The 142632-nt window shown below is 38.2% G+C and overlaps 1 protein-coding gene across 1 annotated transcript; it reads left to right on the top strand.

Annotated features, from left to right (window-relative positions):
- The first annotated feature begins 36486 nt into the window (after nucleotides 1–36486).
- On the top strand, nucleotides 36487–137100 carry LOC129770987 (T-box transcription factor TBX6-like). Its single transcript, XM_055774207.1, has 5 exons — nucleotides 36487–37304; nucleotides 73468–73630; nucleotides 118951–119218; nucleotides 119321–119458; nucleotides 136158–137100. Exons 1-5 carry the CDS (start codon nucleotides 37223–37225, stop codon nucleotides 136950–136952), a joined length of 1446 nt encoding a protein of 481 aa, XP_055630182.1. The 5' UTR covers nucleotides 36487–37222; the 3' UTR covers nucleotides 136953–137100.
- The last annotated feature ends 5532 nt before the right edge of the window (nucleotides 137101–142632 follow it).

The following is a 142632-nucleotide window of genomic DNA, read 5'->3' as shown; positions in this document are numbered from 1 at the left end:
CGAACTCCTCCGAAACGGCTTGACCGATTGTTTTTTAATTATGCACAAAAAATTTTTAGCCATGCGAATAGGTCGTAAACTATATTACATGCCGCTAGGATACCGATTACCGTATATTCGATACCAATTAGGGTGACCCTATGTGAAAACAAATTTATTTTTCTGAATATATATTTTCTTTTAACTTGGCTTGACTTGACATAAAAACACAATTTTCCATTCTCTTAACTCCATCCTCTGTTTATTCTTTTAATTCCGCGATTTTAGTATTTTTGTTAACACAATATCCAAATAAAAAAAGTTAACCGCCGCTCATTTTTAAACAGAACGAATGCATTTGAGTTGTTGAATGACAAATGGCACTACGAACTTTCATCCACACATGCGCAAGTAATTTCAATCCGCCTATAACCAGGCGCATCGCCGATGAGCACAATGAATTATTGAAATACATATTTATTGATTGATATTCTCGAATATGTGGTTACAATAGACGTATCGTACGCTGATTCGGCGCAGTTAGGGCAACGTCATTCTACGATGTAGTGAGCTGTGCCAACAATTCATAGCCGGCATGTACGCGAAGGTACTCACCCGTATTCCGAAATACGATCGATCAAAATAACCCGAACGGATTGCATATTTCATTTTGTACCTGTCGAACAGTCCAATCCAGTTGTGGTAATCTTGCCACACATTCTGTTTCGTGTTCCTATTCTGTGAAAATGGAAATGGATTTTCGGGTGGAATAAACACGCTTTTAAAACGAAAAATATTAATGGAAATTAGGTATACCGTTTCAAATATGTATTCTTTGTAACATAAATATACATTTTCTGCAATTGGGTAAAAATGTCGAACGAAAATTGTGTCTGATAATGTTTTCATGTAACGGGTAAAGTTTTAGCGGAAATTCAATTGAAAAATATAGAAAAAATAGTAAAGTTAGGGTCAGGACTATGTCTTCTATGGATTCAAATAACATGAAGTAATAATTTTCATTCGAATGTTAAGAATTTAAAATTGCTTTCGGTCTGCTGATCTTCTTCTTGGATGCGATTAACGTACCCTGTGGAGTTTTTACCTTCTCAACGTAGTACTTAGTTGAGCAAGTAGTAAGAAATTTCTTGAACGAAAATCTCCCGACCAGAACGGGAATCGAACCCGAACCCCTGGCATGATAATGTACCAATACGGATGAAATCGATTTCGATCGAATCATGAAATCCGATTGACCTTCAAACCAATCAATTTCTGGAATATGAATTACAGTGCGATATTGTTCCCACAAATTTGGTTCATAGTCTATGCGGTGATCTAAAGCTTTTACCGCCTTCAATGGCAGATGGAGAACACGATCACAAGCGTAGGTGGATCCCGATTTATTACATTAAATGAGCCTAAAAATAACAAAAAATGTCATGACTCTCAAATGTTGGTAATCATTTGTGTGATATATATGGTATAGCAATTTAAGATTAATACGAAAGAACGAAACAAGATACACATTGCAAATAAGCACGCATTACCTTACCACATATGTGCACGGCCCAGACCGAGTTGTATATAGATTTTCTTTATGCTTTCCTTTTCACTCTTAGAAAACACTTTCCAATTTCATTTCATAATGAGGTGTTATAATATCACCCATTTACGCAACAACATCTGTAGCTATGTGCTTTACATTACAGCTTTACATTCTAGCCGGCCTTGGCCCGTTCACATCGTATGGACTTTTTTTTTGGGTGCAATCCCAAAAGAAATGAGAAAACAAAACAGAAAGAGATGTCTGCTTCTATACATACAGACATTTAAAGCTGATACAGATGATTTTATTTGCTCATTTGACGCTTCAAGACACGAAAAGGAATAGTTTCTGCCAAAAATTAAATGCTTCCTGGCAACGCTAGCTTGGGTGTATATTGTAATTTATGCTAGAACAGCTATCGGAGCAACCATCTGAATTTTGGAGCAGTTGCTTGAAGCCCTGATTGAACGTTTCGTATATGCAGATTTGATTTGAGATCATTCTGTTCACGGTAGTGACACAAATCATGATGAGGCATTTGAAATCGTTCGTGATTTGATGACATTTGACGGTTATGGTACTGATACAACAGGAGTACCATTTCGTTACTGAGATCCGATCTAGATTAGAAGACGTCAAAACATTATTTGTGTCCCTAACTATTACTTTAACTAACAAACTAAGATGAATGTTTGAAAGCATTCATAACAAAAAACCCATTCTGGGCGGAACGAAGTTCAGCTCTTTTATATTTTATATTATAATGACAAATTTTGGTACAAGTACTAGGAAATTCATGGTAAAATTTGTAATTTGTAAAGTATAAAAGGGTAATCAATCAATGGAAAGGATTGCGATTGTGCACACGAACGTTAGCTCAGTAAAAAAAGGTGCATATTTGAAAGTATGTATTTATATAAAAAAATAATCGGGCGTAACGAAAGTTCTCCGGGTCAGCTAGTTAAAAAAATATAAATTCAACAGTTTGAACCATATTTTAATTTTCGAAACAAAATACAAACATTTGTTTGCTGCAAGGTCCCATTTTCGAGGATCATTCCGTTTTCTGTGCTTTCCATTCTTTTCACCTTTTTAATGTGAATTTAGCGACAAACCGCACTAACTCTTTACGGGTCATATCAGTTGATTCCTGCCAGGAGAGCGAAGGGAAACCACCACACAATTCCAGCAGCAAGGAAGAAGATCTGTTCCCGACCCTATCGGCAGCAGCTTTTAATGGATTCGGGAGACATAGAAGCATTATATTGAGAGGGAGAGAAACAAAAAAAAAAACACTGAATGAACCTCAAGAGGACAGAACACGAAGTGGAGAAAAAACCTGGCCATAAGAGGGCAATAAAGAACCGATAAGACATCCAAGCGGTTGTGTGGTAGCATCATCCCAGAGTCCGAAACGTGGTCTCTGCTGGCTGCCGAAGCTCTTCCACAGGAGAGGGTGAGGTGAACAAGAGCTGAGGAAAAAAATCATTGAGATTATTTTTTATATGTTTTAACGCGTCGCGACAATTCGGGTCGTTTTATGCATTGAGGCAGCCGCCGCCGCCGCCGCTGTCGTTGTTGATGTTGTTGTTGTTGTCGTCGGCTCATACAGAACACAGCGAAAGAAGTTTTGCCGCCTCGCAATCGGATGGCTCCTCCTGGGTAGCACTCTCACGGAGGCACCGAAGCGGAATAAATACGGGCCCGAAGAGCATAACTTGCTTTATCTTAACTAGCAGGATAGCATTTATATTCTTTCGCCAGTTGTACACTGTGAAATGTTATGAACTAAGCCGACAGAACAGGACATGCCGGCGGATGGGCGGCGAAACGGTACCCGAAGGATTAAGGAAGATTTCGCCAATCAAGCGTGGGGGTACGCAAACGAGTAATCAATGGCGCGGTTGCATGGTCCAATCGTACCGGTAACAGTTAACAGTGTATTTAAGTAGCTTCGAGTACAACGACAGCAAACGTTGCGGCATTAATGGTGGTTGGTGCCTTTCCGGAGGAGAAAATAATTTCAATTAATTGTTGCAATAAACGAGATCTGCATATTCGCGTTCCGTCGCACACAGCTTCGCGGCCTGTGGTCCACACTCATGGGAAGAACATCGCGCATAATGTGTGATGCCCGTCGCGGAAATCGAGCCCAATACCGGAACAGCGACTGAGAAAAATATAATTACCTGGAGCGGGTCATAATAATGATTGATCTACCCAACACACAGTCGTGTAGTCGAGAAACAAATTTTGGCGGAGTGTTAGTCGATGTTGTTCAAGAAGAATTTTTTTTATAAATAAGAAAAGCAAATAAAAATCAAATTAATTAAAAACCTGGTTTAAGAATAACGAAAAACTGTACCGTAAAATAAATTTAAAATGGATAAGCATACCATTTCGCCTTCCACTCAGTGAACTTAACCGAGAAATTACATTCTATATCATCTCTCTCACAACTCGAACACCCTCGTCGATTCAGTGGTTCCGAATCGACCCCACAGATGGGGTCCAAACCGTGGACGTATTGCTCATTTTCGAGGTTCGCGACTCGTGAAACGAATAAGGGCTCTCAACTCGACAACCCGAGATAATAATATGCTTCATTATTGGGACCTCACGCATCATCATCGTTATTATCTTTTCGCCGGCAGAGGGGAGACGACCATACTGAGATGATAGCTGTGTGTAAGTACTTTGAGCCCAACCTCACTATCTCGAGTGGCTTCGAGCGCGGATGAGCACGTGAGGAGCGGAGGAGGTAAGCCACCGCGCGGCTGCTGCTGGTCTTTGCCCGTGTGGTTACGATGCAATTCCTGTGCGACTCCGGAATGGCCATCCGAACACACACACACATCCAACGCGGTGGACTGCACAAGATGCTCCTCTCGGGAGGATGCGATGAGGATCGCTGGTAGGTACTTGAACGTTATCTCGGCCCAAATCGCCAATGGTGCTGCTGATCTGTGCGGTAGTTGCCCAATGGGTTCCACCTCCGGGATGTACAATGTGTTAAGAAATGATTGTTATTTAATGAGTTTCCATCGAGTGAGTGCCCGCACAGACGGCCTGAGTGGCGTCCAGGTTGTCGCGTGTGTGTGATTGGATTTACGACCTTTTTTTCTGTTCGAAAAACACGAAAGCAATTTCGTTGGAAGTAATTGAGTTGGAATTTAGTTCCGGATAAGGGCAGTGAGTGAGGAGTAAGAGGCATGAATACAACTTTTGTAGCTTGTTAGTCTTAGGAGAATTGGAGTATGTTAGTATCAGGCACATTTTGAATCTCGCATGTGAAGTTTTGCGAAATTGAGTCATTAAACAGATTTGTTTTCAACAACTGCCTGGATGAATTGCTAATCGATTTTTGCAACAAATATTAAGACGTTCCATTTGAATCACTCGTGATGATCATTTTATTTTATTGCAATTCATTGTAGCTTCTCAATCAACTCTTCCTCGGTGAGCAATCTTTAATTTTCTAATGTTTTTCGATCACAAGGATTACATTTGGGAATTCGTTCAAGAATGCATTTGTTTTGCGTCGAGAGCGCATTAGTTATATAACCTTGAAGATTATGAATTATTGTTCAGTCCTTTTTTCTATTTTCGAAATACATCTCAAACCGATTCTTTTTCTAAAGGGTGTGTAGAAATTTAATTTTTAGGAATTATATCTTCAGCTTTCGCTTATAATCAGATAAGAGTGTATTGATCACGTTGGCCATGCTTCACTGTCAATTTTTCGTAAATTTGGAAAAATGTCGTCGTACGAAAAAGAGCGTCGTGAATTAATCCTGCGCACTCATTTCGAGAATCCGGAGTTGTCACATCGGGACATCGGTAAGATGCTGGGAATCGTCCAATCCACGGTCAGCAGAGTACTAAAACGATACTTCGAGAACCTAACCATCGACTGGAAGGTGAAGAACGGCAAAAATGGATGCTCCGTCAGTGAAAAAGATCACAAGCGCGTAGTTAAGCAGTTTAGACGTGATCCGAGAAGTTCGGTCCGGGATGTCGCCAATAAGCTGAATTTGTCAAGTTCATTCGTCCAGCGGACCAAGCAGCGGGAGGGCCTGCGTACATACAAGGTTCAGAAGGCTCCTAACCGCGACGAAAGGCAAACATGGTGGGGAAGACGCGAGCCCGGAAGCTGTACACCGAAATGCTGACGAAGCCGCATTGCCTGGTAATGGACGACGAAACCCAACGCGCCGGAGCTTCGCCTAATAGAGAAATATTGGGCGATTATGAAGCAGGCCCTCCGGAAGAACCCAAAAGTTGTCAAATCGGAGGCGGACTTCAAGAGAAAATGGATTTCTGTTCAAAAAAAAACTGCAACCTGACTTTGTACAGAACCTTATGGACGGGGTAAAGAGGAAGGTGCGAGCATACGGGCTTGGGCTCGAAGTATGAATAAAAAGAAAATGCCAAAAGTTGTTTAATAGTTTTTATTTTACTGTCTAAAATTTTCAAAAGGATCGGTCTACTGGGCGAATTTCTAGAGCGTTTTTTCCGTGATGCAATTTGATGTGACACACCCTTTACATTATTCTATCGGTCATAAGCAACATTGTCCGAAAAGCCGATTTAAAGGAAATAAAAAAAAAACTAATTATGTTTGTAGGCACACCCAAAATGAATATTTAGCACATGTTTTGACATAGATTACATTGAATGAGTTCAAAAGTTTCAATTAATTTGCTATTCACCCATACTGGTACAGTGTATAATGTCATTTCAATATAAGAGAGCTAAATAAGTGACGCTTTGCAAATAAGCGCACACAACAGGTAAAAAAAGTTGTTTATGCTCTCCGTTTTACTCTCAGCAAAAAACTCTTTTCCATGTATACTTATAAGATCCAATTTCATTTTATAATGTGATGTAATATTCTCGTGGATTAGAATAACAGTACCAGTGGTAATGTGGACAGCCTGGCTGTGTGGAACAGCCTTAAAACCCCCACCGACCTGCTTGGATCTATCTTCGATATCAGTTTCTTTGTACTGTTATACCGTTCCGAATCATATTTCGGACGCTTAAGGCATATGATGCAGAAAACAGATCTAAACTTTATGCACAGGTATTATTTGGTAGATATTTTTAATGAATCAGTTCAATATGCTTTCAAGCTTTCTACTTTGATACCTATTTGATTGAGAACATAAGAAAATCATCAAATGAAGCGAATAAGAATCAAACTCCGGACACTAAATGAAATTTCGAACAGATTGAATTCAAATTTCGGACACTTTATTTTGTAATTTTTTGGACGAAAATTACATTACACTTGATTATATTTTATAGTCAACTGCGAAACACTTACCAAGCAATCACAGTAAACTGTTAACGATGATGAGAACGGATGAAACACGGGAGTAATTCGAATATTGATGAACGGGTAAATTCTACGTGCTCACGCTAAACAAACGTCAAACACAAACGATAATCAGTAGTGCTGTTGAATTTTTTCCTACTATGTAATAATTCAAATGTAATTCTCAAATGAGGTGATAGGGAAACCAAGGAATTACTCTAAAGAAGGCATTGTGATATTAATTTTATAGTTATATCATCAGTTCATTAAGCATTTCAAGATATTAGATCAAAGTGTCCGAAATATGATGCTGTCCGAAATATGATTCAGAACGGTACTGTATGGAACACAAATCGTTCATTAGTAGAGAATGGTTGACACATGCTCCTGGTACAGTCCGAACTTCATCGTTGCTAGGAAACCGAACAAATACTGATGGGACCGCGAAACTTGGTGAGAGTGAAGGAAGGACATCAAACTACACGACTGCAGTTTATTTCTATTTTTTCGCCTCAAACTTCTCTGCAGTCGTGATTTCACTAACAGAAATTATGTCTAAAAAAATAAATTTACACTGTAATAATGTTACCCAAATTTAATAAAATTAAAAATGGAAAAAAAAATCTCAAAAACTATTTTTTTTAATTATCAAAAAAATATATATGAATGTCCCTTGAAACAACCAACAGGTTATACAGGTTTTTTTTGAAAAAAAGCTAATAATGTTTTAGTTTAAAGGTTAGTTAGCGATAAAGTATATTCAGCAAAGTTTTAGATAATACTAGCTGACCCGGAAAACGTTGTTCTGCCATATAGTGTATTTCTAGAGAATATTTTGGTTGGTAAAAATAATGAATATATTTCAAGAGAGTTTGTATGTTATCGTTCCTGTATAATTGATCTAAATGATGATTTTCACAGCGAAACATACATATGCGCACCTCTTATTTTCGAATTTTCGAATATGCATAGTCAATTTTTTCGATTTTTTTCAATCATCTCAAATATTTTCCAAAGTACTCTATCATTCTAATTTGGGTGAAGATAAACTCACAAAATATATGGACGACTTAGATCTGATCAGCCGTTCTCCCGTGATGATGAGTTATACGTACGTGGGAAAAACTCTTTTTTATATACGAAGATTAAAATATAAGCTTTCGACAAAGATGCCAACTTCATATTTCTTATATGTAGCTTTCATTGCATTTGTACACTTTCATTTTTGTGTGTAAGTTCACAGGATTGACATATTCCTGACATGTTCTAAATAGAAAAAAGTGTGCAGAACATGTCACTCGCGAGAATTGCCACACGCAAAAATGTTACGAGTAAAACATTAGTAGTGACTTTTCAAAGGAGACATGAGAAAGTTGTCAGAAAAACTCTAGATCTACTGCCATCCCGAAATCTACTGTCGGAATTCGACATTCTGGGACTAAGTCTTGTTTCGTAGTACAAGGCAGTACAAAACTCTCTAAAACTGTCCTCAACTTTTCCTTCTTCTTCTTCTTCTTCTCCTTCCTCAACGTTCCTAGAAAATCCTTGCCGTCTTAACGTAGTATTACTAGGGTCATTTTTATTAGTACAGGTCCGACTCGTTTATATCCGTCCGTGTTCAGTCAGAGCGAACTACGTAACAAAATAATAAAAATGAGTAGCAAACAAACCTAATCTATATTCTACTTCTATCAGATTACACTAATGATTCATTTTACTAAATATTACTATTTATACATTATACTAATATACTTTAAGTTTTTCATATTCAAAATGGTATGTAAATCCACTAATTTATATGTTTCACAACTATTTCATTCTCGCGTAAACGCACTACAGTCCACTTCAATTACAAGTTGCAGGGCTGTATATTACAACGAGTCAATTGTGTCAAGGACCTAGGAGTTATGCTCGACTCTAGGCTTACATTTCGTGAGCACATTGCATATATAACGACGAAATCATCCAAAATGCTCGGATTTATGTTTCGTGCAACAAAACACTTCAGGGACATACACTGCATAAAGGCCGTATATTGTTCCCTCGTTCGTTCGATACTCGAGTATGCAACAATTGTTTGGTCACCATACTATCAAAACAGCATTCTGCGGCTAGAAGCTATCCAGCGCAAATTCGTTAAATTTGCTCTACGGAATCTACCTTGGAGTGATCCCAGCAACCTTCCCAGTTACGAACATCGCTGCAGACTCATCGGGCTTGATTCTTTGTGTAATCGCCGCAACCTTGCCAGAATATGTTTCATTTCCGACTTGATACTGTCGCACATAGACTGTTCAGAGCTTTTACAACTTGTGAACTTTAATATCCAGCAAAGGAATCTGAGATCTCATAACTTCCTCCAGATACCGTTTTCACGCACGAATTACGGATACTACGAGCCAATGTCGAGTATGTGTCGAGAGTTCAATAGACACAGTATTTATTTTGACCTCGGGATATCACGCACATCACTTAGAAAGAGATACATCTCTTCGATCACAAATACTCCGTCTAGTTATTAAGTTTCTAATTATAATTTAGTACGTAAGCGTCATTTGGGTTCTGTATACCCGTTGATTTGTCGAATAAATAAAAAACTATATAATGTATTTTCTGTATTTGTATTCTGTAAATTCTCATCTTCCAAATGAAGGCAACAGAATCGTCCCACGTAGCGTCCTTTTTGAAGTAGAGCCAGTTTAAACCAAACAGAGCCCGGAACAAGACAGAAGTTCAATAACTCTGTCATTATTTAACTTCGAACACATTCTTTTCATCAGATATGATCCTCTATTACCTTCGGATTCCGGATAAGGCACACCGAGGCAAGTTGAAACGATTTTTTCAAAGTTCAAAGTTATCTCGAAAAATTACTTTATTACCAAATTTAAATCTATCCACAGCATATACAAGGTATGGCAGATGACTTTCGATAAACAATAGAGATTCTCACTTGATGTTCCGAAAAATATCAATTTTAAAAATTTTTAGTTTTCACTAGCTAACTCCGCGAGCTTCATTCCGCCCACAACTGATATTTTAATTTAAATAATTTCGTACGTACTTACGTACCTTCCCCCAGACATTGTTTTTCTGTACACGATTTATATTTGTGATATGTTATTAGTCTGACGCATACTAAGACGCATCAAACCTGATATGGACTGCTCAAATCCGTTGCTCGGACATCGAATCATTTTTATTGATATAGCTATGCATTGTTTCAACTTGTCCCCGCTCTACGTAAGTAAAATACTAGAAGTTGAAATGCTGAACTATCATGAGTTTAAGGTGCGGTTTTGCTCTTCGAACTGTCTACAACTGATATATAAAACACTAAATTAAAGGAATTAAATATTAACTATGTATTGGAAAAAAGTGGTTTTGGCATACGTGATAAGAAGAGGAGGTGTGTGATACACGCAAAATGGAAACTACATACTTGGATAGAAAACATAAACAGGCGAATCGAAAAGAAATCTCATAGTCCTACGTTAGCAATGCGGTCGTGTACTGGGTACAGTGATGCTTCTGAATCCGGACGCTTTTTTATCCGGACACTTTTTCATTACATTCAATGTTATACCAAAACCATGACATTTTTTGCATGTTGAACTAATGTGACTGATAATTACTATTGTGTCAATTTAGTTTAGTGTCAAACATAGTACCTAGCTGTTGACAAAAAAAATGTTAAAAATCAAAAATCAATGTGAATTTCTCAAACCCATGTCCGGAATAAAAATCACATTCAGAAAATGATTTTAAATCCGGACGGTCAAAAGTTGACGATTAAATTTCTCATTGAAGGAGTTCCACGTACCCGTCTTATGTACGTGGGTAACTTTGTAACTTTGTCTGTAGCGATGTCCCACATTAATAGAAATTTAACCCCCTTTCTGTTGACCGATTGATCTGAAATTTGGAACACACCTTTATCTCTGAAGTCATTATAAAACTGTGTATTTAATATTCTTGAAAATCCAAAATGGCGGCCGCTATGAAATGGCGGATTTTATATTTTCTCTAAACCCCATCAATATGGGTATCAAACGAATGGGCTTGACTAATAGAATACAGTTATTTATGAAAAATTCAAATCCAAAATGGCCGCCAGGACGAAATGGCGCCATGTATATTTTTTTTTCTCCAAATGTAATATATCAAATGAAAGGTCTTAGCAAGTAGAATACAATAATTGTTGAAAAATATAAATACAAAATGGTGGCCGCTACAAAATGGTGGACAACATATTTTCTCAGAACCCCATCAATATGGGTATCAAACGAAAGGGATTGACAAGTAGAACACGGTTGTTTATGATAAATCCAAATCCAAAATGGCCGCTATGAAAAATAGCGCTATATATATATATATATATATATATATATATATATATATATATATATATATATATATATATATATATATATATATATATATATATATATATATTCACAATGTGAGAAACAGGCTGCTTGGTAGTAGCTCATAATACAGAATCCAATAATCCAACCTACAGCATCACTACAGTCAATTGCAGATAAATGAATATTCAAATTTTCACTGAATTCATAATTCATGCTTTGGAATGAATCTTCACTCAACAAATGAGGAAAGCATATCAGCAGTGGAAGACTTGTTGAATTTTTCCTAATTTTTTAAAATTAAATCAAGCTGCCAATAAAATTTGTGCAGTTTATGGACCCGATACAGTTTCCAATTCCACCGCACAACGATGGTTTCAACGTTTTCGTTCTGGTGTAGAAGTCGTCGAAGATGCGCCACGCTCCGGAAGGCCTGTCGTCGAAAATTGCGACAAAATCGCTGAATTAGCCGAGAAAAAACCGGCATAGTAGCAGCCGTAGCATCGGCCAAGAGCTGGGGATAAGTCATCAAACCGTTATTAACCATTTGAAGAAGCTTGGATTCACAAAGAAGCTCGATGTATGGGTGCCACACACGTTGACGCAAAAAAACATCTTTGACCGTATCGACGCATGTGAATCGCTGCTGAATCGCAACAAAATCGACCCGTTTCTGAAGCGGATGGTGACTGGCGATGAAAAGTGGGTCACTTACGACAACGTGAAGCGCAAACGGTCGTGGTCGAAGCCCGCTGAAGCGGCTCAGACGGTGGCCAAGCCCTCATTAACGGCCAGGAAGGTTCTGCTGTGTGTTTGGTGGGATTGTCAAGGAATAATCTATTATGAGCTGCTTCCCTATGGCCAAACGCTCAATTCGGACCTGTACTGCCAACAACTGGACCGCTTGAAGGCAGCACTCATGAAGAAGAGGCCATCTTTGATAAACAGAGGCCGCATTGTCTTCCATCAGGACAACGCCAGGCCACACACATCTTTGGTGACGCGCCAGAAGCTCCGGGAGTTCGGATGGGAGGTTCTTTTGCATCCGCCGTATAGTCCGGACCTTGCACCAAGTGACTACCACCTGTTTTTGTCCATGGCGAACGAGCTAGGTAGTCAGAAGTTAGCCACAAAAGAGGCCTGTGAAAATTGGCTATCCGAGTTTTTTGCCAATAAGGAAGCGAGCTTCTATAACAGGGGTATTATGAAGTTGGCATCTCGTTGGGAACAAGTCATCGAACAAAACGGCGCATATTTGACTTAAAACAGATGATTGTAACTAATTTTATGAACAAATGAAAATTAAAAAAAAAAATACCGCAGGACTTTTTTGACAGCCTAATATATAAAATCTTTATATACTGACTGTGGATTCGAAAATTTTCTCTTGAGTAATTTTACACTCTGAAACGTATTCCTACATTAATAACTCTGGGGATACACATACATACACATTATCCTCAATAAAGCAATGTTGTTGCTCAAACTTGATCTCGTTGTAATATCATAAATTCGTCAGACTATCTGGTTTCATTAAATTTTCTAGCGCTGTTTGGAAAGCCACGAAACAATTGAGGGTAGAGATAAAAAAAAGTTAAATACAGCTTTGCGTCGTCATCTTGTAGTGGCGGCCATTTCGAATTTCAATTTTTCATGAATAACTGTCTACTAGTCAATCCCTTTCATTTAGTACCCATATTGATGGGATTCAGAGAAAATATGTAATCCACCATTTTGTAGCGGCCGCCATCTTGGATTTACATTTTTCCTCGATAACTGTTTTCTGCTAGTCAAGCCCATTCGATTGATACCCATATTGATAAGGTTCTAAGAGAATATGTAATCCGCCATTTTGTAGCGGCCGCCATCTTGGATTTACATTTTCAATAAATTACTGTATTCTACTAATCAAGCCCTTTCATTTGATACCCACAGTGATATGATTTTGAAAATACATATATATGGCGCCATCTTGTAGTGGTCATATTGTCATAATACAGGGTTTTCCAACTTCAAATTCCGAAAATTGAAATTGAAATAAAACACACTTAGAATTCGAATTTCGATGAAACTTTTATTTCAAATTAAAGTTTGGTTTATGCCATTATGTGTGAAATACAACATCATTCAAATGTCCACCTAGGGCTTCCTCGCACACCTTGATCCGGAACAGGTAATTTTCGATGACGATGACGTATCCATATCTTCAATTTGTGGCAAAAAAATCGGTTAACATGCGGCCATAGCGCTCACCATTCACAGTTACCGTCCCGCCCTCCTCATTTTCAAAGAAATACGGCCCGATGACTCCACCAGACCATAATGCGCACCAAACAGTGACTTTTGGCGGATGCAATGGCCTCTCAACAATCACGTGTGGGTTTTCTGAGCCCCATATACGGAAATTTTGGGTGTTCACATAGCCACCGAGATCGAAATGTGCCTCATCGCTGAAGAAAATTTGATGCGAAAATTCAGCATTTTTCTGCTGTTGTTCGTTCACCCAATCGACGTATGCCCGACGCATTCCATGGTCACCACGCTCTAATTTTTGTACCAGTTGGACTTTATATGGATGTAGGTGCAAGTCCAAATGCAAAATTCGCCACAATGATGTGTTTGACAAGCCCAATTGCTGAGCACGCCGTGGAATCGAAAAATTCGGGTCATCCTCCACACTGGCAGCAACAGCAGCAATATTTTCGGCCGAACGCACATTACGATGATGCACAGGTTTCACAATATCCGCTACGGATCCAGTTTGTTCGAATTTACGCACTACATTAGCGATTGTGTGCTCTGTAGGCCGTCCATGACGACCAAAATCCGTCCGTAATGCTCGAAAAACATTTGCCGGTTTTTCATCATTTTTATAGTATAATTTAGCAAAATTAACACGTTGTGCGATGCTAAAACGATCCATATTGTAAAATGGCAGACATTCAACTAACGATATGACGCTTTGATTGACAGCTATGTCAAACGGTTGTCAGCGCAGGGCTGTATACTTTTGGAAGCCCGAAATGGAAAACCCTGTACTTTACTGATGGGTCCTCTACGAATAAGTCCACAGGATTTGGAGTGTTCAACGAAATTTTCAGCACCTCCCACAGTCTTCAGAATCCTTGCTCAGTGTATATTGCTGAATTGGAAGCAATTCACTGGGCGCTGGACAGCGTCGCCTCACGACCTGTTGAACACTATTACATTGTAACGGATAGTCTTAGCTCTGTCGAAGCTATCCGTTCAGTGAGGCCGGAAAAGCACTCGCCGTACTTCCTTGAGAGAATACGAGGAATTTTGAGTGCTTTATCCAGACGCTGTTATGTCATTACCTTTGTCTGGGTCCCTTCACATTGCTCAATTCCGGGTAATGAGAGGGCTGACTCATTAGCAAAGGTAGGTGCGATTGAAGGCGATATTTGTCAGCGTCAAATCGCCTTCAATGAATTTTATTCTTTAGTCCGTAAAAATACCATCGCTAACTGGCAACGCAAGTGGAACGAAGATGAATTGGGCCGGTGGTTTCACTCGATTATCCCTAAGGTTAGCCTTAAACCATGGTTCAAAAGTCTGGACTTGAGTCGGGACTTTATTCGCACCTTCTCTCGGCTCATGTCCAATCACTTTTCTTTAGATGCGCTACTTTTTCGTTTCAAGCTTGCCGACAGCAATCTCTGCGTTTGTGGCCATGGTTACTACGACATCGAACACGTTGTTTGGTCGTGCGAGGTGTATCTGGTCGCCAGATCGAATTTAAAAAACTCCCTTCGGGCCCGAGGAAGGCAGCCCAATGTGCCGGTGATGTGTTGGTTAGGTTAGACCTTGACTACATGTCCCAAATATATGTTTTCCTTGAAGATATCGATCTTCGAGTGTGATTGTTCTTACATCCTTTTCCCCCCATTTTCCACTCCTTTTCGTCCTTCGCGAGCTATCGGTTCCCTAACATTAGAATAAGTTAAATTGTTAAAACATATTAGATGTGAGGATAGTTTTAAGAATTCAGTGTGATGTGTTAGTATGAATGTGAAAGCGAATGTGAACAATGTTAGAATCTCCTTACATCCCACCCTTTTCCTAAGAAAAAAGGTGTCACTTTTCTAAACTCGAGTCGACCGCGAGTAATCGGTTTCCTATTTTATTAACCGTAGAATTGAGAAAACATGTTAATAGTAAAAATATAGTTAAGAGTTTGGCTTCTTTAAACCTGTAAAAGTAAACGAATTAAAAAAAATAATAGTGCTATTTTTTCAAGAAGTTGCAATTTTATTTTCTTCTGAATTGATTATCATTACATGGCTCCTAATTGTTTACACAGTTGACATTTGAGTAATCAAAAAACGTACGCAATTAAAATATTTCTTTTCCTCCCATTTTTCGAGCATTTTAATTACAGTTTCTATTGCTGGCACTCGAGCTCCCCTACTCGTGAAGATTTCGCTACTTCATTGCCCGAGACTAACCATTACCACCGATGCATAAATTTTCACATCGCGACGTCGCCCGGCGTTTAGCGGAGATAACGAAGCGCGACGCCGCCAAGCAGCCAACCGCCGGTGTGAGAGACGGACGCGCCTTAAAAAACGAAGCGTAACTAACGACTCGAATGTGTTGATAAGTAAAATTAGCTATTAAATCAATCGAATCGCGCGGCGAATTTGTGCCTGCCAAAACGTGTTCATCTCCTCTCAACCAGCAAACCAACCAACTAACCACTATGCCCATGCGGTGGTGGCCAATGTGCGCATAACTTTGGTGCGATGTCGGAGAAATGCGCTTGAAGAGGACCTCACCCCGGGCAACACTTCATTCAACCAAAAAAAAAAAAGGTTAAATAACGAAAATAAAACGAATTTAATGGAGGCTTTTAAAGATCATCGCACAGCAGATGTTTTCTTGATTGGAAATTAGCTTTGGCATCGGGTCTGGTTGGTTGTTTATTGGCACACGGACCGCGCGGATTGTTCTCTCCGAGTGGTGTTTGTTTACTTTTTTGTTTGTTTGTTTGAAATTGTGCCTTTTAATTCGGGCTTTGGACCATTATTCAATTGAGAAATCTGTTAGGCCCAGAGGCAAACTGATCGCTTCGGCGCTAATTATGATAGCGCTGCCGTGAAATCGATGTTATCGAGCTCTCGGGCCGCACTCGGTGGTCAAGAAGAAGGAAGCTTAATTTACAATTATTGATCTGTTTGCTTGTTTTTTTTTTTGGGGGGAAAGTGTAATGAAGCTCAGTACTAATTGACTTCAGCGGAGAATCATTATATCGCAGTACAAAACCGCCGGTATAATTATGACGGGAACATTGTTCTGCTCAAAAATTGCAGCTTCCTACAAAAGATCAATGTCTTCGGGCAACATAAATGTCATTGGGACGATTATGGCCCTAATAGGGAGACTGTCGCCATAGAAGTATCACCGCAGACACGGTGGGCTCTTGAACGAGCAAATTGCTCATCAATTTTCCACCGGCTAGAGATTACAGCAGCCGCAAAACAAGCGGATCCTGACAGACTGCAAACTAATGGCTTTTAGCCGCCGCGATACTCGAGAATTGGTGGAAAGTACCGCCTCTAAGTGCGTGTGCATCGGTGAAAGGTGCCCTCGCCATGGCGGCGCGCGACCCCTTCTAATATTGTAATCATTACACATGTAAAACTTCTTGGGTACTTACGAGAGCGATTTGTTCTCGAGATTAGCCACTTAAGCGCGGTCGCGGCCTGTTAAATCCTTTTGCGTGGTTTCGAGTGCGACGGCGGCGGCGGCGGCTGCTATCAAACCGCAGATAACCAAGTGGCGCAGGTGCCCTGTGTGTGCAGATGTGAAAATTCGGTGGCTTCATTAGCCGCACTAAATAATGCTCGTGAAGAAAACTTATGTTCTGCTTCTAAGCGAGGGTCCCCGACATCGGAGGGAAAATTTATTAGCTAATTTCTATTATCTGGTAGTTTGATTTTATGGGTGCGCTTTTAAGAGCCAAACGGGTGCAGAGTTTTTTTTTCTCTGTGTTTCGGTTTCGGTTTTCGGTTCGGTTTCGGGCTCACCATCAATTGCCCACCCCAATCAAAAGGGAACGAGACAATTTAGGTCTCATTGTGAAAAGAGGCGCTTCGAGGACAGTTAACAGTGATCAAGATAAAAAACAAACACAGGCTACCTATGGGCTGCTCTAGCCGCAGGAGGGAGCAGGTGAGATCCTGTGTGATGTGTGCTGCGCCTTCCGTAGGTTCACCGAATTCAAGATGTCGAAAATAGTGCTACGTAAACTGACATGTTGATAGCTCTAGCCTATTGCTGCCGACACGAAAAATGTGTTACAATTCTTTGTTTCGGAAAAAAAATTAGCTGCGAAACTATAAGATTCTTAGTGCTTTTCACGTTCGTGAAAAAAATATAATATGGCCGAAAAACAAAGTAAAACATAATTAATCATATTAAAAAGACTTTATTTTTTCTAAATCCGTGATTTTTTTTTTTAATTTGAGCCTTTTAAAAGATGAACTGCAGATCGAAGTTACACCCATCTGACAAGAATAAAAAACACGCGCACCCAATACTTGTCCGAACCATGATGACTTTACTGCTTTCCAGCAGAAGTCTCTTCGAAGAGCGCCAAATACACACCTGAAGTCAAACAATCAAACAAGATCGATCCCCTGTGGTTAACACTTGTCTAGGCAAGCGACCCACAGAGTGTCCCAATTAGCTGTCACGTACACCGTAGACCGCATGCCACCTTCGAACTCGAGACAGGTTTTTACAACGTTTTTCTCGGATGTAACATTTTTAATTAAGACGCGTCCGGCAGCTGAGCGAAGGATTTTGGGCTGGCTGGCTGGCCCCATCGTAAAACGCAGAACTCAAGGAGCTTGTGCTCCGGATAGATTAGGGACGGAACCAAGAGCGAAGACTATAGATTGCTGTCAACGCGTTCGGCTAGAAGAAGGCGCCTGAACCGGTACGTACAACAAGGCTTTTGTACATCCAATTCTGTTCTGTATCAGTTTGAACCAATCTAAACGCCCGCTGCCGGGCAATAAATGGTTATATTGCACCAACGGATGTGTGCGTTCTTTGGCAGAAGTCATTGGAAGATGGACCTCTTGTAGATTTTCGAGAGAAAAAGGGTTGCAGTAAATATTGAAACTACATCAAATATCTCGGATCAAGGCAGAAGATGTTAACAGTAAGTAACAGAAGACTTATGACAACTAGTATCTCGAGAAAGTCACGCGAAAACGATGAATCCATCTCGTTATGTGAAAACTACCTATGGACTAGATTTGTGATTTTTTGGAAGTATTCTAGATTGGATATAATAGATAGATCAAAATTAATAACAGTGAGAAAAATTTCATTATTCATTTTGAATAGTTTATGAAAAAAAAAATCTAACGTATTTTGCGAGTGCTAATGAGGTTTGTAATTATTTTTTCATGAAAAAACCTACAAATAAATTTGAAAAATTTGAAAAACTGAATGTGAATTTGAAATTTTTGATCCTAAGTCATACCGAAATTTCATAATTAAATATCAGGTTTAACTTGCCATCAAATAGGTTAATCGAAAAAAAAACATCTGTGCAAAGAATATAAACATCATTAAATAAGGAAATTTATTGATAATGAATGTCTCATTCACCAATCGCAATTATCCATTGCATGATTTGTTGAGAGGATCATACATATTGTACAATCTTGTTGATAAGAATGAAGTAAGATAGTGTGCAAAGGTTGTGGAAAAATAAAGAAGAATTGGAATATATTATTGTACCTGGAATTGAAATTTGTAAACACTTCAAACACTGAACACATTGGTTTTTGAAAATTATGTGCCAATCATGATATGTTAATTTAACCCTTCACGGTTTTATTAAATTTGGACATGGGTGTCGTTCTGGTCGGAGTTATTTTTACACGAAAGATTATGAAAGATGAACAAGATTTTTTCAAATTTTGTTTGTGATCTTTAGATAAGTATTTACTGGACAATGTGTCTTTATGTGTTGTTTTCATATAAATATTAGTTGATCCGGCAAACGTTGTTCTCCCGTATAAATTATTTCTAGTTAATATTTTGGTTGTTCAATAGAAAATAACTAATTTATTGTAAATGTGCCTTGCTTGATGCAGAACAAACGTCAAAATAATTAACCCGTATTAGTGGAGAAATCTGCTCTTTATCAGATTAGCAAACCCGAAAGCAATTTGGAATTGTTGAAATTGAATGAAAATCATTACTCGATGTTATTTGAATACTTGGAAGACCCAAATCAACTATTTTTTTTATAAATATCCAAAAAATTATCCTAAATATAAAACCATTATCAGACACAATCTTCGTTCAAGATTTTTTTCACTTTTAGAGAATGTGTTACTCTGTTACACATATGTTACACAGATTTGATACGGTAGTGTTAATTTTCATTTCTAGTTTTTGTATTTAAAGCGTGTTCGTTCCCCCAGAAATTCCATGACCATTTTCGCTTCACAGAAATGGAACACGAAGCTCATTGTCGTCTTTGTCGAATTGCGTGGCCAGGTTGCCACATTGGCACAACGGACAACTCGAACACACATGCTGTAATGTGATGAAAATGCATTGCGTTTGGCCTGCCAATAGCAAAGGCTGTGTCGGCGTTGCTCATGGCGAATGGCGTTGTTTTGACCGTGTCAAATCATCAACGAGACCCATAAAACCACATGTTCATAAATATCCACATGTTCATAAATATCAGTTCAATAAGAGAGATGACCTGTGGCGAAATCTAGTTGTTTAATGTTTATACAATAGCCGTGTTGTCCCATCAAAACGGACGGAGGATTTTCGTCAAAGAAATTTCTTCTGACTTGCACTGTGATTACACATTGTGAAGAGCTTGTCACTGTGCTCTCCAGCCGGTGTTTTATCAGGATTGATGACAGCTGCGTGATTGTAACCTTGCAATCCGAGCACGTGTGATTTGAAGAAGTTCGATAACTTATTGTGCTCAATCAAAATGGCTTTAGGCTTAATCAGAAATGGCTTTGGAAGAATTGAGGTTACTTGCGTGGATGAAAGTTCTATGAAGCGAACATAGCGTCATATGTCATTTAACAATGTAAATAAATTCGTTCTGTTTGAAAAATGAACGATACTTAAATCATTTGAATATTTTTCATGCAAAAATAGTAAAATCGTAAAAATTCGGGGTAATATGTATTTTTGAAGCCAAATTTAAGAAAAAAAACTAAAAAATCAGTAAAAAATAATTTTATTCTGCAAGGGGCTATCTTAGCGGTATCATATGGTCGGTGTTCAGTCAGACCGAACTAAGTAACCTCATTATGATATCGAGTAAATCGAACTCAAAGTTTGAAGCTGTGTATCGATTCAAAATCTTGCACTCCAGCATCACTCTCTCTCGTTTTCGAATTTAGGGCTGTCTTCATTCTATCATATTTTCTGTATCAAACTTTTATTCCATGTAACGGAGAAACATGTTATTTGCAAGTGGTTGGAAAATCTTGAACGAGAATTGTGTCTGAAAGTAATCTAATATTATAATGACGAGTTTTGGTAGAAGTACTAGGAATTTTATAGTAAAAAGTAATTTTAAAGGTAATTATTTTTCCAATCAATAAACAATTCTGCGATTGGACCCATGAACAGCGCTTAGTAAGAAAACATGGATGTGATAACGAAAAATAAATTTTGGGCGGAACGAAGTTTGCCGGGTCAGCTAGTACTTTCTATTTATCAGAAAAAAATATTGTTCTGTGGGAAAACCAATCGGGAAAACGTTTTTTTCGTTGCTTTCAATGAATTGTTTGGCCTATTTTGGGTACATGTGCCGCGCCTCTGGGTGAAAACTCTCCTACTTTTTACTATTAATGCTGGATACATTAACACGTTAAGCCCCGCGTTGGTCCCTTGGGGCCGACGTTGAGCTTTTCGATAGGAGAGCGCTGACTGACTGGGACTGACAGTTAAAAAACAAAAAAATAAAAAAAAATAAAAAATCTCCACATCAGCCAACATTGTTGTGGATTGAACAGTCGTGCCTTTCGTGACCCTCTCACCCAGGAAAAGATAATGTATATCTGCACTGAGTGTCGAATTGAATTGAATGGTCGGAGTTTTAAGCAGTACATGGAAGACACTTCGAAATCCCAGGGCGATTCTTCTGTTACCTCGAAAGGATTTAACGAGCCAAGTTCAACTGCTTGCCGATGTAGTCGACAAATTGGACAAGAAGGTTGACGGTATCTCGTTGGCTCAATCGTATGCGGGTGGTAGTAAGTCTAATGCATTGCTTACACCTATCGGTCGGACATGGCCTAAGCCAGGACTAAAACGCCCTCGTGAGGAAAAATACGACTCGACTTCTTTGGCTACGGATCGCGGAACAAGATCTATAGACCTCAGCGATCTGTCCATCGGCCCCATCGTACCTGCTCCGATTCCACCGAAATTTTGGTTGTATTTATCGGGATTTCAGCCCACTCCCGATGATGTGCAAAAAATTGTGACACTATGTCTCTCTTCACCGTGTGACGTAATCCGGTTGGTCCCGAAAGGGGAAGATGTCGCAAAAATGTTGTTCGTTTCGTTCAAAATTGGACTCGAGCCGGTGTTGCAAGAAAAGGCGCTACTTGCGTCAACCTGGCTGGACGGATTAGTGTTCAGGGAGTTTCTGGACCAATCAAAAAACTCTTTTCGGCCGACAAACAATTCTGGAGGCAATAACCAAACTCCGATTTAACGTATTGTACATCAGTTGTTGACGCTTCATCGATCAGCGATCATCAGCTTCCGATTTCGATTTCTACCTGTCATCTTACCATTCCGGGACGCATCGAAATTAACACTGTGGAAGCCCCTCCTTTCCCTGCCACAGTCGAGCCGTTCCGGTCATCGAGCAGCAGTCGTCCCGGACCTGTGTGTAGGATCGGAGGAGGGGTCTTCCAAACCCCAATTCAAGGCAAGTACGATGACGCTAATAACTGTTTCGTTCCTGATTTATCCGTCGATTCCAGCGCCGCACCACTCCCACCTCAGGAACATCAACAACAGGCGGACTCGATTGAAAATTGTATCTGGGTGTACTACCAGAATGTACGTGGGACTCGAACGAAAATAGACGAGTTATTCTTGGCTGTCTCTGATTGCGAGCTTGATGTTGTCATATTGACTGAAACTGGACTCGACGACTGTAAAAAAATTCGACTTTGGCTGGAATCACATGTCCCTCCCAAGCGACGTCCTATTTCTCCAGCTTGGAGTACCCCTCGGCTCAGATAGTTAAAACGTGTCTGTAACTCAGCACAGCGAAAATTGCGTCGTCATAGAACGCCTGACACTAAGCGTGATTACAAGCGCGCTAGTGCTACTTATTGTAGGCTAAATAGTGCTCTGTATAAATCTCACGTACTCAGAGTTCAGCGGAATTTGCGGAGCCATCCTCGAAGCTTCTGGGGATTTATCAACAGCAAAAGGAAAAACTCGAGCATTCCGTCCAACGTGATTCTTGATGGGAAAGAGTCAGTATCCCTTGACGATGCGTGTGAAATATTTGCGACACATTTTGCGTCAGTCTTCGAACAAAGAACAACTTGTGATGTTGATGCGACATCTGCTGCATCTGATACTCCGGCTGACTTCTTGGATCTGTCCACATTCACAGTAACTCCAGCTATGGTGCATTCAGCAACGAGAAAACTGAAGAACTCACTTACTCCTGGTCCGGATGGAATCCCGGCGGTGGTGTTCTGTCGGTGTTCAGCTGCTTTAGCTGAGCCTGTTGCAGCCATTTTCAATGCATCTTTTGAGCAAGGTAAATTCTCAACATTATGGAAGGAGTCATTGATGTTTCCTGTCTTCAAGGTGGGGGACAAGCGGGATGTAAGAAACTATCGTGGTATCACCAGTCATTCGGCGGCGTCCAAGTTGTTCGAGATTATTTTGAGTGAAGTAGTCTTGAATCGTTAAACTCCGCCTCCGAATGACGGATCTCAATAATAGCATATCCGAATAAGATCCTGAAATTATTGAGAAACCAGAGCAGTGGGTCCAAAGGTTACTATGGAAAGGAAGTAATGGATAAATCCCTAAACCAAGGTGTGAAGCGACCCGTGCCGAGGGATGAATGGTAGGGGGGGTTTTAAACCTTGCCGTTAACGGAGCCTGTGGAGCACCAGGGCACCCTCCACATTATCGTCTGCCCTTGCTGCATTAAGCCGGTCACTGATGCAGTGGACCTTCTTTACCGCGAGACTCGTGGGACTGCTATGAATAATCCACATCCAAATGAACAAAACGAGCGGTCGAAAATAACGCAGAACACTAAGGTTCTGCAAATAAATCTCCATCACGCTAAAGCAGCGTCTAGCGTGCTGTCTAGGAGGTTTATTGAAGACGCTATGGATTTAGCTTTAATTCAAGAGCCTTGGGTCCACAAAGGAAGAATACTTGGTATTCATACTGGTTCATGCAAGTTATTCTACGACGACAAGCATGACTCCCCAAGAACTGCTGTTCTAGTAAAAGCAAATATTAAATGCTTTCCTATAACAGAGTTCATTCAAAGGGACATCGTCGCGATCAGAGTTGAGATACCAACCGCCAAGGGAAGATCCGACATAATAATTGCGTCGGCTTATTTCCCTGGTGACGTACCTGAGGCACCTCCCCAAGAGGTTGCGGCGTTCGTAAATTATTGCAGAGAAATCAAAAAAGACTTCATCATCGGCTGTGATGCCAACGCTCATCACACTTTGTGGGATGACATAACTTTGACATAAACAGTCGAGGTGACTGTCTTTTAGAATTTCTCTCTTCAAACAACATTGACATTGCCAATATAGGCAATGAACCAACGTTTATAAACGCTATCAGACAAGAAGTCCTGGACCTAACACTGTGCAGTCCGGTAATTTCTTCGAAAATACACAACTGGCACGTTTCGGAAGAGGCGTCTTTGTCTGATCACAGACACATTATCTTCGAATGGGATGGTGGCTTGACAGTACAGAGAGAATATCGTGATCCAAGAAAAACCAACTGGGAACGATATTCACTTGAACTCGAGTCAGAAACTCTTAACACAAGAATAAGGTCGATTCAATAGCTCGAATCAACTTCAAAAGAATTAAATGATACGATAGTTTCTGTCTACAACAATAATTGTTCACTTAAGAGAGTTTCTTCGACAAGAAACGTTCCATGATGGAACAAAAGTCTCGAGCGGCTACGTAAAACAGCGCGGAAGCTGTTCAACAGAGCTAAAATTAATTCGGATTGGTCTCAATATAGGAACGCTCTAACCGAATATAACAGAGAACTAAGACGATCTAAACGAAAATCTTGGGTAAATAACTGCGAAAGCATTGAAAGTACCCCAATCGTTGCAAGACTAAGCAAGACTCTTGCAAAATACCACTCGAACGGGCTAGGTTCCCTCAAAAAGGACAACGGTTCGTTCACAAAATCTCCCTCAGGAGTATTAGACTTACTGATGAAAACTCACTTCCCGGGATCTACATCGGTTCATTCTGATACCAGTCCTAGCTACAACCGCGACATGAAATGCTCTCGAAGGTATTCTCAAAGTGCAAAGGATGTCGCAAAGATAGTTGCTGGAATGGTTTTCACGAGGGCCAGAGTAGAAAGCGCGGTGAGATCCTTTCAACCATACAAATCCGCAGGTGCAGATGGAATTTTTCCAGCCCTGATTCAAAAAGGAGAATCTAAGCTGATTCCATCTCTAATCGAGATTTTTAAGGCAAGTCTGATACTAGAGCACATTCCTTCCACATGGAGACTCGTTAAAGTGGTCTTCATTCCAAAAGCTGGGAAACGTGATAAATCACTCCCAAAATCATTCAGACCCTTTATCTAAATACCAGTTTGCCTATCAATCAGGCAAATCCACAGTCACAGCGTTACACACGCTTGTGACTAAAATTGAAAAATCTCTTTCGTCAAAAGAAACTGCATTATGTGCGTTTCTTGATATCGAAGGGGCTTTCGACAATGCTTCTTATGTATCAATGGCACAGGCTATGAGAAGAAGACATTTCGATGACTGCATAGTCGAATGGATCAAAGGCATGCTCACAAATAGACAAATCACCTCGGAGCTGGGTGGGTCATCGACATCTGTGATTGCAACGAAAGGTTGCCCACAAGGAGGGGTTCTATCACCTCTACTTTGGTCACTGGTGGTTGACGACCCTCTGATTAGTTTGGTTTCGAAACCGTGGGTTTTGCTGATGATTTATTAATAATGGTACGTGGCAAATTCGACGATGTGATATCGAGCAGTATGCAGATGGCCTTAAACCTTACACAATCATGGTGTATCAAAGAAGATCTGAGCATAAATCCCTCAAAAACAACAAATGTTCCTTTCACCAAAAAGAAGAAACTGCATCTTCAGACTCTAAATCTTGGAGGAGAGGAAATAAAATTCAGCGTTTCAGTGAAATATCTAGGCGTAATCCTAGACGCTAAACTAAACTGGAACGCATACTTAGATGCAATTATTAGTAAGGCCATAGGGCAATGGGCATGTTCTAAAATGACATGGGGCCTTAAACCAAAAATGGTTATGTGGGTCTATACAGCAATTGTGCGGCCTAGGATAACCTATGCCTCATTAGTATGGTGGTCAAAGACTAAGAAGACTATAGCTACAAAAATGCTAAACAAACTCCAACGACTGGCATGCGTTCCTGTAACAGGAGCAATGCGAAGCACACCCTCAAAGGCATTCGAGGCTATCCTTCACTTGTTACCTTTGGGTCAACATGTTCAGCTGGAGGCTAATAGAAGCTAAAAGCTAAAGCTAAAAAGATATTAAAAAAATATTAGACGGGGACAAACCTGGTCACTTGAGCAGCTGAATCTCTTACCCGTTGGACCAACCTCAGAGATGAACAGCGATTGGTTGGAACCAAGGACCAATTATGACATTCTATACAGGGTGATCGAACTTTTTTCGTTCAGTATGGGATGAGGGTGGTCCCGATGTTCGTAATGGTTCAATCCTGTTCTATACCGATGGGTCGAAAATGGGTAACAGAACAGGTGCTGGAGTGTATGGTCCCAGAATAAAAATTTCTGTAGCTATGGGGAACTGACCAACAGTTTTCCAGGCAGAAGTAGTTGCAATAATAGAATGTATAAATGTCTGCCTTAAAAGAAATTATAGACATGCAAACATTTGCATCTTCTCAGACAGTCAAGCAGCACTTAAAGCCCTCAATGCTTTCAAGTGCTATTCAAAAATTGTTTGGGAATGCATTTGCCTTTTACGACAACTGTGTCAGAGAAGTTCGGTACAACTGTACTGGATTCCTGGCCATTGCGGTATAGAGGGAAATGAACAAGCAGATGAACTCGCAAGACGCGGCTCAAGCTCACCCTTCACTGGTCCAGAACCATTCTGTGGAATTTCTGAATGTGTGTTGAAGAGTGAGCTGAAGAAATGGGAAGACCGGGAAAATGGGAAGTTTGGTCTGTGTCGCCGATCAGGACTATAAATTTTATCAAACAGATTATTCCTGATTGGCACCTATCTCGCTATAGCTTTCAGTCTACTTCTTCATCTATAAGCAGTAGATAAGCTCGAAGCGTAGTACAAAAAATGGGGCATACCACAATAGTTCAAAATAATGGACGCAGTGGTTCACACCCAACAAGGGTAAAAAAAGTCTTGAATCGCTCGAAACGGTACATATCAACTGATCAGCATGGATTTATTCCTGGGCGATCGGTAACTACCAACCTTTTATACTTCACTAGTACTTGCATCAACGCACTGGAGGAAAGAGTGCAAGTGGACGTAATATATACGGATCTGAAAGCTGCATTCGATAAGATCGACCACAAAATCCTGCTCTGCAAACTTTCACGACTTGGAGCATCCGAGCATCTAATAACGTGGTTGAAATCGTACTTGACTGGAAGAACTCTTCGGGTGCGACTTGGCTCGTGTAACTCTTCCGCGTTCAGTAGCACTTCCGGCGTACCACAGGGAAGCAACCTGGGACCACTTCTATTCACATTGTTCTTCAACGATGTGGCAGCTCTGCTGGGAGTCAGATGCAACTGATTTATGCTGATGACCTTAAACTATATGCTGTTGTTTACTCGATTGAGGATTGCCATCGTCTTTAGACTTTGCTGAATACTTTCGTTGACTGGTGCCATCGCAGTAAAATCAATATAAGCGTTCCAAAATGTGCGGTGATGACGTTTCACCGCTCTATGAACCCAATCCTCTACGATTACTCTGTAGAAAATGTTACGCTGTGCAGAGTAGATCGTGTAACAGACCTTGGTGTTCTATTGGACCCGAAGTTGGATTTCAATCTTCACTACTCTTCTATCATCTGTAGAGCAAATCGACAACTGGGATTTATGTCCAAAATAGTTCGTGACTTTAAAGACCCGCAATGTCTGAAAGCGCTGTATTGCTCGTTAGTGCGACCTATCCTCGAGAATGTATCTATCGTCTGGTCTCCATATGATTTAATTTGGAAACATCGGATCGAGTGTGTCCAAAAAAGGTTCATGAGAATCGTATTGCGTAACCTACCGTGGCGTGAACCGTTGAATTTGCCACCCTACTCACATCGATGCATGTTACTAGCCTTGGACACGCTGGAAGACAGAAGGAAACTGCACCGGCAGGTATTCGTAGCGAAACTCCTGAACGGTGAAGTGGACTGCCCTCAGTTACTTGCACAACTTGACCTCCATGTTCCCCGAAGGACTTTGCGGCAATCATCCCTGCTACAGCCAAGTTTCCATCGAACTCTATACGGATATCATGAACCGATAACAGCGATGATTCGCGAATTTTCTTTGGTGGAATCTGCGTTTGAGTTTGGAGAACCGTCAAACCGATTTAGGAATAGATTGAGGAGAGCATGACTGTTTTTATCTGTGTATTTATGTGAAGTTTCATGTATGTAAACTAGTCTAAGTTTTTATTCATTAACACAAACACATTGTCGGATGAATTATACAATATACAATACAATACAATACAATATACAATACAGTATGTTTTACAGAATGTAACTATTTTCTAGACGAATTACTGGCTATTTTCTATTGATACAGTAAGTATCTTTGCCAGCTGGTTCCGACACTGATATTGATGCAGGCTGATTGGAAATTCGGGGCTCAACGTGTTAATCGACACAAATTATGCAGTAATTCGTTCGATTCGACCAGAAGTAAAATTATTCACAATTAATATACAAAGCTTTCCTGGATAGAAACGCGAACTGGAAGTCTACAGAGGCTGCGGACCTTTGTATGACGTTTAATCTCTCTTCCGTTTATTATCTATATTATTGAAGATAAACTGTCGACACCCATTAAAACTTGAAGCTAGGCTTTTGAATGCACAAAACACACAATCCTAGCTCTTACTCAACCATCTGTCTATATATTTCCTCATTTTTTCCACAAAAACATATCACTATAATATGAAATTATTATCCGTTACAATTTTTCTCTAAATCTGTAACATTCACCATTTGCGGAGAAACGTGTTTATCTATTACACAGAATACATATTCGAAAAAACAAACTTTTTTTTGAATTTTTATTTTAAAAATGCGTTTCTTCCACCCGGAAATCCATTCTGATTTTCATTTCTCAATGACAGAACACGAAGCTCAATGCCGTAAATACGCCCATGCCGTTTCGAAGCAAATCATAACGAGTGGTGACAATTGTCATGTACGATAATGTTGAGCGGAAAAGAACTTGGGGTAAGCGGAATGAACGCATGAAAAGCAACCAACGTTAACTAATCCCAGAGCCGGTCTTAACGCGAAGAATGTCGTACCTACCGCAAACCGGGGTCAAATTAATCACGATTTTCAGAAAAATGTGAATATCTCCGATTTTTTTTTGTTACATTTATACCCACTAATTTTTAAAGCTAGTACTGGTGCTAAGGCCAAAAATCGTTATGTTTCGTTGAAAAAAACCTTAAGCGTTAATTTGGAAAATGTTTAACGAAAAATTTCAAAAACGGGATCTTCGGGATCAAGTTGATCAATCTTACTTGAATGGCGTTCACGTTCCCTGTGGAACTTTTGCCGTATGCATTAATTTGCGTCAATTATTAATACTTAGTTGAGATTTCTTAAGCCAAATAACACGCCTTGAATGTATTCCGAGGGGTAAGCTCTAGAATACGCGTGACCACAGTGCAAGTCGAAGGAAATTTCTTTGACGAAAAATCTCCCGGCCAGAACGGGAATCGAACCCGAACACCCGGCATGATAATGTGAGACACTAACCACTCGGCCACGGGTGCACGAATTGATCAATCTATGTTTTTCATTATTTGCTATCACAATATGCACAAAAATGTTTATAAAATCATTGATTTGACGAAAACCCGGACCAAGTAATTCCGAATTGCACCGAAAAGTTGTGAAATATATTCAGCAGAACAGGTCTGCATCTATTCATGATCTGGCCAAGAAGTTCAAAACCAGTGTTGGGATGATTCAGCGGATTGAACAGAGACATGGTCTAAATGCCTAGAAAAAGCAAAAAGTGACCAAACGAACACCGGAGCAGCAAAATCGCGCTAAAACATAAGCTCGAAAACGTATTTTGAACAATCCCAACCAGTGCATTCTCATGGATGACGAAACATACGTCAAAGAAGATTCCAGAACGCTGCAGGGACCTCAATTTTATACCAAATCGATTGGAGAGAGTGTACCATCAGCGGATACGAGTGTTGCGATGGAAAAATTCGGCCAAAAAGTGCTCGTTTGGCAAGCCATTAGCACGTGTGGCATGCGATCGTCAACTTTTTTCACAAAAGGGACTACGAATGTTCAAATTTATGTGGACGAATGCTTGAAGAAGAGACTGCATCCGGATTTGGCATCGGTACATTATGCCAAATCCACTCTACAATGGTTTTCGGAAAACAACAAGAGACCTCAACTCACCTAACTGTCCCAGCTGCGGCCAATTGAACGTTACTGGGCAATTGTTAAGGCCAAGTTCAAGAAGGGAGGTACAGTGTCTAAATGTATGTCAGAGTTCAAGAAGAATTGGTTTACAGCGTCCAGAAAGTGCACAAAGACTACTCTGCAGAATTTGAGTTAAAACTAAGGTTCGTTCATTTTTAAGAAATCAACAATAAGCTTATTTTTCTCATTTCATTGCTATGTAAACTTAATATTCTTTAATATAATTCACTTTTGTAAACACTTTCTGAACGTTTTCAGTTTATTTTGGTGTTTGAAAGTTTAAAACTTCTTTCTGATACACTCCTTATTTTAGCTACTTCTTTGTACGGTTTTGACTGCTCGTGTGATTCACGATGAAAACCTTCAATGCACTCCAACATTTCCCTCCTACATTTTTATCCCGGGTCTGGAAAGTCTTTCATCTGATTGCTTATTTTATGACTCCTTCCAAATTTAATTCGTAATCGTTGGATTTCAACATAGCCTTTTGAATAGCCTTTCCGGCTAGAGCCAAAACTGCTGATAGCACTTGAACTAGTATTCAAGGTCTCGTAAGGATCACACGTAACATCATTAACTGTGATCAGCGCATCCTAGTTCACATCGTTCACACTGTGGATTTTCAACAAAGGCATGCTGTCCCCATAAGTTCAGAGAGGGATTTACTAACTCGATGAATATCTTTTTTTTTTGTTTTGATTTCTCAACAATACCTGAACTCCTTCATTTGATCCTGACATGGATCGAGAGTTGTCGAAAGAATGGCCCTTCATGGAATCCAAGCGGTCACTTTCCACTTTCGTTTGATGTTGTTACTCAAACCAGCAGCCTTCTTCCAATCTAAAATCTAATCTAAGAAACAAGAAAGATTAGTTTACATGGATTTTTTCATAGTGAAATAGTGAAAAATTCATCCAGAATCATGAATCTGTTTTTCGAAAAAAAATAATATGCTTCTCACTCTCATGGCGGACCGCCCCCTCGCCCCCGTGCACAACACCACTGACTCGAAATAATGGTAGATCTTGCCAATTCGTCACTGGACTAACATGAGACTCAATGAAGGATTACATTTGTTGTCGAAACACTCCGCTTCGTATAAATTCGAATTCATAGTCTTATTTGACACAAAAACAACGAGTTACTTACTGCAACTGTAGATTTCTAGTTATTTTTTTTTTTTGAAATTCCAAGCATTTAAAATTGTTGTCCCGAGATTTGTCCGAAGTTTTCTTTTACAACCTTTTAGCTACCACAGCTATCAAAATGTAGTTTTTTCACCTAATCGTAATGAATAATTCCAAATGAAATCGACAAATGACAAAACATGAGTATTTTTGATTCGAATAAGAGTGTGTATTCCGTTTGGGTTAGAGGAAATATGAGTTTTCCACAGCAATTGGGAATTTTTTGACTCAAGCGTAACTTTTGAAAAGGGCGTATCGATTTGAGTAAGAGAAATTTTTGATAATTTATATCTCAAAAACTATGAGTCATACCGAAATAGTGTCTTAGAAAGAGTTATAGATTATTGATGGTTGAATATGAAAAAAATGTACACTGAGAAAAAAATTAGTACTCTTTTTTTATTTACAAAATAAAAATTCAATTTGCAATATCCAAAATACATATTTTTAATTTTTTTAAAAAATTTTTCATGCAAAATAGAAGTCATGCAGAAAATTTAAAAAATGGGCCCAAGATGGTAAAACTATTTTTGACGAACTTTGTGGAACATCGAATTTTTAGGAATTTTCGAAACTTCGAATCTTTGTATGTTAACAATCATTTTTAGCCACAAATTATGAATCCTGATGTGATTTGAAACAAAAAGGGTTATTATCAATCTTCTTCTTAATGTAGCCATTCTCGAGATATTTAAAGAAATATTTGTAATTTGTCTTTTATTGAGATAAAAAAGATTTTTTAGTATCGCTACGTTTTGTATTTACCCACATATCTTCGAATGTTTCGTAACGTAACTCCTAAACATATGTCTTCACCATAATGATGTATTTGGAAAAGTTGTTGGAAATTATAAGCGAAATCATAAAATCTCATGAACATGATGGTATAACACGACAAACATATTTGAAGGGCCTATTTACTATTAAAAAGACAATAAATTACAAATATTTTTTTAAATATCTGGAGAATGGCTCCATTTAGAAGGAGATTGACAATAACCTTTTTTGTTTTAAATAACATCAGGATTCATTATTTGTGATTAAAAATAACTGCTAACATACAAAAACTCGAAGTTTCGAAAATTCCTAAAAATTCGATGTTCCACAAAGTTCGTCAAAAATAGTTTTATCATCTTGGGCATATTTTTTAAATTTTTTACATGTCTTCTATTTTATATGAAAAAATTGAACAAGAGATAAAAAACATATTTTTTGATATCGCAAATTAAAATTTTATTTTGTAAATAAAAAAAAAGAGTACTAATTTTTCTTCTCAGTGTATATTTTTTTCAAATCGAGCCAACAATACTCTATAACTCTTTCTAACACACTATTTCGGTACGACTCATATTTTTTTCAGATATAAATTATCAAAAATTTCTCTTACTCAATTCGATACGCCCTTTTCAAAAGTTACGCTTGAGTCAAAAAATGAACCATGATGATGTATTTGGAAAAGTTGTTAGAAATTATAAGCAAATTCATAAAATTTCATGAACATGACGGTATAACACGACAAACATATTAAAAGGGATTATTTACTATAAATTATAAATATTTTTTTAAATATTTCGAGAATGGCTACATTTAGAAGGAGATTGATAATAACCTTTTTTGTTTTAAATCACATCAGGATTCATAATTTGTGGCTAAAAATGATTGTTAACATACAAAGATTCGAAGTTTCGAAAATTCCTAAAAATTCGATGTTCCACAAAGTTCGTCAAAAATAGTTTTACCATCTTGGGCCCATTTTTTAAATTTTCTGCATGACTTCTATTTTGTATGAAAAAAATTAAAAAAAAAATTAAAAAATATGTATTTTGGATATTGCAAATTGAATTTTTATTTTGTAAATAAAAAAAGAGTACTATTTTTTTTTCTCAGTGTACATTTTTTTCATATTCAACCATCAATAATCTATAACTCTTTCTAAGACACTATTTCGGTACGACTCATAGTTTTTGAGATATAAATAATCAAAGATTTTTCTTACTAAAATCGATACGCCCTTTTCAAAAGTTACGCTTGAGTCAAAAAATTCCCAATTGCTGTGAAAAACTCATATTTCCTCCAACCCAAACGGAATACACACTTTCAGTGGAGTCAAAAATACAAGTTTTTAAAATCTGCATTTTTAGGACGATTTCATTTGGAATTGCTCTAATACAAGATGTCGGATATAATCTTGATCTGTCAGATAACCTTCTGTAACAGTTCATGATTCCTCGGTTCTACAACGATGTTTGGTTATGATTTTGTGGACCACCATAAAGGTATCCGTGTAGTTTTAATCACTGATAATACACTGCGTTTCACAACTATAGAACCACTTATTTTTTTCTGAGATTCCAGAGATATGTAAGAAGTCGGTTGAATTAAAGTATATAGTGTAAGATATAATAACTATCTTCGTTTAAAAGGCTGGCCATTTGAACTTTATTGTTATGATCAGGCGCGAAACATTCAAAAAACTAAAATTCCAGTGTTTCATAACTATAGAACCAGATGGAAAAACTCTCACTCCTTTACAAAATTAACGTCAATTTCCCATGAATTACGATAAGTTTCTGATTCGTAGGTCATCTTTAGTTCTCAATCAGCTCGAATAACCCATTCGGGGTAGTTTTGACCAAGTTGCGTCATGTTGTAGTGTGTATCCTCGTTCTACGCAGAGGATACTGCTCGTTTAAGTTCTTCAAATCACTCATACTGCTTGTAAGCTGCATCTACTTTTAATATGATCACTCCTCATAAGTTCTTGATAGGGTTTTGATCTGTTAAACAAGCTGACCAGTCCAAAATCTGAAGCCCTTATTCTTCAAACCATTCCATGACTTTCCGGATTTTATGAATTGATGCCAAATTACCCAATTATTACATTGTTTTTTTTTTATCTAAAAATAGGAGTAAGTGATTCTGAAATACTTCGTTGTACTTCTGATTGTTCATTCGTGTTGATGGTAAGCTACGTAAACCAGGCCTTTTTAAAGAAAATTCTCTCCAAACCATAAAAACCCCATCTCCAAAGAAGCGGATCCAAAAACTGTTATGGAAGCTAATGCCATGGGTTTCACTATTTTAGGAGCTAAAAAAAATAAATAAATAATAAAAAGAAATCCAACTTGAATAGAATTTCTTCATACTGGAAGGTCTTATGGAACATGTCATGTAATTTTTCAACTCGTAATTTTGCAGGCGGCAGTTTGATGGTTCGAGAGAAATATTTTCAAAACGGCCTGGTTCAGATAGCTTTTTATCAACACCAAAGTACAGTCAGAAGTGCAATGAAGTACTGCAGCATAATTTATTTCTGTTTTTGCATCAAAAACACCGTGATAATTGGGAAATTTGGCATCAATTCGTAACATCCGAAAAGTCATGGCATGGTTTACTGAATGAGGGCTTCCGATTCGGGACGGGTCAGCATGTTTACCAGATCAAAACCATATCAAGAACTGAGAACTGAGGAGTGATCGTATTAAAAGTAGATGCAGCTTACAAGCAGTATGAGTGATTTGAAGAGCTTGAACAAGCAGTATCCTCTGTGTAGAACGAGATACACACTGCAACATGGTGCAACTTTGTAAAAATAACCCCGAATGAGTTATTCGAACTGATTGAGAACTAAAGATGACCTACAAATTGGAAACTTATTATAATTCATGCGAAATTGACGTTTATTTTGTAAAGGAGTGAGAGTTTTTCCATCTGGTTCTGCAGTTATGAAACATTGAAATTTTAGTTTTTCGATTGTTTCGTGCCTGAACACAACAATAAGGTTCAAATGGTCAGCCTTTTAAAAGATGACTTCTTAGATATCTCTGGAAACTCAGAAAAAATGAGTGGTTCTATAGTTGTGAAACGCAGTGTATGACGCTTTTGAGCAAATTCAACTATTCGAAATTTTCTAAAAATTTCCATAATTGTACTTATGAGGCGTCGCGCACAAATAACGTAACGCTAAAAATGCATTTTATGGAAACAACAACGCAACATCGACCACCTCCCCCCCCCTACACGCGTTACGTTATTTGTGCACAACGCCTTATCTCGTGTCTAATCAAGCCCTCTATTTTTTCGGTACAAGCTTTTAACATTTTATATACCCACAAGCAAATACCGAATCTCAATTCTGATGTGTTGTAAGACATCTGAAGATTGACATAAGTAGAATGACCATATCATCGTACGACCTTATCAATTATCCAATTCGTTCTGTCTAAGTGTCAGTTCCTATGTTTTGGATCATTACCCGATGAGTTCGAAATGTCAGATTTGGCTTCATAAAACCGAAACGAGCATCACCGTGAGTACCTTTTCACGTATTACCACATTTAATTCACTCATCGTGGTCCGACCTGAAGGTTCGTTAATACTGACGATTTAACGATTTAATTCTCAAACCGATCGAAATCCAATTAAATCCGTGATTGAACTGACGGTCCGACTCTAGGGGATCGTGTGTGTGTGTGCTGGGCGCCATATTGTGTGCGCAAGGGACGGACGCGCGAGGCGTGTGACGATCCGACGCGCATCAACCAAGCGCATTGGAGGAACCCGGTGCTTTTCAAATTTCACGCCATTTCGTTTCTGTGGATGCCCGACATCGTCGATCCGGGCTGTCGGGCTGTGGATGCCCGAGGCAATGAGTGAAGCAAAAAAAAGGCACCACAATACAAAGGGTGTCATGCCACTTCGGGCATTCGGTTCCCAACGGCATTGCGTGTGTTTGTCACGGTCCGGTCTGATCTTTCGCCCGTGTGAACAGTGTGTGAAGTGAAACACCGAGAAGGGGGCGTCACAAAACCCACCAATAGGCGCCGCACAGCGTAGCGCAAGTAGGAGAAACCGACGACTCTGGGGAACGAGACACACACGGTCGGTCTTTGTTCGTGGATGCTGCGAGTGTGTGGGTGAACCCTATTCGGTTTTCCATCTTTTTCCTCATCGCACACGCTTCATTGCGCGTTTCGTTTTGACGAGTTGCTTCGCCAGGCGGTCTTCGTAGGGTTTCGCTCTGTCAAACCTGTACTGCCGCAGGCTGTAATCTGACCAGGTTGTTGTTTTATTCCGTTGCACCGTTCCTTTTGCTTCCACCTATCAGGTTTTTGTTGTTGTTGTTGTTGTATTTGTCTCCTTTCAGCGCCTTTTCGCGATCCGTTCGTCGTGCGGTCGTACTTTGAACGGCGAGCATTGTGTATTTTGGACAGCAAGTAGGGCTATTTTATTGGCGCAGCAGTTGAGAGGCGATTTTTTCACTGGTTGGACGCACATTAGCGAAACGGCGAATCGGTGAAATAAAAAAAAAAACCCAACAATAACAATAAAATCAAACAAACGGCGCGCGGTTCGAAACACGCGACCCGGGCGGTCTTGCGACGGCCATCCGCACAGCGTGGGCGTATGAAAGCGTCGCGCTCTCGACAGCCAATAATAGGAATTACGGTGGCGGGCAATTGTTGCAATGCACTCTGTCAAACGCGTCGTCGTTTTCGTCGTCTCCAAGTGGTGTGAAGAATAGTGATTGCGGAACGTGTCGACGTGACAAATGATTGTTTATGAATTTTTATAAATTGAGTCCCCGCAGCTCTGCCGCCGGCATGTTTGCGTGGTGAGGGGGTGTTTGTTGTGTCGCCGTCACTCTCGGATGGAAATTATAGGCCCCGATTAGGGTTGGATTGGTGTGCTAATTGATACTGTCGCGTTTGATTGCGCTGGTGATAACGCTAAACAGCGGGAGCTCCCAGAGTTGGATTGTGTAAAGTGAGTTGTTGTTTGTTCAGGTGCAATCGAGAGTGAACAAAGGATTCAAAATGACCGATATGATTGATCTGAGGATGCATCAGCATATTGCTCACGAGATTTACCGACAGCAGATGATGCAGAGGATTCCAGGTAATGTGCCATTTGAGCCGCATTTTTATTCTAATGTATAATTAGTAGAAGACCAAGTTAACTCTTTGAACTCAACACTTTTTCGCTTGGGAACCCGTGGATTTGCAGCCAATTTCTTACCCCTATATAACACCTTTTTCAAATATTAGTCTTTGTAATATTTCTGTATATGATGACCCGCAATGTTTTGATTGGATACAAATCAGTCGAACATTCCACCATATTAATACTTCTCGATAAGCAAGAAGATTTCGTTTTTTTATGAAGAGACTGGGACTGCAGGGACTGCATATCCTGCCAAAATTCAAGTTTCCATCTCACTGACTTTCACGAAAATCAATCATTCTCTTGAAGCTCCATATGTGTCTCTGTTATGCATTTAATGGTTTTTAACACGTTGAGCCCCGATTTTTTTCCTGCTGCGTTTTTCATATATTCATTTATTTATTTATTGTCGTCAATCAAAACTGTAGACCGATACATTCTTAATACTACTTAAAATTACTTACTTAAAACTAAAAAAAACTAAAGAGAACTTGCTGGATAATTTATCCGTTCAATTTAGAAGAGTATTTTAACAAGTTACATAATCAAAAAAAAATTTTTTTATATATTTATTTATTTCGTCAAACCAGCGTAGACTAAATATGCTGCCCAAATATTACAGTGAAATTTAAATATATCTTATCCTATTCAGATAGTCTTTAAGCATTGACCTTGACATGGTTACATCAATTATTTCACTGTGTTCGTTACAGAGGCTCATCTTACGATTAATAGGACTATATTTGGCATAATTCGTTCTTCAGTAATCTATGTAGAAAATGTTAGGGTTTCTCAGGTGTCTAATCGGTGCTCGTTGTCCACTCGTTGTGATATGATGTCAATAATAAATAGAATCATGGCGGAGTTCCGACGTTCTTTTAGGCTTTTGATATTGATTAGCATTGATTAGCATATTAGCATTCATATGGAGGGAGATGATATGAAGACCAGCCTAGTTTACGTAGTGCAAATAAAAAAAAATATTTTTGTACAGATTCATTTCTGTCTTCGTGTGAAGTTATATAAAGGGACCATACAATACTACAGTATTCGAGAATTGATCTGACATATGTAATATACAATGTCTTTATTGTGTACGGTTCGTGGAAATGGTAACTAAAGCGTTTGATGAAGCTCAACAAATTATTTGCGTTATGGATGATTGTATTATATTGATCAACGAAGGTTAGTTTCGAATCTAAGACCACGCCTAAGTCTCTTACTCGTTGACATCTATTGATGGGTTGACTTCCCAGCTTAACACCATTGTCCAAGTGAGTTCATCTTCTAGTAAAAGTCATCAAAGTGCATTTCCTAACATTGAGCTGTAATAAACTCTTAGTGGACCATTTATAAAATATGTCAACTTCATTTTTGAATGTTTGAGAGTCTTCTTCATTCTTTATTTCCTTATACAGCTTCATATCATCTGCGTAGATAAGTGCCTTCACACTGTTAAGAAAAACGCAAACGTCATTAACAAATGAAATGAATAAAAATGAGAGCCTGGAGGAACTCCGGATGTAACAAATATTGGGTTTGAAATTTTCCCATTCAAACTTACCATTTGCGTGCGGTCAGTCAAATTTGATTTCAGCCATTTCAATAGCTTGACTTCTACCTCTATTTTTTGAAGTTTTAGAAGGAGTAAGGGTATATCAACACGATCAAAAGTCTCACTAAAGTCAGTGTATAGAGCTTCAAACTGATTACCATTATCCTTTGCATTCAAAGTGAATGTGACAAATTCCAGTAAATTATCTATTACCGGATTTGAATATTAGTACAAGAAAAGAGCTTTCGCTATTTTTGGAAACCTTTCTGATTCCAAATACTTATAATAAAAGTGGATAAGTTGATTCAGATGCCAATTTTTTTTTATTAAAAACCGGTGGAATTCCGTCAGGACCTGGCCCTTTCGAGACATCAATCTTATTTAATGCGTCAAAAATTTCAATGTAAGTTAGTTTTCTGACTCCAACATCACATGGAATTTCTGGAACAGATGCAAAGAAGTCACGATCTCGGTCCTCCTCAGCTGTTACAATATAAACTTCTTGAAAAAAATGTTGCAAAAAGGTTGCAAACTTTTTCTGGGTCATTCCCCGCGGTATCATCAAGGTGCTTTTTAATTTTGTTTTTATGTAATTAAAGAAACTTCCGGGTTAGACCTTATGTCCGACTCTGTTATTAAGTTGTAATCTTCGAAAGCGCTTTTAACAGTTGAGTTGAGCTGCTCGCAAATGTTCAGATATTTTTCGAGATTAGCGTCAGATTTCTATTTGTTATAAATTTTATGTTCCTTCTGTTTTTTATTTTTTAGATTCTTTATGTTTTGATTAAACCAAATTGGATATTTTGTGTTTATATTTCTCCTTTTTCGTTTCGTTGGTATCTCCTGCTTTATAATTTAATTCAGTCCGCATCAAGATCTTTTGCACGTTATAAGTGTCGCCCAAAGATACTTTTTGTATAAATAGGAAATTGTCAGAAATTCGACTAGAAAGTATTCCCATTTTGTAAAACACCCGAAAACAAACCGTATATATTTCTATTTTATTATTTTGCTTTCCTACCAAAAAGCTCAACGTCGTCTCCTAGGGACCGTCGTGGGGCTCAACGTGTTAATATAGCCCACATCAAAACGAACGATTCTCAATGAATTTTCGTAGGGTACATTACAGGTTCTCGATGAATATATCTTCAAAAATTTGATAATCACCACAACCGTTGGGATAAATGCAGAATTTCATTATTCCCAGAACATGGAAAAGCCAAATCAAATCGAGTTGTGCGATATGCAAAGCATATATGTTTTGAATTGTCACATAAACATTTTATTGCTATTTTGAACACTTTGGCTGACATTCAATTGTGCAACAATATCTCAATTAATATCGTGCCTTGTGTTGCGAGAAAGGCAAAGCAAAATCTAGAGGGTGGACCACGTTGCCAAAGTAGAACGATGGACTCATTGTATTCAATTCGCGTGTGAAACGTAATTTGAGAATTAGCTTACTTTTTTGTATTCTGGTTGCCCTGAACATAGCCGATGATTTGCTTGGTTTTGTCGCACGAGACGCATCGAACAAAATCAATCGCATATAAAGGGTGTGTCACATCAAATTGCATCACGGAAAAAACGCTGTAGAAATTTAATTTTTAGGAATTATATCTTCAGCTTTCGCTTATAATCAATAAGAGTGTATAGATCACGTTGGCCATGCTTCACTGTCAATTTTTCGTAAATTTGGAAAAATGTCGTCGAACGAAAAAGAGCGTTGTGAAATTAATCCTGTGCACTCATTTCGAGAATCCGGAGTTGTCACATCGGGACATCGGTAAGATTCTGGGAATCGTCCAATCCACGGTCAGCAGAGTACTAAAACGATACTTCGAGAACCTAACCATCGACCGGAAGGTGAAGAACGGCAAAAATGGATGCTCCGTCAGTGAAAAAGATCACAAGTGCGTAGTTAAGCAATTTAGACGTGATCCGAGAAGTTCGGTCCGGGATGTCGCCAATAAGCTGAATTTGTCAAGTTCATTCGTCCAGCGGACCAAGCAGCGGGAGGGCCTGCGTACATACAAGGTTCAGAAGGCTCCTAACCGCGACGAAAGGCAAAACATGGTGGGGAAGACGCGAGCCCGGAAGATGTACACCGAAGTGCTGACGAAGCCGCATTTCCTGGTAATGGACAACGAAACCTACGTCAAAGCGGACTTCCGTCAGCTGCCGGGCCTGTTGTTCTTCTCCGCAGAGGACAAATTCAGTTCCGGAGGAGATTCGCAAGCAGAAACTATCCAAGTTTGCCAAAAAGTACATGGTGTGGCAAGCGATCTGCTCTTGCGGAAAGCGAAGCGCCCCCTTCGTGATGACCGGCACGGTAAACGGGCAGGTTTACCTTAAGAAGTGCCTACAGAAGCGCTTACTACCACTATTGAAGCAGCACGAGGGCCCGACCATCTTCTGGCCGGATCTCGCTTCGTGCCACTATTCAAAGGACGTGTTGGAGTGGTACGAAGCCAACGGGGTCACCTTCGTGCCAAAGGAAATGAACCCGCCCAACGCGCCGGAGCTTCGCCCAATAGAGAAATATTGGGCGATTATGAAGCAGGCCCTCCGGAAGAACCCAAAAGTTGTCAAATCGGAGGCGGACTTCAAGAGAAAATGGATTTCTGTTCAAAAAAAACTACAACCTGACGTTGTACAGAACCTTATGGACGGGATAAAGAAGAAGGTGCGAGCATACGGGCTTGGGCTCGAAGTATGAATAAAAAGAAAATGCCAAAAGTTGTTTAATAGTTTTTATTTTACTGTCTAAAATTCACAACAGGATCGGTCTACTGGGCGAATTTATACAGCGTTTTTTCCGTGATGCAATTTGATGTGACACACCCTTCATTCCAACACAAATATGAGAAATTTGTCATTTTCTGGTTTTTATACATGAATATTAACAAAGGCACCGCTAACATCGTTAATGAAACCAAGAAACAATCGCCACGAAAAAAAACATGTAAGACCGAAGAAAGCTAGCATACCACGAGGGTCGCCCAAAGTACATTATAATTTATGTTGCTTCTGAAGATTTTTCATATTTTTTAAAACTCTGGAAATAAAAATCTCCAGGGGGGTTAACAGCAAACTTTAACCTGCAATTCATCAAAATCAGTGCTGTTACAGTTCCTTCGTTAATTGTTTTGATAATTAGACTAATGCCAATTCGTGTATATCACGTTAAAAATTACTGTATACACTTCCCACCTAATATGAATTTGAAGTTTGAAGTAATATTTTACTATTACTTCTATTACATTTTTAATATTTTTTTTATTTTCTCATAGAAATTTCTCGTATATTTCCTAAAACAGGATACGAGCTAAAAAAAGTGATTTGTTCGCATATTCTTTTCGCTAATTCGAGGGTAACGACTTTTACAAATGCGCAACCCAGTGTTCTACTACACTGTATACGCGTCACTTCCCCTTGCTTTAGACCTAGCACCGTGCCACAGAACTCGTGGATTTTTGGATATTCAGGTTTTTTCGGTAAATTCGCATAATCAATGCGAAAGGTGTTTTCGCGACGGATCATCGCGTAGCCTCACAATGGTTCACCGTTGCCACGTGGGCTGAAGACAGCAGACGATAACTTTTCAAATAGTATGAGATCGACTTTCGTGGCAATAGTAACAACACGCGTCTGCTTGACACGAAAGTTGAGCGCTAACTGTTTGTTTGTGACTTGTTTGTTCTCCCCATTCAATCTTACCACTCGAATTATTTACTGTCAGTCTGTGTGAATTGTCTTTTGCTGATGTTATTCGATCACATATTTCAGAGTTGTTATTTCCATCTTCAATTCTTTCTAATTGCCCATTCTCTATTCTGATAACATGTGACACTATGACACATTCTACTATTTGAGTCTCAGGAGCAGGAATCATGAACAAGTTTGACAGAGTTTTTATTAACTGTACCACACCTAATCGCTTACAAGATAAAACTGGTACCAAGACTCGAATAGTCGGGATAAAAACCTAAATAATGCATCTTCCAACGTTTTTCCAGTGCCTTTCTCAGTGTTTATGAATTTACCATTTCTAATTTTTCTAATAACGGTTCTTATTTTTCTCGGTAGATTAGTTTTATGTTTCATATTTTACCCTTGTCCATTGGTTGAGCAATAGATACTGAATTCGGCATTTGTGGAAAAAAGCTCGTATTAAGATGTTATCAGAGAACATTTAGTTCCCTCAAGGGTGTTCATGAAACGGTTTGAGGTTGTATTTTTTTTTGTTAAAAACTGACAAACTTCCGGAGCAAACTGATTTTGAAATCATTCACAAAATAGTTGCCGGTTCATCCAAGCAAAATCAGTACCTCGGTAGTACACTGGCAGTTGCAAAACTTAGAAACATCGAAGGTCATTCGATCTTCCAACTATTATCAATGACAGTTTAAGAGTATCAGTAAAATAGGAGCTCAAAATGAAAATTATTCGGTTTTGTCAGTAATGATTTCTGCAACACTTTTCTTCCTCCGAATGAGTTGATGTAAGGTTTTCATATTTTGAAAAGTAAACTGGATTCGTCGCAATTATATAGGGGAACCCGGGGCCAGATTGCCACCTTAAGCTAATACGCGTTTTTGAATGTTCTTTTGTTACATTTTTTGTTGCTGGTTTGTTCATTTATACTCCTATTTAGGTGTAGCTATGCATCAAATTGTTCAAAAGTTATGTTTACTATGAAAATGTTTCATTTACAAAAATGATGTTCTTGGCTTGTATTTTTCCAGTACGGGGCAAGAGTACCAATCTTATAAAAATATAATTTTTGATGAAAAACGCACTGTGAAATTCACGGTGGCTCCAAAGAACGCAAACCCAAGTTCTGGTGGCGTGCACGAAAACCGGCAAACCAATCTTCTCCGGCCAATTTGAATGTTTTGTCGAAAGAGTGATCTAAATTATTTCACTCTGCGATTTTATACACCAGATTCGGGATGTCGTGTGTTGTCAGCCCATAAAATAACTTCTGCATATTAAGGATGTGACTCACGAGTTACTCATCCTGTCGTTTAGAAAACACAGTTCTAAAACGGCCTAACTTCTGCACATATTTGGCCAATGTTCTTCTGGGCAAACTATATTCCTCCGCAGCTCGGCTCCATGATTTACAGAATGTACGGCAACAACCATAGTTTCCATCTGCCACTGGTTTCAGAACGAAATCCGTTCATTTTTACAAACCATGACCACAATAAACACAACCACGATTACACTATTTGCGTTTGACAGATCGAATTTGAGGTTACGACTATGGCATTTTTACCCCGGTAATAATGGCTCGTTTTGCCCCGGAAGTTGAGAGATAACAAATTTATTTTTTATTGAAATAAATGCGTACGATTTAAAATAGTTCATACAGTAAGTTGAAGAAAAATGATTATTCTATTTGTATTTATGGGTGGAGTCATGCAAACATATAGAAACTGAGGGTATTTCGTTAATTTGCGCCTGTGCGTTCTTATGTAGATTGCAGTTGTAAGAAGCTCAGTTAGTATTTATCTGTTTTCCAATAAAAAATATTTAAGGTTCTTGCTGAGAATATGTGAGATATATGAAGTATCTGTAAAAAACTAAGTTCTGTAGTTAAATCATTGTAAAAGATGGAAATAGGTAAAATAATCAGATGGGCACTCTTGCCCTGTGTGGCACTCTTACCCCGGGTTCCACTACCTGGTTGAAACTATTCATTACCCGACAATCGTTTTAAAACTTTGCGCCACAAACAATATTTGAAGATTCCGAATCTCTTTTTAAAATAAAGGCACTACTAAAATAGAGTGACGAAGGTGCTCCAAAATTACGTACAAATTGCTATTAATTTGCGAGTAAATCATTTTTGAATTTCTTTAAAATGTTATCTGCGATGTTCAACTTTCTGGTGCTCTGGTCACGTAAGTCTTGACATGGAAGTGTAACGTTCATGTTGGATATCGTCAAAAACCTTGTCATTAATTAAATTAATTAATGAAACATACCACCGATTCGATTCACGTCCCGGAGGATTTTTCATCTCACCTATTTGTCGTTCTAAAGGAAAAATTACAATTTTTCAATTCGCAAAAGCTGTCACAAAAATGTATCACCGGCTACCTTCAAATATAACTTCGACTATTGACGAGATAGAATACTGTATCACAGAGTCTTAGACGAATCAAACTTGAGAAACGTCACAGGCTGTACATTTTGTTCCAAACAATCAAAGAGAAAGTTGCTCGGAATCATCCATAGTTGTTGATTCTGAGCTTATGAAAATAGTACGAGAGAATTTCAAATGAGATGCGCAATATTCACTACAAATCCAACTGTAACAAAATTTTCGTAAGGTACGTGAATACAGCTGACCACTGGAAACGGTATAAATACTTGAAAATCATTTATTCCGATAATCCATCGTTTTTTGTTCTATAACTCAACGACGATTTTTTTTTATTTTGAAAAAAACGTGATATAAACGAGACGATAAAACGACCAGCGTTACTGTATCAAGAAAAATTGATTCGAATTAGAATCCAATTTGAAGCCTTAAGTCGTAATTATTAATGTCACTGATGAGTTAACTTTCGTGACTTAAGGAAGATAGTATTGTGAACAAAAACCTAATACACCTGACAAATATTTGAATATAGGTTGTAGGCGCATGATTAACAATTGTATTTTTAAATAACTGGATTTTTGAAAAAATACGCCGCTACGGTTATATGGGTAGATTTAGAATCCGAAATCAAAAAACCGGTTGTATTTCGGGATTGGTTAAAGGTACAAAAATGTTGTTTATACCAAAACACAGATATTTTATTGTTATTTTTAAAAAAGTATATATAAAAAAATATTCTGTTACAATTTTGATGAATTTTCATACTTTTCTTCGGATACCCTCCATCGAAATTTGGATTCTCTGTTTGGTCAACCCAGCGGCCATTTTATTCCACGATCCCCTCATGTGTGCACCATCAATTTGGTACTATTCTTCAATTTTCGCTCGACAATTGTCCAATATTTTTCAATTGGGCGGAATTAAGCGCCATAGCGAGGATTGAAGTCAGGAGGCGATCTGGCGTAGTGGTAACATCCATAACTCTCACGCTGAAGGTCACGAGTTCAATTCTCACTCCCGACATTCTTCCGAAATGGAAGGTAAAAGTGACGAACCAGCCAAAAGTGTTGAAAATCACTATATAATACAGACAACAAAAAGGATTGAAGTCTTTTTCAATCGAGACGATTCTGCAGGCACTCTTCTCTATACATTTCTGAGTCCATTGCCTTGTTTGTGACGAGAACCACATAGCGAATTCGTTTTTGAAACTGGGTTGGCTACAAACTGAATCTGTAATAAAAAAAAAAACGTTTTCGGGCTCACGAATGAGGCGGTATGTTGGTATGCGTTATATAGTCTGATTTGTTTGTATTTGCGATGACAAATGTACAGTGTCGACGTCTGGTGGCGATATTAGTGCTTGGGAGGTAAGTTATTCTCTATCAGATCAGAAGGATTAAGTGCAACGTAAAAATATATAAGTTTGAATAAAAATCTCTACTTCATGTTGTTTGATTACCTAACACATGTAGTCCTGACACTTACTTAACCATTTGTCGATGCATTACCTGTTTGTTCCACAAACAATTACCATGATAATATAAAATCATCATCAGACACAGTTTTCGTTTGATATGTTTTTGCAATTTAGAAAAAACCTCTAATTTCATCACATAAAATACGTAAAAGTAAATTTTCATTCATAATTTTTATTTTAAAAGCATGTTTATTCCACCTGAAAATCCATAATTATTTCCGGCGCCCAATGAAAGCATACAAAGCTTAATGCCGTCTACGCGAATATACTCTTCAAAATCAGAATCCGCATAATCCAATAACACAAAAGCAAAAGCAGCAGGTTTTCCTTTTTCAAAGTCTTTATTTTTAGATTTTTCAAAAACAATACTCGGAACTTGACAGTTCAGTATACAGCCATTCCACTATAGTGGTATTCAGATTTCCATGGAAAGTGATAGTTTTGTTCTTAATATTTATTTTTTTTAGGATTCCTTGTTCACAAATACGAAAAAAGTAGCACAAAACATTTACAACGAGAATGATCTGACAATACGCGAATTTTTAATCGATTATTTTTGATTTGCTTTAATTTGATGATGTTCCAAGTAAATAGGATCAAAACATTGCTTGCTTAAATTAGTGGGAGTGGAGTTGGATCTCCAAAATATCAATTCGTCCAATTCGGATCGTTGAATATAAATAATAATAATAATACTAATTCTCATTTTTCAAAAGTTTTGTTTATTGTGAACAACACCTAAACTACTTCAATGTGCCGGGATTCTAAATCAAGAACTTTTTATTCATGATTTGAATTCCAGAAACTTTTGCGCTTATACCCCGGGCAGAGTTATGCTACTCTTTTAATAATAAATTTCATCGTTAACTTTTGATCCGTCCGGATTTAAAATCATCTTATGAATGTGCTTTTTGTTCCGGGTTTGTGGAACACAAATATTTGTTTTGGGGTTTGCCATTTTTTTGTCAACTGCTAGGTATAATGCTTGATACCACACTAAATTGACACAATAGTAAATATCAGTCACATTAATTCAACATGCAAACCATTTAATAGTTTTGGTATGATATTGAATGTAATGGAAAAGTGTCCAGATAAAAAAGCGTCCGGATTCAAAGGAATTACTGTAGTTCACGGTCGAAATAAAATAGATTCATCCATACAACTGCTCTGCTCTGCAAGACACATCGGGCTGCTGTTCTATAAATAACTCAACAATGATTAATCAAATGTCTCCGCTGCCCGGTGGTCTAACTGGATAATGGGAGATCAGAAGGAATACTCTTACGCCTAAATGGCTACTGTGTAAATGTACCATGTGCAAAATGGTATAGAAGGGAATACTCTTACGCCGAAAACTGGCAACTGTGTAATGTGCTAATTATAAATATGATAAACATGTGACATGTACACGATTAAAATTCGGCTCTGTTACAGCTAAAATGCTAATGAGCCTAAAATAAACAAATGGGATAAAAAAAACTCTAAAAATAGCATATTTGATACCGAGACATGTTATGTAAAAATCCTCAGCTTACAAGAAAAAATATTAAAAAATATAGCGCCATCCAGTCCAAAACCATGAAAACAATAAAAAACGACTAAAATCAATAACTGCGAAAAAAATCCATTTGTTTGGCAAGTTCAAAAATTTCAATAAAAGGCTAGCTCATTGGCTTAAATTTGATATGTCGATCATCTAAATTGGCTCAGTGGTTCAATAGTTATTGTTGCCACCACCAGCAGATCGGCAACCCTGCCATGCAGGACGACAATAGTTTAGAGATGCCTTGTCATGCTTAGAATAACTTGTCATGCTGATGAAAACAACAGAATATACAACAGGATAATCGTAATTTATAATATTCATTAATATCATTTTGCTATTTTGTTTGGTCCTTTTTCGCTCTGAATTTGTAAGTAAATAAGAAATTAATGAACTGATGATGAAATAATGCCTTCGAATAAAATTATAGCTTGAAGCTGTTTAGTACTGCTGTCTGGAATTAGCGCGATTTGTTATTCGAAAGAATAGTTATGATTTTTTTGAAAAAGGGTACTTTTGGGAAAAAGTGGAAAAAATATTTTTCAGACCACCCTAAAATGGAAATGGTCACCCTAACGAAAAAAAAAATATCGGTCTAATATTTTCCTACAGGAATCCTACAAATTTTCCCAGAAACGTATGCTTGTTTTTCGGTTTGAATATACCTGTTTTGCGGTATATGAAAAATAACATATTTGACATTTAGTTTTTTTTCGACCCTATGATATGTATTTACGCGCACTACATAGATACTATATCAACCAACAATTTTATTTTGTTTGTTTTACATGTAAGTGGAAGTAATGATTTGAGTCATCCTTCCATCATATGCAATATATTGTACATGACAGGATTCCAGACAGCAAAACGTTCCGACTTTCAGCTGAAAGTACAGCCACGCAAAACCGAAAGCCAACAAGTACCAACATACAACAGGAATACAAAACGAAATCGAACCGTAAACGGCAAAGATTTGAGTTATTTTCTTGGGGGAACAAATTTTATGTGGTCCCTCTACGCCACATTTTTTTTAAGGGTAGCACAATCTATTTTTTAAAGCTTCTGATGAAGTTTTGTATATTTGTATTTAGGATCTTTATATGTATGATTGTAATTCAATATCTAATCGATTCTAATGGTATGTTCTCTCCATCGTTCTGCTCCACGTTGACCAACTATTTTATTTAACATATAATACGTTTCCCGAATAAAGCGTATTTTGTTTTAAATAGCTTCATATGCACCATGAAGTTTTATGGTAAACTAGTTAGATCACATTGTATGAAGATTACTAATGAGAATCGAATACAAACTAATTAAATAAAAAAAGCAGACAAGAAAAGAAGTTAAGATTACTTTACTTATTAATTGTTGTATATGATTGGGTAATATTCGTTTTCAGATGCTAACCGAGCATAGCTTGTTTTCGAATCACCGTTCTTAACTTAGTTAGAAAAATGATTTCCAATCTACTATTCTCTGGTATATTTTGAACAGGTATGATTAGATAGGGATTCGGAATTCAGTATTATTACCCTACCAGATATATCGCTATCATTATGCAATAATTTAAGGAAACGCCTATAACCATCCCTATTAGTTTCCTTTCTAAATATTTGACTGTAATGATTTTCACCTAAGATGATTATTTTTGACATTTTCCCCCGTTTGTATGTCACAACTATTCAGAATATTATTTAATTATTAATGGGAATGTACACTTATTATTTGAATATTACAGGTCAGTTCAAATTTATTCACATTACTCTGTGGGTTGATTTTTAGTAAATTGAGAAAAACGACATTCCTGTTCATCGGCTGAAGCGATGACCCTAACATACAATTTGGACTATGAGATATTCACCTCAATCACATGATGTTTAACACTAGAACTACCGACATTTGTTATACACCTATTTCTACCAAACCGGTCATTTTTTTTTCATTTTTTTTTTTAGCTGTCAAAATATAAAAATTCGAAATAAAATTACATGGAATAAAATATATTTCATTCTAATATTGCAAGTACATGATGAATACATCTATTTGCATAAAATATAGCATTTTAATTCGTATTTTTATTTAGACACTAGCTAACCCGGCAAACTTCGTCCCGCTCATTTACTTGATTAATTCTCGAGTAATGCAGAAATTTGTGTTTTTTTTTGTATGGCAGCCACCCCTAAGAGAGGGGGGAGGGGTATCTAACCACCATAGAAACATTCATTGAACCCTAAAGTTTCCATATGCCTAATTTGGTTTAATTTGCCTGATTAATTCTCGGGTAATGCAAAAATTTGTGTTTCATTTGTACGGCAGCCCCCTCTAAAAGAGGGGGAAGGAGTATCTTCACACCATAGAAATCCATCCTAAAACCTCCACATGCCAAATTTGGTTTCATTTGCTTGATTAATTCTCGAGTAATGCAGAAATTTGTGTTTCATTTGTATGGCAGCCCCCCCTTTGAGTGGGGGAAGGACTGTCTAACCATCATAGAAACATTTATTGCACCCTAAAACTTTCACATGCCAACTTTGGTTTCGTTTGATTGATTAATTTTCGAGTAATGCAAAAAATTGTGTTTCATTTGTACGGCAGCCCCCTCTAAGAGAGGGGGAAGGAGTATCTTATAACCATAGAAACATTTATTGCATCCTAAAACCTCCACATGCCAAATTTGGTTTCGTTTGCTTGGTTAATTTCCGAGTAATGCAGAAATTTGTGTTTCATTTGTATGGCAGCCCCCCCCCCTTAGAGAAGGGGGGAGGGGTCTCAAAATATCACGAAAACCTTCCCCGGCCCCAAAAACCCCTACATACCAATTTTCATGTCGATCGGTTCAGTAGTTTCCGAGTCTATAAGAATCAGACAGACAGACAGACATCACTCCATTTTTATATATATAGATAGATAGATAGATAGATAAAAGACAAAAAAGTTAGGGAAATAGAGTGCAAAGTGCAAAGTAATTTTCGAAATGCTGTAGCTTCTTGAAAAATCAACGTACGAAGAAGGGGTGCATATCATTTAGAAGCTCAAGCTTCCTTGTTTTGGAATATGTAATGAACATTTTTTCATCTGGGTGTATGTAGATGAAGTTTACAAAAATATCAGGAAGTAATAAAAAAATCGATTTCTTTCTGTCTTTTCAAACTTTTTGTAGGCTAACACAATTTTTTGCTAACCAACTCAGTAACAATTCCAATCAACCTTATTAAACAACTTTCATTTGATTCCTATAACATTCATGTAGGACTTTAACATGCAAAGATATTTTTGTTTGAATGAAAAGTTACACCTTAATCTTTGATGATACATAATTCAATAAATAATTATCACATCGAAAACGGAGAGGTGGTTCTGAAAACTCCAATAATAAAGTTAATTTGTTGCTTTGACGAAAAAAATTATTTGATTTTTTTTGCATCAATTAAAAAAGGGCCAAATAACGTTTTTATACTATTTTAGAAAATCTTCTGTAATTTTGCAAACATTGCAGTAAATTGGAATGTTAGCAGTTAAATTTAAGCATAGTGTATCCCCTAAACTCCTGTGAACATTTCATATTTATACGCTCAGCCGTTTTTTCTAGCCGATCGATCATAGTTTGGAGTAAATTAGAGCAACACTTCATCGCACACTGTACCAAAATTACAAAATGCTATGCGGTACTCCAAATGAACGATTCGTAACTTCCGTTCTCATGGGTTTGTGGGTATGACGATTGTAAGGAGTGATGATATTCACACATATACTTACGTTTTTTTCACATGTACACACACTCTACCCCTCCAATTATTGCTTTGAAAATGGTGTTTATTTATATCCTCCATGGAGTGCATTCAGCTTTTTTGCGCAGATAGTTCCATCAGGAGAAATTATAGCTATGTTGACGGTTGTTCTCATCCAAAGATGACGACAGTATCAACATTCTTCTTAGTCTGCGTAAATTGATTCTTTTTACTATTGCTCTCTGAGGAAACAAACATTTTTTTTTATGATTGATCATCTATATTTCAGATACTGGTTAAATTTCAGAATTTAATTTCATAAACATCTTGATCGATATCAGCAAAGTCTTCTTTTGAGTCTGTTACGTCCTCTAAAACTTTTTTGCCTTTTTGGGTTAGGTTTTATAACTAGATAAAAATATATATTTAGAATATTTTTATTTTTTCCCCTCAATATAGTACAAATATACACAACTTACCTATACTGCAAACTCCTATAACTGTATTTTTTAAATCAACTCAATTGTTCACAATACTGTGAATATTTCAATTGAACTAATTTCAACATTACCTATTTCTACCGTATACAACAACTGTCAATGAGAAAATAAAATTGCATCACAATATAGTGCAAAAAATTTCCCAAATTTTGCGGTTTAGAAGCTGTAATTGTTCCGGAAATTTTGATTGGCTGGCATTTATATGTTAATCTGCCGTAGTGGCAGATTAACGTTGTTTCTAAGCAATTTTGGAATTAGAAATTTTAAAAGTCACGACCGGTCATTTGGTCGGTCGGTATAAATAGGTATACCACATATGTATTTCAGAAAAATTGAAAGTGAGAGACCAAAATAATTTAAAATATTGATCAATACATGAATTTAGAAAAAGTCATAACGTCATAAAATCTTGCGAACACATCATATGACCGGTCATTTTGACCCATTCATGGATTCATTACGCAAAATCATTCGTTCGTCGTACTTTTTATTCAATAAATCAAGTGTAGCACGCGCGATGTGGTATGTCGCACTGTCTTGTTAAAACCAGAGCTTCTCTACATAAACGATACTCAATTGTGGTACAAAAAATCGATTATAATGGCAATATTAAAGTCATTCCAACGGTTTCAACCCGAACATTGGACGTGATTTCTCAAAATGAGCTAGAGCATGTATTGGAGTCACTTTTTTTTCTAAGAAGTGTTGAAAGTGAATTGTTCCCACCAAGTATCAAAACATTGGACAAAAGACATAACTCTTTTCTCATATTTTTTCTCAGAATACACAAACATGGATTCAGTGAAACAAAACAAATCATTCAACAAAAAAAAACTTCACAACAAATTTCCAAAAGCCTGTCTGTTCGTCGATATATATATATTCCTCAACCAGAGCAAATTATTTTAAAATCAAGCCAAACGTCGAAATATTGTGATCGAACCTAAAATGGTATAAATTTATTCAATGATTTGCGATTCAAAGTAGACATGTGAGACATGCGTCTGCATTCGTAATTTTATTATGCAAAAATTTCTGTGATACAACTTTGTTTATTTGTCATTCGTGTGAACTCCTAATTAATTAATCAAATTATAATCAATATTGATTGATTATGAAATGTAACACAACAGTGTTGCATTACCCAATCATAAAAACTATCTCTCATTCAAACAACTTCATTTTTTTTTCAAACAATCTTTCAATTAAGGCATCTGAATATTGCAGATCATATCTATCGTGCGATAAATATTGACTGTGACTGGATTGGGTATAGTTCCTTTTCGCATTAACACTTTCGACGCCCCGTCACCCAGATATGGGTGACACTTTCCTCGTTCAAATTGAATAGGATTTTTGGAAGGAATTTGATAGAATAGGCACCTAAATTTAACTATAGGATATAAAGAAAAATAATAAAATCATAACCATAATATTATACTGTTTATACTATACTTTTTATTAATTTAACGAACGGATGGTCTGTTCAGCAGTTTTTTGGAAAACCCCTATACTATGACTTTGCCATGTGTTGTTGTCATCAATCCGTCTCCAATTGAGAACAAATATTGCTGGATCCGGTAAAAGTTATCTACAAACTAAGTTTGATCTTCATTTAATAATTTATTCGCAAGTTGTGCCCTGCAAGAAACTCAAAAACGTTGCGTTGGGCGACGAACGTGTTAATCCCCTCCTATCGAATATTAACCAATATACTAATTGACAGTATTCCCCTAACCATCCTCCATCCCATGTGAGTAGAGATAAACCCAACCATGCGTCGACCCCGGCCCTTATCCCTGCCAGCAAACAACGACAGATGAGCATCGCATCGCACCGGAGGAAAGCCACCACCATTATCCGGGAACCAATTGATGAATCGACAACCGAGCCCCGAGCCGGAGTCCTGTTTGTTTTAGAAAATTAGTCTCATCTCAATCTTTCATCTGTTGGTTTTTGGAGATATTGGAACCTTTTTTTCTTCTTGTTCCCGGTTGGTTTCTGACGTGCGTGATGATCCTCACCGCAGGGGATGATGATAAATGGTATCTGTGCTGTGCGAGAGAGAGAGTGAAAAATATTAAAATTTGTTCCCTAAGCGCCCTACATATGTTCTACCTGGGAACTCGGTACTGCGCCATAAGGATTGATTGAGAGCAGGAATTTGAGGTCCTGATGGACAGGGATCAGCAGATAAAACAAACAAACTGCGAGCTGAACTGTGAACGGCTGTGGAATAATTAATTTTGGTTTTCCATTCAAAAATGCCGGGGCCAAAGGTGATTGTGTGTGTGTGATGTGGCGATGGTAAACGCGAGCGCTTCGAGGGTACAATTCCAACAGGTTGAGCTGGCTGGTTCAATCTTGATGTGTTGGAACAAATTTTTTCGACGGTGAGAATGGAAAGCTTGATAGAATCTTGACGCCATGGCACGTCTAGGAGTCTAGGATTATGCGGGTCTCGTGTTGTCATTTGTGATTAATTTTGTTTGCACTTTGAGCCATCGGGATCGATTTGAATTGATGACCAATTTATTGAAATTTCTAATTCAGCTTTCCGGGAATTCAAGAGACAGTGTTTCGGTGTTGACGGAGTAAAAACTTATTAGGTGGAGATTTTTCTTTCCCACTCGACAGAGGTATAGTAAGAAACAGTATTTTCGACATATTTTAGGGTTTCATGAACATTTAGAAGCAATATTGCTAGTGACAGGCTAAAAGTTTTGGAAAAAAGATGATTAATGAAATGTTTCTCCATTATGTTTCAATTATTGCTTGTTTCACATATTGGCTTTTAAATGTCAATTAAACATGATAATAGAAATGACGCGAGTTATTCTCCTTTAATAACGGATAGATCTGCTATGAATTTTGAGTGCTCTTGAGTGGAAAGAGAATGAACGAATTGTTGAAACTAAGAATGGACAAAACAGTAGACATTTTTTTTTCGAATTAAACCGATGAGGTTGGCCACCCTTGACAAATGCTTCTGGATCAAATGGTGCTTGAAATTTGCGAACCGGTTCATCGATTCTCAGTACACAGATGAACATGCGTTACTAAATTTAAACAGAGCCGTTTGATTCTTCAGAGCGGATAAAAAGCCATTCGTTTCGTGTTCTTTCGTGGAAGTCGTTCCATTTTCATTTTGAGCGTTCAAAGTCGCAGCTTATTTGAGAGCCGTGGCTCGTACGCTCCTCATTCAGACGTACCGAATCTAATAAGCAGCTCGTGAGCATTCGCCCATTGTTCGAACGAAATATGCCAAAATACAACGCAGTTGAAATTGATTCAACGGGTTTTCGAAAAAAATATTCTCCGACACGGAAATGAATGATATGAAACACATTGATCCATAATTTATTTTATAAGAGAGAAAGAAAGAGAGAGACTACGATTTTCCTGTCGAAAGACATAATTATTTGCCTACAATGAAATACATTAGTAAATAATTATTTTCATTACCGAATTAGATATGATTTTGTATATCCCAATAATTCAATGGATTTCCAAGATAAATTTATTAGGAGTATAAATACATGAAACATTATTCAACTATTGAGATCGTTGTACATTTCCAGAATTTCGCAGAGACTCGTCTCATGCCCAAATCATTGGTGAAAATCGATCGGGAGGTATGTTCAAAGGTTCGAAAACGAGAGTGTTATACACTAGAGGAACAGAGGAACAGAGTGCGGAGTTCAATTTTTTAAGTGATTTTTGAAATGATGTAACTTTGAGAAAAATCAACACATGAAGATGAAATATACCTCATTTTGAATATCCAACTTTCGAGTTTTGGACGATTTTACGAACACATTTTTATCTGGGTGCCTGTAGATGAAGGGGACGAAAATATCGGGAAGAAATAAATAATCGATTTTTTTTTCAAACCTTTTTTTGGACTGACACAATTTTTGTCTGATGATCTCAATAACAAATCCCATTTTACTTCACATAACTAGTGGTTAGCGTCACACCTAACATGCCGGGGGTTCGGGTTCGATTCCCGTTCTGGTTGGGGAAATTTTTCGTTAGAGAAATTTCCTCGGACTTGCACTGTGGTCACGCGTATTCTACAGCTTGCCACTCAGAATGCATTCAAGGCGTGTTATTTGACATACAAATTTCAACTAAGTACTATTAGAATGACGCAAGTATTACCACGTTGAGACGGCGAAGTTCCTCTAGGAACATTAGTGCCATTTGAGAAGAAGAAGATCAAACATGTCAGTTTTGTGAATGGTTCGATGGTTTGAATGGTTTTTGACGTAGAACTACGTCTTTCAGGAAGGGTGCCAAATCAGAAAACAGGTCTCGTTTTCATGAAATAAAATTAACGTTAATAACTATTTCTATTGTGAACGAATTCTCATGCTTTGCATACCAATTGAATCTCAAATTCTCAAAGATTTGTTTGATATGCTATAAATTACAATTCGCTAATCTTTAAACGGTTTGAATTCATGAAAACTGGAAAAACTTCCTTCTTTCCTATACATTTTTTCTGTCGATTTGTGTGATAACCCTACCCGTATTTCGAATGCTTATAACTCGAACATTTCTTAACAGATCGGAAAGATGTTAGCATCAATTGATAGGAAATATTTCTACGCGTCTATCACAATTAATAAAATATTATTTTTCATGAGATGAACAATTGAATAACTGTAAAATGTCAAGCGTTATCTAAACACCCTAACTGCCAAGTTTTGATTGGCCCGATTTACGGTTTCCCCAACACAGACTTCAAAATCGATGTACCTGTGGAAATCGGCTCTGCAAATATAAATGCAAGTCGGGGGTATTTTTTGGTGTTCAGTACTTTTGTACTCGCTTATCGTTGTGCAGACCGGAATATGTTTCCCTAAAACGTACTTTCAAACTGAGAATCATGGGAAAATCGTCATTTCAGATGCTAGAGGTGAAAGAACTTTCGCGGTTCGAGAACTTCGTAGACATTAGATGTGCAATAATTCCAGAGGGAAACGTAAAATGCAATGATCGCTTGATAATTCTTCCGTTCACATATTTTTGTAGTCCTAGGCATCATATCAAACGTAAAAAGACGTACATCAAATTTATTTGTAACGAAGCACATAATTTATTACAAAAAATTCTATGCATTCTAAAATAATATTCGAAATGGTAAACAAGTGGATTGCATAATATTAGGCTGTAAAAAAAGTCCTGCGGTATTTTTTTTGAATTTTCATTTGTTCATAAAATTAGTTACAATCATCTGTTTTAAGTCAAATGTGCGTCGTTTTGTTCGATGACTTGTTCCCAACGAGATGCCAACTTTATAATACCCCTGTTATAGAAGCTCGCTTCCTTATTGGCAAAAAACTCGGATAGCCAATTTCCACAGGCCTTTTTTGTGGCTAACTTCTGACTACCTAGCTCGTTCGCCATGGACAAAAACAGGTGGTAGTCACTTGGTGCAAGGTCCGGACTATACGGCGGATGCAAAAGAACCTCCCATCCGAGCTCCCGGAGCTTCTGGCGCGTCACCAGAGAAGTGTGTGGCCTGGCGTTGTCCTGATGGAAGACAATGCGGCTTCGACCACGACCGTTTGCGCTTCACGTTGTCGTAAGTGGCCCACTTTTCATCGCCAGTCACCATCCGCTTCAGAAACGGGTCGATTTTGTTGCGATTCAGCAGCAATTCATATGCGTCGATACGGTCAAAGATGTTTTTTTTTTGCGTCAACGTGTGTGGCACCCATACATCGAGCTTCTTTGTGAATCCGACCTCTACATCAGAACGAAAACGTTGAAACCATCGTTGTGCGGTGGAATTGGAAACTGTATCGGGTCCATAAACTGCACAAATTTTATTGGCAGCTTGAGATGCATTTTTGCCTTTGTCATAGTAGTACTGTAAAATATGTCGGATTTTCTCTTTATTTTGCTCCATATTTGCGACACTATAACTCAAGAACGACTTAACCAAACAAAACACTGTCAAGGGCGCGCAAAAATACCTTTCCAACAAGCTATAGTATGACTCGATACAATGAATACAACTAGAACTACGCGCTTACAACGACACCTCGCGGAAATACCGCAGGACTTTTTTGACAGCCTAATATAATTGCGAAGTTCTACGTCGAAAATATGCGGTCGTGTCCTAGTTACAACCCCTTACAATTTTTTTTTATTGAAATCTTATTGAAATGAAGAAGGGATCAAAAACGTAAAACGATTCAAAAACGCATACAATACGCAAGTTATTGTTTTATTTAGTAACCAAAATATGCACTAGAAATAATTTATTCGGCAGAACAACGTTTGCCGGGTCGCCTAGTAGTATGTATAAATTTTGCACATACAAGTTCACATATAAATTGTGTAATCACAATCGTATAAAATATCAATCAAAGTATGCGTCATGTGTATCTAAAACCGTATAAAATGCAAAAACACGATTTTATGTAACATTGCACAATGGTCCAGGAGATGCATTTAAGCGGAAATTAGCATTTAGAGCTCGGCAGTTATTCTCTAGACAAAAACTGTCTCCGACAAAGCTGTTACACATAATAGAGCGCTCATTTTTGCGTTATCAAAAATAGGGTGACCAAAATTTTCGATGAAAAATTAAAAAATCTAACTTTCTTATCTCTATAGATAGAGATAAACATAGTTCGACAATGTTGTAGTCCCAGTTATTTGAGACATCTTTGTAGAACAAAGTTTCTTTCTATCTCTTGAAAAAACCGATTTAGCGCCTTTTTTCTAAGTTGCGTTCGGGTCACCATGATAAAAACTGCTTTTTTTTTTGCTCTAAATTTTATATGGGGAAGTGGGGGCATAGTGGTCACTCTAAGGAATATGCCCATTTCCAGCGTCCACATAACGCTACAATTCCTGCTTTTCTCAGAATATTATAGTTCAACTAACTGTTATTCAAGATAGCATACGGCTTTTACTATAAAAATTCAAAAAAGTACATTTTTCATCATTAGAAAAAAAGGTGAAAATCGAAAGTGGTCACTCGCACATATCAAGCTAAATGTAATAGATGTTACATACATGTTACATGCATACAAAATGTTCACCACCTCGAATAAACACCCTATACAAAATATCAGCTCAATCGGACTTAAGGGAGAGTGGCGCAAAGCGGTCAAAGTTTGAGTTTTTTGAAAATCGAAGAATCACCCAAAGGGGGGAGTAAAGCAAATCGTTCTAGAATTTTTTTTATGCCAAATATCCTAAAATTGCATGAAACGTCGAGATCTAGTGTCATCTCGAAATTTTTTTTAGTGTCAAAAATCGACACTGGTACTTTTTTTTCCGAACTACGAGACGAAACATCTGGTTTTGTGTGTCAATAAAAATAGTTATCTTTCATTCGGAACTTGCTGCGAAATGTTGATTTGCAAGATAATATACCCTATGCAAAACATTAGCTCATTCGAACTTCATTTATTGGTGTCGCAGACGTATTTCCGGTGATTTATCGGTTTAAAAAAAAATTATGCGAAATGTCTTAAATTTGAATACCACGTCGAGATTCTCTGAATGTCGATTTTTGACAAAAAAATTTTTTCGAGATGACACCAGATCTTAGATCTGTCTTTTTTGAAAAAATACTTGGGAATGTTCAATTTACATGGTAAATATTAGATGTGCAACGTAAGAAGTTGGTCAGATTAGTGATATACGTAGAATTGAAAGGAATGGCAAAAAGTATTCTATTGACGGAAGAGGGGCGGAAAATAATAAAGATATTCAGTGAACAAAAGTTTTCTAATCGCTCGATCGTAACAAAAATTGGTCGATCTGAGAAAGTGGTACGGAATTTCTTTAAATAGTGCCTGAAATATGGGATATAACGACCAACAAATGGGAACACCAAAGTTACTTTGCGTCTTAAAGGTCGAATAAGACACGAAGCAACCAGGAAACGATGTCCTGCTCATACATTAAGGCAGAATCGGTTGTTCCAGTAACGATGAGGCATATTGCGCACATCTTGAATGAGTCACCAAACATCATGTGGAAGAAACCTCAAGGGAAGCCAAAACTGACCGCCACCCATAAGCAGAACCATCTCATTTTCACCCGGCAATACATGGAATGGAAACTAGAATGGAGAAATGATGTATTTTCCGGCGACAAAATTCAATTTGGATGGTCCGGACAGTTGCTATTGGTACAATTTAAATCAACGGCATGTCGTGAGATCGAAGCGAAACTTTGGGGGCGGAAGTTTGACAGTGTGGGGAGCCGTTTCCTATCACAGAAAACTTCCCATTTGTTTCATTTTCACCCGAATGAACTCCGAAAAGTATTTTCAATTACTGGAGAACGTTTTGATTGGCCATATTGAGAATAACGCTACCGCGGATATCGTTTTTTCAGCAGGATGATGCATAGATCCACGTTTCCAAGCAATCGAGGGCATGGTTTGCCGAGAAGAACATTCCGCTTCTTGAATGACCTGCTGGCAGTCGATTACAATCCCATAGAGAACCTATGGAGAATCTTGGCCGAGATGGTCTATGTAAACGGATGACAACAATTTGACAACATTTCCAGCCTCAAGGCAGTAATTCAGGAGTGTTGGTCTATAATCAATATGGCAGCTGTCTGACTCGATGCCAAAACGAGTTTTCAAAGTGATCCGAAATACCGATTAGACTCGAAATTTCCCGCACAAATTTTCTTTTATTGAAATTTTAGGATGCGGCTAAACGAATGTCCACCCTGATTCCACATATTTAAATTACTTAGAAAACAAAAAGTGAATTTATACTTTTTTTAAGAATGAATTCGATGAAAATAAACAATAATAGTCTTTTATGAACAAAACTGTACAAAAAATTGACTTATTATCAAAAATATAGAAAAAAAATAGGGTGCGGCTAACCGAATGTCCACCACTGTAGTACACCTAATAATCATCGTTTTATGTCAATGTTTTAATTTATTACACTTCAAGCTTTTTTTATTTATTTCTAATTTAGTTCGATACAGTCGTAAATCCTCTTTTAAGACTTGAATACACAAATTTTGTTGCTTTGATTTACGTGAATTGCTTTTAGTTTTACTATACATTTCGGGATTTGCCAAGTAACTGCGTTCAATTTGATGGGATTGACCAAATCGACGAGCGATTTCCCTAATGTGGTGCAATTTTTGTTTCCAATGTGTAAAATGAAAAGAAAAATGTCTTGAACCTTCGACTTCAGATTGAATGTCATCTTCGTATGCTTAAAGTCGGCTCATTTGACCATATGACCATATGACCATATGAAGCCCGCCCAGACGTCGGCTCGCATCTGCTTAGACTCTTTCATCTGACCGCTAATTGCGTCAATACCTCAATCAATTTGTCACATTATAGTTTTAGTCATCGAATTACCTCCCGACAGAGGCTGCTCGACATTTAGGTGAGGAACTCCCGACAATCCATCAGACTAGAGCGCAAACAGCGCAAAAAAAGCTCATTTTAGGATGTTTGGTCACACTTGGCGACGAAATCGCATCAACAAGATCCACATCCACACATAGAGCGTGTCATGCGTGGCTTTCAATTTCCCGTAGATAATTAAAAGAAACATCTCATTTCCTCTTGTCACTCATTATCTGCGATGTGCGATGTGCGACTTGCGAGAAAAGAGTTGACGAAATGTCACACCGGGGGGAACATACGATGTGATGCCGGTAAAGTGTTCAGCAAACAAAACAAAGCAATAACGTAACAACTCTGAGGAGGAGCGAGAAAAAAAAACATACATTCCGAACAACATTACAAATGCGAGTAATTACCTCGGCAGGACAAAATGTCTGTTCCGAAATTATGGTCCCATAAATTAGCAGGTTTCTTTTATTTCTGTGCGGATTGCGGCCGACCGTCTGACCGCTGCCGTGTCATAACTGCATTTGACCGCGTGCGTTCTGCCGCCAAAGCAAATTATGACAATTTTGATCACGCTCTCGAGCGATTCCACGAGGTGATGAGGGTGAAATGTTGGCCACCTTTCTCTCAATTAGACCACCTCAACCGGGTTAGTTCAAAGCTGTAAATTACGGGAAGGGAGGCCTTTTTCGGCAAGATGGTGTTGGAAACTTGATTATTCGTCGCCGTATTGGATGATATTCTACACACCGGGATATTACTCCGATTGGTGGTATTTTCGTAGAGAGGACCTTCGCACCATCACCTGCATGTTCTTGTTCATTGGTTCATTACCATTTAACATGCGAGATGATTGTCCTTGCGCAACGTTTCCCCTCCTGCCTCTCATTTTGTAAATTAACACAAATTATGCGTGATTCGCCTTCATGAGGCTATGGATTAGAATCCGTTACTTCTAGAGGTCGGAATGTGTGATAAATAGGACAAAGTGGACGGTTTGAAACTTCTGTTCGCCACATCAGTTCCTAACGAGCAGAATATCCTAATTCAATCAAACTGCTTCCTTTCATTAAGTTTTGCTGTGATAAATCCATGTTTACACACCCGTTTGAGTCTAACTCGTTTTTAATGGCCTACACAACTAGTTTACATTGGCGCCTAGCGGACGATTAAAATCAGATCAACAAGGTGCGACTGCCGACGCCTGCATTCATACAGTTCGGTTCTCTACTGTCATGTTCTGTTTCAATTGTTTCGATGATTAATGAGGTTAAGTCGTGCCTTGGTAAAATCTGTGCCTTCCTATTATTACAGTCCACTTGGTCCACCTTTCGGATAAACGTGATCTTTCCCTCTAAATGATTCCGAAGCATGTGTGTGGTTTTAGAAAAACAAAAAAAAAACAATTTACCGCCACCGCTACTAAAATTCGTCGTTGCGTTCCACTGGACCCACCTCAAGGAAGTGAATTGAAAAGAAGCTCACCGAGAATGTGAATATGAATGTCGAAATGGACGGCGCCAATGCCCCGCGACCTATAACGAGAACGAATTAATGATATAATTTTCGTTTTGTTCTTCCAACGCTCCCGAGGCGACCCCCGGCTAGGACCGTGGAGCCAGTGGTGCTGGTTTTTGTTTCCATTTTTTATTTTTATTTTGTTTCTACTTTGTTTTTATTATTCTCAATGTATGACCTAACGATTTTTTTTCAACGGATTATATTTTTTGGATAATTTTGAACAATTTTTCTGCTATGTTATATTTTTTGTTTTTCAATTTGTATTTGTCTCTATCATGATCTGGATGATGATGAACTATTTTTATTTTTATTTTGTCGTTTTTCTAGTTGTATTAGTTAAAAAAATGAAAGTCGTCTACAAAAGATTGAGCGTTGCGCGCGTTACGCAGATATAAAGGATATTAAATTGAAAGTTTTTAAGTGCCGGTCTAGAAATTTTTCGTAATGGAAATTTTCTTTCAATGCTGAGAAAAAGAACTTTTCTTGCTCAAACCGCTGTAGGAGAAGGAGACGGGACCATCGTCATCATCATCACTTATGAAAAATTTCATCCTAAATCAAATAACCGGACGGGCTGTTTTGAAACTTTGTACATATCGTGATATGAGTAATCTAAGTTTATGTTTTTTCATGCGGGCGTTTCCGAAGTTATTCAAGTTTTAACGTAGGACTTCAATGTTTAACGGGAGGGTATATATATATATATATATATATATATATATATATATATGTATATATATATATATATATATATATATATATATATATATATATATATATATATATATCCAAGCTGATCCGGCAAACGTTGTTCTGCCATGTAAATTACTTCTAGTGAATATTTTGGTTGTTGAATAAAACATAACTAATTGTATTGTAAGTGTGTTTAAATGTTTTAACGATCCTTAAAATTAATCGATTGTGATCGATGAAGGATAGATTCCACGTGAATATCGAGCTGATACGTGAAGGTTTGACCGTGTATATTGCATTGGACCGTGGGAAAATGGATTTCCCGAACCCGAGTGTGATGTGGAGATGGAGATGAGATCAATGATATCCAGAAAATGGAGCGGTTTAGACGATGACCACCAACAAAAATTGAACAAAAAACAAAAAAAAAACATTTTCATTTCATCACATCATTTTCGTTCATGCATTCTGAAACCAAAGATACGTCAGACAACTTCATTGGAGCTGATGTACAGGCCAATTCGGTACCTCATTATTTCGTCGAAGTGATTCAATCAAGGAGTATTCACATCGGCATTCTGAATTCGAAACACATCCATATTGTTTCCTTTTTCCTCAGACTTGCAAATGTATTTATTGCTCTTCACCGAACTGCAGAGCTTGACATTAATTTGAACATTGAATGTTTGCTCAGCTGAGGTGAATATGGTACTACCCAACGATTTGCGATGTCAATGATATTTGTTGATATTTTACCATTTGCGCTTCACAGAAATAGTTCAATGTCGAATTGCATGGCAAAGCTGATTGCGATTCGTTCGGGTAGTTCTGATTCGATCGGATTTTATAATACAGGAGGAAAGTTGATCAGTAGATAGATCTAGAATTTCCGAGGAAATTACTCTATCCTTTTGCTCAGAGCGTATTTTGTCGACTAATCAAACTAAAAAATTGCGTATAAGGCAATCCTCGCTTTTGTCATTCAACCGAATACATCCAGCAACATTTTTTTTTATCCCTTTTGTTTATTTTAGGCTCGTTAGCATTTTAGCTGTAACAGAGCCGAATTTTAATCGTGTACATGTCACATATTTATCATATCTATAGTTAGCACATTACACAGTTGCCATTTTTCGGCGTTAGAATATTCCCTTCTATACCATTGCAAATGGTACATATTTACACAGTAGCCATTTAGGCGAAAGAGTTTTCTATTTGTTCTTCCATTATCCACAGTTAAGACTGGACAGCGGAGACAGTCGTTGATCCATTGTTGAGTTATTTATAGAACAGCAGCCCGATATTTCTGCAGAGCAGAGCAGTTGTATGGATGAATCGATCTTATTTCGACCGTGATCTCCATCGCTGATGATTGTTGCTTGGACGTAGCTATTCTGTAACAACACAAAGATGGTCAATGAGGGCCCTGAGTTTTGAACTCACGATCGATCGCTTACTAAGCGAACGCGCAACCAATGTGGCTACGGAGACCCCCTATCCAGCAACATGTTGGAAGACATACGTGTAATGTTGTAATAGAGCTCATTAAACACTGCATTTCTTTTGTTTGAACACACGTGCACATGTTTGAACAAAGGCTGTGTAGGTGTTGCCCATGATAGCGTCTCGCAAGTGAATGTATTCTTCCTCGAACCGCTTCTGTTGAATGTGTTATAGGAAAAGCTAACGTTCGCTTTTTACCTTTGCGAATATGTTAACCATGGATTATTGGCACAGCTCAAGACATCGTAGAATGAAGTTGTTCTGACTGCGTCAATTCATCACTCGACACACATAAGACTCCATTGAGCGCTTTTTTTTCTTTTGTTTCGTCTCCTCCAACCAAATGTTCAAAAATATTAACTCAAAATGAGTAATGATGTTCTTAATGATTGATGTAGCTGTGGCGCATTGGATCTACACACGTGCTCTCCAGTCGGTTTTTTATCAGAATTGACGACAATAGTGTGATTGTTATTCTGCATTCCGAGCATGTGTGTGATTAGAATAATTTCAATAATTCATTTTGCTCATCTAAAAAAGCTTCCAGCTTGTTGGCGATGTGCTTAGCTTTAGTCGAATAAAGTTTACTTGCGTAAGTGTGGGGTGAAAATTCGATGAAGAGGACGAAGTGCCATCTGGCATTTAACAACGTAAGTAAATTCGTCCTGTTTAAAAAACGAACGACGGATCAACTATTTGGTATTGTTCATATTGTTTGTACAGAAATATATATATCGTGATTAAAAATAAGAGATAGGGGTAAAAATTGGTCATATATGGTTATATGTATTAAGCCAAATTTATGAAAAAAATACAAAAACAAAATTATTCAGATTTTTTTTTGCACAGGTAGGGTGGTCGGTATTAAATATAAAGAAATCGGTATTCTAGCGGGATCATACATAGTTTACGACCTATTCTCATGCCTACCAAGTTTTTTGAGTAAAATATAATTAAAATCGATTAGCACGAGTAATCATCAAACCGCGCCGTCAAAAACGAACACCTTAGGGGCTGTCCACTTCCACGTGGACAGAAGAAGCATGACTGTAGAACCCCCCCCTCCTCCCTTGACATGCGTGGATGTTTACTATACCCCTCTCCTCGTTGTCCGTGTGGACAATCTTCTTTTTTTCTTCTCGACCATTCGACATTGAGTATGAGGCTTATAAGGTTATTCTAGTTTCAATTTGATTATAGTTTGAACCAAATGATTCGTGAAAAAAATCAAAGATTAATCAATATCTCTTGTGAAAAAAATGAAATCCTCCCCATGAGTAAACTCTTTTTTTTCTATTCTTTGATTTTTACAATTCTTCAGTACTTTACAATTTTCTGAGAGTCTCACCTAAATTACACGTTTTCCGTTTGTAGAATATATTTAAAATTACACCTTTTTGTAAATCAGCTTTGTTCTCCCCTTAAAAATGTTTTTTTTTATTTCTTCTGGTACTAGTTCACTTAGAAGGAAAAATTATAATAAGGAAATCTCTGTTTGATTTTCCTTATTCCTGACAAAAATTGTGAGTTATATATTCTGCCCATGTTTATGTCAACCAAATGTTTTAAATTTTAACAGACATTTTATTCTATATATGTTTGTTTGTGTTTCATGAATTTTAAGTGCACAATTATTTTTCCTCCATAAAATTGAGCAGAAAAGTCCTTTTGGAACCCCCCAAAGCAAGCCCTTCCCTTAATGATTATTGTACAATTCATCGGTAAGTCGTTGCCAGTAAAACCCTGCCAGAACTATTGGCTAAAATATTTGGTGATCAATATTAATAAAATCACATCTGATACGAGGGTCACTATTTATATTTCGGGAATAGGAACAAAAACAAATAGTTAAGCTGCGAATATATTTTTATTGTTTTTCAAAGTACTCGCCACGATGATCGATACACTTTTGCATGCGCTTAAACCAATTTTCAAAGCATTTATTCCAATCGATACGAGCCTTTTTTTTTGAGCGATTGTCAAATTATGTGGGATCCAACGTGAACATAATTTTCGCACAACTAAGTGTTCATGTAAAATCGCATATATGCTGGTGGAACTAATGCTTAGGGATGCCTCAATCTCACAATAGGTTACATGACGATCTTGCTTAATCATTTCGTGCACAGCATCGATGTTTTCTGGCACTACAGTCGATTTTGGACGACCTTCACGAAACTCGTCGGACAGCGAACTACGACCACGATTGAATTCACTATACCAGCGATACACAGTGGTTTTTGATGGAGCTTCATCGCCAAAAGTCAAATTAAGTTGATTGACGCACTCTTGTTGTGATAATCCACGTCGAAAGTCGTAAAAAATCATCGCACGAAAATGTTCACGATTCAGTTCCATTTTATTGCCGAGACCAAACTTTCAACTAAATATAAAATAACAAATAGCGTCCGTATGACAAAATGTTCTGAGTACGTATATAGTCAAAAATGTCAAACTTTACGATGGAACCGTCAGATGGACTCACATGACATCAGTGTTACCAATTCCCGAAATATAAATAGTGACCCTCGTATATTCATGTTTATTCAAGGAACTGTACAAAGGAATGGGTTCAGATCCAAGGTACTTCAAGATCTAACAAGATCCAAATGTTTTGCAAATCTAAGGAAAAAAATATTTCTTTGTAAATCTAACGTAATCTAAATCTGCGTCTAACAGAAAACTGACCATCTGATTTCGCAAAAATTGATGCTTTAGGACTCGCGAACCAATCCAAAACAATCTTCTAGCATTTTTGAAAAATATAGATATGCAAATACAAAGATCAGAAATTGGTGCCGAAAGATCAGTTCTGAATATATTATCATGATCGAGATGCTCTGCTGTATGACTGATGCTCTATTCGGATAATGAATCGGAGATCATTGCTGATCGGACTACCTCGATAAGCTTATTGTGCATTATTTCCCGGACGGTTACTCGTATTCTTCTCCATTTAATGTTACTAGTCTGCTTGATCAGTTGCAGTATGAATATATGAACATGGTTTTTGGTCTGTTCGATAAAAAATAGTTGAAATAGTTTTGGTGAGCCTTGTATGTATGAGTTATTGCATAAAGTCACATTGCAAGCACTGAAGATGCTCATTCCGTTCGCTTCTACGATCCACTGCAAGAGCTGATTCTCAACTCTTATTCAGATAATGACCAAAGCAAGAAACCAGCTGGACGATAAACACGTTATCGAGTACGTTAATTTGCATTGCTGTAGATGCCAAATCGGATTGCAGAATGCAAAATTACGTTTCATTCATTCATTCAATTGCCATCGGATTCAAGAATAAGGGTGGATATTTAAGAATGTTGACCTACGCACATTTATTTACTAGTGCAACTGAATGGACACACCCAGCAGCTTTTCTCGCAAACATTTGAAAATTCATGAAAATGCAGAACAGAATTCATTTTTTTTCTGAAAATATATGGATGTATCAATTAAAATATTTATTTTACGTGTCCACGTGGACATCATACATGTACTCTCCCCCCTCACAATGGACGAGCGTGGACATTCTTCGTATTGTACAATTCTTCGTATTGCACGGTACGAATTTGATTGGATTCGAATTGTTTTGTTCATATGTTATTCTACAACTGTTTGTTTTATCCCAATGCAGCAGAATCCAAGATATTGATTCGGATAATGGTATCGTATTTTATATTGCATTATAATTCAAAATTTTGCATTTCATAAGCGCAGTCGAAGATTCCTTATGTTTGTTACAGACTTCCTATGCGGTGTCTACACTCAAAAATAATTTTCAGCACATGTTTTGTCATCCCGATTTATTACATTATATGAGCCTAAAAATATCAGAAATGTCATGACTCTCAAATACTGGTAAAGCATTTTTATAATGTCTGCAAGTACATATAGCCTGCTTGGCGAAGAATCCGGCCCTGAACGAGTAGATACATCTCATCATCGAAATTACGTAACGCAATAGGAGAGAGATAACCACTATCATCGCACAATCATCAGTTGCCGCTAATTCGCATTAGCAGCAGTGAGGTCGATCGGAGAGAGATAAAAATCCTCGGCTTATCTCAACGAGAAAACATCGCAAAGCCCAATCGATAGGTCCTGGTGAATTCGTATCGAACGATAGAGTTGGGTTGACTTAGCACCGCCAAACCAACCACACGGAACTCAGGACCCAGGCTCACCAAACAAGTTTATTCCTTTATTTTTTAATTGTTCTTCATTGTAAATTTGTGCTTAATGTTAGATGAAAAATAGAATGTTAATTATGAAAATAAATAGTTTGTGAATTATACGTAATATTTTGAATGTAATAAAAAGTGTGGAAAAGTCCTGTTATCAATCCCCATCTATGTGAGGGAGAAGCCATCGGAATATCGAAGGAAGGACCCACAACTCCCCCACATATAATATATATGCTATAGCAATATAAGATCAATATGAGCGAGCGAAACAACAGACACATTGCAATTAAGCACGCATTAAAACTGTTCGCATACTTTGCCACATATACGGCCCAGACGTATAAAGATGAATCTATATCTCCATGCTCTTCATTTCACACATAGAAAACATTTTCTAACTTCATTTTATAATGAGGTGTAATATTATCACGTATTTATGCAACAGCACACCCCAGCAAACATTACATCGTATGAATAGCCATAAATGGAGGCGATATACATACATCGAAGATACATTTGGATGATGCACATAACTGGCATTTGCACGCAAAAGTGGAGATGATATATTGGGTTGGGGAAAAATAAATGTCGTATACTGTTAATATATGGCAACACTTAAACATATCTTCTGTTGTACTTTTCGCATCGAGTCATACTATACGGCTATTTAAATTTAAATCTGTGCTACAAGTGTCGTTTTGACAGTGTTGTGATTGTCCTTTTCAGTCTCAAGTTTTAGCTCGTCAAAGATGGAGTCCACCAAGCAAGAAATTCGTCATATTTTACGTTTTTACTACCTGCGAGGTAAAACTGCAACGAAGGCGACCAAAAAAATTCGTGTAGTTTATGGACCCGATACTGTAACGATTCGCACAGCACAGCGTTGGTTTGATCGATTTCGTTCTGGTGTAGTGGCTGTCGAAGATACACCCCGTACTGGTAGGCCAATCGTCGTGGAAACCGATAAAATCGTTGGAATCATCCTAGTAGACCGACTGTGAGCACTCGCTCGATTGGCCAGGAACTGGGTGTAGACCATAAAACCATTTGGAACCATTTGCAGAAGATTGGATTCCAAAAAAAGCTGGATGTATGAGTGCCACACGAGTTCACGCAAAAAAATCTTCTAGATAGAATCAACGCTTATAAGGGGGGGATAATGAAGTTGCCTTCTAAATGGCAACAAGTTTGCGAACAAAACGGCTTAAATTGGATAATTTTAAGTATGTTAAATAAAGCGTCAAATTTCGATCAGAAATACGACATTTCTTTTTCCCCCACCCTATACTATATGCCATATTTTTTACGCATATAGCGCCGTATACAACGATGCCTCTTACACTGATATGCGATTTGACCCGACGTATGCTTATCGCGATACTAGGATGATCGTATCGATATACGACTTAATTTATCAATGATACAGAAAATCCTGCTCATGCATTTTAAACGATTTCGGATTCACATGATGCATCTTTTGATTGATATTTTATACCATTGTAATTTGATACGAATTTATGCGACCTAGCATGTGCAAAAGTTATACGATTTAATGTGTGCTGGGTAGCTATGTGGATGGCGTAGTCGTGTATAACAGCCTTGCAGTCTAGTCGGCCTCGGTTCGATCCCCGTTGACATCGTTTGGCCTTTTTTTTTGGGTACAATCCCAAAAGAGATGAAAAAGGAAAAAAAATCAAACAAACATTTCAAAGCAGATGCTTTTATTTGGTTCTTTCACCCTTCAGCTCACGAAAACGTTTTTTTTTCTGCCGAAGAAGAAATGTTTTCTGCCAACGCTAGCTTGGGTGTAGTGACATAATTTAGAGCTGAATATGACAGCAGGGTTGTCCAATGTAGAAACATCTTTTCGTGCTATATGAAGACAAATGATCTGGTACTTCTCGTAATTGACAAGGAGGAAGTCGAAGTAATCAGTTTGTTTTACATTATGATGTGCATTTTCTTTCGTATAGTTCAGAAATTTCGAATATTCCCATGAATGCATTGTTTATCGAGATAGAATGATGTAATTTTGCAGCAATCTATTCGTCCACCCAGTTCGCAGTTTTTTAAATGTGAACGTATGGAATGAATTCCGGTGAGAAATCAACATGGCTCGTTCTCGCTCGGACACGCTACGTAACATTCAGAACAAGATTTTAGAATAAATCTAGAGCCGTTGAAAATGAAGTGGTGGAGATAAGTCGTTTGATTAATTGAAATTGATGTTCTAAATGTTTTTGAGAGGTAAAGCGGTCCATAGACGTTCAATATTATTGATCAATAATATTAAATATTTTGGCAATATTGAAGCCCCTAGACGAACAATTATATTGCACAAACCAAAATATGGCGCCATAATATCCTAAACTGGAAAAAATAATGTTATGTAACTTTTTCTTAACATACTTCTTCGCCATTATCTTTGCTTCTTGGGAATCTCAAGGAATTAACTCGCCAGCACATAGGGTATAAAAGATTATCTCAAAAGTGTATTGGAACAGCATCCGTAATCGTCCGACATACGCCCGATATTTGAGCATTACAATTTCATTATTCTTAGATTGATGTGTAATTTATGTACAATATAACACTTAGACTTAGTGACTTAGAGATGTCATCGGAAACTATTTGGGCTGAGAAAAACCCAAAAGAGGAGTGTAACTCTTTCATAAAAAAACAAAAGCAGGATTAAGTCTTGGATTAAGCCCTGAGGAACACCTGATTCAATATAGTAGAGCGAAAACGATATTTTATTATAGAAGACCAGTTTATAATGTGACATTCTTTATTTTGTTTTTATTCACTTTCTTTATTTCTGTACTATAGTGACATTCAACTCTTTTGGTTGGCTCGTCACTTTTACTTCCATTTTTGGAAGAATGTTGGGAGTGAGAATTGAATTTGTGACCTGCAGCGTTAGAGGTATGCATGTTACTACTACGCCAGATCGACTACACACCTTATTTTTCTTTTTGTTAACGGAGACTTTAAGTCTTTCGATTCATTCGCCTCCGATATGACACTCAATCGAAGGATTAGACGAAATTAATCAAAAGCAAAAAAAAAAATGCTTTACCTGTCCTTCACACCAACTATGTCCATAGCACTACTGTGTGACTACTAATGTAAAAGATTGATATATAATCTTCGCATTCTTCCCAGTCCCTGGGTGGATTAAAGTAGAAATTATAGTATTGAATAAACGTTTGAATGAGCATAACTCTTTGTTGTTCGACTTTTTGGTCTATTTCAATTTCAATTTCAACATTTAACAGTATATTGAACGCAGTTCAATTTCGAGAAACATTTCCAACGATACAATCGATGTTCTTCTCAACCTGTCCATATTACCCCATCTTCGCTATTTGCTGTAGCATTGTTTCGATTCAGATTCTCACAATATATTCATTCTCTAAGAATTACTCGATGAAAGAAAAACTAAATTAAGGCTAAAGATAAAAGCCTTATATTATATTCAATCATAATTCGATAATTCGATGGCATCACTGTTTCTGCCCTCATCCCAAAAACCCGTGAGATCGTTTGCGTTTCGTCTTCTGACGCCAAGGCATGAGGTTCTTTTTCCTCTGTGTTTGCTTCCACCAGCTCATTTCGCTCTCTTACGGCGAAGACGGCTGCTGCCTGAGGATCTCGAATAAATGACTGTGAAATTCTCATTTCCACGGCTCATCAGCCAGACTGGTTCCAGGAGCCAAGCACTAAATCGACGCGACGTTGGGATCGTTTTTTTTTGGTCTGACTGATGCTATACGTACTTTTGGGAGCTTTCGAATGATTTGTGAGCTGTAGATGAATACGTTACGGTAACGGATAAGCGAGCCCCAATTAATTCGAACTAGGCGTGACTATTGTCGAAATTTAATCAATGTTTTTTCCTCATTTTATCATAGATCCTTTCCCATCGATGCTACCGGTTCCGGTGCCTCCGATGCACGCCATGGCTCTACCCCCGAGGTATTCCCTTCCCGGCGTGGAAATAAAACTTCAGAACAAGGAACTGTGGCGGGAGTTCCACAAGATCGGTACCGAAATGATAATCACAAAGTGTGGAAGGTAAGTGTTTTCACGACCTTTGTCTCTATTCTATAAACATTCCACAAGATCCGCCATATAAAGCATCATAAACCAGCCAAACCCAACCTATAAACCAATTCCGGATCCCATCAAAACTCTCCGCAACAACCCATTGTCGGCTTCCGTACCCGCAGTGGTCTCTTTAGACACGCCGAATGGGAGAAAACTCATGTCCCACACATTATAGCTTTGTCGCCTGATAAGAATGCCCATCATTCGTCATAGCCACACAAAAGCTGGCCGCCCTAAGGACGACATTCAAGCCTCTGAGCGAACGGGCAATGAGCCTCTGAATGTTTATGGGTCCGAAAAAGATCAAGAGAAGACAAACAGCCTCACCTTGGTTGGCATCGTCGTTTCGTGCGGTTGGCTCTCTCCCTCGTGAAATATTTGGGCGCCAGCCCAAGATGCCACATGCTGTTCCGGGGGTGCCTCGCGTCTCGCTGCTAGAGACAAATCCCGAGGAAATAAAATAACACGGGATGTTTATTTCGCTCGGGTTCTCTCCGGTTGTTTTGTCGCTGTGTGTTTCAATTCCACATTGTGTTTACTTCGTACGGTTTTTTTGTTGGGTCCATTTACTACCTTTGCTGTGGCTGCGGGAACAGAATCCAAGTTTCCGAGTTTATGATCGTGCCGAGCTAGTCCTGATCTTATCATCTTGGTTATCCCGAAGTCAAGTGGATTGGCTGTCGTTCGATCGGTTGTCATAAGTCAATCATCGATCGTTGTTGCTTCGGGTTGGTGGTTTTTTTGTACTTTTCCGAGATGAAATTTTTGGAGGATGGCGGCACCTAGAATTTGAATGTCAATTGGAAGGAGAGATTTTAGACGAATGATTTCCCTTGAAATGTTGAAATTTTGTGATCCTGGCCCACGAGGCTTGCTAAAATGCACTGAAATTTCATTACGGTGACACGAGAGAAATGAGAACAAAAATGAATCAAAACTTATTAATTTGCTATGGGTTATGGATGGACCCTTGAGTCTATAAAAAATCTAAATACAATTTCATGCCTAGCTAAAACATATTTACATCTAAGACTTAATTTTTTTTGTACAAGAAACAGTTTATCCGCTATTGTGAAAACCAGTGAAGCCATTATCAAATAAATCAAGGAGCGGTTATAAAATGAATTCCGGAGCAACGAAACATAAACCGGAAAACGTCGAAGCAGAAAATAAATCAATCAATATGCACTGTTCTTATACCGAGTGCACGATTGTGTGCAGAACAATACCAAACCAGCAAGCAAAGGAAGCCAACAGGTAAGCAGTGTGCGAACGATAAAAAACGAATCCCGGCGCAACAAAATAACAAGTGTATTAAGACTTTGTCGGAGAGAGAGAACAAAAAAGACTCCGTCTAATGCACCCAGCAGTGTAATGAAAATTTCCTGTCGTCGCCGATGGGGAAAATTGGATTTTCTTGGTTATGACACACAGGTAAAAGTCGCGGAATCAATTGTGTAGGTACACGCATTATGAAGGGCTTATTTCACACATTACCACAGGCGGGACAGGATTGGGTCGGCGAGACAGGTTCCTATGCCTATGCGAACCCAAGACGTAATTCAACGCACATAGATGTAGACAGGAAGAACTTCGAAACGAAACGGTCTACGGTAAGCTCACGCAACAAGCCAAAAACTACTGACTCGAAACATTTGCATCATAATCTCTCAACTACATTCTTGCAAATATCAGAATTGTTTCAGCTCTATTCAGGGTAGGGGGACGGACATGTTAAGAAGAACTTCAATTGTATCTTTGGAAAATCATGTTTTCCAAAACTTAAAAGCAGTTTCTTACAGTTCAATATACTGGTTTTCGAAATAATTGGCCAAATGTTTTATGAAAATGTGTTTTTCCATGTTTTTTAATTAAATTTAAAGAAGCCGAATAGTAGAACATTTTTATCGATGCGGGTACAATGGACATGTAGGGGAAAAGGGGGGGATTTGGACCATCTAAACAAATCGCCTAATATTTCCAAACCAATACGGTCTAAATAAAAATTGTCACATTGTATACTGAACTACACTTGTTTTCTCTCAATCAATTATGTTTAATCATTATATCAAGCTTTAAACTACTAAATATATCATAAAATAAAAGAGATGGTTTTTGAATATTAAAATTTGATGCGGGGTGATTTGGACCGTCTGTGGGGTGATTTGGTCCAGTGTATGTTTCATAGAAAAAAACATACTTATGTTTATGTAAAGTATTTTGGGATAATGTTACAATCAGTAACAGTAATTTGGGATCGATACCAGTTGTCTTGGCCAGACCAGAAAAATAGGATTGAGACCACCTCGAATTCTGCATAGATCTTTTCACTGTTTTTCGAGCGTTTTCAAACAATTTCGATGCTTGATAAAAGAAAATCCGTTCTTGATGGCCTGCGTTGCTTTTTCAAGCTCTCCCTTCCTCCAACGTTGTCTGCTCATCCTTTTTTTTGAAATTCAACGAGAAAAGCCTCAAATCTGTAGGACCAATTCACCCCACAGAAACGTGTCAATGTCACTCCACACAACATGCAATTAATTCCATTTAATGTTATCTAGCTGACAGTTTCACTGTATTCAATTTTGTATTTAAACCACTCAAAAACACATGTATCATGTTTGATTTTCGGGTTTTGTTTCACTATTCCACTTTTAATCAGTATTCATTGTCATAGGATGGCTTGAATATTATAAAACAGCATATAGAAGGGGTTCTCATCAACACAAATTTGAAATTCATAATGCAACTATACAAATCAACCACCTGTCCATTATACCCCCACTGTCCGTCTTACCCGCGATTCCCCTATGCAATCTCACTCAATGTCCTGGGAATAAAAGTAATTAAGATAGTTACGAGCGACATGGCATGCGTGGCCATAACTACTTTTCAAATGCTATTTTCAGTAAGTTTTTTTCATCAATCAAAAACATACATTTCATTGAAGATCTCGTTGATTACGAGTGTAATGTAGCAGCGTGCAGTGGATATTTGTGAAATCACGTCAAAAAAGACGAATAAAAGTGATACTTTTGTGCGTCATTTTCACTCCCTCCGTTCAGAGAAGCAAACGAACTTTTATTATTTTAACGATATCAAGTTGATATGTTTAACGCTCTGTGCCTGATGAGGGAATATAGTCTTCAATTAAGCAGCATTTCACCGAAAATGCTATTGCTTTCGAGGGCTATGAATACGTCTGCTCTCTGGACCTTTTAACCACCTAAATAATTAAAATACGTCACATTATAATTGTCACACGTTGAGAAACCAGCATTTACAAGATGTCATGAGAATATTGAATCAAATCATCATGGAAACGTGAGTATTTTGAACACTGTTTTGTTTTTCACTTATACTCTTCATATTGAAGCAAATAGTAACAACACCATATTTTACTTGCCTTCACCTATACTTTGCCTACTACTCCACCTCGGCATGTATCTCATTGCTCGGCACTAAAGACAGGATCCTGGAAAGAATCGACGGTTGCTATCAGGGCTCGGCAAAGTCATATTCAATTGAGGATAGTCAGGGAACTATGAAGAAAGTTCCCTTCGTATTCAATTGGATATGAGTTTTGGCCTCTTCCAGCGGATTCTCCGTCAACATGACTCAACAGTCATTCGGGCGTTTAGTCGCTCAACGAATCGACTGTCTCATTTAATTTTTCCCCGTCAAATGGACTTCATTGCATATTGAAGTGACTTCCCCCAAAATTAATTCGTTTCTCTCTCTCAAGTATCACGTATGCATGTATCCATGTTTGACTTCAAAGTGATTTGACATACGAGGGCAGTCCGATAAGTACTTAGCCTACAGAACAAAAACCAAAATTTTGGAAAAGTGGCGATTTATTTCACAACATAGTCTCCTTTTAGCTCGATACACTTGACCCAGCGATGCTCCAACTTCTTTAATCCAAAAATACGTTTTCTCAAGGTCTGCAAAGTAGGCCTCCGTGGCGGCGATGACCTCCTCATTCGACTCAAATTTCTGCCCGGTGAGTGACTTTTTCAAGTTTGGAAACAAAAAAAAAGTCGCCCGAGACCAAACCTGGAGAATATGGTGGATGGGGTAGCAATTCGACCAATTTGGCCGTTACGACGACGGAATTTCCATTTTTTACATTTTTCTAAAATCCGCGGACACACCCGCTTCCACACACGGTCAAAACAAAACTACGAGTCCGTTTCGGCTGAAATTTTGACAGTAGCCGCGATACTGACACCGTCAGCCGATGAGGCTAAGTACTTATCGGACCGCCCTCGTGTACTACAGGTGAGCTAGATTTGTTCGTATTGTACACGATAATTACTCACGCATATAAAATAACGTGCAGTATTGTGTTCAGGAACACTGACATATCTGTGAATTTTGTTGATATAAAATTGTTTTCCTGTATGTTCTTTTTTCACAAAATTGAACTCGGAGACAAAGTGAATTAAAATTTTGTTTAGAATTCCTCCCAAACTGCACGCTATGTTGCACGCTATGTACAAACACTAACGTAAGGACTTTTGTAGCATGCCTGGTAAAGTGCGTTGGTTGGTGGGTAGACAATAAACCGTCCATTAATGGTGTAACCACCTTTATGCATCAGAAATCAAGTTTTTGTTTCACTTTATATGGACTTAAAAATAAGATTGTGTACGCGGGTGAAGAGATTCGTGTCAGGGTGAAGTAGAAATTTCGGATTGAAAACAGTTGAATGAAGAGACATATTTGTATTCATTAGTCACGTCTATTAGAATAATCATTGGCTCTTACACGCTCGTCAATTCGTTTCTAGTCAATTCAATGCATGTTGACGGCGAATGCCGAAGTAGTGTTAGTCAAAGCGAAGCGACTGAGAGGAGAGTCGATATTCATTTTTCATCTTCGAAGATTTCGGGCCCTGGTGTTGTGTTTGCGTAGTTTTGCAGAAGCAGTTGAGAATGGATAATTCATGATTCATTCTTATTCTCGTGAGAACAATAAACGAGATATGTGTTCGTGTTGCCATACACGTAGCGCACTCAGTATACATCGGCAATATTCTTCTCGTGCTAGACACAAAGCAGCGACCGTTATCTATTTGATAAAATCAACAATTCGTGTGTGTGATACAATCATACACAACCAATCTTCACATAACGGTAAAAAAAGCCTACGCGGTACGTGCTATTTCATACTTCTCTTCTGCTTTGTTTCTGTCCGTCAGTGCAAGCGCTGCATTGAACATAGACGAAAAATTTTGCCTTGACTTTTGACTTTTTACCTTAAGGGGGTATTCTAGTGTAGAAACATTATTTTCGGACGTTTTTATCGAACTCCGTGAAAATAAAAAATGGGTGGGTTATATCTATGATATAACCGCTAAGTTGACGTGGGACTACCTTAGCTTAGCAATCATTTGTTTGTATTGATAAAATTTTTGATTGAATGAAACAATTCCCGAATTCAATTGTATTCAATATATTTGCTTTTTGAGTAAAAAGATAGAACAAATGCCATGTGAGGTCAAATCATGCATTATGATAGATTATGTTCTTCTTTACAAATAAATTTAATGACAGTCCTTTTACGTTTGGAATGATGCATAGGACAAAATAGGTGGACAGAAGAATTATCAAACGATTACTTTATTTTACATTTCCCCCAGAAGTTTATATCTCTCATATTTACGTACTTCTCGAACCGTGAACTTCAGGCACTCAGTTTCGATTTTGAAATTTACGTCGAACGCATATTGTTTAATCAATAGGCGTTACCGCAGCAAATGAATGCCTTTTGCCTGATTATCAAATGGTATGCGTAGAAATTCAGTGAGCAGAAGATATGAAGGCATATCCTTCAATGCAATCTTGAAAAACCGAGCCAAAACGTTGTGCTCGTACACGCTTTTGTAATCCATGTTAGGAAAACTCTTTTGAGAGTGCTAAAAAACATGCGGGTGCAGAAGTACCCCGGGCTTGCATGAATCAACGATTTCAACTTCTACTTTGCATACTATAGAGGCTTTAAACTTGAAAGTTCATTCGCCTCTAGTGGTTTGCATGATTTTCCCAGGTTCCTAAGTTTAGAAGACTGTGTTAGGGAAACATATTCTAGTCTGCAAAAAGTTAAGTGAGTACAAATGTACTCGCAGTTCGCATTTATTTGCAATGCCGATTCCCCCAGACAGCTTGGTTTAGAAGTCTGTGTTGGGGAAACACATTTCAGTCGGAACAAAAATACCCCCGACTTGCATGGATTTGCAATGTCAATTTCCCCATGCTCCATGGATTTGAAGTCTGTGATAGGGAACACATTTCGGGTGGAGCAAAAGCTCCGCCTACTTTCATGCAATTCCGATTTCTTCAATGCTGCTTACTTTTGAAGTCTGTGTTAGGGTACACATTTCGGTGAGAACAAAAGCTCCTCCTACTTTCATGTATTTGCAATTTTTTGCTGGGTAAACCGTAAATTCCGTTATATTCTGGTTAGACGTAGTCCCACGTCAAAACAAAAAGTATTTTTACGATCCATTCTATCATTATTTCTTCATCTATCCTCCAACCATAAAACAAAAATTGAAAGAAGAAAAAATATTCATAACTAGAATAGTTACAAGCTGATGAGTTGGGGGGGGAGGGTGTTGGTTAAAAAAAAAAGTTGTGCCATGACGTACAGCTCTTCTGGTTATCTAAAATAAAAAATCGAACAGATTCTGAATCAGTAAAGATGCCATTATCGAATGAATCTCGGACAAATCAAAAACATATTTTTTGGCAAAATGGCAAAATGGAAATTCAAAAAATATCATTTTTTAGAAGTTCATGCGAAAGAGAGATGCATTCAGATTGTATTCATATAAATTCGGCTTGAATCGGTTCAGTAGAACTTAAGATATCGTGTACGCCCGTTTGAAAAAAAAAACTAGTTTCGAGATATACGCGTTCATTGTTTGACCGTACCAGATTAGACACCGCATCACTAAAATGGCTCTAACTAGGTAAATATTGGGATTATCGATAAGTCCTTTGTAGGGTATATTCTTGGATTTTTTAATTTTTTTTTCAAATTTCTAGACTAGAACACTGCCTTAATAAAGAACAAAAGGTATTATTCGTGAGTTCCAAGCTTTTATTGAAGATGTTGACGCATAGCATTCAACATTCACTTAAAACCGGGCGAGAATTTCAAAAACGAGGTATAGCAGATTTAACTTTCTTCATGAACATCACAAGCCATCTGAACAATTTGAACTTGAGCCTGCAAGGTAAATCGGTTCACCACTCAACCAGATAAAAAAACGAAAGCAAACTCATGTTGTTCGAAAAACTAATGGAAAAAATAATTTTACCCATTTTCTGAAATTCTGATTTTCCAGAGTATCGTGAACTGTAAAATACGTTGACGCACTCCAGACGATTGAAACTGATTTCCCTCGCAGACCTCGGAACTTCAAAGCACATGAAAGAATTCTCCAAACTATTTCTAGTTTTTTCTAGTTTGGATTCACATACGTTTGTGAGAAATTGTTTTTCGTTATGAAACAAGTGAAATCGAAATCAATGATCATTTGGAAAAATCGATTCGCGTAGCATCCTCTTGCGTCAAATAAAATGTCTCGTAAAAGTTGTCTTGTTAAAATCGAAAGGGCGTTGGAGTAGTATCTCAGCATTTCTATATTTAAATAAAATAATAAATATTGTAATATGTTTTATAATGACTGAAACCTCATTCAACCGTGATCATGATATAAGCCTTCATATTACAAAACTAATTTAAATGCTGTAGTGAGCCTTAGAAAGAATCGGTTAGCTCCATATACTTTACATTTTATCATAAACAGCAGTGGAAAAAATCATTTCGACCAGCGTCTATGATAAAGAATCTGATTCGGCACGCATTATACCTATACCAGGTCACCACTGCCTTGTACGGTTAGATTTGATAATGCTATGTATGTGTTTAATGTTTTATTTCTAACAGTACACAGCAATTCCAAAAAATGTCTCTATTTCCCTCAAAATCCGCATATTTCTAACTTATCGAGGTGTTTCAAATCACTATAAACTAATCCTGAATAAAGGTGTTTTGAAAAAAAAACACTCTCTATAAAAAACAATGAACTACACAAATTCCGGAATCTTCGAACTCGCAGATGTAGGAGAATAGCCATTATAATTGTATCGGTCATGGCGCTTCTTGCAAAAATCTACTTGACTATCACAAAACACCATCTTTCATCAGATACGTGTCAAAATTTGACAGCAATCGGTCGATTGGTTCGTGAATTACAGCATTGAGACTTTTGTTATTGTGAAAAAATGGAAAAATCACAAATCACAAAATTGCATGAATTGGGCTTCGAATTGCTTCCGCATCCACCGTATTCTCCAGATCTGGACCCCAAGGACTATTTTCTGTTCGCAGACCTGAAGAGAATGCTCGCTGGCAAGAAATTTAAGACCGATGATGAAGTGATTACCGGAACTGAGGTCTATTTCGAGGAAGAATCAAAAGAGTATTATAAAAATGGTATAATGCGAGATCGCTATAATCGCTGTATCGCCCTCGAAGGCAATTATGTTGAAAAATCAAATTTAATTTTGCAAAAAAAAAAATTGTTTTACTGTGTTACCTTATAAACTTTTCAGCCGAACTGTTACGTAGTGTAACTGTCATCGCCACGAGAGCTCGGTTAATTGATTCATAACTGTGAGATACATCAAATCTTTGAGAAGCAGACTCCAATCATCTTGTTTGCAATTGACAAGTGGCTCATACGACACATCGGAAGTGTCACTGAAATCGCTACTGTTACGCAGTCGTGGTTTCAGTCGCTTCTCTCGCAGATCCAATCATTATGTGCGGTATTCGAGATAAACTAGTTCTCTGTAACCGGTGTTTCGACACTGCGGTCAATTATCGCGGAAACAAGTTAGCGCCGCTAATCCAAATCCAAACTCTTCCAGGTGTATCGGAATGAATCTATTTTTGGCAATTCCAGCTGTCAATCAAGCGATCCTGTTTTCCTGCAGCAATTGCAAAACTGTTTTCCCCTTTCGTCCTACAATAATGGTAACACAACGCATTGGGCAGGCTGCAATGCAAGCGGATAGCAGGTAATATGTGGAGAAATTTTCTACCGCTTCGATGGTACCCTCGTTGAGTGGAGTAAACTGATATGAATTATACACGGTGTGTGTGTGCGGGTGTGGATATGGGGGGTCGTGTAGTTTCAACTAGGCGAGACTGTTTTGTGGCTGTGCAAACCACTGCAAGCTACGGGGTCTTCCGTTCGCTCCCGGCCAGAGATGCCAGATTTTTTTCTCGTGTTTTTAAGATTTAATTTTTTCCAAATATTAGGTTAGGGGAAAACAAATTATTTTTGCGTGAAATTCGACACCCCAAAAATATTAATTTTATAAGATGCATACACATTAGGGTGACAATGGATGTATGGAAAAAATTTCATCATCGAATTTCAAAAACCGACCATGTACAATTTGTTTATTGGCCCATAAAAAAGACATGATTTAGGGGTACCTCAAAGCGCTCAAAGTAGTTTTAATTTTTTGATCCTCGAAAATCTTCCAAAGGGGGGGATTAAAGGAAAGCTGGGAAATCGATTGTTTTTCGATGCCAAATGAGTTAAAATGCATGAAACGTCGAGATCTGGTGTCATATCGAAAGAAAAGTTTAAAAAAAAAGCAAATTTAAAGAATAGACCATGTACATTTTGTTTATTGGTCCAAAAAAAATTCCTTTGCAAAGGTTTAGCTCAATTGGACATCATGATTTAGGGGTGCCTCAAAGCAAATTCAAAGCGATTTTCGGCCATTTTTTTTTCTCGAGATAACACCAGATTTCGACGTTTTATGCATTTTGAAGACATTTGGCTTCGAAAACAAAATTTCGATTTTTCAAATTTCCTGCAACGTGCTGATATGAAGATTCCAGGCACGGTTGGTTAGCAACGGCTCAATCTCCATCCTGAGCCATTGAAACTATTCGAGGTACCAGGTTTTTCGATGAAAGGTAGCAATATTCTTGGCCAATATCTTAATTTATAATCAAAAGACTATAACAATCGAGCGACAGTTAGGCTCAGCGTTATGATCATATTTTTCAGTATCACTAACAAAATCAGTTTCCTTATTGTTAAGACAATTCGTTCAACTTTTGAGCTTTCAAAGGTTCTGGTGAAAAGATTTAGGAGTTCGTTTAGTATATTTTTTATATTAGTATTATATACGGATCCAGACTATGTACCTGACCATGTAAACATGTAAGGTACTCTTATTCGATTCTGTATTATGTGTCAACGAAATAAATAAACTCTCATCCTCATCCTCTCATCCATTAATTTTTGGTTTGTATGGAGAGTTTGCGGTGCTACCAGAGTTGCCAACTATAATTTTCAAAAATCAGGAAGAATGTAAATTAACATCAGGAATAAATCAGTATAGCCCAAAACAAAAAAACAAAAAAGTATCATTTTTATAGGCATACCTATTTAATTTCAGTCTACATTCTCCATTCTCAAAATTTCATTCTACAATCTTTCGCCATCTTTCACGCAGCTTAAAAATTCTATCCTCCCAGAACATGTTTGTTTTCTCGTATTTTTTATGCTAGTCATAGAATTAATGTTTTTGCCATTGAGAGAATTTTGCTGGGATCTTTTGATGGTTTATAGGTTTTTTTTGTTTTCAAAAACATACAGCACCACTACAGTGAATTGCTGAGTAATCGATATTCAGAATTTCTTTGAATTCATCGTCCATACTTTGGAATGAAATAAACTCTCCGTTCATACTTTACTCGCCGAATGAGGAAAGCATATCAACAGTGTATAAATTGTTGATTATTTTAAAAAACTTGATATAATTTGATTTGATTATACGAGGGCAGTCCGATTAGTGCTTAGCCTACAATAAAAAAACCAAACAAAAATTGCAAAATCCGTGTCCGGCATTTTTGAAAAAAAAAAAAGATTGAGTTGGGAAAGACGGACATCTGAGTGGGAAAAATAATCACTAACTGAAAAATCAAGTTTATGTACTCAATAAGTTTTGGAGGTCTTCAAATAGGCCTTAGAAATGATCGAACAAAAAGGCTAGACTAAAATTACCTAGGAGGGCTTGTAATTTTTCTCATTTTTTCATGTCTAAAATAGCTTCCGGAATTCGGAATGACAAATTCCGACTACGCTCTAAAAACCGCTCTGCTGATTTGTCCATGATATCTGGTTGGATTTGCAAACGTAGTTAGTGGGCATCTGTTAAAAAAAGAAGGCCGAGATAACCAAACTGTTTTCAAAACAAAATTGCTTTCCCTTCTGTGGAGTATCCATCTTACCCGACTTGATTAGTATTTTTTTCATCAATATTTGTGGGATAAAAACGAGAAACTTCACCACTGATTCGATAAACTGGAAGAGAGAGTCTCTACGTGATGGTAAAACACTTACGTAATGAAAAATACCCCAAAAAATTACTCGATAACAATGAGACTATAGTTTTCTGCAGACGAACATTTATATCAAGCTATTCTTTGCAAATCACTTTTTTGTTGACGTAGGACTACGTCTCTGATTTCTATATAGGGGGGTCACTCTACGAAAAATGTAACGTTTATTAAGAGTTTTCAAATGCATATAACGCAGAATCGTTCTTACGATATATGTTAAAATATATACCATTAAACGGAAAATTTATCCAAATTTTTTTTCGCCTGAGACATCAACTGTGGAAATAATAAAACAAGTGAGCAATTTAACATATGAAAGTGGTGTGTTTTGCGAGCGGATACGAAGGTAAATCATGTATCATGCATTCTTTCTTCCAATTTCGTTCCCATGAATGTTGTATGTAACACAAAATTGCGTGTAATAATTCGTTCTATCTAACAAATTAGCAAGATGTTAAAATAATCAGATGTAAGATTTCATGCATCACTCAAACTTCATGCAAGATGTCATCAAATCAACGAGGAAAGTGTCACCCATACAGTGATCGTTCATTAATTAGGAGGAAGCAGCGATTATCATGCGAAGGCTTATTGAGCTCGGCATTACATCGCATCACAAAAATGAAACGAAATGAAATATTAACCCTTTGCGGTTGTTTGTCTGCTCTCAGCCACCACAGCGAGGAATCATATTAAATACTTTATTTAACGATGTAATAGTTTACATTTTTTCTAAGCGAATTTTAATTACCATGAATAAGAGGTAACGGTACTCGGTAAAAACAAAATATTATTAGCATGGAATGATCAAGGGAAATGAATTCCGACCGCAAAGGGTTAATATTCTTCTTGACTCATATTCACTATTCTCAATGACTCAATTCCTTCTATGATAGATTGAGCAGTAGAACCAATACGACTTGATTGTGATTGTCTGTAAACGAACATTATTTCACCTAAAAAGCTACTGCTACCGATGCCTAATAATAAATATAAGACAATGGAAAGAAATCACAATACAATAGCTATCCATTAAAAATAAAGCAACTTCATGATTTCATGTGTATTTTACCTCAAAATATCGCGAAATCGTGAGTATTTTCCACTTGTTTTTTTCGTTTCTTCCCCACAAATTTCACATTCAATGTAATCAACGACGATATAATTTTTTTTGTTTACCGATTCACATATACTTCATCTACCATTCCACCCTGTCATGTGTCCTACTGATATTCATCAATAATTTTCAGTTAGACAGTTGAAACATCAGATAAACCCAATAATCACGATTATATTCCAGATTCATTATTCTAACTAGGTTCATTACAGCCACCAGGCACTACGAAACTTAGCTTTGTGTTCTGTAAAAGCAGGAGTGTATAATTGATGCTTAGACGAGAATATACTTTGCAGTAGTATAATAATATTAATGAGATGATCAATTTGTTGATCACCTAAGTGAATGGCATCAGAAATTGGGCACTGACGAACGTCTATGAGTGCGAACGGCAATTCGAGTGCTGGAAGAGCCGAATTTCATAAAACAGCACAAAATATGTACAACTCGAACAGCCTGACGGTATTCATATCGATTTTTGTTTATTCTACTGCTGTATTATTTTGAAATTCAGTTTGTTTCTATATTTGCTATAAGTGCTCTTGATTTCATCGTGTCATATGTTTATTTTTTGAAACTCAAACTGCTCAGTCAGCTTACGTCGGTTCCTAACGAACACATGGCCCAATTCATATTTAGAATTTGGAAGAAACTAAATAGCGATACCAATATATTCCCTAACAAAAATGGAGAATAAAATCAAAGAATTTAGGCAATTTGCCACCTTTAATAAAGTAAACTTTTTCATCAATAGGAAGGGAAAAAAGGGAAGAAATTTGAAATGGAATGTAAGTACAATTATTTTCTGTGTTTGTTTTTAAAAAAATGGAGGAAAAGACACGTGACAACAGGGGAGGAGAATAGGAAATGTCCACGCCACATCCACGGAGGGGAAGGGTGGTGTCTAAAATTGTGATTTCTCTATCCAAGTGGACAGCCTCATACCACTTTATTTGCTCGAAACCTTACACCTCGAACCTGACGTTCTAGTTTTTGTATTTCCGAACATACACCCCGGTAAAAGTCGTAGTCCTACGTAAATATTACCATTTTTGTCATATTTTTTTAATTTTGTCATATATAATATTACCTTTCTCATTTTTTCATTGCTGAAAAGGTATACTTTTCGAAGAGTTATGACTATTCGAACAATGATAAATTTTTGCATGTCTCAGTATTTCGTTCATCCCCTATAGGTTACACTTTCTAGATTTTTTAAATGGTTCTGAAGTTCAAGTCATATGTTCTTTTCAATAAACAACGATTGATACAATGTCTTTAGCAGCAGAATATATCCAGATAGGTTTATAGACAAACTGGCAGGATCTAAGGATGTCTTCCTCCGTATTTTGTTCTCTTTCGCTCACTCAAAAATCATAATATGTATAATTGAAAACGAAAATCCAACTAGTAGACACATTATTTAACACTAGAAAGACCGAAACTTAGTATATACCTATATTGACCAAAAGCAGTAGAAATCAGTGTCTTATAATATCAACAAATATTCACGAGAAACGAATATGGTTTTGTTCCAGTGTAAATGACTTATTTTCAGCTTGAAACACACTGCCCTCATTATATTGATGACAATAACAAATGAGTTCATTTTGTTCATATCGCTGTTGCATGAGCAAATTTGCTATAATGAATGAATGCGACAATGAGTGGGGTTCATAACTTCGCTGTTATTTATACTTTGGATATCAAAAGCATCAAATTGATATTCATCACATCCGAAACGATATTCGTTCTGGCAGTGAATTTAAGTTCAAAATAAATTTTATTTGGCGAGACGGTAGCAACGGCATATGCAGAATGGATTCAAGTAGTGGTTTTAGCTACCGTCAAGTCATTTGCGACATCGGTAATTTCATAAGGTATTTCCGATTACGGAATCCGGCAACTGCAAAACCCAACCGCACACAGCAGCCTCAGGTTAGAAGTTAACAACAGCTGATATTCATTTGGCTGAAATGAAATTCAGTTCTGACGTTTCCGATAATCAAGATGAAAATGACACTGGGTGGAAAAAATAAACATCAAAACATATTGAAGGACGTTCAAAACTCAGGGCCCTCATTGACCATCTTTGTGTTGTTACAGAATAGCTACGTCCACGCAACAATCATCAGCGATGGAGATCGATCCACGGTCGAAATAAGATCGATTTATCCATACAACTGCTCTGCTCTGCAAGACACATCGGGCTGCTGTTCTATAAATAACTCAACAATGATCAATCAACTGTCTCCGCTGTCCGGTGGTCCAACTGGATAATGGAAGAACAGAAAGAATACTCTTACGCCTAAATGGCTACTGTGTGAATGTACCATACGTAATGGTAACGAAGGAATACTGGCGAATGTCAACTGTATAATGTGCTGATTATAGATATATGATAACCATGTGACATGTAAATTCGGCTCTGTTACAGCTAAAATGCTAATGAGCCTTAAATAAATAAATGGGATAAAAAAAAAAAATATTGAAGGACAAAAGTTCATTTGCTCATATTCAATGGTTGCCTGGATCTGTCGTTTTAATTTTTGTTTTGAATATATAGGTTTTCGATGCAACCTAGCCAGAAAATCTATGCATCTTAGCGAATATGATTTTTTCCAACATTGGTAAAAATGACTGCTTTGTGAAAGAATATCTGATGTGTATAGAAATTTATTTAAAATCAATTTTTAATATTTTTATATCATTTACAGTTACAGTTACATAACAAGTAACAATAAATAAATTATTGGACTATTTATGTTTTTTTTTAAATGAAGGTGGAAATCTTTTCATGTGTTTTTTATTACTTTAAAAATTTTCACATATTCATGCTAGAACAGCTATTCTTTTATTTAATCCGCTTTTATATACTATAAGAACACAATTCTCCGATTTACATAACAGAGTTGAAAAACGAGCATTTTATCTCCCGTTTGATAAGCTGATTTGGATATTTCCCTTCCTCTAATGGTTACAACTAGAATTGTTTTTCTTGTCAATAATATTGTCGCGAGTGACATGCTAGGGAAAATTGGTCGTGATATTTCTTGAACATCTTGTAAATGGCTTGACAAGATTCTGAAAAACGTTTTCACTGAGAAGCATTGATGATGTTTCCCCAAATAAGAAAAACCATTCAAAACATTCATTCCAATTGTATGCCAAGTTTATTGAGTTTATTAGGCATATACTGTGAAAATCTGCATCTGGTTTTTGTCGAAAATAATTGCTCGTTATCTGTAATATTTTGCCCTGGTTGATAGCAAGCTTGACTATTCTCAATATTCTCAAAGCTCCACACGCATCTAAAATCTCAATAAATGCACATCTTGCAGATAATTCTGTTATTCAATAATTCGTCAGTCTACATTTGTGCGTTTTTTTATATGCTTGATAATATCGTTATCTTTATCAACGAAATAAGACCATCTGCCATAATGCTCGTTTTTGCGTTACCTGTTGGCCCTTTCACACCCTTGAAAATACAAGTTAGATGGTAACACCAGTTTCGTTTCGTCAAATTTTCACCACACCATTGACCATCGCCAACTGTTCCGGTCCGTCTTTCGAGACATTGCACGCTACGTCAACTTGCAGATGATGGAGTGGTTTCCATTAGGGGATCCTCTTCCACCGATCTGCAAAGACCATTACAGGATACTTTGGACAATTGGTCTACATGGGCTATCAAGCTGGGTATCGAATTCTCTACGGAGAAAACAGAGATTGTAGTTTTTTTCTAAAAAGCACAAACCCGCAATATTTCCGCTACATCTATTCGGCAAAACGATAGCCCACTCTATTAATTTCAATATAAAGGGTGTGTCACATCAAATTGCATCACAGAAAAAACGCTGTAGAAATTTAATTTTTAGGAATTATATCTTCAGCTTTCGCTTATAATCAGATAAGAGTGTATAGATCACGTTGGCCATGCTTCACTGTCAATTTTTCGTAAATTTGGAAAAATGTCGTCGAACAAAAAAGAGCGTCTTGAATTAATCCTGCGCACTCATTTCGAGAATCCGGAGTTGTCACATCGGGACATCGGTAAGATGCTGGGAATCGTCCAATCCACGGTCAGCAGAGTACTAAAACGATACTTCGAGAACCTAACCATCGACCGGAAGGTGAAGAACGGCAAAAATGGATGCTCCGTCAGTGAAAAAGATCACAAGCGCGTAGTTAAGCAGTTTAGACGTGATCCGAGAAGTTCGGTCCGGGATGTCGCCAATAAGCTGAATTTGTCAAGTTCATTCGTCCAGCGGACCAAGCAGCGGGAGGGCCTGCGTACATACAATGTTCAGAAGGCTCCTAACCGCGACGAAAGGCAAAACATGGTGGGGAAGACGCGAGCCCGGAAGCTGTACACCGAAATGCTGACGAAGCCGCATTTCCTGGTAATGGACGACGAAACCTACGTCAAAGCGGACTTTCGTCAGCTGCCGGGCCTGTTGTTCTTCTCCGCAGAGGACAAATTCAGCGTTCCGGAGGAGATTCGCAAGCAGAAACTATCCAAGTTTGCCAAAAAGTACATGGTGTGGCAAGCGATCTTGCGGAAAGCGGAGCGCCCCCTTCGTGATGACCGGCACGGTAAACGGGCAGGATTACCTTAAGGAGTGCCTACAGAAGCGCTTACTACCACTATTGAAGCAGCACGAGGGCCCGACCATCTTCTGGCCGGATGTCGCTTCGTGCCACTATTCAAAGGACGTGTTGGAGTAGTACGAAGCCAACGGGGTCACCTTCGTGCCAAAGGAAATGAACCCGCCCAACGCGCCGGAGCTTCATCCAATAGAGAAATATTGGGCGATTATGAAGCAGGCCCTCCGGAAGAACCCAAAAGTTGTCAAATCGGAGGCGGACTTCTAGAGAAAATGGATTTCTGTTCAAAAAAAAAAAACTACAACCTGACGTTGTACAGAACCTTATGGACGGGGTAAAGAGGAAGGTGCGAGCATACGGGCTTGGACTCGAAGTATGAATAAAAATAAAATGCCAAAAGTTGTTTAATAGTTTTTATTTTACTGTCTAAAATTTTCAAAAGGATTGGTCTACTGGGCGAATTTCTAGAGCGTTTTTTCCGTGATGCAATTTGATGTGACACACCCTTTATTTGGTGTCTCTTTCGATTATAGATGTACCTGGGGGAGACATATTGCGTATCTGAAACAGAAATGTCTACAGGGAATTAACTTCCTCAAGACAATAACTGGAACATGGTGGGGTGCCCATCCAGGAGACCTCATAAGTTTATACAAAACAACGATATTATCGGTCCTCGCGTACGGTAGTTTTTGCTTCCGAACGGCAGTTAAGACTCATATTCTTAAGATAATACGCAAGCAACGATACAATATCGTTGCTTGCGTATTGCTTTAGGTTGCATGCAATCGACTCAAGCGATGAGTCTTGAGGTACTGGCTCTCTTCCTCTGCCTCTTCGATTTAAAGAATTATCATACAGATATCTCATTCGCTGTAAGATTATGAATCCATTGGTAATTGATACTTTCGAAGAACTTCTCCAATTGAATCCCGAGTCAAGGTTCACCACCTTATATGTTGAGTTCCGTACATAAGGATTGCAAACTTCGCCAAGCATCATAAACCACGACTATCTATCGTACTTCTGTGATTCCGCTGTAAATTTCAATTTAACCATGCATCAAGAAATACGCGATATTCCAGAACATACACGTTTTGTGATTATCCCACGGATGTTTTCTTCGAAGTTTGGCGAAGTAAGTTCTGATAGAAGGTTTTTTTTTACTGATGGATCATGCATTAATGGCTCCACTGGTTTTGACATATTTAACCAACACTTCAGTGCCTATTATAGGTTGAGAAATCCCTGCTCGGTGTACGTTGCGGAAATGGGTGCAATCTTCCACGCTTTGGAGAAAATTAAATCCTTGTCGATTGATCACTGTTTTATCTATTCAGATAGCCTCAGCTCAATAGAAGCTATCCGTTAGATAAAACCTATAAGAGCCTCATGTTATTTTCTTATGAGAATAAGACAGCTCTTAGGTAAACTAGTGGAAAAATCTTATAGGATTACATTAGCCTGGGTCCCAGTCCATTGCTCCATTACAGGTAACTACTCTAGATTTTTGAGAAACTGCAACTTATTAAGTATACGCCCAAAGTGACCATATATTTGTATGTTATCATATTTTACCATATACTTGTATGTTATCATGTGACGGCAATCGAAGAAAAAATGAAAACTGCCTTCCAATACAATGCCGAAACTGGTCATATACGAAATTTACTGAATTCAGTAATAAAAGTCATTTTATTATTTAAAATTCCCCAAGCAGTCAAAATGACCGATCCGTAGATCTGGCATCCCCGTCTCCCAGTCTGTCTGGAACTAGTTAACGGCTGAAAATGCTGAAAATCAATAAAAAGGTGTTGTTTTCTACCGACTCCCGCAGACAGACTTCAACGAGTTGAGCAGTTAATTTCAATTAAATCACAACGTGGATGATTCGCTAGCACCTGGTTTTTGTCTCCTAGACTGTTCGCTTAGCTGAAGTAAAAACTCGTGGAGTGGGGTTTCACTGCTGGCGGTAAATTGCAATACGGAAAATCCTATTAAACCACTCACCGAGGCAAAATAGCGCAGACCTCCCATCATTATATAACACTTGAAACGGAACACCGCTAGCTAGCTAGGGCCACCACTGCCACTCTTCAAATCCTCTCTAACGCCATAAGGCGCCAACTGTATTTGTCCACGGTCTTTCGGTATGTGTTGTACACCGGAATTAGCAAACCACCAGACAACGGTTTGGTCCCGCTGCAGCGCCAGCTATTACTTTCCTCTGTGTGTGCTTGTCAGTTTGTTTTTGTTTGCCATCGTCGTCTTCATCTTGTTCTATTCTTCCGTGGGTCCGAAAAATGTTGTCAACACACAAACAATCCGTCTTGTGAAGAATGAATCCACAAGTTTTTCACCAAAGCAGAATGTGTTTCTTTTGTGTTATTGCGTTTTGCTCTTTCTTCCCGAAAGATTTTTTTCCGCTTCGCCCTCAGGATGTGTATATTTGCGAATGAGTTCCAATTTCCACGTCTTCCATTCCCCCGAATTCCCCCGAGGATCGATGTTTGTTTATTTTGCCATGGGCTCTGGATTTCCTAAACTGTGTCAGCCCTCGGAAAGCGCACACACTGCCAGACATCTTGATTTATGGGTGACCTGCATTCGTTTGCAGCAGTGTCGACAAATGTTAACATTACTTCAAGTCCGCCACAAAACAGAGGGTTTAGTAAATGGCTCATGAACAAACCTAGACCCAGAAAGAGCGCGGACCCTTTCGATTTGCGGCAGAAAAAAAACAAGAAAGACAAACAATCACCGCGAGAATCCATTCGGTTTTTTTTTTCTGATTCTGTTTTTGCTAGTCATTGAACGCACTTACGGTTTAACCACGGGTATTAATTTGAAATAGATCAATTACGAGCGCAGCACCATTTGGCTCAACTTCAGCAGCTACTGTTGAAACTCGGCGCGCGCTAAGGTTTAATTGAAATTGGATTAATTGAGGGCTTCTGGCCGGGGGTGCTATGTTTGACTACTCGATGATGAGCTGCTGCTTCTTATAAAAGGCTGCGGAGCTCTGAAGCCGAAGCTGTAGCGATCCAGAGTGGGGGGGAAAGAAGTAACGCTAAATGCTGAAAGCTACATAATGAGCCACGATTAAGTGTATATTTCCAAAGGTTTCTGATCTATCGGAATTGGGCTATCGGAGTCAAGGCCCCGGACTAGCGAAAGAGAGGGAGGAGAGGCGATCGGAGAGTGCATATTCATACCACCGAGAGAACAAACGGAAAATCGCTTCGCTGGATTTGATGTTTTGGTTGTTGAAACGACCGAAAGAAAAATAGATGAAGTGTAATGTGATTATTTATAACTTGAAAACCTGTAATTATCGAAAGAAATATTTCCATTTATAATGCGCTACATTAAATATTTTGATAGCCTCGGCAAGATACACACGTGAACCCCCCGGTTTTAATGGGTACCTGAGCGGTCGATGCGGTGCGCGGTCGAGCCAGGAAGTCAATCGCCCAGGAGCCTGGAGAGAATGGCCGGGAATGATATCGACTGCTGGGCAGGAGGAAAAGTACCCTAGAAACGCTACGCGTAGAGTATTTTAAGTACGAGAAGGCACAAGAGAGAGAGGGAGAGAACATAATACAAAACCACCAAAGTGTAAAATTTATAGCGCGTTTAGCAATTACTTTCGATTTGGGCCCTTTTCACCCCTTCGATGTTTTCGATAGAAGAGCAAGTCACTTGAGTTGCTTATAAGTTCGGCTTTCACGTTATATAAACAATTAGAATGTATATCAATCAATACAATGTTTCAAATAAATAAAACAAATGACAAAACAATTCAGATGTATGGTAAATTATGCAGCTGTTGTGGAGAAAATGAGAACTCTTATGAATTTTCAAAGCCGTAACTTGAGCTCGAGCTTGGGAAGAGTGTACATTACATAGTCGATATTCATGCCCTTTTCTTAAGGAACCGGTGAGTTTGGGGCTCACAATCCACTCTGCTTACTTAGCACATGGTAGCGAATCTCAGTGTAGGCGCGGAGGTTGAGCTGGATGAAGAGAAACATTTGATGTAGCTTAGGGATCCAGGGAAGCCTCTCGCTATGCTCGTGACATGTGACAACGATATAAGCCACAAAGTCAAATGAAGAGAGTCTTAACTAGGGTCCGAAATCTTCGAAGATGAAAAATGAATATCGACTCTCCTTTCTGTCGCTTCGCTTCGACTAGCACTACGTCGACATTCGCCGTCAACATGCATTGAATCGACTAGAAATGAATTGACGAGCGTGTAAGAGCGTGGATGACTGATGAAGTATTCTAGTTAGGATTGGGCGATCTTTAGAAAAATATCGATCTTGACTTGTTCTATACATTCACCTTGTACAGTCGTGCAATTATTCAATGAATTAAATGGATTGAAAATAAATTCAACAGCTGATATTCATCTATAACTCCTCTGACAATAATCCCATAAAATCGAACAGTGCCATACGTGTCGGATTTAATCGAAATCTTGGTAGTACTCCCAGTTCAAGAAAAGAACGTTTCCGCTGCTCTGCCACTTGTTTCGTAATGACCGAATCTACAAAACTGCTTTACCTCAATTTACAACGTCTAATTTGACAACATTGAAAGGGATCCAATGTTTATGAAATGTGTCAGATGGTTTTTGGTGAGATTGAAATCAATGTTCACTGAAAAACAATTCAACAACTAAAAAATTCTAAGATCAAAAAATCGTCAAGAAAATCGAAAAGAAAGATCGATTTTCCCGATTTTTTGGAGTACAAAGAATCGATCCAAAATCGGAAATCGGAAATGAAAAGATCGAACTTCTAAATATCGATCCAAGATCGCTCAATACTAATTCTAGTCAAGTTACTGAACGCTGGCTGGAACAAGACTATGTACTAGTGATTGTAAATCTTTCCTTTTATACTAAATAAGTTATCAACGGGATGAGCTTAAGCTGCAATATTTCCTCTCTTCACTGTGTCCATAGAACGAACGAACATAGTATGTATGGGAAAATGGGGATATTCTTAGTTTTCGTAAATTTTAACCATTTACGGATTAAGGGATCGTAATGTATACCATATTTGACAAATCTTAGGGAATTTCCGATTCGAATGGTATCAGGGCTAGGCATAGTCATATTCAACTGAGGATAGTCAGCGGACTATGATGAATTTCCCCTTCGTATTCAATTGGAGATGACTTTTGGCTTCTTCACGCAGTTTCTCCATCAACATGACTCAATAGTTAGTCGAGCGTTTAGTCGCTATCTCCCTCTACGACTCGAATATCTCATTTCATTCTTCCCCGTCAAATAGAATTCATTGCATTTTGAAGTGACTCCCCTCAATATAAATTCGTTTCTCTCTCTCATGTATCCCATATGCATGTATAGATGTTTGAGTTCAACGTGATTTGACATGTATACTAGTGAAATTTGTGAATTTCGTTGATATAAACCCGTTTTCCTGTATGTTTATTTCACAAAATTAAAATCGGAGACCAGCCCAAATTGCACGCTATTTTGCACGCGAGGAACTTATAACTGTCTAAGTTCGTTAGTTTGAGTTCACGGTGGGTAGACAATAAACCGTCCATTAATGGTGTAACTACTTTTTTGCATCAGAAATCAAGATTTCGTTTCACTTTATATAGATGTAAAAATAATAGCGAATTCTTTTTTGAAACTGGGTTAGTTCCAAACTGACTCTGTAATAAAAAAAACATTATCGGGTTCACGAATGAGGCGGTTTGTTGGTGTGCGTTATAAAGTTTGTACAGTGTCGACGTCTGGTGACGATTTGAGTGCTTGGGAAGTAAATTATTCTCTATCAGATCAGAAGGACCAAGTACAGTGTAAAATTATGAAAGTTTGAATGAAAATCTCCTCTTTATGTTGTTTGATTACCTAACACCTGTAGTCCTGACACTCACTTCGACAACTTTCCTGTTCGTTGCACAAATAGTTACCATTATAATATAAAATCATCATCAGACACAGTCTCGTTCAATATGTTTTTGCAATTTCGAAAGAAAACCTCTTATTTCATGACATGGAATACATATTCGATACGTATAAGTAAATTTTCATTCATAATTTTTATTTAAAAACATGTTTATTCCACCTGAATACCCATCATTATTTTCGCCTCCCGATCGTCCCAAACTCACGAGGCTTAATACAGTCTACGCGAACATACTCTTCAAAATAAGAATCAGAATGGGATTACGATTCCAATAATACAAAAGCAAAAGCAGCAGGTTTTCCATTTTCATAGTCTTTATTTTTCGATTTTCCAAAACAATACTCGGAACTTGACAGTTCAGTATACTGCCCATGTTTGTATAGGAGACGTAAGCGACAAAATGGACAAAATCGACTTTTTGGCCGTAATGCATTCTACGCAATGTAATACGTTTGCCAACTTGCAAACAAACATTTTCTGTTCGAAAACATTTGAGTAGTTCTGAAAAAATGTTTTCAAAAAATCACTGTTTGCACGCATAACGGACGTAGTTCCATACATCTTTCATACATCGTTCGAAAATCAACAATCAACAATTATCAGTATTATGTGCTACAAGCTAAATCTACATTTGAAACACATTCTTTGTAGAATCAAATATGCCTTTCATGGTAGTGTTTTATTACTTAGTGTTTCCTAATAGATGAATTTAAGAAACCATTGAAACGCTGCTCATATAATTACTATTTTCTGTACACTGCACTGCGATGAACGAAGAGAAGCAATTGTGTTTTTTAATGTTATAATTAACTAAATTTCTGCATTTGAATCTTCAAGTAGATATTGAAACAATCAGATCATTAGTAAAATTAAAACAATATTGGTTCTTAGCATTGTAACTGCTCGAATTCGACATCGAATTATTCCACATACTCAGCATTTACTCATACCTTTGGTTTACACCAAAGGTTACACTACTCCACCATCTTTATGCGATTGATTGCAATATCGGTAAATCATGTTACTAAAATTACCAGCATTGCAGATTGCCTTCACAAATTCAATTAATTTAAAAACACGAATCTGCTGTTCTTATCTTATTCCAGAGTATTCGGGAAAAAAGTACTATTATAGACTCGCAACCAATCTAGAGCATCTTTTCCAGACATTTCACTAAATTTCTTCCAAACCAGTTTGATTTTATCCGACAACAACTGAAACTATCGACAGAAACGTTTTGACTATTATCGAAAATGTTAGTTGGTAACGCTACAGACAGAGCAACCTGGTGATTACGTCTAGCTATGCGAACAAATGTTCATTGAAACGATTGATTGTCCGCAAAAATAGACGCAAGCGTTTTCCAAATGGAAAAATATGTTTTGATCCGTAAAATCTCCTAGGCCCTCTTTCCGCCGATAATATCCGTCATCTGAACGGATTATTTCATTAGAAATTAGCATGGTTACACTTGTGGGCACAAAAACAACAAAAATGCCTTTTCCCAACACTTATCGTATTTGAACTTTTCTCACGGAGATTCGGCAGTAAGTCGGTTCTCTTACATGGGCCTCCCCCAGGGCTCATGTTTAAGCCCCCTTTTGTACAGCTTCTATGTAAGCGACATCGACAATTGCCTTACACAAAATTGCAGCCTAAGACAACTTGCAGATGATGGAGTGGTGTCTGTCGTAGGATCTAACGAATCCGACCTGCAAGGACCCTTACAAGATACTTTGAACAATTTTTCAACCTGGGCCATTGGGCTAGGGATCGAATTCTCCACGGAGAAAACAGAGATGGTGGTTTTTTCTAGGAAGCATAGACCAGCAAAACCAAAGCTTCAACTTCTGGGTAAACCGATCACTCATGCTATGTCATTCAAGTATCTTGGGGTCTGGTTCGACTCCAAATGTACTTGGGGGCCCATATTAGGTATCTGAGTAAAAAATGCCAACAAAGAATAAACTTTCTCCGTACAATTACCGGCACCTGGTGGGGAGCCCATCCCGAAGATCTTATAATGTTGTATCGAACAACTATTCTCTCAGTGATGGAGTATGGCAGTTTCTGTTTTCAATCAGCTGCCAAAACACACCTCATTAAACTCGAGCGAATTCAGTATCTTTGTCTCCGTATCGCGTTGGGATGTATGCCCTCAACGCATACCATGAGTCTCGAGGTTTTGGCAGGCCTACTCCCACTAAAAGATCGCTTCAATTTATTATCTCTTCGGTTCCTCATCCGGTGTAAGGTTATGAACCCATTGGTGATCGGAAATTTTGAGCAGCTGATCGAGCTAAATTTTCATTCTGGATTCATGAGCTCATATCATGAATTCATCTCCATGCAGGTTGATCCTTCTTCGTATATTCCCAACCGTGTTTGTTTCCCTGACTACATCAATTCCTCTGTGCATTTTGATCTGTCCATGAAGCAAGAGATCCATGGATATTCAGATTACCAACGATCGAGGATCGCTCCAACCATCTTCGATGAAAAGTATGGGGGTATCAATTGTGATAATATGTACTTTACTGATGGGTCCACTATAAACGAGTCCACAGGATTTGGAGTGTTCAACGAATTTTTTAGCACCTCACACAGAATCCTTGCTCAATGTATATTGCTGAATTGGCAGCAATTCATTGGGCGCTGGACAGCGTCGCCTCACGACCTGTTGAACACTATTACATTGTAACGGATAGTCTTAGCTCTGTCGAAGCTATCCGTTCAGTGAGGCCGGAAAAGCACTCGCCGTACTTCCTTGAGAGAATACGAGGAATTTTGAGTGCTTTATCCAGACGCTGTTATGTCATTACCTTTGTCTGGGTCCCTTCACATTGCTCAATTCCGGGTAATGAGAGGGCTGACTCATTAGCAAAGGTAGGTGCGATTGAGGGCGACATTTATCAGCGTCAAATCGCCTTCAATGAATTTTATTCTTTAGTCCGTAAAAATACCATCGCTAATTGGCAACGCAAATGGAATGAAGATGAATTGGGCCGGTGGTTTCACTCAATTTCCCCTAAGGTTAACCTCAAACCGTGGTTCAAAAGTCTGGACTTGAGTCGGGACTTTATTCGCACCTTCTCCCGACTCATGTCCAATCACTGTTCGTTAGATGCGCTACTCTTTCGTTTCAATCTTGCCAGTAGCAATCTCTGTGTTTGTGGCCGAGGTTACCACGACATCGAGCACGTTGTTTGGTCGTGCGAGGTGTATCTTGTTGCCAGATCGAATTTAGAAAACTCCCTTCGGACCCGAGGTAGACAGCCCAATGTACCGGTGAGAGATGTGTTGGCTCGGTTAGACCTCGATTACATGTCCCTAATATATGTTTTCCTTAAAACTATCGATCTTCGTGTGTGGTTGTCCGTACACCCTTATCCTCTCCTTTTTTTTTTCCTTCGCGAGCGACTGTTTCCCTTCTGACTAACTATAGAATAAGGTGAAATGTATATACATAATAGATATAATAATAGATTTAAGAATTGAGTATGATGAGCGTGAGTGTGAATGCGAGTGTGAACATTGTACAATATCCTTATATCCCCTCCTTTTCCAAAAGAAACTATGTCACCCTTCTAATCCCGAGTCGACCGCGAGTAATCGGTTTCCTACTTTATTAACCCTAGATTTAAGGAAACATGTTGATATATACTAATAAAACTATAGCTAAGAGTTCGGCTCCTTTAAACCTATGTAACTGAGCCTGTAAAAATAAATGACTTAAATAAAAAAAAAAAACACTTATCGTGTTGGTGATTACGTCTCCTATGCAAACATGGGCAGTATAGTTATATTGGTGAACCCGAGTGCGAACCCAACAGCTTTCGGGTTGAACCTAGTGCGAAAATAGGTTGAACCTGAGTGAATAAAAAAACATTTTGACAACAGTTAGGTTGGAACTGTGGTTGAAACTGAAATTTTCTGTAGGAAAGTTGATAAATAAGACATTTTTATTAAGATATATATGTAAAGACCCACGGTACGGTAGTACTTGGGTTATTCATAGAAAAATTAAAAATGTTAGATAACACTAACTTAGAATTTGTAGGTGGGCTCGTATGCGTGAGTATTAACAAATTGGCAAATTGGCGTCAATTGGATGCACTTTCCATGTTTTCCGTACTTTTATTCTGTGCGTTTTAGTGCTTTCCTACCCTCGCAGTCAATGACGAGCAATTATTGTAGTATTGTAGTCCATTATTAATGTGCACTTGTAGACTTGCGGTATGCAGGGTAGGATTGAGTGATCTTTTCGATTTCCGATTTTTTGGATCCATTCTTTGCACTCCGAAAAAATCGCAGAATCTTTCGGATCTTATTGATCATAGATTTTTTTTTGTAAATTTGTTTTTTAGTGAACAATGATTTTAATCTCATCAGAAACTACTTGACAAATTTCATAAACATTGGGTCCCTTTCAAGGTTGTGAAATCAGTGATCGTAAATTTAGGAGAAGCGGTTTTGTAAGTTGGACACGGTTGGATTCTATGGTATTAATTGCAGTGGAGTTCTGGATAAATATCAGTTGAATTTGTAATAGTAATTTTCAATTAATTTATTTAATTAAAAAATTGCACAAGATGCCCTGAACATTACTAGAACAAAGGAACCAAGTCGTATAATTGAAAATTTCGAGTTATTGATTGCATTAGCATTAGTATTTCGTAAACTACATACAACATTTATCAGATTTCGAATGCTCAATGAAAACCCCTTATAGCAATAAACTTCAATCTCGTTTTTTCTCGAAATCATACAAATGTCACATGGTTTGGGCTGCCTTAACACCGACCAAATGAGAAGCACTTATATAGAACAAGTAATAATCTGGAACAAATCATTCGATTTTTGAAAGATGAATTCAGCGAAATCGATTCTTCGGTACCGATTTAATTAGTGAATCGATCCCTACGCCATTTAGAAAATCGATCCGTAAAAATCGATCTTTTTTTAAAGATCGCCCAATTCTAATGCAGTCTGCTAACATCCGTCTTCTTCATAGCTGTGTAAATTCTATTGAAGAGTTTAGTCTCAAATTTCGTTTCATTCTAGAATAAAACCTGAAGGAATGAACGAGTGAATTGAATGTCTAATTTCGTATCCACACGCCAACATTTCGGTCGCGTCTTGAAAGCACCCTCCTTAATTTTGACATTTTAGTTATGATAATTTTTTTTTTTCAAAGTCACGCTTCAATTACAATTTGCAAAATTTTGTAATGAAAATTCAAACAATTTGCTTTCATAGGATACATTTTGGGATAAGTTGCTATTTTAAAGTATATCGATTTATAAAAAAAGCACAAATAGACTACGTTTTTCCAGCATATACACCCCTATTCTGTATTTCGATCGATTCGAAATATTTCGAACGACTTGATAAAATTCCATTCTATGTTCCGTTCGAGTTGTTTTCACATTTCGTTCGATCTGTTTCTCTTCTAACATTAAATGGGCAAAAACGTTCGAAATAGGGAATGCGAAATTATAACTCGAACGAAATAACAGTTTCGAACGGAATAGAAATCCGTCGGAATACAGAATAGGGCTGATAGTCTTGATTAACTCTGGGAAGAATGAGTATTAAAAAAATGCTTAATTAGCTCATATTTCTACATCCACGAAATTAGAATAATTCTCGAGAGGATGCTGTAAACTCCATAGATGAATTGGTGCCAAATTCGTCAATTATTTTTTATTCGTATACAATCTCTAATCATGTGTTATACTGCCTTGGGAATACAGGCTTTTTTTCGTTTATTTATTTTGTGGCTCAATAATTTTATGATATTCGTTTTAGAAAACTTATAACATATGCGTAACGTTTTTTTAATTTATGAAACCGAGAGTGATATAAATGGATTGTGATAGAATACAACCCGTGATAACACCGAAACTTCACTCCGTCTGTTGTTATCGACAAACCAATATTAGCGGGCATTAGCATATTTTACCACCTCGCGGTTACACCCTAGACACCAATAATAGGGGACACAACGCCGGTGGTCAATCGAACAATGGTCGCGCACAATAGTCTTAGAATCCACAAGCTAACGATCCGCCAAATTGGGGTCTCTTTCCGCGTATACAAATCCTTATCCCATAATTAGCACCCCGACACAATGGAACAATCGCCAGCATTGATGACCCCTGTCGGCGTGAGCCATATCCATAAATTTCGACGAATAAAGCAGCGGAATTAAATCACCATCGCGCACACATGCAGACACACGGACACATACACACGCGCGGGGCACTGCCCATAAAAAGTGGCGAGCCTTCATATATCAAAAAATTTAATTACCTGCGAGGTGTTAAAATCACATTTTCCCACTCGCTTTGCGTTGGTTCGAAAGTTGATTTTTTTCTTTTTTTTTTCTTCGTTTGCTTCCCCCTCTCGAGAGTGTGATGATGGTGATTACGATGATTTGACTTTTTTGTGTTGAATCAGACAGTCTCTTCGTTTGGGGCTTCCAGCGGACACGCACTCATATACCGACAAACCCCTCCAAAGTGAGCTGTAATAAATCCGTTCTGGTTCCTGAGTCATCAATTTGATCGTGATTATTGGCTTCGCAAAAGTTGGCCAAAATTTTGAGCGCCGCGAAACGGATCCGCCAGTGGCGAGTTTCTCATTAGCACCTAAGCCCCGCTAACGCCTCGGTTAAACACTCGTGGATTCCGCGTGTCCAGAAATCCATCCGGCAATGAGTTTTGACGCCGGTGAGAATGCGATACGGGCCGCGTTCGCGTGGATGCCTCTCGATTACAACCGAATCTAATCCGAGTGCCGAGTTGAGCTGGCTTAGAGAGAGAGAAAGACCCCTGGCAGTCGAGCGAGTCCACTGGAAAATGATCAATTTCATGGTTGTCACGTCTGAAAACACGTGTTTACCCGGGGAGAAATTGGAGTGCACGCAGCACAACGCGGCAAACGCCCAACAGCAGCAGCAGCTTCTGACATGGATCGAGTCGGGTCCAAGATATCTTTCAGATATCATTTGGGAACAAAAAATCTTCTCAAATTATACTTCACGATCCCCGTATCATCGCGTCTTTTTATAGCTCTGGCTAAAAAGCTACGCACATAGCACAGTTTTTATTTTTTATTTTTTTGTTATTTTGATTTATGCGGTTAGGAACGGTGGCGCCAACCGTGAAGGCATGCCGGAAAGTAGTCCGCAGGCAGGAAGGTTGGGTTGAATCCGCGAGGGAAAGATATATTATCCGCTCGCGGGGCTCGGACTGCTGGCGAATGCGTAGAGAACGAAAGCTATAATTTGGTGAGGTTCAATGATAGTGCTTATTAGGAAATTTGATTACTTGGTTTTAATGTGACGAATATGCCTCGGGTCCTTGCACTTGGGGCAGTTTACGATCAGCTTGTTAGGTGGCTAGACAGATTATTGGAATGGGTGTGAACATTAACGGAACATAAACTATTCACAGCCCTTGAAAGAAAGGGGAAAAAAAACATAAACCAGTTTATTGTCAAAGTAATAACCAAAACCCTATCGCATACAACCGACCGTGTCACATTACCGACTACTTGTCACGTTGCTCTGGTTCCTCCCGATGCCGTAACCTGTCCAGCATGTACCTTCAACCCATCCATCTTACGCGCCCTAGGGCCCTAACCCTTGTCACACTTCAATTGGTGTGATGCAGGCCCACTTGAATTCGAGAACAACAACAAAAAAACACGAAAAACACATGTCCAGTGGCGCCAGTTGTCAATTTCTCCTCCCGGGTAAGTTTGTATCTTCTCGGCCAAGACAGCTCGCTTGCGATGTGTTTGGGAAATTCGAAGCATTAACCTTGGCCGAGGTTCGCTAACGCTAACTACCTACTGATGCTATGCCATTCGAAGCGGGACATTGAAATTGATACCGAGCGTGGCACCGTGTGGCTGTGAACTAGAAACTGACAGTCTGCGTCTGTGGAATCTGGTGCACCTACTTGCTGCTAGACAAGTCCATCTCACGAGAGAAATCTTCGTGATCCAGAATTTTTCACATAAAACCACTCTCGCGCTGCGCGGAATAAATTGTCCCCGCCGTTTCCATTTATGTTACATCCCAGCTGGATATTCGGAGGGAGCAAAAACCGATCCGAACGGAACTCTCACACCCGCTAATGGAGTGCGGGAAATTAACTATAAATTTGTCAATAAATTTATGCACTCACGTTGACAGTTTGTCCCTGTGGTGTGCTGACAGCAAAGAATCGTCTTCTTGTAAAGTGATGGGTACAGGACAGAAAAACTGGACAGTCAGCATCTTAGACAGATTCTCACTGTTCGCTCACGCCGCTGGGAAAAACGACAAATGACAGCTGGAGACAGTTTTTGCTACAGTTGTATTTGATAATGCCTGTTTTAATGGCAGACAGTTAAATGGAATTAGCGCATTGTAAATATACTGCACATTCATTTGTCATTCTTTGATTTTTCATTTCTATGATAAAAAAAATATTCCAAAAATATATAAACAGCTTTTCGAAGTCAGCGATTCAATTGAGAGTACCAAGTCATCCTTTTGACATAGGACTATGTCTTTGATTTCTATATAGGGTGACAACTCTACGAAAAATGTAACGATTCATTAAGAGTTTTCAAACGCATATTACTCAAAATCGTTATTGCGACATATGTTGTGTTATATACCATTAGACTGGAAATTTATCCAGCATTTTTTTGCTTAAATCATGAACAGTGAATATAGTAAAAAAAAGTTAACAATTGACGATTGAAATGAGTATGTTTTCTTTCGATTGCACTAGCCACTCGCTTTCCTCCCCGACGCAACGAGCAATCTTTTTGCCTTTTTGTAAACAAAATATCAACATTTATTGGATGGGTAGTAGAACCCTTCACATAAAATTGGGATTGATGAAGCAGGTTGAAAAATATATTTCTAGAAATGGATAATGCACTACTGCCATAGCCAGGGTTGTCAATTATCAAGTTTAAAGTGAATTCTTCCTGTTTCTCTTTTCTCGATTTAGCTATCCAGTTGAATCCTAAAAACTTTCGGTTTTCTTGTATGTTATTCTTTTTCATCCAGTTTTTAATATGTGTGCTTTAGTTTCACTCATTCTATGTAAAAAAAATTGCAATGTGTTAATATTATTCCTCCATCCACCTACTCATCCCTTACCATATCCATGACTTCTGCCATAGGCGAGGCTGTAGTTTCGTCCAAATCGTCGGTGTTTTGTGGAAAATGCCATAATTTTTTAGTTATTGATTGCATTAGGTTAAGCATTTTGTAAACCACATACCAAGTTTATCAGATTTGAAAAATCAAGCGTATAGCAGAAATAACGGACCGAAATTGTTTTAAATGATCAACGAAAACCTCTTGTAGCACTAAATTTCAATATTGTTTTTCTCGAAATCATAAAAATGTCACAAAGTCCGGTCTGACTGAAAACCGACTTTTGAATGCTTCAATCGCAATCTGAAAATGAATTTTGAATGCTTCAATCGCAACAATTTTAATATAATTTAGTGGAGCTGGAATTACCGCGGCTGCTGGCAGTTTTGATTCCTACTGGATTTTTGGAGGATTTATGGGTAAATTAAGCACCTGCTGACTTCTTTGGATATGGTAGTCATTTCTCAGGCTCACTCTCTGGAATCGAACACTGATTCTCCGTTATGGTAGTCTTTTATACTATAATCCATAGTTGATAGGGTAGATATTTGAAAAATCTGTCGTCGGTATGAGACCGTATGATAAGTGGAATTATCCAGACGATTGGATGGTGACATAGGACTGTGATTGTGTGTAGTAATTGCATTTGAATTGTGTTTTTTCATTGTTCAAAATCTGTATTTCGATACATCTCTCGATACAGCTCTGAAAAAAACCATTTCCTGTATGAACTTGTATCCTTTAAACGGGTTAGATGAGAAAAAGCGGTAGAATCTGGAACCATATTCTGTTCAAAAATGTACACAAAAATACCATTAAATCCACCCTTTTCTTCTGTTAATTCAATTGTGCACAACAAGACAGGAAGTCATCAAGAGGTGAATGAGCCCGAATTCATAGAACTTTGCGGATCATAGAGTCAAACCATCTTTCGAGATCATCACTCCATTGATTCTGCCTACTGATTAACGCAATAAATTACGATTTTGAGTAATATGGGAATCTCTTAAAGAATCCTTACATTTTTCGTAGAGTGACCCACCCTACATAGAAATCAAAGACATTTTCCATAGACCATGCTTCCAGATGACAGCTGACTAACAACTCAATGTCATTTCCGTGGTATAATTCCACACTTCTTGAAGCTAGATTTTAAGATATAACTAGTATACGGCACTAGTGCGCTGACAAGTTTACTAGAAGAAATAAAAAATAGACGTTTTTCTGTTTTGACGTAGGAGTACGCCTTTCACTATGGGTGCCAAATAAGAAAAGTTTTTATGAAATAAAGCTAACGCTAATAACTGGTTTCACTACAAACGAATGTTGATGATTTGCACACCAATCGAATCGGAAATTATTTGAGATTTGTTTGATACAGCAATACATTGTGGTTTCCTAATTCAGGGGTTTTTCAATAGTTTTCAAATATTTCAGTGAGAAATTGTGGCTTTTTTAAAATTTAATTTTACTTATATGTTCAGTGAAATTAAAATAAAGCAAATTTCATCAAATTTATCTTTTGCCTTTTGGGTCAGATGTTGTGTAACTGCGCTGCGACTCGCAAACGAAATAGAACTGTTTCCAGTTGGGTAACGTCAATGCAAATGCAAATTTGTTTTATTGATTAAAAAATGCAAGTGCTCCATTCAATATTTTTGTTATAAAAAGTGCTCTGCCATAAAAAATATCTGAAACCCCTGCTTTAATTAATAAAGTGTTTGAATGAGCAAAAATTGGAAGCATTCCCATTTTATTATACAATTGTTCTATTAATCTGTGCCGGGTCTACCTACCCGTGCTGGTAAGAAGATTCTACTTATGCATCTTGAATTTGAACTTGTTTGTATCAGGCTTTTGCAGTTCATCTGCCTCTAACTTATGCATCGGTTAGTTACAATATTTATATATCACTGCGAATCCAGTGTTCGTTGTACCGGTAATGAGAGGAGAGAGAGAGAGAGAGAGAGAGAGAGAGAGAGAGAGAGAGAGAGGAAATATTGCAATTTGAGCTCGCAAGTTCTCGATAGATAGATATCAACGTCGAATCGCCTTCAATCAATTTTATTCTTTAGTTCGTAAAAATACAATCGCTAACAGGCAACGCAAATGGAACGAAGATGAATTGGGTCGGTGACTCCACTCGATTATCCCTAAGGATAGCCTCAAACCATGGTTCAAAAGTCTGGACTTGAGTCGGGACTTTATTCGCACCTTCTCAAGACTCATGTCCAATCACTGTTCGAATCCATATCGAATTTAGAAAACTCCCTCCGGGCCCGAGGAACGCAGCCCAATAAGCCGGTGAGAGATGTGTTGGCTCAGTAAGACCTTGATTACATGTCCCAAATATATGTTTTCTTTAAAGCTACCGATCTTCGTGTATGATTGTTCCTATATTACCCTCCTTTTCTTCCTCTGCGAGTAATAGGTCCCCTTGCTATAAACAGTAGATTAAGTTGAAATGTATACACACTATGGATATACGAATAGATTTAAGAATTTAGTGCGATCATCAACATTGTTACCATCCTTATATCCCATCCTTTTCCTGAAAAAAAATGTCATCCTTCTAAACTCGAGTAGACCGCGAGTAATCGGGTTTCTACCTTACTAACCTTAGATTTCAGAAAATTGTGTATGTATAGCTATAAAACTATAAATAATAATTCGGCTTCTTAAAACTCATGTAACTGAGCCTGTAAAAATGAACGAATAAATAAAAAAATTCTCGATAGATCGCGGAGATAATTGCATCAATCGATAGGAAATATTTCTACGCATCTACCACAATGAAAGAATTACACATTCTTTAAAACCAATAGTTGAACAACTGGAAAATATAGAGCTTTATTCAAATTAAATTACCTCAGAAAAAAAGTTAAATGAAAATAAATATGGTCGATTGGAACTCTCTCAGTTGTGTAGCAAAAGGAGCAAGTGATGTAGCGATAATCATGCAACGTGTCAAGTGGCACCGAACGGAGACAATAATTACTTGACCCTGCGACATTCCTATTTAGTGTCATCTCTAGACAACGAGCAGCCAACGTTATATGTTAGCTAAAATTTTTTTCGAAAATATACGCTCACGCAGCTCAATGCAAGCATTTTGTGCAATCAATTATGCGTTTGTTGAATGAAATAAGGGTTTGCTGTGAAATTGGTTATAAAGTATGCTTTTGGTTGGTTGAGTTTTGAGTTATAAGACGTCAAACATTTTCTGTTCATCCACCTGTAGCGTTGAAAAAGGTCAATTTGAAAAGCTAAAACCAAACTTGCAACTGTTGGCCTAGAGAAAAGCTATTTTCGAATCTCGCTGCCATCTGGCCGCAAGCGGGATAAGTGATGAATCATATCTGAATTTTACTAGAGAGGTAATCATCAAATTCCATTCCTTACTAAGATAATATCGGAAATGGAAAACAAGTAAATTTAAGACAACAATTCCGTAGTCATACGCTAACAATGCGGACGTTTCTTGATCATCGCCCTCCTTATTTTCTCAAAAGCTTTTCTAGACGATCACCAAATCAATAGAAAAATTCTGCTTGCTTTGATCTTTATTTTAAAGAGGCTTTAAACCCTATTGTAAAGTTTAAATGAGGTTAGTTCAATTAACCTTATCTATCAGATTGTTACGATCTACTCTGTTGACTGCCGATTTGTCTCTGGAGGGTCGGTAAATTTTTAGTTCTTTTTCGACTATGATTGAACTCTATACCAAATAAAGGGTGTGTCACATCAAATTGCATCACGGAAAAAACGCTGTAGAAATTTATTTTTTAGGAATTATATCTTCAGCTTTCGCTTATAATCAGATAAGAGTGTATAGATCACGTTGGCCATGCTTCACTGTCAATTTTTCGTAAATTTGGAAAAATGTCGTCGAACGAAAAAGAGCGTCGTGAATTAACCCTGCGCACTCATTTCGAGAATCCGGAGTTGTCACATCGGGACATCGGTAAGATGCTGGGAATCGTCCAATCCACGGTCAGCAGAGTACTAAAACGATACTTCGAGAACCTAACCATCGACCGGAAGGTGAAGAACGGCAAAAATGGATGCTCCGTCAGTGAAAAAGATCACAAGCGCGTAGTTAAGCAGTTTAGACGTGATCCGAGAAGTTCGGTCCGGGATGTCGCCAATAAGCTGAATTTGTCAAGTTCATTCGTCCAGCGGACCAAGCAGCGGGAGGGCCTGCGTACATACAAGGTTCAGAATGCTCCTAACCGCGACGAAAGGCAAAATATGGTGGGGAAGACGCGAGCCCGGAAGCTGTACACCGAAATGCTGACGAAGCCGCATTGCCTGGTAATGGACGACGAAACCTACGTCAAAGCGGACTTTCGTCAGCGGCCGGGCCTGTTGTTCTTCTCCGCAGAGGACAAATTCAGCGTTCCGGAGGAGATTCGCAAGCAGAAACTATCCAAGTTTGCCAAAAAGTACATGGTGTGGCAAACGATCTGCTCTTGCGGAAAGCGGAGCGCCCCCTTCGTGATGACCGGCACGGTAAACGGGCAGGTTTACCTTAAGGAGTGCCTACAGAAGCGCTTACTACCACTATTGATTGGATCTCGCTTCGTGCCACTATTCAAAGGACGTGTTGGAGTGGTACGAAGCCAACGGGGTCACCTTCGTGCCAAAAGAAATGAACCCGCCCAATGCGCCGGAGCTTCGCCCAATAGAGAAATATTGGGCGATTATAAGCAGGCCCTCCGGAAGAACCCAAAAGTTGTCAAATCGGAGGCGAACTTCAAGAAAAAATGGATTTCTGTTCAAAAAAAAACTACAACCTGACGTTGTACAGAACCTTATGGACGGGGTAAAGAGGATACGGGCTTGGGCTCGAAGTATGAATAAAAAGAAAATGCCAAAAGTTGTTTAATAGTTTTTATTTTACTGTCTAAAATTTTCAAAAGGATCGGTCTACTGGGCGAATTTCTACAGCGTTTTTTCCGTGATGCAATTTGATGTGACACACCCTTTACCAAGGACGAAGCTCCACGCACAAAAAGTGATACGTTCCCTTCTGGTATTTTTGAGAAGTCATCTATCCACACACTTTTCATTCACCTTAGACAAAAATATTCCTGCGAGATTTTCAATGTTTCCTGGAACTCTCAGAGTACCCAGTTCGATGTTGATACGGCCGCGTAAAAATCCTTCCAGGTCTTCAACCCATTTAATTGTTCGACTGCTAGGAAGAAGTTGAAGTTGCAAAGTGGTTCCCATGTGCATCCAGAAGAGTATAATTAATCCTGAGATAGTACTATTGGGTATTGCTAGGAACAGTATATTGAGCCGAAAAAGAATATTTTTTGATATTTGATTACACGTTGAGCCCCACGTCGATTCCTAGGGGCCTAGCCTACAATGTTATGGTCCCTATTATTTGAGACATCTTTGTAAAACAAGGTATTTTTCTATCTCTTGAAATAACCGATATAGCGTCTTTTTTCTAAGTTAATAAGGGTCACCATGAAAAAAAACGCTCTAACTTTTTCATTTAAAATGCTACATGCAAACAGCCTTCAGAAGTCTTTTAGAGCTCAATAAGAAAAAAATTTGCGAGGCAGAACTTGTCAATATCTCAACTCTATTCAAACTTTTTGATATTTTTTCCTCAAAAATATCCTCTCCCCATTCGTTTGAACGACAAACGAATGGGGAGAGGATATTTCTAAGGAGAACATAAAAAAATGTTTATTGGCGGCTTTTGAAAGTGGTTCCCATGTGCATCCTGAAGAGTATTATTAATCCTGAGATATTACTATTGGGTTTTCTAGGAAAAGTATATTGAGCCGAAACAGAATTTTTAATATAACGTATGGTCATGTTAGGTCAGGTTCCTTTGGGGCAGCCCTTGCATACAAAATCAGGAATCTACAACTTTAGCGAAATGTGTGAAACTACTAATTATAATCGTCCGATACACGGATGAATCCCCTCAACGATTACAGCTACCTCAAATAAGAGCAAATCCACACATATTTCACATCTTTTCGCGGACAAAGTTGTTTCGATTTCGCATTTTGTTTTCTCCATGATTAGCGAAAACAAACATCCCAAACTTTTCCCTCGACCCAAGGCTGCCGTTACCTGCCGTAGTTTCGTACTCGTTAGAGGCCTTTATTAGAGCTAATCTGTCTATTTTTCGTTTGGTTCTTCCAATAATCGCATATTTGATGCTCCAATTAGGCGCAGCAATTGATTTGCTACCTACTGCTCGCGAGAGCAGTGACGCAAACATCGCGCGTTGGCGTTGGAGGGAGAAAATTTGATCAAATGATGGAGTGTTACGATTACCTCTTGGCTTGGCCAGGCTTCACCAGCTTGGGACCTGATAGCAAGCAGCAAATTGGGCTGACGATGCGCAAACACGGGACCTGGAAATTAGACCTGGTGCCCTCTCGAGTTCTGCGGGGGCAGATTCGTCCGAACACGAACGATTTCTCCGACCAGACTAGCCGTATTATCCACATTATTTCGAAGATATAATTGCTCATTAAAAAGTGTTGGAAATTACATACAATCAACACATTCGAATCACAATTACCTGTGATGATTTGATTAGAAGTAAATAATTTACTGTTTATATCTGTGCTGTGATGGAGTGATGGAATGGTGAGAAGGAAGTGTTGCATGCGAGACGAGGCGCGTTACGCTGTGGGAAGGTCCACTGGTCCACGATCAAACAGGCGAAGACCCCAACAATGATGCGAACTAATATCTGGTAAAACAATCAACTCAATCAGAGATCTGGTATTAACTTAACTGATTTGTGGAATGCCTATAACGCCTCGGTTGTTGGCTGGCTGGTTGGCTGGATGGTTGGTTTGTCTCGGGGCTCGCACTGGCGAAGGCGAACAAATCAGACGAAATTATTGGATATTTTGTTTTATTCTCACTTTTTTGTTTAGTTGCTGGGGTTTATTCAGATTGGCCTTCCTCGCGCGTACACATTATTCGGCTAACAAGCACAAATTTGGGAGTTTTACTCGCTTGTTTTCCATATGCTTCATTGCTTGGATTTCCGTTTTGGGTGATTTTTGACAATCATCTATTATTTTACAGGATAATTGCCGAGCACCGAGAGAGAGATAGAGCACAGCAGAACGAGGCAGTAATTCTGAAAATTGAAAAATTAAAAATAAACTCCGCAATTGCCGCGGGCGTTCCGGGGAATGCGAGCACCATTAGCCATCAACGCGAGAAAGAATCTCCAAATTTCGGCCTATCCTGGTTCTGGACTATCACACGGAGGCTGTGCGCTCTGACATCCAGTAGGCGCCAGCTTAGTTTTACATTTTATATATTTCGTCTCGGACCCCGACTGCTTCGCCACCTTCCGCCACTGCCACCGTCGCCCACCCCCCGGGAAATCAAGTGCGTTTTCATTGATATTCATCGGTTCACAGTTTGGTTTCCTTTTGTTTTAACGTCTCGGATCTCCTGTGGGACGAGGGATGCTGGATTATGAGCAGCAACAGCGGCAGCAGCAGCAGCGGCAGTACCGCAGGATGGAGATTGTAATAAATCAAACGAATAGAATATTAATTTTGTACGATTGTTCCTCATACCAAAGGAAAGAAGAGAACCCCGGCTGACGACTGACGCCAGAGTTGATCTTATTTCTAATGATTCCTATTTCCATCAGTGATCCGTCAGGGTACCCAATTCGAAGCCCACCGATATGGTACAGTTCAAATAGCGATCGTGATATCCACCATAATTAGGCTGGCGCCCCTAATTAAATCGAGCGGGAGAATTTACTTCATCTGAAATGCTGTTTTTGTTAGTGAGAATATACGATGAGATGATCACAATTTAACACGTTGAGCCCCGCGTCGGTCCCTAGAGGTCGACGTTAAGCTTTATGGTAGAAAAGCGTTGACTGACTGGGACTGACAGTTACAAAATAAAAAAAATAAAATATATATGGTTTGTTATCGGATGTTTTACAAAATGTGACTACTTTCTAGTCGAATTTATGACAATTTTCTGTGTATACAAGAAGTATCTTTGGGAGCTGGGACCGACACTTATATTTTGAAATCGCTCTTGATGCGGACTGAATGGAAAACGGGGCTTAACGTGTTAACCATTACATCAGGAAGCGCATCTAGAGCTCGACAGTTATTCTCTAGACTAACTCTAACTCGAATAACTCTACAGTTATCTCTAGACAAAAACAGTCTTCGTCAAAGATGTTACATATGAGAATGCACTCATTTTAATGATATAAAAATAGGGTGACAAAAATTTTCGATCAAATAAGAAATCTAATTTTCTTATCTTTATAGATAGAGGTAAAAATAGATGGGCAATGTTGTAGTCCCTGTTATTTGAGACATCTTTGTAGAACAAAATATTTTCCTATCTCTTGAAAAAACCGACATAGCGCCTTTTTTCTAAGTTGCGTAAGGGTCACCATGAAAAAAAAACCGGTTTTTTGCTCTAACTTTTTCATTTGAAATGCCACATGCAAACTGCCTTCAGAAGCCTTTTAGAGCTTTATAAGATAAATATTTGCGAAGCAGAACTTGTCAATATCTCAACTCTACGCAATTTTTTTTGATATTTCTTCCTCAAAAATATCCACTCTCCATTCGTTGGTCGTTCTTTCTGGGGGAAACATGGAAACATGTTTATTGGCGGCAGCACCATCTCAGATAGCAGTGAAACGTTGTGAGCAGGGTTGCCAACTATATTTTTCAAAAATCAGGAAGAATGAAAATAAAAATCAGGATAGTTCATTTTGGATTGTCCAGAATTTTTGGGAAAACAAAAGCATCATTCTTGAAGACAGGCATACATTTATTCAGTTTTATATGCACAGTTGTGTTCCACCATCTTTCACCGTCCTCCCAGAACATATTTGCTTTCTCATCGAAAACTGTTGAAGGTTCATCAAATCGAAGTTTCTTTTCCCATGAGATATTTTTGCAGGGGCCTGAACCTGTAATAATCTGATGGTGCAATACCCGGTGGGGCGTCGTGCTCAAATTACGTAACGCTAAAAATCCTCAAATATATGGTACTACTGCCAAAATGTTTTATTTAGTAATCTATACAATATTTTCCATACAGCTGGTGATTTGGTTCGAGGGCACTTTTTGCTCCCTTACCCAGCCAGACCCTTTGGAAATATAAAAAAAAAATTTTGTATCGCGCAACACTTAAAAGAATCTGAAAAAAATCACACACATCTAGAGAAGCCGTAGGAACGCATTAGAATATGAATTAGAGTAGTAGTACTGAACCTCTAAATCCCCAAAAAAATTTTTTTTTCAAAATTTCAATATTTTTTTTAGTACTTCAATTTTTGATAATTTTTTTTTTATAAGTTTTATTGATACACCGTAGTTAGATGTACATTCAGTATTTTTTTCAAATTTTTATCTTGAAGCTTTTGAGGACGGCGTGAAATAAACGAAAAAGTACGTTCAAACGCCAAAATTTCTTATTTAATATCCTATATAATATTTGCTATACTGCTGGGGATTTGGTTTGGGGGCACTTTTTACTCCCTTACCCGGCCCGGCCCTTTGTGTTTCATTCGTATGGCGCCAACCACCCCCCCCCCCCCCTTAGGAGTGTCTAATCACCATAAAAACATTTATGGCATCCTACAACCTCCACATCGGATATCCCCGTCCGGGATATCTTAGGTAGCCGTGATCCTGATCTTCTGCTTCATCTATACCTGTTCCTCAGGAACGCCGATGTCAACGTTTAATGATTTTTCCTTCGTTGTGTCCCTGTTTCGTATCCCTCCTATTCGATCTATAAACTTTTCCTTAGTCGCGGCAATACATACACACACTCTTTACAGATACACGGGCCAAAGCTTGTGCAGTCCACTGATGATTCAACAAAAGCCAAAGGTTGTACCGCTCATGACAACTCTACACGAGCTGATGATTGCGCCGGCTAGTGACCATTCTATCCTGGATTCCTCGAGAAGACGCACCACGCTAGATATGGGGTTCAGACTAGGGGGGCGTTGCTGATTAATGGTCAGCTGCATCCCAATAGGAAGTATCCCGTGTCGGGCACAGGTACAGATCATTGAAGACAGCAACATTACAATTACGAAAACACTTGTAATACTAACCTCGAGCCAACCGCGAGTAATCGGTTACATATTACTAACATAGTTATAAGGCAAACATTGTCGAAATATTGAACTCCCGGCCCCGTCAGGTTGACGCCATATGAGCCTTAATAAAAATATATATTTTGGATAAAAAAAAAAAACCTCCACATGCCAGATTTGGTTTCGTTTGCTGGATAAATTCTATATTTGTGTTTCATTCATATGGCAACCCCCCCTTAGAAAGGGGGAGGAGTGTCTAACCACTATAAAAACATTTATTGCATCCAAAAACCTCCACAGGCCAAATTTGGTTTCGTTTGCTGGATAAATTCTCGAGTAATTTCGAAATTTGTATTTCATGGCCCTTAGAGAGGGGGGAGGGGTCTCGAACGATAGATATGCTATGGTAATATAAGAGCAATATGAGCGAGCGAAAGAAGAGACACATTGCAAATTTAAGCACGCATTAAAGCTATTAACATATTTTGCCACATAAACGGCTCAGACCGAAAAGGGTATAGATTAACGTTTATGCTCTCCTTTTTACTCTTAGAAAGCACTTTCCAACTTCATTTTATAATGAGGTGTAATATTATCACGCATTTATACAACAGCACCAGTGGCTATGTGGATAGCGTGGCTATGTAAAACAGCCTTGCAGTTCAGCTGGCCTTGATTTGATCCCCGTCGACATTGTTTGGGCTCTTTTTGGGTACAATCCCAAGCTGACGTTCAGTCTGAGAGAAAGACTAATCGCTCCCATACATACAAACAAAAATTTCTAACACTTGGAAAAGATGCTTTTATTTGTTCATTTCACCATTCAGCACACGAAAAAGCATTTTTTCTGCCATCGCTAGTTTGGGTGTAGCTTGAACTATGTGAGTTAGCCTTATGAAATGCTGTTGACTATTCGCAGGCTGGAGCGAGACTAAAATAAAATTAACGTTGAATTATAAATACTTTAAACTTTCGCAGTTCATTCGTCACCAGCTTTGGAAAAGTCAATTTAGAAAATTTGGCCTTTAGAAAAGCCATTTTAGACGCCCTCGCTGGTTGATTTTTGTTATCTGGGTGGCCACCAATTCGGAATGACCTAAAATAAAAGCAAATCAAATTTATTTTTTACTCATGCTCGGAGCAAGGGTGCAACTATATCAATTTTAACGCTTTACCAACCGCCCGTCGATTATTCGACTTTTGCTCCACAACGCTTACCGACCGGTTGTCGATTAATCGACTTTCGATCTTTCTGTTAGATTTGGTTAGGTTAGGCTGACAAGTAGCAAGCAGCAAGCATTTCGTATTCTTTATTCAGATAATCGGTGCTTTTCTCAAAACTTAAGCTTTAGCAAACACTTAGTAGTGTCGGACGATCTGGGGCTGAATGGGCGGTGAAAAGGGCATAGTATGTTCGAACCGCTACCGGTCGGTAAAGTGTTAAGATCATGCTTTGCCCTGAGCATCAGTGCAACTTCAATTTATTTTCTGCTCTGACTTTGGAGATGCACAGGAGTTTATAAATTAAAAAATAAAAAATATTCGAAAATCATCGTTGAAATATTGATTCTACAGAGTAACAACATTTTTGTATATTGAGTCGAATCAAGTTCGCACTTCTGCTCTGTGGTGATTCCAATCCATGACGCAAACATCAAGTTTTACGCAACGCATATCCTCCAACTTGCACATTAGCCCTCTACGACAGAAACTTGATCAACCCCGTATGGAACTCATCTGCACTCTCCGTAAGTGATTATTTTCGACTGCCATTCTGATCACCAGCGACGAAGTGGGAGAAATCTCCCCCTCGTGGTCACCAATCTCACCGACGAAAGGTCATGTCTTCTTCAATTACCTCCGCTCATCTCGATTTACACACGTCACGTCACATCACAAGTTGGTCGTTGCGTGGAGTTACCTGCCTAAATCGATCCCTTATGAAGCGCCATCCGAAGGTCGGTGGCGGTAAGCGCATACGCGCGCGCACTGTTGGCCGCCGAAAATGATGCAATTTTATGCTGACCGACCACATAATGGGCCCTTTTTTAAGGCACACACATGTTGGAAAAATTGGTCAGCCAAAATTCGTGCTGATTCGAGCGAAAAAAAAAACCAAGTCAACAACAGGTAGGGCACTCGTGTGTGAGCGGAGAGAGAAACAAAAGTAAAAAAAGAAAACAGCAAGGCACTACATCACTGGAAATTTGTGAAAACGTATCATTAAAATTGATTTGTAGCGATGAAATAATAATTTAGGAAAGGCCCTCGGAAATTATACACGGCTCGGTGAGGTCCTCTTCTTTCTTCAGTCGTGTTTAAGTACGCCCTGTCCGCACAAGCATCCATGCCGCATGGTCCGTTGGTGGTTTTGTTGGTTTTTCTCCTGATTCTGCAAGACCCCTATTGCGTGTGTTGTTGCGGGGTCCGAGGAGAGCGTAAGAAGGTCTTGTTTTTGTTTCGTGGATGCTTTCGCAAATTATGCTGCGTTTTATCGGCGTTTTGGACCTCCGAGACGACTTGGGGCAGCTTGTTAACGCGAAAACTGTCTTTAGGTACTAATTTCTCTGATGGGATATCGTTCGCACTTTGATTCGACGCGCGGAAGAGTATTGTGATACTCGAAGATAAATCGTTTTTGGATAATGCTGTCAATCGTAAATTTCACGATAACTGGTTGGGTAATTAGTACCTTTCCAACATAATTACGGAGCAGGTATAGCTATTAAGGATGTTCGTTTGTTTTGGGACCTTATGGGAACGTCACGAGGGAGGGCAACGAAACAAAAAATATGATTGGTGGCGGCTGATGGCTGCCCTAACAGAATATATCGTAGCTTTACTTCCGGCCAGGGTTCATCGTTTGTTTTTCATTTTCTTCTTCACTTCCAGACGTATGTTCCCTTCGATGCGCCTCACGGTGGATGGGCTGGACGCGGACACCAATTATTGCGTGCTGCTGGAGATGATGCCCATCAGCGACTGTCGGTTCAAGTTTAGCGGATCCCAGTGGGTGCCGGCGGGTGGCGCCGAGCCACAGAGTCCGCAGCGATTTTGCCTCCATCCAGACAGTCCCGCCCTTGGAACCCACTGGGCCTCCCAGCCGATCGTGTTCAACAAGGTCAAACTGACCAACAACACGCTGGATAACAATGGGCATGTAAGTTTCGATCGGTTCCTGCTAGTTACTGCACGCGTTCGCTTGTGTATATCATGGTTGAAGAGAAAAATCAACTGATGGGATGATGTTTCATTCTTACAGGTCGTGCTGACCAGTATGCATAAGTACCGACCTCGGATACATATCATACGGACGGCGGATCCCTCTCAGATTCCATGGGCAGCCCAGCAGGCGTTCATCTTTCCGGAAGCTGAATTCGTAGCCGTCACTGCGTATCAGGTAGGCAATTATCGAGATTTGAAAATCGTTTTTCAGGACAACAGTTCAAAACACGAACCACATAGTGTTTGGCATTTTACATTGGTCAAAACCAGTGTTTGCCAAATGATCCACTCATTGAAAAAATCGCTTTCGTTCGTTCAAATATGATCTTTCAGGAAACATTTCCCCCAGCGGTATTCTATTGTTGTTATGTGCTGCAAATCACGACACAAAAGAGAACGAGACAACTCTGCATCGGCTCGCACTTCATTGCACACCAGCATGCAAGCAAAGCTATCATCTACGCTTTCGGTGCAGAAAGCTTATTTTCTTCTTTGCCTCTAACATATGCATACCGACTTCTCCATGCATCATGAAACCAGGGGTTAGACATCAATTGAATATAGGCTACCCAAAATCAAAATCAATATGGCGTCATTTGTTTACCAACATATCATTTGCGAGGATTGAAATCGTTGAAATCACGGAGATAGTTTGCTTTATTCCTAACTGCATGAGCGATTTTCATATTTCGGTTTCACATGGAGCTGTTTACATTTAACATGGAGTTTAAAGTTAGCCACTATTCGACTATGTAACCGGACCGAGTTGTAAACAACAGTAATTGATAGAACCAAAATGTCAGTGAACCGCAACAATATTGGGTACACTGGCAATATAAGGGATTTGACGTTTTAGTCACACCCCTGCATGAAACAGCAGGATCGTACGGACAACGCAAAGCGAAAGATTCATACTCAGCTAATGTAGCAGATCCTGATTTTTAAGTCTCAGAGAGTGCAAACTATATGATTATTTAGCTCGATAGAGGCTAAGGGAAGGGTAGTCAGATTATATTTTCCATTTTTAACGCCTCTATCCCTTGAAATGTGTATATTCATATAGACCGCATAGTTTTACTAGCAACACTGCTCTCTTTCCCCATTTGTTGCTCTCCGCAAATGGTGACCGAATGATGACGTAATTTTTCTTGTATCATTTATTGCTTTGCACTTGCCTGTGTAGAGCGGGACGATATATGCGGTTCAAACTTGTATGCAAGCTTCGAAAATGGTATGCGATGTTTGATACAGATCGGATATGCAATCAACAGTCTTCGTTCCTCTCTCAGTTTAATCACTAAATATTACACAAGTGATTACTGACATTCATACAAGTATCTGAATGATCCTCTCATATTTGGTTATATGTTCGTGAGAGTTTACTTGCATGACACATTGTGTATCATTCGATTTTGATCGAAATCCAAACACTGGTCAAAACACATTAAACGATACTTCTAAATAATACATTCATCAGGAGCTCAAGATTTCACTGAGAAATTAAAGCCAGAAGCTCCTGTTTGCTCTAACGCATATATTATGGAATGTGAAACAAATGGCGAACGGTCCTGTTAGTGATGCGTCGAAGTTCAGTTTATTCGGAAGCAATAGAATTTGAGATGTCAAACACGGGGAAGGCAATATCATAATCAGATGAAGTTTTTCTGTGAATGGTCTACAGTTCAACAGTAATGCAATGATACCAAAATCTCCAGAACTTAACCTGATCGAGAACTTACAGAATAGATCGTGAAGGCATCCGCAATAATGATCAATGAAATTGCTATCTATGGCTTACACAAGTTACAATCAATGAAACACTATCTAAACAATCAGTATCTCCGATTTTTTTTAAAATGATAAAACAAGTTTTTCCGATTTGATACTTTAAGTATGACCAAAATATGGAAGAAAGTGTTGGTCGTGAATACTTTGAATTTCAAATATTAACTCACTTACCTTGCCTAGCAGATTAGAACCGTGGTGGCTCCTGCTGTATCAAGAAGTCGTATACATTCATCACGGTTTTGAGCTGCCTGTTGCCAAGATCCGTACAAATTCTTTCTGATGAACACATCGTCACTCAATAATGAACCAACCGCATTTCAAGTCATAGTTTTCTCACGCTATATTCATTCTACTGAAAGAAAACTTCTCTTTTACTTCGTGCACGCGTGTTCATTCGTTTCATTATTCATCAAGACATTTTGACGTAGGACTACGTCTTTCATTTCTATACCGGGGTGTAAAATCAAAGTTTCGAAAACGAAAGCGTTACGCCGGAGACCGAGATTTTGAGTGTTAATAGCTCCTAAACAACTGAACGAAATGGTATGATAAACACTTCATTCGAAAGATAAAATGTCTACGCGTTCTATACTTGTTACTTTCTGATCCAAAAACTTGTTTCAATAGTCTTAAATTTGCTTTCAAAATAGGCTATTGAAATCACCAATCGGTATATAAGCGAGCGCCGCTCGGAAATCCACTCAGTTCTAATTGAACAGCGATTGGAGCATGTTGTCGCTGTTGTGGTGAAGCTCTTCATTTATCATGAAAGCGCGGATGAACGGTGTCACCAAGAGCCTGTTTGTGCACCTTAGGCCAGAAGGGAATACATCAGGAGCAGAGTGATGCTACAAACGGTTCCCCGGGAAGATCTCGAAGCAGCCGCTACACACACACATACACGCACGGAATTCTTTCCGTTTGGATCGAGAAAGATCCGGAAAATAATCTGCCAGTTCCTCTAGGAATTTAAAAATACATTCATGTGAAAGAGTTTATTTGAATGTTTTCTATCCATGTAACACTGTGACCAAATATGTTTCAATCAAGTGCTATTAACAGATGGTTATCGAGTTAGCATTAACCACTGGTGGGCTTCCAGTATCGAGGAAAATGTGGAAATATCTAATCGTTACTCCAAATAATCTGCCAGTTCCTCTGGGAATTTAAAATTACATTCATATGAAAGAGTTTATTTTAATGTTTTCTATCCATGTAACACTGTGACCAAATACATTAGGTTTTGTGATTTTTCAATCAATCGTAATCAACAGGATAGCTTCTGAAGATTATTCTTCCCCATCAGTAGGATATTTCCGTATCCAATATTGGATGCATAAAACCTTGTGCCTCCAACGTAACGCTCTCGTTTTCGAAGTTCTCCAAATATTCATTCATTCAGAATGAATTCAGATTCAACTTCATACAAATGATCTCTAAATCAACGATAGTCCTACGTCACCCTTGCGGTTATACCATAGATATAACCCACTTCCTGTTTTTTTATCTGTATTATAGTGACTTTCAACACTTTTGGCTGGTTCGTCACTTTTACTTCCATTTATGGAAGAATGTCGGACGTGAGAATTGAACTCGTGACCTTCAGCGTGAGAGGTATGGATGTTACCACTTATTAGATGCCAGCGGCGATGATTTGGTGGTAAACGTATCTGCTATGCCCTCATATATTTCTTTTTAAAGGGTGTGTCACATCAAATTGCATCACGGAAACAACGCTGTAGAAATTTAATTTTTAGTAATTATATCTTCAGCTTTCGCTTATAATCAGATAAGAGTGTATAGATCACGTTGGCCATGCTTCACTGTCAATTTTTCGTAAATTTGGAAAAATGTCGTCTAACGAAAAAGAGCGTCGTGAATTAATCCTGCGCACTCATTTCGAGAATCCGGAGTTGTCACATCGGGACATCAGTAAGATGCTGGGAATCGTCCAATCCACGGTCAGCAAAGTACTAAAACGATACTTCGAGAACCTAACCATCGACCGGAAGGTGAAGAACGGCAAAAATGGATGCTCCGTCAGTGAAAAAGATCACAAGCGCGTAGTTAAGCAGTTTAGACGTGATCCGAGAAGTTCGGTCCGGGATGTCACCAATAAGCTGAATTTGTCAAGTTCATTCGTCCAGCGGACCAAGCAGCGGGAGGGCCTTCGTACATACAAGGTTAAGAAGGCTCCTAACCGCGACGAAAGGCAAAACATGGTAGGGAAGACGCGAGCCCGGAAGCTGTACACCGAAATGCTGACGAAGCCGCATTGCCTGGTAATGGACGACGAAACCTACGTCAAAGCGGACTTTCGTCAGCTGCCGGGTCTGTTGTTCTTCTCCGCAGAGGACAAATTCAGCGTTCTGGAGGAGATTCGCAAGCAGAAACTGTCCAAGTTTGCCAAAAAGTACATGGTGTGGCAAGCGATCTGCTCTTGCGGAAAGCGGAGCGCCCCCTTCGTGATGACCGGCACGGTAAACGGGCAGGTTTACCTTAAGGAGTGCCTACAGAAGCGCTTACTACCACTATTGAAGCACCACGGGGGCCCGACCATCTTCTGGCCGGATCTCGCTTCGTGCCACTATTCAAAGGACGTGTTGGAGTGGTACGAAGCCAACGGGGTCACCTTCGTGCCAAAGGAAATGAACCCGCCCAACGCGCCGGAGCTTCGCCCAGTAGAGAAATATTGGGCGATTATGAAGCAGGCCCTTCGGAAGAACCCAAAAGTTGTCAAATCGGAGGCGGACTTCAAAAGAAAATGGATTTCTGTTCAAAAAAAACTACAACCTGTACAGAACCTTATGGACGGGGTAAAGAGGAAGGTGCGAGCATACGGGCTTGGGCTCGAAGTATGAATAAAAAGAAAATGCCAAAAGTTGTTTAATAGTTTTTATTTTACTGTCTAAAATTTTTAAAAGGATCGGTCTACTGGGCGAATTTCTACAGCGTTTTTTCCGTGATGCAATTTGATGTGACACACCCTTTATACCACTTTTTTAAGGTAATCCGAGACAGACCATTTTGGTGAAATGGAACGAACTAAACTTCCAGTTGAAATGTACGAATGATGAAAGATTCTCTATGACGATGGAAATAAATATGGCCATTCGAGCAGTTTCGGTCGTCAATGAAAGCTTTTTATTTTGAGAATAGGATATACCGTTCTGAATCATATTCCGGACGCTTGAGGCATGTGATGCAGAAAACAGGTCTAAACTTTATGCATAGGTATTATTTGGCTGATATATTGAATAAATTAGTTCAAAATGTTTTTAAGCTTTCTACTTTGGTACCTGTTTGATTGAAAACATGAAAAAAATCATCATTTTATGCTTTTCAAATGAAGCGAATAAAAATCAAACTTCGGACACTAAATAAAATTTCGGACAGATTGAATTCAAATTTCGGACACTTTATTTTGTAATTTTTCAAACGAAAATTAGATTACACTTCATTATATTTTAAAATGAACTGCGAAACACTTACCAAGCAATCACAGTAAACTATTAACGATGATGAGAACTGATGAAACACGGGAGAGTTTTAAATATAGATGAACGGGTATATTCTATGTGCTCACGCTAAGGAAACCTCAAATACAAATGATAGTTAGTAGTGTTGATAGATTTTTGTTGATTATGTCACAATTCAAATGTAGTTCTCATATAAAATGATAGTAAAACCAAGGGATAACTCTAAAGAAGCAATTGTGATATTAATTTTATCGTTATATCATCAGTGCATTAAGCATTTCAAGATATTAGAACAAAGTGTCCGAAATATGATTCAGAACGGTAGGAGAAAATTTATGTAGGTGGCCTTGTTAAGTGTAGTTTTTAAGCGTAGTAGCATTCCAGCCTGTCGCCCTTTTTGTAGATTGGGCAGAAAGTTTCCTCCATCCACCCGATTGTAAGTAAATTTTGGAAGTTGGTGCTTTCGGACGACCGAGTAGCTGAGTATCACTTACACCAAACGGTGACGGTAACATTGAATTATTATCTTATATCTAATATAATAAAGGACAGTAGTAAAAGAGGAAGCATCCACCTTGTTTCGCATATCCGAAACTTGGACAAGGTGTCTATTCCGCTGGTTGGTTTTCGGGAAGTGAGTCCGGGAAGTTGTGGGCCAAAAGTGGAGATTGGTTAGAATCTGAAAACGGACTACGTTTACACGATGTTTGTTGAGCTATCCCGGCAGTCCGACCTTGCCTGCGGCTTTGTTGTTCGTCAGCCTTCCAGTCCCCAGCGTTTTGTGATAAAACTTGATATCAGTCTCACACCGATTTTCCACACAGCAGTCGATCATAGAATTTACGAGCTCTTGGTTTGACGGATGCTTCTTGTGCTTCCTATATGTTTTTATAACCAATCTTACCTTGACTTGATGAACGGTACGGAAAAGCGATCCCACCTGTTTGTCTACATCCCGATCTGAGGCACTCTTTTTACTAGCGTAAGAACTCATGATTTCCCGATACAAAGCATTGTCCACCGGTTTCCGCTCAAATTAGTTTTTATCCTGGAAGCTGCATTCATTTCCGTACCTCAGAATTGCGTTCCGAACCGCTCCAATGTTAACTTCTTCCATTTTCGCCAACTGTTTCAGCGAAATATTGGGGATATCACACCATTTGTGCACGAGCATTTTGCGCTTTTTCGGAAGAATGTTCGCTATTTCATGAAAATGATGTAAACCGGTGTTCACTATTTACAAAGTTTAACTGGGAACAATAACATACAGCTGTAAAACGTCATACAGAAAGATCAAAGGCGTGTCAAAATTGTGCTTAGACATAGTTGAACATATTAGAGTCATATTCTGAAACATTTACTCACAATTTTTCAATTCATTTGGCTCAGTAGATTTCGAGTCTATATAAGGCATATAGTCACACAAACATTAATTTTCATATTTAAAAATTTTAAGTAAAATCTACAATATTTTTACAGCCATTCCATGCCAAACCGATATAGTGGTTCTAAGATTTTCGTGAAAATTGGTAGTTTTGTTCTTTATCGCAAGCATCTGACCCGTATTTTTTTTTTATTTTTTCATTAGGGTGACCATTTTCATTTTAGGTGTTACGACCGAGGGTTTACTTAGCTAGTTCGGATCACTACACGAAACGTGTCTTGCTGGTTAGGATAGTAACTTCACACTAAGCTTTGTTTCATATTCGTTTCTCTACAAACCTTGAGTGAGCTGAGAGGTATCTCACATGCTCCTCTCATCTCCCCTTTTTAGTATTATTTTATAATTCAATTCAGTTGTTTAATTGCTATTCGTGTTTTACTTAACTATGCTTTTTTTTCTTAGATAAATATTTCAAATTAAGAGTTCTATACTTTGTGTTCCTAACCCTATTTGAACGACGTAAGCTTTGCTGTTGCGTTTGTTTGAATTTTTTTCCTATTCTCAAAGTTTTCTTACTTTTACTTGGATCTGAAGTCAATGCAAAGTTGTCAGTTTTTGCCGAGGAATTATCTGAAGAATTTTTTAAAATAAATGGTTTTTGAGAAATCCGCTTCAGTTGGTTTTTGTGTGCGGTTCGTGTATCATTATTTAGGTTGATTAGATACGTATGATGAGATATTTTTTTCAATACTATGGCTTCGCTACTGAAGGCTCGTCCATTTGCCTTGTAAGTATAAATTACTTTTTCGCTGATTTGAAAGTCTTTTATATTGACTTTAGAATTACTAGCTTCACTGAACAATTTTTTACTTGGTTTCATGGTAGATAGTTCTGTTCGAGGAGAAAAAGAGAATATGCGTTCATTGGGGATTATTTTGTCTTCTCTGGTAGGTGTTTGTCGATGATGATGCAAGAATTTGTTTACTTCATTGTCTATCTGTAATTGTGAAAAAGAATCGCTCTCGATTAGTTTATTCAACACAGCCTTTGTGGTTTGCATCGCTCTTTCTGCCAGCCCATTGCTTGCAGGGTGGTAGGGTGGAGAAAGAACGTGTTCAATGTTTCGTGATTCACAATACTTTCTGAAATGGAAACTATTGAATGGAGGCCCGTTGTCGCTTACCAACACCGCGGCAAACCCAAATACAGCGAAAATATTATTAAAAATATCATTTTGTGTACTTCGATCCACCTAGAGTAGGTATCGACTAGTAAGGACCGTATCGTTAATTATGGGTACGCTCAAAACACAGCTTTATTTCAAATATTGCATTTATTTTTCAGTTCTGATATCAAAATATTGTATCTTATGAATGAAAGAAAGGAGTAACAGTAAAAAATAATCAAGATTCTGATTTTCGCGCCAATGATCGCACCTGCTTCTTGATGTCCCTCATTAGGTTCTGGACAACCGTCTCATCGACTTGTTTGCTCACATTTATCCAATCCTTTTTGAACTGCTCAAGGTCATCGGCTGCCTTGTCCTTCTTCCGCAGTCGTCCCTTCATCAAAGCCCAAAATTTTTCAATAGGTCTTATTTGCGGACAATTTGGAGGATTCATCTCCTTTTCCACAAAATCGACATTATTCTCGCGATACCAATCCAAGGTCAAACGTGCATAGTGGCATGATGCCAAATCAGGCCAAAATAGTGTCGGACCAGTGTGCTTTCGGATGAGCGGTAACACACGCTTTTGGAGACATTCTTTCCGGTAAATTTCACCATTCATATTCCCGAAAGTGAAGAAAGGAGATGATTTCATGCCACATTGACAAACAGCTTGCCAAACCAGCACTTTCTTACCGAATTTTTCGCAAAAAATTGACTTCTCCGCGTTCGGGACATCTGTTCCTTGCTTTACAGTGTAAAACTGTGCCCCAGGAAGAGTTTTGTAGTCCAGTTTGACGTAGGTTTCATCATCCATGACGATGCACAGTTCGCGTTTGCTTAAAATCCCATCGTAAAGCTTACGGGCACGGGTTTTCACGGAACTTGCCTGAATTTAGCTGCGTTTGGGACATTTTTGCTTTCTATATGCCTTCAGTGAGTTACGTTCTTTGGCACGTTGAACCATACCGATTGATGTTCCACACTTTTTTGCGCAATCCCGTATCGATAATTCCTTTTTTCTTTCAAATTGCCTGCAAATCTTTTTATCCAAGTTTGGCTTGGATGGCCCAGGTTTTCTGCCGCGACCGGGTAGATCCTTCAATGTATTATACATACCAAATCGCTTGATAGCGTTTTGGACCGCATGGACGCTTACTCCTTCCGCCTTCGCCAATTTTCTCATTGATATTCCTGTTTCGGAGCAGTATCTGGTCACAATGGATTTTCGTTTTTCTTCTGTTAGCCCTCTCATGATTGCACTTTTAGGAAAAAACGATCTTTTAACAATGCTAACTGAACGCTAACTGTGTCAACAACAGGAGAAAAATAAACAGCTGTCAAAACAAGCTATAGTCTTTTTCAGACGGAGACTCTAAGGCGTACCCATAAATAACGATACGGTCCTTATAAGAAATGAACGATTGAAATTATGAAAGAAATCTATATGCACCCTTTCGAATGGCTTCATTGCTGCTGGCCAGTTTCCATAAACCCTAGGACGTCTGTCAATTCCTAACATTTGACATTTTTTTCACGAATTAACGTAATTTTCAATGTCGTTATTGAAACCGTCCCAATACAAAAAATCTCCTGGCGATTTGTTTCATTTTTTGAATTCCTCTATGGTTCGAATGTAATAAATTTCAAGGTGTGTGGTATGACTATCCTGTCTCCAAAATGTAAGCATCCTGACTCAGCATTAAGTTCGTATCTTTTCGAATAGTAATTTTTGACATTTTTATCCTTAACGTGACTAGGCCAGCCGTTTTGTACATAGTTCAACACCGCTGATATTAAAGGATCGTTCGCTGATTCCGAACTTATAATTTTCGCGTTTAAATTAACGGTTCGATCATCAACTAAATAGTTCAGTCCGTGAAAGCAGCTTTCTTGATTTTCCAGTAAATCCGCCTCGCTTAAACCTTGGGTCAAAGGCAATCTTGATAAACAATCCGCTACGCAGTTTTCTTTACCAGCCGTATGCGTGATATTGAAATCAAAAATAGATAGTCTCAAAAAATACCTTTGTAATCTAGTAGCAATTACGGCGGGTCCACCCTTTTTCTTGTTAAAGATTCCCAATAAAGGTTTGTGATCGGTAACAATCGTAACTTTTTGACCCATAACATACTTATAGAATTTTTCCATTGCGAAGACTACAGCTAATGCTTCCCGATGTAATATTGGATATTTTTGTTCGGTTTTAGTAAGACGACGAGAAACGAAAAATACTGGCATTTCTTTGTTATTTACTGTATGGCTAAGAACACCTGAAATGCCATCGTCACTTGCATCGCAGGTCACTGTGATGGACTTAGAGGGGTAAAAATGTGTGAGAATCTTTGCGCTGCAAATCGCTTTTTTACTGCTCTCGAAAGCTTTGTTGCAGTTTGAATCCCAAGTCCATTTGCTGTCTTTTGTCAGCAAATTGTAAAGTGGCGATAAAACTAAACAAAGCTTCGGAACGAATTTTGTGTAAAATGATATCATACCGAGAAATGCTTTGAGCTGTGTTCTGGATTTTGGCACTGGCACGGCCGTTATCGCTTTCACTTTTTCCGGATTTGGCGATACTCCTGCCTCCGAGAGAATGTGACCCAAATATTTCACACGGGAAACAAACCACTCACACTTCTCGGCATTAATTTTTACGTTATGATTTGCGAGTTTTCTCAACACTATTCTGATCGTATTTAGGAGTTCATCATCTGACTCTGCCCAAATGAGGATGTCATCGATGTATGCCTGAACATTCGGTATGCCTTCTAATATCCTGTCCATGACCGACTGGAATATGGTGGCCGCTGGTTTGACACCAAACGGTAATCTTTTGTAAGCAAACAAACCTTTGTGTGTATTTATCACTAAAAGCTTTTTAGTATTTTCGGATACTATCAACTGTTGGTACGCTCCCTTAAGATCAATAAGAGCAAACTTTTTTGCTCTGCTCTTGTTGGTTATAAGCTCTTCAATTATTGGGAGAGGGTAATGATGTGTTATAATGTGTGGGTTGACTGTTTTAGAGCCATCCATGCAAATTCTAATATCTTTTTTTGTTTGGTTTCACTACCACTACAATTGGTGATGCCCATTCAGCATATTCTACTTTTTCAAGAATGCCCTTGCCCACAAGGTCTTCTAAATGTTTTGATACCATTTCTCGGCGTTTAAAGGCAACTGTGTATGGTTTATGAACAAAAGACTTGCCTGGTCATCTATTCTGATAGCTACGGTTACATTTTTGATTGGTTCCGTTAAATCGTCATCAAAAGCTGCGGGGAATTCTCGTTGCAGCCTTTTGGTAGTATTTTGAACCCAAAGCTTTTTCTCGGTTTCTCGGAGAGAGTTAAGATTAAATGTATTTCTCCAGTGTGGCCATATGACATTAAGCCAATCGCGGCCTAATAAAGGTACAACGTCTTTAGGAGACTGGATTACTAATAGGAAGAGAGCGGCGATTCTCCCTTTCAGTTGCACTTCTACTTTTATTTTACCCAACACTTTAACAGTGTCTCCTGATATAACAAAAAAGTTTCTTTTATCAGGTAATAAAGCACACATACTAAATTTGCCTTTATATGTAGTTGATGAGCAGATTGTTGCGCAAGCTCCCGTATCGCACTCCATCAATAGTTTTCTATTGTTAACCAATAATTTCACAAAGGCTGGTGTTACACTATTCGACTCACCTAACATGACGTTGTTTACCTAGTCCGATGATTCATGTTCGATGTCTTGTTCTTCCGCCTATTCTCCCACGGAAGAACCGGTATCCTCTTCCATGCTCATCTTGAGATCTTCCATGGCTGCTGAAAGTTGATTGATCCTCTCTTCGTATGCTCTTTTTCGCTGAAAATTTCCCTTAGGAGGTTGTATTCCGTGTCGCGGTCTTTTCGCCTTAGGCAGCGTACAATGGTACGACAAGTGTCCTTTGTTGTAGCAATTGTAGCACACAATATCACTGTTGATCTTGCTGTTACTGCGATGACTTGAGATGTCTCTGTGCACATAATCACCACATGATTTTCCAAACAGTTTTCCGGGTTTGAGCGGCCCTCTGCTACTAGCCACTCTACCGGTATTTCCGACATAGCTTATCTTATTGGCTTCATGCTTCGCCATTTTTCGAGCTTCGGATGCGGCTATTTCGATAGTTTTGGCCTTCTCCAATAATTGACTGAGATTGGATTTGTAATCGGCATCGCGTATCATCGACTCTCGTGTCTTATCGTTTCTTATACCAGCCACAAAAACTGACTGTACCAAAGTTGCTTCTGTTTCTACACTCACGTTACAGTGCTCAACGATGTTCTGTAGATCGATCGCGAAATCGTCCAATGATTCACCTTCTTCTTGACGACGGATTATCAAACGATACCGTTCGGCGAAAACGTTTTTATTTCCATCGTGCAACGTTTTGAACTTTTCCACTATTTGACTATAAGTTTTGTTAACGATCTTATCCGGTTTAAAACTACCGATGATCCGGTTTGCGGTTTCTTGACCCACGCTTGCTATAAATTCCAATGCTTTTTCGTCATCGGGGGTCTTATTTAGTGCGAAATAAATCTCCACAGTTTGGAGATACGAGTTGACATTGAGTCCAGGTACAAATAAAGGAAACTTTCCTTTGGTTCTTCTATCCATTGTGATAACCTTATTGTCTTCTTCTACAATAGGTGTAGTCATATTACAGCACTTTACACCTTTTTGACCCGAGACCGCTTAAATCAATAACGAATCGTGCAAACGAATAGTAATGATAAAATCTCACTTAATGTCGTACTACACGCAATTCCGCGCTGATCCCATCCTCGTCGCCAGAATTGTTACGATCGAGGGTTTACTTAGCTAGTTCGGATCACTACACGAAACGTGTCTTGCTGGTTAGGATAGTAACTTCACACTAAGCTTTATTTCATATTCGTTTCTCTACAAACCTTGAGTGAGCTGAGAGGTATCTCACATGCTCCTCTCATTAGGGTTGTCCGGAAAAAATCTTTTTTCAACAAATGACTTTTTCAAAAATTTCCTAACTTTTGAACTACTATTTAGACCGATTCAGATGATCGTTATATCAAATTAAAGCCAATCGGTCTTTTTTCAAAAAATACTATACTTACAGAAAATTCGAATTCTGCTCACGTTATTATTGATTGTATTCGTTTTTTATTGTTTTCATAGTCTCGGGACCAAAGGCGCTATATATTTTTTTTTATTTTTTCTGGAAAGCTGAGGATTTTTCACATAACATATGTTGAAACCAGAGAGGTTTTTTTTTCGTTTTTGAGTTATGGTTTTCAAAAGATAACCGATGGTCCAAAAAATCATTTTTCACTTTTTTCCCAAAAAGATTTTTTTCAAAAATTCATAACTTTTGATCTACTGGACCGATTCAGATGATCGACACATAAAATTAAAATTAGACACATAAAAGATAAAAGACAATTAGATAGTCTTTTTTGAAAGACATAAATCTGGATTTTGATTTTGTAATTGTTGATTGTATTAGTTTTTTGGTTAGATACTCCTCCCCCTCTCCTGGAGGGGCTGCCATACAAATGAAAAACAAATTTCTGCATTACTCGAGAGTTAATCCAGCAAATGCAACAGAATTATGCATCTGGAGGTTTTGGGGTGCATTATATTTTTCTATGGTGGTTGGACACTCCACCCATAGTGTGCAATGAATGATTCTATGGTGGTTAGATACTTCTCCCTCTCTTAGGGTGGGCTGTCATACAAATGAAAAACAAATTTCTGCATAACTCGAAAACTAATCAAGCAGCCAAATTTGGCATGTTGAGATTTTGGGGGCACGAAACGTTTCTATGGTTAATAGACACCCCTCCCCCATCTTTAAAAAAAAAGTGTCTGAAAATAATCTGATATTATGATGATGAGTTTTGGTAGAAGTACTAGGATGTTTTTAGTAAAAGATAAATTCAACGGGATCGATTAGAAGATCAATCAATGAACAGTTCTGCGATTGGACAAAAAAGTTCTGCGATTGATAACAAAAAACAAATTTTGGGCGGGACGAAGTTTGCCGGGTCAGCTAATATATATATAAAAATGGAGTGATGTCTGGCTTTCTGTCTTTCTCTCTGATTCTTATGGACTTGGAAACTACTGAACCGATATGCGTGAAAATTTGTATATAGGAGTTTTTGGGATCGGGGAAGGTTTTTATGATAGTTTGAGACTCCTCCTCCCTCTTCAAGGGGTGTCTGCTATACAAATGAAACACACATTTCTGCATAACTCGAGAACTAATCAAGCAAAGGTAAAAGTAAAACTCGACGAAGGAATCGTCCGATTTCAGATGTCATCATTTAATTATATTTTCTGTATCAAACATGTATTCCATATAAGGGAGAAACATGTTATTTACAAGGGATTGAAAAATCTTGAACGTGAATAGGGTCCGAAAATAATTTGCTAATTATAATGACGAGTTCGTGTAAATTTATAGTAAAAGGAATTTGTAAAGGGTCGAAATTAATCAATGAACAGTTCTGCGATTGAACCCATGAACGTGCGGTTAGTAAAAAAAACGTGAATGTGATAACGAAAAATAAATTTCGGGCGGGACGAAGCTTGCCGGGTCAGCTAGAAAATATAATAATTAACAATAATAGTATAATAATAAAAATTATAATAATCCTTGTTATAATGATAATAAAAATACAACGAAAAACGTTGAAAATGTGACGAGTAACGTTGTCGCAAGCGTAGCCTCGTATGATATAACCACAAGGTTACCTACCGTTAACTTAGTAATCATTTGTTTGCATTGATCAAATTATTGATTGAATGAAACAATTTCCGAATTCAATTGAATTCAACAATTTGCTGTGTAAGTAAAGAATTTGAACAAACGCCCCTCGTCAGTCGACACACCTCTAAAAAACACTGTGATGACAACTGACAGATTATAGGTGATTGATCGCGGATAATTGAACAGATCGTATGATAAGATAATTAACATTATTCTATAACTTCGTAGGAAGCGAACTCATGTGCTCTTCAAAACTTGATAACTTTATAATTTAAATATACAGGTACAAAACTTGAATATTACTTTAGTAGTGAATTATAGTCGCTCAAATTTAGTTTATCGGTTATTTGAAACGAGTAAAATATTAATTATAAAACCTGAATTCTGTTTTATAAATGAATATATCCCCTCAACAGCTTGTAGGTTAGACGCTTAGGACGAATGCTCCTGATTACGCTATTTTATCGTTTCTGCATACGATACGGTAAATTGTAGCTTAAAATTAAGAGAACACAGTTTAAAATTTAAAATGGTTAAAATTCAGGATTTCACTCGGGATTTGTACGGAATAGTCTCTATCTCTTCGATGCTTAAGCAACAGCCATGTAAGGTAAGGTATCTTGGTTTTGAATACAGTGTTAGGGAACACATTTCGGTAGGAGCAAAAGTTCGCCCAACTTGCATGTATTTGCAAGGCCAATTTCCCCAGGTACCTTGGTTTTGATGGCTATGTCAGGGAAACCTTAAATCGGGCTAATCAAAACGGGGCAGTTAGGGCGCTTAGATAACGCTTGACATTTCACAATTATTCAATTGCTTATCTCTAGAAAAATAACATCTAATTGATTGTGATAGACGCGTACTAATATTTCCTATCAATTGACGCAAACATCTTTCCGATCTATTAAGAAATGTTCGCATTCGAAATCTTTCATTTTTTCCGGCACGTTCTGTGTATAGGTTTTCGTTTTATTCCCCATATATTCCGGTTAAACGTAGTAGTATCTGCAAATGAAGGCTCAAAAAGTTCAAAGGGTTGGAAGTCACTAGACTGCAATTGAACAATTGCAGCAATTTCTTCTGAATTTAAAGGAACTAAGAGATCATTAATATGGCGTGATTAGACACAGGCCTAAGCGCAGGTCTAATGAAATAAGTTAGTTGGCATAGAGCAGCTTTTTACTAAATTTCTACTGAAATAATGACATCTATCCTGCTTCGCTATCCAACAACGAACATCGTTGACAAACCATTTTTGCGAGTACAACAATGTCCAACAGCTTCGGCTAACATGAATCATCCATCGTCGGAACAAAATTCCAAAACACATTTTGATTGATAATGACGCCGCTGCCAAACACAGATCGGCCAAGAGGAGAGGAGGGAAAAAAATCAGGTTCACGCAGCGATAATCTTGCCTCAAACGCAAAAATGCCGCTTGTCCGCCTGATTTCCCCGTTACATAATCTCCCTTCAGTGATTATCAGATCATTTGATCATGCCCTGCCTCTTGCTTTTTCCCGCTCTGGACATGCGATGCTTAACTTCAATGCATTCCTCTTTCGCTTCTTCCGCCGAAATGTGCCACCGCCAGATCGATTTGACTGATTTTGTGTCCTCTTCGTTTTGGTCCCCCTCCCCAGCTCAACATGCTCCAGACTGTGGCACATTATTCATAAAAACCCACCGCCATTTCCGCCCGACACTCCCGAACTCACCTTTCTGCGCACAAATCAACAAAAAAATGGATGGCGGCTTTCGAGGTCCTCTGATTGTAATGCTCACTCGGATTTATTTGGTTGGAATGGAAAATCATTTTTGATGTATGATCATATCAAAGCCGAAAGGTGATAAAAGAACATGATACATACGACATTTTATTTCTCGATTCGTCGTTTTTTTTCTGTGTCTCCCTCGCTCCAACTCTGTCCGTTTTCTTCTGGCTTCGAGCCGACAGCAGGCTTCTCCCGTGTGCCACCGGACTGCTGCCGATTTGACGATCTGATGGCTGACGATGGCGGGTAAGCTTTTGTTAGTAAATAACTCTTTTAGGCTTATAATTATGATGGAGAGTGACCCATCTAATGGAGCGCCTTTTTGGCGCATTTCGGTAGACTGGTTTCGTTATGTCGGAAGTGTTGTCGGATGAATGTGAAGTTCATGTTTCAATTGATTGCGGGGAAGCAAAAATTCTGGCAACCTCGGTCTTGACCCATAGCTTAATGTCGATGCAGCCGATCTTATCGTTCATTTCTTTCTTTTTTTTTGCAGAACGATCGAATAACCAAGCTGAAGATCGATAACAACCCGTTTGCCAAAGGATTCCGCGAGACGGGTCAGTCCCGGTGCAAGAGGAAACTGGGCAGTGGCAGCAACAATACATCAACGTCATCCTCCTCGTCGTCGTTGTCGTCTTCGGGAACATGTGGCCAAATGACAGATGACGAGGATCGCAACGATCTGCAACAGCTTCACGAGGCCAAGCGGGTCAGATCAAACGAGCCGGATCCGATGGATTCCCGGCTGTTAGATCCCCGACTGCTCGCAGGGCTGGAGGATTGCTCCCGGAGTGGACCCGATGCGACACTGCGGCTGCAACAAATGCACCGTCGGTTTCCTCCGGGTTCGTCCGCCGCAGCGGTCGCCGCCAACGAGCTACTGATGCGTCAGTACAATCAAATGTTCAACCCCAGCTGGATGGATCTAATGATTCCGTACTTCACCCGCAATCCTTACCCACAATCACTGGGACCTCAGCCACCGCCACCGCATCCCTTTCTGCCGATTGCTGCCAGCCACTCACAAACGCTATTTCCCGCCTTCGGCAGTAGACCACTTTTGGCACCGCAAATTTCTCCGACGGAATCCATTCCCGAATCGGACCGATCGTCTGCGTTCAGCGTAACGCAACCCAACTGTGAGGATCACTCTACTGGTCAGCTGTCGCCGATTCCCCACGCACAAGTTGTTGTTGATTCACCACCTCCAATCAACGATGGCAGGGAGGGAAATAGTGACGAGAATAAAAAAGTTAATTTCAGTATTGCATCGATTCTGCTGTTGTAGGAAAGTTTTTGATTTGTAACGTGTTGTAACATTCGTTCAGCCCGCTCGGAAACCTCATGAACAAACGTGCCTTTGCTTATACATAGTTTTAAATATACGAGGAATAAGATCAATTTTTGTACATATATTTTAGATGTAAATAAATGAATATTAGAAGGAATTGTTGTACAACACACCAACTGGTGTTCTGATACTGAAAGAAATTCTCTTTTCCAGGCATACTTGATTTGAGAGTGTATCAAGCTTCTAGCTGTCTTGACGCAAGGTCTTTCATGAAGAATATGTTCATAATTACGTAAGTTTAATGAAATATTAATATTGCTCTTGTTTTAACTATTCAGTGCAATTTTATCAAAATTTGAAAGGGTAATTAAAAAAGGAATGTGTTTTTTCGATATTTTTTCTGATATGGTTATTAAAAATCCATGATTACCTTTGCTTTATCATTTACTCCCATTTTATGTCAATTTTTCGTGCTTTTCATTCTCTTACCTATTATTTTGATGCTTTATAATAAAAGTTCCTCTGTAGTCCTAAATTTCTGAGTTGTTGAATGACAGATTGAAGTTGATTCATAGAAAATAAGATTTCATTTGATATGTCGATTTTTGGATGGTTGGAAAGTTATGAATTCTTGGGAGAAATCATGAGTTTCATATGTTTTTTTAATTCTTAACATTCAAACCATTGAGCTTATTTCAAGTATAGGCATATTAAATGGAGTCTTACCTTTCTATGAATCCGCAAACATGCCTAGTAGTAATTTAAAACCCTAATTTAAGACGACAAAAAGTTTCTTCGATTGTAGAATATGTAATGATAGAAAAATATTATACACTCGACAAAAAAATTAGAGGAACAGAGTGCGAAGTCGGAAATTTTAATTGATTTTTGACATGCTGTATCTTCGTGAAAAATCAACGTATATCGATGGGAGGCACATCATTTTGAAGCTACAACTTTCAGGTATTAGAATATTTTACGTACATATTTTTATCTTGGTGTGTGTAGGTGTAGTAGGCAATAATATCGGGAAGAAATGAAAAATCAATTTTTCTTTGTTTTTTCAACAATATTCTGGACTGACACAATTTTTTTGCCAACCAACTCAACAGCAAATCCATATAACCTAATCAATCAGTTTTTCTTTTGGTTTCAAGAACGTTCCTGTAGGACCTTCCCACACCGAGATATTTCAGTTTGAATGAAAAATTACCGCTTCGTCTTTGATGATGAATAATTCAATAAACAACCATCGCACCGCAAATCGAAAGGCAGTTTTAAGAACTCCAATAAAGTCTGCACAAGGATATTTTGTTACTTTGACGAAAAAAAAAATTTAATTTTTTGCATTGATTTAAAAAAAAACAGGATTTTCATAGTGCTTTACAAAATCGACTGTAGTTCTGCAAATATCGCAGTAAGTTCTAATGTTTCCAGGCAAATTTTTAGCCTAGTTTATTCCCTAAACATCTGTGAACGTTTCATATTGATAAGTTTAACCGTTTTTTCAAAGTTTGGAGAAAATTAGAGGAGCATTTAATCGCAATCGTATCAGAAGTACTAAATCCTGCGCGACTCTCAGAACAAACAATTCGAAACATTCGTTTTCATGAGTTTGTAGGTACAAATATTGTAAGGAGTGATGATACTCACATATATTCATACGCTTTTCACGCACATTTTACCCACAAACTCATAAAGATGAAAGTTACGAACCGTTCATTCTGAGAGTCGCGTATGATTTTATACTTCTGGTACGATTTGCAATTAAATGCTCTTAGAAAAAACGGCTGAACGTATCAATATGAAACGTTCACCGATGTTTAGCGAATACACTAGGCTAAAAATTTGCCTGGAAACATTAGAACTTACTGCGATATTTGCAGAACTACAGTCGATTTTGTAAAGCACTATGAAAATCCTGTTTTTTTTAAATCAATGCAAAAAATTTAAATAAATTTTTTTCGTCAAAGTAACAAAATACCCTTGTGCAGAATTTATTGGAGTTTTCGAAACTGCCATTCGATTTGCGATGCGATGGTTGTTTATTGAATTATTCATCATCAAAGACAAAGCGGTAATTTTTCATTCAAACTGAAATATCTCTGTGTGGGAAGGTCCTACAGGAACGTTCTTGGAACCAAAAAAAAACTAATTGATTAGGTTATATAGATTTGCTGTTGAGTTGGTTGGTAAAAAATTTGTATTAGTTCAGAATATTCTTGAAAAAACGAAGAAAAATTGATTTTTCATTTCTTCCCGATATTGGTGCCCACTACACCTACACACACCAAGATAAAAATATGTATGAAAAATATTCTAATACCTGCAAGTTGTAGCATCAAAATGATGCACATCCCATCGAAATGCGTTCATTTTTCACGAAGTTACAGCAAAAATGCCAAAAATCACTTAAAATTTGTGACTTCGCATTCTGTTCCTCTAATTTTTTTGTCGAGTGTATGATAAAATCAAATTATATATAAAAAATATTAAACTTGCGATGGTCATATCAAAAAAAAATAAAATTTTAGAAAAAATATAAATATACAGTATACAGTACCCATTCGCTTATTGGCATTTTTTTAGTTGGAGTGCTGTTTAATAACAATAAACAATTAATTGGCGGCTCGCTAGTTTGAGTGGAGTACGCGCCAATCAAGAAGCAATCATTCTTCATAATTGTACGTCAGTTTTACTCTGTTGTTTCAATGCCATTCATTGAAGGGTCTTTGAATGTTAAACTCAAAAAAATAAAAGTAAATAAAATATGTTTTTGTTTTGCAGTTTATTTTGGGGTGATACGAAAAATCAATTTTTTCCACTTTTCTTAAAAATGACTTTTTTTCAAAAATTCATAACATTTGAACTACTGAACAGATTTAGATGATCGGTACATTAAATTGAGGCCAATGAACTATTTTTTTTTCCAAAATATGTTATTTAACCCCTTAAAAAAAGGCTTTTTCCCGTAATTATTGATTGTAGTCGTTTTTCGTTGTTTTCATGGCTTTGTACTAGAGGGCGCTATTATTTTATATTTTTTATAGAAAGCTAAGGATTTTTTACATAACATATCTTGATATCAGAGAAGCTTTTTCGTTTTCGTTTTTGAGATATGATTTATCAAAATTAACCGATGGTGAAAAAACAAATTTTTCTCCCTTTTTTCAACTACAAACATTCATAACTTCTATACTACTGGACCGATTCAGATCGATATATCAAATTGTAGCTTTCTTTTGAAAAAAATACTACTTTTGCGAAAAATTTGGATTTTCATTTCCGTAATTATTGAGTTAGTTTTTCATAGTTCGGTTAAAGATAGAGGGCGTTATAATTTTGTATATTTTTCTGGCAAGCTGAGGTATTTTTACATAATATTTCCGAATATCAGAGAATGGTTATTTTAGTTTTTGAGTTATTATTTTACAAATTTAACATGTTTTATGTCTTCGTTCAATATTCCTATGTGACTCGACTAGACTCCAATACTCCAATCTTCCCGCAAGCGTGATATTTTTTCAGGTTAGCATGTTGGCTTCAATTTAATATGTTGATCATCTAAATCGGCTCATTAGTTCGCATGTTATGATTTTTTGCAAAAAGTCATTTTTGGATAAAAGAAGAAAAATTATTTTTCGGGCCACCAGTTTACACATTTGTCATCATTGGTGGAATACGACCATAAATGTTGTTATGTGTAGCACAGCAAGTTAAGATTACAATACAGATGTATTTATTTTGATAATGCAAATATTAACGACCTTATACATAAACCGATAAAAATGCGTTACAACATTTGTCCAAAGATCTTTCAGCGTATATATATTTTATTCATTGTTCAGTTCGTAACTTCTATCCCATTCGCCGTGTTTATCATGATTTTGCCAACATTAGTAACATTTTATATACGAACCTCCCACCTTATATATGATGTCTCCCACCGTTTTAGGGACATCTCAACATTCTGTTAAATTTTTAGAGCGTAAACCATCTGTCAATTTTTTCCCTGTTTACATTTTCTTACCACTAATCGTTGCCACTTTTTTCTCTCAAGTTCCACTTCTCTTCTCTGATGCAACGGTGTTTCGACAATGACATGAGGGTTCTCTTCACTCCAAATGCGGCAGTTTTGTTTATTGAAGTATCCTTTTAACCAACTACAATATTTTCTTGTGAAATTCGCGATTAGTTCTCGGCCTGAAACATGGGTGTCGTAAAAAATCGGTACAACTTGCGGGCGTTTTTCAGATGTCAATTCACAGGTTGAAATGGCAAAGATAATTAAGCCAGAAACATATATCGACTGGCTGAAAGGCGCACATATAAAAATTGGTTGCCTACCTGAAGCTCTGAACCTATGTACATCAAATTAAGGTGAAGGTGAAAGATAGCCACAAATGGCTGCCAAAATGGCGCTCATTTCTTTCAACTCCCTTCCTCACCCCTCGCCCAAAAATCAATAATTTTGCGAAACAGTGTGAAGGAAATGATCGTTTTCGCACACATCCCATCAAGTAATATCAACCAAACTAATCTGCTGTCGCACTGTGCTCTGAAAGTTAAAGTGCTCTGAAAGGTAAATTTTAATTTTTCAATCTTCGGCAATGGTTTTGTTTTTATTGGTGAAAGCATCGTTATTTTTTTGACACTGATGCCAGACAACATTATAGAAACTGCCATAAAAACCACTCAATAAAATGTTATTCCTGAGTCATAGCGTTTCATGTCATTAAAATAAATAGAATAAAATTGTGTTGATATCAATACACTTATTATTTCTACGTTTAATGGGTCTATAACGTAAGTTTTAGCAACTTTAATATTGGGTAAGAAAATTGTATTGCAGAGCTCGGAACACTGCCACGGCTGCCTATGCTTTCAAAAACAGTAAACGGAAAAGTATAACATTCAATCAAAATGCCTCGGCCAACGAAGAGCGTTAATGCTCTCCAACGTGAATATGTGAAAACAATACGATCAACGAAGGAAAACATTAAGAAATTGTCAACATCGAGTTACTATGCGGAAGAACTTGTTAATACCAAAAGAGCCCCTAGTCACATGTGTTATAAATTTGCTCATGTTACGCTCGCGTATAATCAGAATTATACTTCATATGCAAATACACCTTCTATATATATATTTATATTCGCAATTGTTCACCGGAACATATCGTTCATACATTTTACTTTAGTATTGAATTGTTTTATTTTTTTCAAATTTATTCAAAGACTCGTGTCAATATAGCGCCACACAGTCTGATAAGTGAATTGATCTATTTACATGTGCTTCGCTCTTCTCTCACAAACACTATTACCCCATTTTTACACGTGGGTTTACCTATACTACTACAATGGCTAGCTTCCACCTTCACCTTAATCAAGCCATGTTATTTGGATACGAAATCCCAACTAAGTAATTAACCCTCCTGTACTCGCGTGCAAAATCATAATACGTATACTCGTGCACGGTGTCACAGACCGAAAATTGAACTTCTCTGTAATGTTGCCATTGTGTATTTTTCAGGCTTTATTGGCTTTTATTTGAAGAATAGGGTATGTTTGAATAAAAAAAACTCCAAAAAATATGTTTTCTTCGTCTTTATTATGTTTTAATAGACATCTAATTCAGCCTCCTCAAAACAGAGTAATTTTTGATACTCGAATACAAA

Source organism: Toxorhynchites rutilus, chromosome 2, assembly GCF_029784135.1.
Source record: "Toxorhynchites rutilus septentrionalis strain SRP chromosome 2, ASM2978413v1, whole genome shotgun sequence".
Lineage (NCBI taxonomy): Eukaryota > Metazoa > Arthropoda > Insecta > Diptera > Culicidae > Toxorhynchites > Toxorhynchites rutilus.
Note: the sequence above shows the minus strand (reverse complement) of the source record. Positions and strands in the feature narration are given on the sequence as shown.

What these genes read in the sequence shown, in the direction of transcription:
- LOC129770987 (XM_055774207.1), top strand. Translation starts at nt 37,223, where the DNA reads ATGACCGATATGATTGATCTGAGGATGCATCAGCATATTGCTCACGAG. An exon ending in CGCTGGATAACAATGGGCAT is followed by an intron (nt 119,219 to 119,320) that starts GTAAGTTTCGAT and finishes TCATTCTTACAG; the next exon opens with GTCGTGCTGACCAGTATGCA. An exon ending in TAGCCGTCACTGCGTATCAG is followed by an intron (nt 119,459 to 136,157) that starts GTAGGCAATTAT and finishes TTTTTTTTGCAG; the next exon opens with AACGATCGAATAACCAAGCT.